Genomic DNA, 144,179 nt, shown 5'->3' with positions numbered 1-144,179 from the left:
AATTGTACTAACCTCATCAATAAGAAGTCTCCGTCGCCAGCATCATCCTTGGGGTCCGTTGCCAACATTAGAAATAGCCACAACATTTCAATATCATTAACATAACACTGAACCCCTTAATCACTTTATCGGGTACTAACCTGAAAGGTAATTAAGGGGTGAAGCCATCCTGCAATGCCTACAACAGTTATGCATAACATCCTCAGTGAAATAAAAACCAATTGCCTAACCAAATTCCATTTAATCATTCAATCTGTAGGCTCACATGCCTCATAAAACATTGCATTTACAGTGTATACATGTAGCATAACATGTAAACTGCATGTACACGCTGCAAATCAATGTTAACAATACAATAATGCCACTCAAATCGCCATACATCACAAGAAGTATATTATTTAATACAATAAACTCACCATCAATGAATTACCACACATCAATTACATCCCTAAACAATTAAAATACCATCCATACCAATTACACAATGAACTAAAGCTATCCTAACAGAGAACAACTTCAAAACATAGTCAAAAGTACACCAACAATTACAATATAATAAAGCAAGGCTTTCCATATCCTACTGTACGGCCTGGAAGCCCAAAACTTACATCTGTCTAAAAATAAAATACATTTAGCACACATCAATGCATAGCCACAATGATTAACAATACAGAATTAGAAGCTTTAACAACACTATCATTTCTTACCCTGTATATATATCTGTACACATACATACAGACATACATACAGTGGGAAGAAATGATATGCATTGTAAAAAATGAAAACATGAAAAAGCAACACAAAAAACAGTTACATTAAGTACATTTCTTTATTTAACTTACCATTACTTGCCCCCACCGACTCCCGTTGATCAGCTTACTCACGAACCAATCCACGACACCATCCACAACACCATCCAGGAACAAATCCACGAACCAAACCAGGAACCAATCCAAGAACAAGTGCAGGAACCAATCCAGGAAGCAAGCCACGAAGAAATCCAAGAAACAATCCACGACACGATCCAGGAACAGGAACCCATAAAAGAAAAAAACATAACAAATTAAACATTAAAATAATAAAACATGACAATCAAGGGTTGTACTAGTTTTATTCTTAGTGAATCTGTATTACAATACCTTGTTCCGGGGTCTTCTTGACGTCCGGTGCCACGCCCTGGTCTTCAATCTTCAGGAGGAGGTCCGTCCTCCTCGGCATCTGCCTTCAAAATGAGACGACATAGGCTTTTATAGGCCTATGACGTCACATTTGTCGTCATATGGTTCCCACGGCCCTGATTGGGCCGTGAAAACCATGTGTTTTGGCCGATGTAAAAAAATTGATGACGTCACTTAAAGGCAATGCCAGCACAGCCAATCAGAATGGCTTTGCTGCTATTGCCTTTAAGAAAACGTCATGAAATGACACATGGCCGGACTCACATGGTAAGCCAGCCAATCAGAGCGTGGGAACTCCATCCCTACTCTGATTGGTTCAAGTACCATGTGAGTCCGGCCATGTGTCATTTCATGACGTTTTCTTAAAGGCAATAGCAGCAAAGCCATTCTAATTGGCTGTGCTGGCATTGCCTTTAAGTGACGTCATCAATTTTTTTACATCGGCCAAAACACATGGTTTTCACGGCCCAATCAGGGCCGTGGGAACCATATGACGACAAATGTGACGTCATAGGCCTATAAAAGCCTATGTCGTCTCATTTTGAAGGCAGATGCCGAGGAGGACGGACCTCCTCCTGAAGATTGAAGACCAGGGCGTGGCACCGGACGTCAAGAAGACCCCAGAACAAGGTATTGTAATACAGATTCACTAAGAATAAAACTAGTACAACCCTTGATTGTCATGTTTTATTATTTTAATGTTTAATTTGTTATGTTTTTTTCTTTTATGGGTTCCTGTTCCTGGATCGTGTCGTGGATTGTTTCTTGGATTTCTTCGTGGCTTGCTTCCTGGATTGGTTCCTGCACTTGTTCTTGGATTGGTTCCTGGTTTGGTTCGTGGATTTGTTCCTGGATGGTGTTGTGGATGGTGTCGTGGATTGGTTCGTGAGTAAGCTGATCAACGGGAGTCGGTGGGGGCAAGTAATGGTAAGTTAAATAAAGAAATGTACTTAATGTAACTGTTTTTTGTGTTGCTTTTTCATGTTTTCATTTTTTACAATGCATATCATTTCTTCCCACTGTATGTATGTCTGTATGTATGTGTACAGATATATATACAGGGTAAGAAATGATAGTGTTGTTAAAGCTTCTAATTCTGTATTGTTAATCATTGTGGCTATGCATTGATGTGTGCTAAATGTATTTTATTTTTAGACAGATGTAAGTTTTGGGCTTCCAGGCCGTACAGTAGGATATGGAAAGCCTTGCTTTATTATATTGTAATTGTTGGTGTACTTTTGACTATGTTTTGAAGTTGTTCTCTGTTAGGATAGCTTTAGTTCATTGTGTAATTGGTATGGATGGTATTTTAATTGTTTAGGGATGTAATTGATGTGTGGTAATTCATTGATGGTGAGTTTATTGTATTAAATAATATACTTCTTGTGATGTATGGCGATTTGAGTGGCATTATTGTATTGTTAACATTGATTTGCAGCGTGTACATGCAGTTTACATGTTATGCTACATGTATACACTGTAAATGCAATGTTTTATGAGGCATGTGAGCCTACAGATTGAATGATTAAAGGGAATTTGGTTAGGCAATTGGTTTTTATTTCACTGAGGATGTTATGCATAACTGTTGTAGGCATTGCAGGATGGCTTCACCCCTTAATTACCTTTCAGGTTAGTACCCGATAAGGTGATTAAGGGGTTCAGTGTTATGTTAATGATATTGAAATGTTGTGGCTATTTCTAATGTTGGCAACGGACCCCAAGGATGATGCTGGCGACGGAGACTTCTTATTGATGAGGTTAGTACAAGTTTCTTTACATTTTAACGTTATTGAATGTGTTTAATAATGGCCAAATAATGTATTATCCCTATGTGGATAATAGTTATTTGGCACATTATTGTACTGTATGTGCTGGGGGAGGGGGTATTAGGCCCAAGGGTATTTGGTAGGACTCCCCTGTGGGTATTGGGTGAGGGTGGTTGGGGGGCTTTGTGGGGGAGGGTATGTGGGTGATGGTGGCTTAACCCCTTAATAACTGTAGCGGTTAATAACCGCTATGGTGATTAAGGGGTTAGGGGACATTAATTTGGATGTTGTAATTCTTGTGTTTGTTTTGCAGAAGCGGATGGGGCATGGGCAGGATGAAGATGAGGATGGCCTTCATCGTGGCAGTGGGACATGGGTGAGTGCTATATGTATTTAAAGTCTTTATTGTTGTGTATGTATTGTAAATGGACAACTGCACTATTATCCATTTGTGGATAATAGTCATTCTGCCCATTACTATACTGTATGTTAGGGGGGTATAGGTGTTGTTGGGTATATATATATATATATATATATATATATATATATATATATATAATTATTTAATTATTTATTTAATTCGTTATTGTGGGGCTGGGGTGTTTTTTTTTTATTATTGTGGGTAGTGGGGGTGTGTGAAGGGGGCATTAGCCCCAACGGTGGTTGTTTAGGGCTTGCGGGTGGGTAGCGGGAGGCCTTAACCCCTTCAGGACCGTAGCGGTATTAACCGCTACGGTCGTGAAGGGGTTAAGTGCCCCCGCATCCCCCCCGCAAGTCCTAAACTCACACCCAGGGCCAAATACCCCCCTCACCCATCCCCGCTACCCACAATAACGCTGGCACGGTGGGTTAACCCCTTCATTGCCTTAGCGGTTAGCCGCTAAGGTAATGAAGTGGCTTTTAAATGCCTTTTTCCTGCCTCGGATGCATGCCGGGGGGCTCCGGTGCGGGTATCAGCTCCGGAGACCCCCGGCATCAATCACAGGCAGGAAAAAGGGCTGATTTTTCCTAAGTGTCGCCCTTGCCGATGCTTCTCCTTCAGCAAGTTGCCAACTTTAGTTGGCGGGCTGGATTGGCCATAAAATCTCCAATCTGGCCTGCCGATCAGCACCAAAAAGCTGATCGGGGCTTACTGAATTCAGGCGGGAAAAAAAAGTCCCGATAAGTGGCTTATCGGCAGCCGGGTGGCGAAAAAATTTTTTTCGGAAGAAAAGTTGCCGATAATTCCCACTTATCGGGGCTTACTGAATCAGGAGGGCAAAAAACGGCTATAAAATGCCGAAAAAGCCTTATCGGGGCTTACTGCATGAGGCCCTAAGCTGTATTAGTCAGAACTCTGAAAAGGAGTTAGGTTTTTGTTTCTAATTTGTGTTATAAGTAACCCTGTTCCTGCTTTGTACCTGGCAAATAAACCCTCCTGTGCATCAGTACTACGTTTCCCTGCCTTTGATCTGGATTAAAGAGACTGCAACGTGGTGTGGACATCACAATTGGTGGAGTTTAATGCGGGCAGTCCACAAGGCAGTGAAAGTGGAAAATGGAGGCATTTCTAACCTCGCTACAGTACAAGCAAACAGAAAATGCTGCTATCCTATTGCGGGGTTTACAGGAGATGTCAAAAGCCAATAATGAGAGCTTACAACAGATGACAAAGTCACAAACTGAAAGTACTGTGGCGTTAGTACAACAGATGGCGCTGTCCCTGCATCAGACGCTAAAAGAAGAGCAACACGAGGCGTACCTGTCAATTTTCGAGCGCACCGCAGTACGCGAAGGGTGGCCAGTTGAGCAGTGGGCTGGAATAATTGCTCCTTTCCTGGTGGGGGACTCGCAGAAGGCCTATTATGACTTGGAGCCAGAGCAAGCGGAAAACTATGAAACCCTGAAGGCTGAGATTACGGCACGGCTAGGTGTCACTGTCGCAGTTCGGGCCCAGCGGTTCCACTCCTGGCGTTACGATGCAGAAAAGGCTCCACGCTCCCAACTCTACGACCTCATCCACGCTGCACGGAAATGGCTCCAGCCTGACGAATGTACAGCCGCCGCCGTAGTCGAAAGAGTCGTCATAGACCGGTTCCTGCGGGGTCTTCCTCGCACCGTCCAGAAGTGGGTCAGCCAGAATGACCCCCAAAGCACAGAGCAGTTGGTCGCTTTAGTGGAACGCCACTTTGCTGCTGAGGAGATGGCCCGGAATACAAGTCCTGACGAGTTTCCCTGTCGCAGGTCCCCGCACATCAGGAGGTTCGGTAAGACTGTTCCTCGGCCTAATGGGCCACAGGGACTCATAGACTCCCATAAAGGAGGTGGAAATCCCACGGCCCAAAGAAGGGACTCTAGCCCCACTCCTTCCAATAGACTGGAGAAAAACCCCCGATCTGTAAGTGCAATGCTTGATACTGGTAGTACAGTTACATTGGTCGCTGCACATCTTGTCCAGTCTGGGTTTCTACCAGGGGTCTCCTTACAGGTAACCTGTATCCATGGGGATGATCGCAGTTACCCGGCTGCACGAGTGTACATAGAAAACCCCATCGGCCCAGTACATCATCAGGTCGGGGTAGTGCCGAATCTGATGTATGAGGTACTAGTGGGTCAGGATTTCCCGTGGTTTTGGGAACTGTGGGAAAGGAAGTCTGATTGTGTTCAGGATGTTCCCTTGAGGTCTGAGGTTCCTGATCCAGTAGACCCATATTCTCTGTTAGAGGTTATGGCAGGGGAAGGACCTGAGGTTGAGGACCCCCCAGAACTAGATTTTCAGGATTTACAGGTTGCTCCCGTAAAGTTTGCCTCTGCCCAACTAGACGATTTGACGCTAGTAAACGCCAAAGCCACAGTAGTGAGCATAAATGGGGTACCAGTTAACCCTGAGGTTACGCCATCGCCACCCTACTTTGTCTACAACAATGACTTAGTGTATAGGGCAGAAAGAGAAGACCCTGATAGGTTAGAGCAGCTACTGGTGCCAAAGCCCTTTAGAAGTCAGGTAATGGACCTGGCCCATAGCCATATCCTGGGAGGACACCTAGGGGCAAAGAAAACCACTGATAGAATAAAAGCGTGATTTTACTGGCCGGGTCTACACAAAGACATACAAATTTATTGTGAGACATGTCCAGAGTGTCAAATGACCTCACCAGTAAAATCGTTCCGTAGTCCGTTAATACCCTTGCCCATTATTGAAGTTCCTTTTGAACGTATCGGAATGGATCTGGTAGGCCCATTACCAAAGTCAGCACGGGGCCATCAACACATTCTAGTCATTGTAGACTAAGCCACAAAATATCCGGAAGCGGTTCCCCACCGGAATACATGCGCTAAAGGCATAGCCAAAGAACTAATGTTGTTGTTTACTCGGGTCGGGATCCCCAAGGAAATATTAACAGACCAAGAAACCCCTTTTATGGTTACGAAATAGCTATGCAGGTTGTTGAATATCAAACATTTACACACCTCAGTCTATCACCCGCAAACCGACGGCCTAGTGGAGCAGTTTAACACTCTTCGACAAAGTCACACACGTGACGAAACGCGTCAGAGTTCTTCTCTGCGGCTGTTTTTTGTTATATTTGCACAAATAAACCTATAATTTATTTTGAAGCGTGAGCAACATCATTTTCCCTGGCGGCAGCAGTGACCGCCTCCTTACAACCTTCTGAGCAGTTTAACAAGACTCTTAAACATATGTTACGGAAGGCCGTAGACCGAGATGGTAAAAACTGGGATTTTCTCTTACCGTATTTATTGTTTGTCGTAAGAGAAGTTCCTCAGGCATCTACAGGTTACTCCCCTTTTGAGTTGTTGTATGGGAGACACCCACGAGGTATACTTGATATGCTCAAAGAGACCTGGGAAACAGAGTCAACACCCCACCGTAGCATAATCGAGCATATTTCCCAGATGCAGGATCGCATTGCAGCAGTGTTGCCGATTGTGTGACAACACATGCAGCAAGCCCAGAGTTCACAACAGAACTCTTATAACCGGAATGCCAGACTTAGGGTATTTAGACCGGGAGATAAGGTGTTAGTGCTGGTACCTACAGTAGAATGTAAATTTTTGGCCACCTGGCGAGGACCCTACGAAGTCCTAGAAAGAGTAGGAGAGGTCAACTATAGAGTTAGACAGCCCGAGAGGAGGAAGCCAGAACAGTTGTATCATGTGAATCTCTTAAAGCCCTGGAAAGAGAGGGAAGCGTTGGTTACTATAGTTCGGACTGTACCATCTAGGGAACCTTCTGTTCTTGAAGTGAAAATTGCTGACACCTTGTCTGGCCCTCAGAAACAGGAGGTAAAGGAGTTTCTTGTGCGCAATGCCCGAGTTTTCTCCCCTGTACCCGGGAGAACCTCGGTTATTGAGCATAACATCCATACAGAACCTGGGAAGGTCATACATCTTAAGCCCTATAGATTACCTGAGGCTAGGCGACAGGCCGTTAAAGAGGAGGCACAGAAAATGTTGGACCTCGACGTAATTGAGGAATCATTCAGTAACTGGTCGAGCCCTATCGTGCTGGTTCCGAAACCGGGTGGCTCGATCAGGTTCTGTAATGATTTTAGGAAACTAAATGCAGTCTCCAAATTTGATACATACCCTATGCCACGGGTGGACGAACTGATAGACCGGGTAGGTGATGCCCGATACTTAACTACCCTTGATCTGACTAAGGGGTATTGGCAGGTACCTCTAACACAGGCTGCTAAAGAAAAAACGGCATTTTCCACACCAGGCGGGCTAGACCAATATAAGGTCCTACCCTTTCGGTCAACATGGGGCTCCAGCAACCTTTCAGAGATTGATGGACCGGGTGTTGAAGTCCCATACAGACTATGCCGCGAGCTACCTGGATGATGTGATCATTCACAGTAATGACTGGGACTCTCACCTGGAAAAGGTACAGGCAGTTCTAGACTCCCTGGAGGAAGCGGGTCTGACGGCAAACCCTGCTAAATGTGCTATCGGTTTAGAAGAGACCAAGTACTTGGGGTATACGGTTGGTAGAGGGCTTGTGAAACCGCAGGTGGCAAAGCTGAAGACAATTAGTGAGTGGCCAAGACCAGTAACTAAGAAACAGGTTAAAGCCTTCCTCGGCCTGGCCGGTTACTACCGTCGCTTTATACCAGACTTTGCCACCCTCTCAACCCCTCTGTCCGACCTAAAGAAAGGGAAGAGTTCAGTCATGGTGAAGTAGTCTGACCAGATGGAGAAAGCTTTCCAAAGCTTAAAAGACGCCTTATGTGCTCATCCCGTCCTGATCACCCCGGACTTCACCAGGGACTTTCATGTTCAGTATGACGCTTCCGATGTAGGGATAGGAGCTGTCACAAAGAGTCGGAGCAGAGGAACACCCCATCATATATATCAGCCGAAAGCTAACTGTCCATGAGAAGAGATATGCCGTAGTTGAGAAAGTGGGCTTGGCCATCAAATGGGCATTAGAGACTTTAAAATATTATTTGTTAGGGAGAAAATTTACCCTAATAACGGACCATGCACCTTTAAAGTACATGCAACAAAATAAGGAAAAGAATGCTCGTGTAACTCGCTGGTTTTTGAGTCTCCAGGGGTTCCAGTTCACAGTTGAACACAGGCCAGGCTCCAAACATGGAAATGCTGATGCATTGTCCGAGTATACACCTCCCTATTTTCAAGTGCTCACCCGATAACGATTGAGCAAAGGGGGGGATATGTGATATATTGAAGCAAAAGGTGTTTGAGGGGAGGTACATAGGACCCAGCACCTTCCAGTGTGTGTTCTCTTCACTCTCACCTGAGCCCTAATTAATGAGCTTCAAGGTTAAAAAGGCAGCACAGACAGCTTCCCGTGCTGCTGCTATGCTGATCTGAAGGCACACATACAGACAGCCCTGTGAGATACTGCAAAGGGAAGCTGCAGGTACAGTAGTCAAAAGTGTGGAAAGACCTTAGGTTTCCCCACTGTTAGTTAGGGACTAAGCTGTATTAGTCAGAACTCTGAAAAGGAGTTAGGTTTTTGTTTCTATTTTGTGTTATAAGTAACCCTGTTCCTGCTTTGTACCTGGCAAATAAATCCTCCTGTGCATCAGCACTACGTTTCCCTGCTTTTGATCTGGATAAAAGAGACTGCAACGTGGTGTGGACATCACAATATATATATATATATATATATATATATATATATAATAGTATATATATATATATATATATATATATACATATATATACATATATATATATATATATACATATATATATATACATGTAGAGGTTATCAGTACCGTGTTAGCCGAGCTTCAATAATCAAAAATAAATAGATGATACCGTTCTGTGGCTAACGAAATGCTTTTATTTGTGCGAGCTTTCGAGATACACTGATCTCTTCTTCCGGCGATGTTACTTGCTTCATTCATTGTAACATCGCCGGAAGAAGAGATCAGTGTATCTCGAAGCTCGCACAATAAAAGCATTTCGTTAGCCACAGAACGGTATCATCTATTTATTTTTGATTATATATATATATATATATATATAATATATATATATATATATATAATATATATATATATATATTCCCCATTGATTGGTATACTAAGGGGAGAAGCGCAGGGATTCTCTTTCTGTTTTGTCCTTATTTGAGACTGTATGCCATTCTGTTTATGTAATATACATAACTCTTTACTCTATTGTACTGCGCTGCAGCAGAATATGTTAAAATAAATGATACAATAATGGGGATAGAGAAATGCGGGGGAGAATGGGTGGAGAAAGAATGGGGGAGGGAGTGAGAATTGAGGAGGGAGGGGAGAAGATAAAAGGGGGAGAGAGAGAATGGGGCAGGGAGGGAAGAGAGAGAATGGTTAGAGGCAGGTGGGAAAGCGATAGTGGAAGAAAGAGAGAAAAAGGGGAGAGGGACTTGTGTATGTGTGTGTGTGTGTGAGAGAGAGAGGGTGGGAGAGAAAGAGAGGGTGAGGGGCGGGAGAGAGAGAGGGCAGGAGAGAGAGAGGGGGCAGGAGAGAGAGGGGGTGGACGATGAGAGGGCAGAAGAGAGAGGGTGGGGGGCGGAAAGAGAGAGAGAGGGCGGGGGCGGGAGATGAGGGCGGGGCTGGAAAAGAGGGGGCAGAAAGAGAGAGGGGGGGGAGGAGAAGGGGTCGGAGAGAGAAAGAAAGGAGGCGGAAGAGAGAGAGAGAAAGAGGGTGGGAGAGAGAGAGGGCGGGGTGGGAGAGAGAGAGAGGGCAGGTGGGAGAGAGAGAGTGGCAGGAGAGAGACTGGGGCAGGAGAGAGGGCAGGGGTGGGAACGAGAGAGAGAGACGACGGGGTGGAAAAGAGAGAGAGATGGCGGGCAGGAAAGAGAAAGAGGAAGGCGAAAAGTGAGAGAGAGGGTGGGGCAGGAAAGAGAGAGAGGGGGCGGGAGAGTGAGAGAGGTAACGGGGCAGGAAAGAGAGAGAAAGGGTGGGAGAGAGAGAGGGCGGGGGTGGAGAGAGAGAGAGATTAGAGCGGGAAAGAGAGAGAGAGGGGGGCCAGGAAAGAGTAAGAGGGCGAGAGAGAGAGAGAGGGGGAGAGAGAATGAGAGAGGGGGCGGGAAAGAGAGAGAGGGCAGAGAAAGAAGAGAGAGAGGCAGGAGAAAGAGAGGGCGGGGTGGGAAAGAGAGAGAGGGTGGGGGCAGGAAAGAGAGGGTGGGGGCGGGAAAGAGAGAGAGGGTGGGGCAGGAACGTGAGAAGAGGGCGGGAGAGAGAGAGGGCGGGGAGAGAGAGAGGGGAGAGAGAGAGATGGAGGGAGAGAGAGAGAGAGGGGGGAAGGCGGAAAGAGAGAGCGAGGACGGGAAAAATAGAGAGAGAGGGGGCAGGAAAGAGAAAGAGGGCAAGAGAGAGGGGACGGGAAAGAGAGAGAGAGGGGTGGGAAAGAGAGAGAGAGTACAGGAAAGAGAGAGGGGGTGCGAAAGAGAGAGAGGGCGGGAAGAGAAAGGGGAAGAGAAAGAGGGCGGGAAAGAGAAAGGGGAAGAAGAGAGGGCGGGAAAGAGAAAGGGGGAAGAGAGGGGCGTGTGAGAGAGAGAGAAAGGGGGGGAGAGAGAGGAAGGAGAGAAGAGATAAAGGGGTAGAGGGGGAGAGAGCAGAGGGGAAAGAGCAGGGACTTTGTTTGTGAGAGAAAGTGAGAGAAAGGGAAAATAGAGAAAAAGAGGAGAGGGGGGAGTGTGGGGGTGTGAGAAGGAAAGGGGAGGAGAGAGAGAGAGAGAGAAAGGGGTGGAGAGAAGGGGGAAGTATATATCATAATATGTGGTGCAGACTATTTCATTTGATCTAAATTAATTTTATATATATATATATATATATATATATATATATAGTGACAATGGGGAAAGACAGGGTTGCAGACCTGTCTAAGACATGCAAATGAACATACAGTAATATTTACAGTTGCTTTATGCTTTACTGTGGAGGGTTTTTGTCACTTTTTTTACCCACCATAACCTTAATGACAGTGGTGATTACCTAGTCTAGTCTCAAACCTGCTTTGCCATTAAGACCAGCCTCACACTGATGATACCCATCAAGGTTGAAACATGTATGTGAGTAGGTCTATTGGCTTTGCATCTCATCCCAGCCTCTGTTTAAAAGCTGTGTTTAAAACAGCATGCATTGGCTTGAGGATTGGCTTGTGTAATACGAGCTTGAGACAAAAGGTGGCACTGAGTGCTCATTTGCATGTCATTTCCCAGAATCCCTTGCTGCAGTGGAAGCGCTGTATGCTGGGTGACAATGGGGAAAGACAGGGTTGCAGACCTGTCTAAGACATGCAAATGAACATACAGTAATATTTACAGTTGCTATATATATATATATATATATATATATATATATATATATATATATATATATATGTAGCGGGTGTACCCCTGGGGTATGGCACTACTGGTACTGCATTCACCTGTGAGGCTAACCTGAGCCCTGAGCCTCCGCCACTGGGAGCCTGAGGTGTACTTACACTTGGTGCAGCGCCTCCACTGATGAGGGATCCCAACGTGGTGGGAGTGCTCCCTTATCAGAACCCACATATACAATACCACACTGGATTGGATAAACAGCATTTACTGATCAGCATAATAAATATTCTCAACACATAACCAACATAGCATTTCTCTGCAAACACAGCATTTATATCATATCACATATAGAACTGAATGTGTGCTTAGAATCAGTCCTGTAACACTTAAGTCTCTGATGTACCCCGGTGCCAGGGCACTTAACCTCTTAGTGTCCACCAGCTATAGATTAGAGTGTGTGTGAGGGACAGCGCTTCCCTGTGTTGGGGCCCGTTGGTGCACTTTAATATAATACCTTCCTGGTTAGGGTCCTAACCAGGAGAATCCTTGATGAGTCTGCAATACCACAACGTGATCCCACGCAGCACTGCACTGCTCTCTGCAGAAATGAATGCACACGCTGACTCCACAGGGGAGGGATTCCGAGCCGGATTATCCCTTTGCAAACAGTCTCTGTTATGATGTCAGAGCTACACGCTGTACTGACAGTCACGCACTGTCATGCAACATCTTTCTCACTAGGAGTACAGTGAAGGAGTCCCTGTCTTAAGGCAGTTCCCTACACAATACAGTTACTTCTCTACAGTGACTCAGGGAACTAACTGGGCCCTGGGGATTTACTTCTGGCCTAATCCCTGGAGCACTGCTCCTTGGATCTAACCTGCAGCTTCAGGCTCCTGGTCTTTACTGACTGCTTCCTGTTCCAGCATGCAGTAGTCTTTCCTGCTATTCCAGCAGAATCATGCAGCCCTACTGGCTCCCTGGTGTCAGGTGGTGTCACTGCCCCTGAGCATCATGGGGCTTGTAGTTCTGTCTGCAGCCTTTAACATAGGGAGCCTCATGCTCTCCCTGTAATGGCTGCCACTCGCACCTTGCACTTGTACGCACCCTGAAATGGCTGCTGCGGAGTTGCCCTGCTCATGCACAGCCTCCCAGGCACTCGGGCAGCTCCACGCCACTTCCGCGCATGCGCAACTCTCGCGTGTGCGCACGCATACACCAACATGGCAGCGCCCTCATCTGCATGTCTTAGGCAGGTCTGCAACCCCGCCTTTCCCCATCATCACCCAGCATACAGCACTTCCACTGCAGCAAGGGATTCTGGGAAATGACATGCAAATGAGCACACAGTGTCACTTTTTGCCTCAAAAACCATTTTTAACATGGTTCCCTATAGGCTTAAGCTTGCTGCATGGTCACAGCTTTGAGCACAGCCAGGGTTAAGGTGCATACCCAGAAAACCACCCACAGACAGCTGTTTCGACTTTTTTTTTTTTTTTTTTTAAATGTTTTATTCACATCACATATATTTACAAACAGAAAATGAGAACTTTTCCAAAAGATAATAAATCACATAATTACATTTCTTCAAAAACACATACTGTAAATACATTACTTTCTTTACAAAAAAGGTCAGAATTTATCTTGTCATTCCACAGCTTTTCCTTCTAAACACACAACAACAAAACCACTTTTCCACACCTTCAACTAACACCACCTAGATTCTCATATTCTCCCTATATATACTATTCTCATTACATTTTCTTTCTCTTTTTCCTCTTCATTTCTTTACATAATGTTATACCTCTATTCCTTTTCTAAACCTCCTTTCTTTATTTTTTTTCTGCTTTTCCTGCTTTTTAACATACACCCATTCCATTATTTCCTCCCCATTTACAATCCCCACAAACTCCAAAACTTTTTCCACCTCTTCCCCTGAACAAAACTCTTCTCTCCTCATCTCCTCTTCTTTTGATTTACAGGATGCTGCTTCTACCTCTGCTGCATGTCTAATTATCCAATCGTCCTCACAGTCTTCCTCCACTAACTTTTCCCTTTCCACAGAAAGACCCTTCTTACTTCCCCTCTCAACCTCTACCTCCTCCTCTACTCTAGGCTGACATTCTTCATTCTCTTTATAATCACACAGAAAGTCACAAAATAACCTCTCCTCTGTTGTAAGCTGATATACTTCCTTCTCTTCAGACTCACACAATATTTCACTCACAAACTCCAAAACTTTTCCCGTCTCTCCTTCTTTTCCCTTTCCATCCTCACTGACATAACCTCTGAGCTGACCTTTCTCACTATTCTGCACCTGTACATTAGTCTTTTCCGGACTCTGTCTCGTCATTTGTCTAGCACGATTACCCACAATTGATGACATCGTACTTGTCCTTTTTGTGCACCAAATCTCACTCTTCTTTAAACACTTTCTCGCCAAATGTCCAGACTCATAGCAAAAGTCACATTTCTTTTGTACTCTGCATTTTGCAGCCACGTGACCCTCTTTACCACAGTTGTGACACACCATTCCCACCTCCCCACATCTCTCTTCCAAATGTCCATATTGTTGACAGTTCTTACATCTCTTGGGTTGGCCCCAATATTCCAAAAAGCCTTTTTTCCCACCCACCTTGAAAACAGCAGGGGGGTGCATCACTCCCCCCTGCACATGCTGGGTCCGGTCTTAGACGTACGTGAAATTCCCGCTTGCCATTAAATATCCCATAGCAATTCAAAAGTTCTTCACCATCTCTTACAGTTGCACAATAATGTCTCAAAAACAAGGCTATCTCCTCCTTCTTCACAAAAGGATCATACATGTGCACAATTATGCTTCTTTCCTCCAACAAAAAACTTGGGATAACACTGATCCCCTTCATCCTCTGGTCACTCGCGTTTTTCTTGCATCTCTCATATGCACTCAAGCAGTCCTCCTCCTTGCGGAAGGTCACATCAAAGATTCCCTCTTCCTAGAAATCCTGCAGACAGTAGACTTGTGCAATCTTCATCTCCACCAGGTCAATCAAGATCTCCTCCACGATATACTGGAGTCTCACCCGGGCTCTCTCTGCCTCAACCACCAGGAATCTGATGGTCTGCTTTCGGTTCTCCATCGCTGCTGTCTTTGTCCTCGTCATCCTGAGCTTCGGTGTGATGCCCTAATAGCAGCAGGGGGGTTAAGCCTATTATGGCGATCCCCCCAAGCAAAGGCGTCGGCCCGTCACTCTCTCTCTCTCCTGCTCACGTGCTTGTCCGCTCCTGACCGCCCCCTGCGCTCAAGCTGTCATGCTCCGTCTGTCCGACCGTCAAGGATCTGGTGCGGCACCCCAAAAGCAGCGAGGGGGTTTAGTCCATCAGGACGATCCCCCAAGGCCAAGGCGCCGGCCCTTCACCATCTCTCTCTCTCTCTCTCTCTCCTTGTCCGCTCTTGATCACCTCCCGCTGCCTAAGATGGCGTACCCCCCTAATAGCTGCATGAGTCTTAAGTCCCTTCCGGAACGATGACTCAAGGCCAAGGGGGCACAGTCTCAGCTACACAGCTGTTTCAACCTTGATGGGTCTCATCAGTGTGGGGTTGATTTTAACTGGGTATGCATGAGAGGCTATGGGATAGGCTATACCATAATACTGAGTTAAGTTATGGTGAGTAAAAAAAGTGACAAAAACCCTCCACAGAATCCCTTGCTGCAGTGGAAGTGCTGTATGCTGGGTGATGATGGGGAAAGGCGGGGTTGCAGACCTGCCTAAGACATGCAGATGAGCATACAGTTGTATTTGCATATTTGCTTTCCTGTGGAGGGTTTTTGTCACTTTTTTTACTCACCATAACTTAACTCAGTATTATGGTATAGCCCAGGGGTGAGCAAACTTTTTATGCCAAGCCCCCCTTTTCATCTATGAAATTTCTCAGGCCCCCCTGCCTAATGTAATCAAAATCACATGACGTCAGTGCACGTGAGCTGGTTCAGCCAATGAGGGTGCACCAGCTTTGTGACGCGTCCGCCACGCGTCTACAATCTCCTGCAGCCAAGTTCACAAATCGCTTGGGCTGCAGGCGTGCGCGCAGGCAGTATACTGGTATTGGATCACTGTTTATTTTATTGTTTGCTGGCATCTGGTAATATGTTTTTTTTCTGGTGCACAAAGGCAATACATTTGAGGGGGCATTCATCCACCTCTTTGCTACATCCCTTCCCTCTCCCGCACCCCTTTTTTTCCTTCTCCCATTTGCTTTCCCCAGTGTCATCCACTCCTACCTACCAGTTTTATTTATTATTTATTTATTCCCGTTTTAAATGTTGCCCAGGGATCAGGGACCCCCATAACCAAACTCAAGGGGGGTACTGATGAATCTCGCCTGCTGATCAATACTCCGAAGTGACCCCCCTGACCCAAAGAAGAACCCTCAGCCCCCCAAAACTCATCCTCCCAAGACCCTTAATTCTGCCATCTCTGCTTGACCTTCATCCCTCTGTTTAGCCATTGTGTCTCTCCCTCCCCCCGTGTCTCTCTCTCTCTCACCTTCCCCCCAGTCTCTCTCTCACCTTCCCCCCAGTGTCTCTCCCCCTCCCCCAATATGTCTCCCACCTATGTCTCTCCCTCCCCTCAATATGTCTCCCACCTCTCCATGTCTCTCTCCCCCTCCCCCCAATATGTCTCCCACCTCTCCATGTCTCCCTCCCCCTCCCCCCAATGTCTTCCACCTCTCCATGTCTTTCTCCCCTCCCCCCAATGTTTCCCACCTCTCCATGTCTCTCTCCCCTCCCCCCAATATGTCTCCCATCTCTCCATGACTCTCTCTCCCCCTCCCCCCAATATGTCTCCCACCTCTCCATGTCTCTCTCTCCCCCTCCCCCCAATGTTTCCCACCTCTCCATGTCTCTCTCCCCTCCCCCCAATATGTCTCCCATCTCTCCATGACTCTCTCTCCCCCTCCCCCCAATATGTCTCCAATCCTCTCCATGTCTTTCTCCCCTCCCCCCAATGTTTCCCACCTCTCCATGTCTCTCTCCCCTCCCCCCAATATGTCTCCCATCTCTCCATGACTCTCTCTCCCCCTCCCCCCAATATGTCTCCCACCTCTCCATGTCTCTCTCTCCCCCTCCCCCCAATATGTCTCCCACCTCTCCATGGCTCTCTCTCCCCCTCCCCCCAATATGTCTCCCACCTCTCTATGGCTTTCTTTATCTCCCCCCAATATGTCTCCCACCTCTCCATTGCTCTTTCTGTCTCCCACCTCTCCATGGCTCTTTATCTCCCCCCAATATGTCTCCCACCTCTCCATGGCTCTTTCTGTCTCCCACCTCTCCATGGCTCTTTATCTCCCCCCAATATGTCTCCCACCTCTCCATGGCTCTCTTTCTCTCCCACCAATATGTCTCCCACCTCTCCATGGCTCTATTTCTCTCCCCCCCCCCCCATATGTCTCCCACCTCTGCATGGCTCTCTTTCTCTCTCCCTCCCCCCAATATGTCTCCCACCTCTCCATGGCTCTCTTTCTCTCCCACCAATATGTCTCCCACCTCTCCATGGCTCACTTTCTCTCCCACCAATATTTATCCCACCTCTACATGGCTCTCTTTCTCTCCCACCAATATGTCTCCCACCTCTCCATGGCTCTCTTTCTCTCCCCCCCCCCCATATGTCTCCCACCTCTCCATGGCTCTCTTTCTCTCTCCCTCCCCCCAATATGTCTCCCACCTCTACAAACACAACACACAAATACTTACTTTCACTTTTAAGCCTGCTTCAGTCCCCCATGTATGCTGAAAACTGGGACAGGAGGAGGAGGGGCTGTCTGTGTGCAGAGAGAAGCCCCTCCCCCACAGCAAGGCAGACATCACACAGAAGCAGCCTCTGCACGGAGCTTCTGGCCGCCCGTGCACAGCTCTGCCCGCCCCCAGGTTTCCCCGCAAGCAGCCTGCGCCCCCCTACATAATCTTGCGCCCCCCCAAGGGGGCGCGCCCCCCAGTTTGCGCACCGCTGGTATAGCCTATCCCATAGCCTCTCATGCATACCCAGTTAAAATCAACCCCACACTGATGAGACCCATCAAGGTCGAAACAGCTATCTGTGGGTGTTTTTCTGGGTATGCACCTTAACCCTGGCTGTGCTCAAAGCTGTGACCATGCAGCAAGCTTAAGCCTATAGGGAACCATGTTAAAAATGTTTTTTGAGGCAAAAAGTGACACTGTGTGCTCATTTGCATGTCATTTCCCAGAATCCCTTGCTGCAGTGGAAGTGCTGTATGCTGGGTGATGATGGGGAAAGGCGGGGTTGCAGACCTGCCTAAGACATGCAGATGAGCATACAGTTGTATTTGCATATATATATGTAACGGGTATTCCACCCCACCCAATCTCATATATAGTGTGGGTGAGTAGAACATGTGGTGTTACCGGTGTGGTGCATATACCTGTAGGCTCACAGGAGGTCTGAGCCTCCGCTAATGAGAGCCTGGGGTGAATCCTCTGGAACGTTTCTTGGTTCAGCGCCTCCACCTATGTAGGATTCTAGGGAAGTGTAGAATGACCCTACATAGGAATTCAATCAGAAACCACACACACAGTGATTTATATTATAACTAATGACTTTACTTATGAACATATAATAATACCTTGTGCCCCTCTCACGAGGAGACACTAACAGTGACGTCTCGCAGGACGATTCCCCGACACCCGGTGATCCCACCCAGTGTCCCAAGAACCCCACCCAATGTCCCGTACTCCTACAGAGATAGTCACTGGGTGACTGCGCAGTCACTATATGAATAGGCCTGTTGGTGCACTTATACGTTAGAGATACCTTCCGAGCACTCCGATGCTCGGGTCTGCAACTCTCTTCTAAAAGGGTCAGACGTCCGTCTGATCCTATCCAGGTACTTCTGCCGTGGACCCCAACGAGGGTCCCACCGCTTCACGGGAACACAACAGTCTCTTGGTACAGCAACCGAACCACAGGAACAGCCACGCCGCTATCCCTGTCTATCCTTAACTAATCCTAGCGTGACAGGAACCCTAACCTAGGGCCTGTCCCTGATGAACCGCAACCTGGGTGGCTTAGGGGAAATCTCCTAGGGCCTGCGGAGTAATACCCTACCCCACTCTCCGAGCTACCCAGTCCCTAATCCTCCCTAACAATAGCTACTCCTAACACCTAGCTACTAACTCCCAGATACTACCAGCCTGCAGCGTACACACAGCTAACACCGTCAGCCTGCAGACATTCACACCCGCTGCACTCACTGCGCCCAACACATGCAGCGACAACACACAGCAGCCAATCCTTCCTACACCATACACTGGAGAGGGAGAGACATCTGGGACCTAAGGGGCTAATAGTCTTCCTACTCCCCTAACGAGGCCCAGTCCTGACTCCCACTAACAACCGATTAACCTGAGTGACAGGGTCCCTTACTCTAGGGCATTCCCTGGCAACACTCACTATGTGTGATACCTAGAGCTATCTTGGGCCAAGGGGGTGCTGGCTAGTACAGGGGATCCCTCTCTCCCGTACCCTACCTCCTTCCCTTGTCTGCCTCCTTGCTCTGCTTCTTCCTGACTGACACGCAGCTCCAGCCCGCCAAATGTATCAATCTCCCTCCAGGGCAGTCCTACAGCCCTATTGGCTCCTATCAGGCACCTGGTGCCTGTCTCGCTATGCCCCATGGGAGTTGTAGTCCCATGGAGCCTAAAAGCACATAGGGACCGCGTGCACGCCTTTCCTGCGCATGCGCGAACAGCTAATGGCCACCTCACTGTCTCCCTACCTCTCGCGCGATTCTTCCTTGCCCCTGAAGTTCCCTCCGCGCATGCGCGAGCTGCTCGGGGGCCTCTGGCTCTTAATGTCCCCTGCGCATGCGCAACGCGTAGAGCAATGGCGCCGCCAGGATTACCGAGCCGCCGGGACCTTAGCGACGCGACCGCGGCCATAGCAACGGCCCGATCGCGTCCCCGGCAACCGGCAACCTGCAGGGGAAGACGCGCTGCTCCCTCCTCGGCCCCCACCCTCCGGAATAGCCGTCGGGTCTGCCGCTTGCCTCCGGCAGCACCCGACATCGCTCTGGGCCACGGAGGTTCCCTGGGGGGTCGCAGGGGGAAAAAGGTGACCTGGCTACACTCTCCCCCTGGTGAAACACCCAACGCCCTCGCTTGGGGAATGACATCACATGGCACAATTTTACACAGTGAAAAATGGCCTGGCATAACCCGTACACTTAACAGATCGGCTACAAAATCCATGAAGCCTGACACATCACACCCATTATTACCCGAGGCCAGCTGAGTATCAGCTGCTTGCTGAGACCATTTGTGGGGTGCCCTTAACTGATCAGATGGGGGTACCTCACTTTTGCGTCCGTGAGCCTCCCCCAGAAAAATTTCTTGGAGAGCACACTCTAAAGCGACAGTAACTGGCTCTTCGCTACTTCCTCCCCCTGGTGGAAGGAGTAGCACAATGTCTCTGAAACAGACCTTTACCCGGTCATCCGCGGCAGGGATGCGGTAGACCAGGAGGCCAGGACCTTTCCCGCGGTCCACCACCTGGCGAATGGCACGCTCCTTTCTGGGCTTAAAGGAGGCCAGTCTCCCTGGATCTTCCTTTACACAGTCCTTGTCCACATAAGTTTGCGAGGCTTCCACTGAGAAGTGAGCACTGAACAATGTCTCGGTTTCACCTGGCAGGGGGGAAAAAGTAGACACCTTACCCCTGCGGTGATTCACGGTGGCCAACAGGTCCTCGGGGACGCTGTCAGTTCCCACCTTGGTGGTATCGGGACCTGCCCCCGGCCCTTCTGGGGCAGTCCACTTACGCGCTGAAAACTCGGTAGCGTTGGATCCCAGTCCTGGGACCACTTGCGTCGGAGCACACGGGCCCACACTCCGCTCAGGAACCGTAGCTTGGGCCTTCTCCACGGCCACCTCCATCGGAGTCGGTGGGGAACAAGAGGGTTCCTTACCATTCTGCTGGCTGACGATGGGCTTCCCTTCTTCCGGAAGGATCGACGGTAGATACTGGTCCACTCTCATCTCTGGACAGCTACCTTCTAATGAGGACACCTCCACCAGGACGCGATGCAGAGGGGAGCCCTTCGCCCGGGCGACCAGACTTAAGGAGCCATCGTGCTCCGCGGTCACCTGGAGGCTCACCCCCGACACCCCTGGGGCAGTCGACTCACCCTGGTCATCTGCAGGTACTGGTCCCATGCCTAGGACCGATGGTACCTCTGTAGTAGGTCGGACTGACCATTGTAGGGCACACGGGCCCACAGCAGGGTCCGTATCCTCTGCATCATCGTTGGGGTGGTTCGCCGGTAGGCGCATCGCCACCGATGGGACTTCAACCTCTTCACTGGAAACTTCTGCATGCTGGGGCACAATAGACTTCAGTAACCGCACACCGCAACATTCACAGTAGGACCACCATGTCAATGTCTCTCTAGAACAGTCACAAGTGGGGCTAAAACACTGTATGCCCATTTCTCCTTCCACCTCGACGGTCCTGAAGTCGAGGGGTCCCTGAGCCACATTGGCTCCCTGAGCGTGGGCTTCTTGCAGGCAGGAGCATATGAAGAGAAGAGACTCTACTCCTGGCGCACGCCAGGCCACATACACACTAGGGTGTATCCCTTGACAGTCTATCTCGGTTTCCTGCTCAGAAAGAAAATATTCTATGTCTACGACAATGCCCTCCTCCTGGTGAACAGAAGGGTCTAATGGCTGTTCACTGTGCTCACTCCCCCTGGTGGAATTTAAAGGAGGGGTATGCTCTATCACTGAGTGACTCTGGCTCTGCACTGAGTCACTCACATTACGGGGGCAGGGCTCTGGTTTTCCCGCCAGTCCCGGATGGTTTTCTGTAACCTTTTTCTGATCATCCTGGCAGTCAGAAGCACGTGTGTCATCTTGAGTTGGCGGGAGCCGCCATTTTAGGTGGGACTCACTGTTAGCCTCCCCTGCTGCAGGAGCCTCCATTTTAACTACAGTCCTGTCAACTACACTGCAGCTTTTTGCATAGATCATGAGACAGTCCCCTGCGGAAGACTCGGGGAGTGTTAATACATGGGGAACAGTCTCTAGGCATATGTCATGCGTGGTGAACAGGAGATAGGTAATCCCCCGGCCGTCAGTATCCAGCCTTAAGTCTGTCACCCGGGCAGTGGCCAATTCCGGACAAGTTCTTACTTGGGCGCGCATAGTGGACAATTCCGTATCATGGGATACTCCGGCCACTACAAACACGCGCCTTGGGGATAATTGCCGCGCTAAGGCCCAGTCATCGACGTCTTGCGGTGACGGCACCGCCATGATGAAAAATATGAATGGGACAATTTGAAAAAATGAAAACAGGGCACCCCAGGTCTGATCTCAGCAGCGCCTCCAAATGTAACGGGTATTCCACCCCACCCAATCTCATATATAGTGTGGGTGAGTAGAACATGTGGTGTTACCGGTGTGGTGCATATACCTGTAGGCTCACAGGAGGTCTGAGCCTCCGCTAATGAGAGCCTGGGGTGAATCCTCTGGAACGTTTCTTGGTTCAGCGCCTCCACCTATGTAGGATTCTAGGGAAGTGTAGAATGACCCTACATAGGAATTCAATCAGAAACCACACACACAGTGATTTATATTATAACTAATGACTTTACTTATGAACATATAATAATACCTTGTGCCCCTCTCACGAGGAGACACTAACAGTGACGTCTCGCAGGACGATTCCCCGACACCCGGTGATCCCACCCAGTGTCCCAAGAACCCCACCCAATGTCCCGTACTCCTACAGAGATAGTCACTGGGTGACTGCGCAGTCACTATATGAATAGGCCTGTTGGTGCACTTATACGTTAGAGATACCTTCCGAGCACTCCGATGCTCGGGTCTGCAACTCTCTTCTAAAAGGGTCAGACGTCCGTCTGATCCTATCCAGGTACTTCTGCCGTGGACCCCAACGAGGGTCCCACCGCTTCACGGGAACACAACAGTCTCTTGGTACAGCAACCGAACCACAGGAACAGCCACGCCGCTATCCCTGTCTATCCTTAACTAATCCTAGCGTGACAGGAACCCTAACCTAGGGCCTGTCCCTGATGAACCGCAACCTGGGTGGCTTAGGGGAAATCTCCTAGGGCCTGCGGAGTAATACCCTACCCCACTCTCCGAGCTACCCAGTCCCTAATCCTCCCTAACAATAGCTACTCCTAACACCTAGCTACTAACTCCCAGATACTACCAGCCTGCAGCGTACACACAGCTAACACCGTCAGCCTGCAGACATTCACACCCGCTGCACTCACTGCGCCCAACACATGCAGCGACAACACACAGCAGCCAATCCTTCCTACACCATACACTGGAGAGGGAGAGACATCTGGGACCTAAGGGGCTAATAGTCTTCCTACTCCCCTAACGAGGCCCAGTCCTGACTCCCACTAACAACCGATTAACCTGAGTGACAGGGTCCCTTACTCTAGGGCATTCCCTGGCAACACTCACTATGTGTGATACCTAGAGCTATCTTGGGCCAAGGGGGTGCTGGCTAGTACAGGGGATCCCTCTCTCCCGTACCCTACCTCCTTCCCTTGTCTGCCTCCTTGCTCTGCTTCTTCCTGACTGACACGCAGCTCCAGCCCGCCAAATGTATCAATCTCCCTCCAGGGCAGTCCTACAGCCCTATTGGCTCCTATCAGGCACCTGGTGCCTGTCTCGCTATGCCCCATGGGAGTTGTAGTCCCATGGAGCCTAAAAGCACATAGGGACCGCGTGCACGCCTTTCCTGCGCATGCGCGAACAGCTAATGGCCACCTCACTGTCTCCCTACCTCTCGCGCGATTCTTCCTTGCCCCTGAAGTTCCCTCCGCGCATGCGCGAGCTGCTCGGGGGCCTCTGGCTCTTAATGTCCCCTGCGCATGCGCAACGCGTAGAGCAATGGCGCCGCCAGGATTACCGAGCCGCCGGGACCTTAGCGACGCGACCGCGGCCATAGCAACGGCCCGATCGCGTCCCCGGCAACCGGCAACCTGCAGGGGAAGACGCGCTGCTCCCTCCTCGGCCCCCACCCTCCGGAATAGCCGTCGGGTCTGCCGCTTGCCTCTGGCAGCACCCGACATCGCTCTGGGCCACGGAGGTTCCCTGGGGGGTCGCAGGGGGAAAAAGGTGACCTGGCTACATATATATATATATATATATATATATATATATATACATACACACACACACACACACACACACACACACACACACACACACACACATTTGTATCTATATACAGTATATAATTATTAACTACATTTCTATCTAATCAGAGTGTCACCCGACCTCTGGCGTTTGCAGTTATGTGATCGCTCCATGGGCAGTCACAAGACTACCCCCGCACTCCTGCTGATTTGAACGGTAGTGGAACGGGGACCATTTCTGTTTCAATCAAGCTGCACAATTATCCCAGGGCCAGCGCCTGAGCCAGACACAGCATAAGGGCGCTTTAAAGGTTAAGGCATTAAATCCAAAGATGAATTAAAACCAAGAGGACCTTTAGTTCCTAGAATCCAAATCCAAAATATTTCTTGTTGCATAAGGAATTAATCTTTATTACCCGATTGTTCAATATTCTTAATATTTTCTATACCAATTTGTTTTTAAACTATCTGGAAATATAGCTTTTCATTTTACCATTTCATGTTTTTCTCCCGTTTTCGTTGATTAATATTAAAATCTTCACCACAAGTGTGAAGTGGTCAAAGCAGATGCCTTTGGTTTCCATGTTATCAGTAGTTACATAATTTCTTGGATATTCTGTTGCTATGGAAATCCAGCTAAATGTCAATGGAGTATAGCAATCAAGTCATTCCTTAGACAGCTAATTTATAAACATGTATTTCACAACTGATTAATTGCTAATGCCAGACCCCTGGATGATTTTTTTCTTTACTTTGTATTCCATGGGGTTCCCAGCTAAAAAATATGTAAGTGATGTATACAATTTGTAACTAAAACATAAATTACTAATTAGAGAAAAACATGTAGAATATTGCTATATTAAATTAAAGCTGCATATCCAAGCATTTTTTTTAATAACACCTAAAGAAATAGCTACACTAAAACCATGACAAGCACAACACAATTGTAATTCTTAACACTGTACACTGTAGTCTAATATTTTCTTTTTCGAAGGTTTATGCAACAAGAACTGAAGTTGAGAAGTTATTTTTTTTAAAGAATCCCCTGTTCTCTAAAACAGAAATGCTGGTGTAATTAAAAAAAATAATACTTAGTTCAGCCTGTGACCATCACACTAATTTCAAATGTTTTCTTTAATCAATTTCTTTAAATCTGCAGTTCAAGCTACCGTTTAAAAAAAAATATATATATATATATAGATGTAGCCCTTGTTCCACCCCTCCTCCCCCCCCCCCGCCAAGTGAGATAGGGGTGGGTATGCCATTATCTGCTACTTCTAGGTGCTGGTGCAAACCTGTAGGTAACAGGAGGGCTGAGCGCTCCGCGGTGGTGTGGGGAGAAACAGACAGGAAGGACAGTTTACCTGGGTCTCAGTTGGTGCAGCGCCTCCAGCTACCAGGGATCCTCTAGGGATGTTCAGGGGATGGGCCCCTACTGACGTTCCTCCATACACAGAGACAGTAACACACAGTCTGGTCTTTTCTGTGTGGTTTTATTTCAGCAACATCTTAACAGCTACACAGGATATAGAACATGCTTTCTTCATAGCTGTACTTCACCTCTCCTGCTATTTGTTATCCTCCTGGTCAGAGCCCTGACTCAGACCTAATTCTCTCCCGTCCCATCCCCTCATGGGTGGGAGGGAGAGGCTCCCTTTTCTTCCTCCTCTTACTCCATTCCTGGGAGTCACTGAACAGATCAGAACTGAACTAAATTTGGGAGGATGTCAGAATTTATCATCTTTGGGGAGTGTCTCTAACTCTGACTCATAGTAAGCCAGAGCCGGACACTGATAGGCCTACACACAGACAGGGTGTGTTCCAACCAGTATTATCCCCTCAGATTGACATCCTCAGAAGTTGCTAGGCCCACCCTTGAATACTGATACATAATTCAAGGCTGTAATACACACACAGGCCTAAGGAAGGAATTAACCTTTCCACTGCCTGCACTAACAGGACTGACCGAGGAAAGGCCCAGGGAAAGAAGTAGCTGCCGGAAGGCTAGGCTATATATATTTTTTCCCATTCAATATATGCATTGATAAAATCTACACACTGACAAGTGATTAGCTAAGCTGCGAATCGATCCGTTCTCCTGTAATCGATAGGGAACTCCTCCAGCAGCAGGAAGCAGAGCGGAGCATAACCGTGAAGTAAACAAGGGTGAACAAGGATGGTGACTAAAAAAGTTTATTGAACAGACATGTGCAGCTGATGGATCCTCTGGCGCGTTTCAGCCCGCAGTCCTTTGTCAAACTCTTTGACAAAGGCCTGCGGGCTGAAACGCGTCAGAGGATCCAGCAGCTGCACATGTCTGTTCAATAAACTTTTTTAGTCACCATCCTTGTTCACCCTTGTTTACTTCACGGCTGTGCTCCGCTCTGCTTCCTGCTGCTGGAGGAGTTCCCTGCATTTCCCCGCTGGACTGCACGCCGGGTAGTTGCTGCTTCTGGATGAGATCACCGCCGGTCACGTGACCGCCCTACGCGATGCTGCAGTCGCGGGAGGGTTGGCGGTGCAACATTGAAGTTCTGGAGGATCGAGTCACGGTGTTTTTACCTTCTGAATCGTGAGTGCTTGCAACAATTTGGTGCCCAGAGCTGGGCCAGTTGCTGAATGACCTTATACATGCACATACTGTATGAAATGTCAAACCGTCACATACCCTGACAAATTGAGTTTATACACGCAGCAGCTACTGTGCTATTTCTGATGCACCTGATGGGATAACTTGTTTACCCGTATTTATTCCTGTAATCGATAGCTTGCTCCGGGTTATTTAATTCAGTTCTTGCACAGCATTGTGGGAAATGTAGTCCTAAAATATGATTGACTGGGCAGTTACTAGATACAATTGGTGCACTGCTAGAGAGAGGGTGGGTCTCAAGAGCCAGAGCTATCAGAAGGGGAAGGGGGCTGTCACTTTGGAAATGTTTCCTACATTAGAAACATTTAAAATGTCTTTAAAACATTTTTTTTTTAATTCTACAAGTATTTTCTCATAGTACAGAAGTGATTTATTAAAAAAAAAATACACATGTAGGATATTGCTTGAGCTGCTGCTTTAATATATATACGGTATATATGGTATCTAAAATGAAATTGCAACAAAAATTCTCCACATGGTGTAGCATATTTAATAAAGTAATAGCAGAAAAAAGAAGAATAAAAACACTCAAAATATGTAAAAAAAGTTAAAACAGTGTATTTGAGAATAGAGCTACATTCAGCACAATGGCTCCTGTAGAGGGTTCCTCTGATGCCTTCCTTACATCTACAGGCGTGCAGGGTTGACAACGATGCTGATAAAAGCTCATGCAGAGTCATCCTTGTGATGCAGAGTTGCATTATATTCTGTCCATCAGTCACTCGTGTTGAATATAGTCTGCAGGCAAGCAGTTAATATCTGTGCCAAGGGAGTCTCACGGAGAAGCGCCCGAGCAGTGCAAATAAGCAAGGCAGTCAGGCAACCAACCCGTTGCTAGAGCAAGCACTACAGATCCTTACAGGAGAACGCAAAACGTCCGTCCTACGCGTTTCGTGACAGAATATTCACTCCATCACGGGAGGATGTGTGAGAGCTCCTAGTTGATGATATTTTATTTAAAAAAATGTATAGTATATAGTGAGCAATTATTGAAACATATAAACATACTGAAGTGTAGAAGAGTAACTAGGTGTTTTTGCATCCGGAGAAAGTTCTGCCAACTGCGCCTCCTCCTCCCCAGGCTCCCCCCAACATACACTAAAGCACACACAACAGACTGAAAGAATGAGACACAAACAGCAACTGACACACAAACACACAGCAAACTGACACACAAACACACACAGTAAACTTACACAATCACACTGCATACACAAGCACCTTCACACAGTAGCACACATTAACTCCTCCCCCTGATGTGATGGAGAGCAGGGGCGGGCAGAGCCTGCAGCTTTCTGCCTTAATCCCAACCACAGCCGCTGCTCCCCGATCTCTCTGCTCCCGCCTCCCTCCTCACTGCCCTGCTCGGCAGCAGCTCACAGCACTCTCTTCTGCAGAACCCTCCATGTTCCACCTCTGCTGAAGTACATACTCAATTGAAGAATGTGAATAAGTGAATAAAAGCCAACATAATACAAATATGGATGAGGGAAAGGAGAAAGGGGGAATAAACATATACCTAATGAGTGTGAATAAAATATTGATGTATTTAGGGGAGAGGCCACCACAATATAAAGGGTCCTATTCTAGTAGCTTCGATATAATTGCTGCCAAATCTAACGGTTTGGCATGTTCCTACCCTACGGTCTGACATTTGTGTTATCACGGTATTCAGAAAGAATCAGAAAGAATTACCGCAAGTCACAAACAGTGAGGTAGGAAAATGCCAAAACCGCTATGGCGTAGCAGTGACCTTATCTCAGCTTTTCTAAGTCCTACTGCTGCGATCTTTCCGCAGTCTGTAAGAGCTGTACAGAGAGAGCTGCACAGAGACAGCTGCCCCTCCCAGCACAACCCTTAGGCTGCGTCTATACTATAGCAGACAGAGCGGAACGGAGCGGAGCTGCGCGTTCACATCTATGGTCCTCTTTGAGGACGCAGCGCGCACGTCAGACGGAGCTGGCAAAGGCGCAAAATTGAAGGAGACAGAGCCAAGTGAGTTTTTGCGCGATGGCATGATCACGTGAACTGTCTCCTCCAATCAAAGTGAAATTACATTTTCAAAGTGACGCCATTTTTTTTTGTATGCCGGTGGTAAACACACACAACATAAACAACATACACAACACAAACAAAATTAAAGTTAATTTCCATACCGGGGGAAGTGAACTTGTCTGCCCAGTGCTTCAGATGCTGAATCTGAAAAAATGCCCGTGGATCGGGATGTGACGTCCGCACCGGAACGTCATTGCCACGCCTCCAAATTTTTATTGCCACGCCCCCAAATGGCGCCCGCTGCATACTCTGCAAAGCCATGAAAAGCTCAGGCTTTAGCAAGAGTATTGCAGCGTGGGTGCGCCTCCCCTCCGTTCCGCTCCGTCTGTGTGAGTATAGACGCAGCCTTACAGGTGATCGCAGTGTTTTTATTTAAATTTTAATAACTCAGTATTGTAGCAGGGGGTCTCCAAGCTGAACCGCAATGTCCAGGTCACATGACGCGGGAGATTTAAACAAAGCAGGGGGATACCGGCACCCCATACCGGGTCCTGTAATTCGGGACGCAGTGGGTCCACGGACCTGAAATCAATGTGGTTTTGCTCCGGAGATCCGCTGCTACAATACTGTGTGATTAAAATACAGTAACATGAAAGCAGCTTCATAATCTTAGCGACTAGCCTGGTTTCTTGCGGCACAAGGGTGGGTGAAGGGGGTAGTTGCCCCAGGGCGGGTGGTTAGGCCTGCTTGGAAGGTTGCAGGAGGAGTTAACCCATTCACTACCATAGCAGTGGTAATGAAGGGTTAACCACTCCTGCTACCAGCCTGAGAGACCCTACCACCCACCCTACAACGCAATGCCAATCCGAATGGTTGGTATACCATGTGACAGGTTCCCTTTTTTTCCCTTCAGAATGTGACATCATCAAAAAGGAAGGGAAGCCAGCCAATCAGGAAGGATATGCTTCCCTCCCTTTAAAATTACGTCACTTCAGCCCAAAAAAAACAAAATGGCCACCATCACATGGTCACAACCATCAGCTGAGTGTATATACCATGTGATGCCTTTCATTTTTTGGAGTGCTGTGACGTCATCAAAAAGGGAGGCATGCTATCTGATTGGTTATCTTACCTTCTTTTTTATTGACATAACAAGGAAAGGCATCACATGGCATGTACACCAATCTGATTGGTTGGTCACCATGTGGCCATTTTGGGGTGAGTTTTTTTTTTATATATATATTTGCGGGGTGGGGGTGTTTGTATGTATTTGGGGTGGTTTTCATGTATTTGGGTGGGTGGTTTTTCTGTATGTATTTGGGGGGTGGGGGTTTTGTTTGAATGTATTTGAGGGGTGGTTTTTTTTATGCATTGGGGGTGTTTTTTTTTATGTATTTGGGGGGACTTTGTATGTATTTGGGCGGATTTTGTATGTATGTGGTGGGGTTGTATGTATTTGGGGGTGTTTTTTTATGTATGTATTTGGGGGGGGGGGTGTATGTATTTAGAAAGTATGGTTTATTTTGTATGTATTTGCGTTGGGTTGTATTTATTGGGGGGTGTGGGGGGTTTGTATGTATTTGGGGGTGGGAGTTTTTTGTATGTATTTGAGAGGGTTGTATGTATATGGGCGGTGGTTTTTTGTATGTATTTGGAGTGTGGGTTTTTTCTATGTATTTGGGGGTTGGGGTTTGTATGTATTTGGGGGCTGTTTTTTTAAATATATTTGGGGGTGTTTTTTTGTATTTTGGGGTTTGGGGGGTTGAATGTATTTGGGGGGTGGCGGTTTTTGTATGTATTTGGGTTGTGGTTTTTTTTTTGTATATATTGAGGGAGTTTTTTTTGTATGTATGTATTTGGGGGTTGTGGGGGTTGTGGGTGTTTTTTTGTATGTATTTGGGGTGTGGGCTTTTTTTATATATGTATTTGGGGGGTTGTATGTATTTGGGGAGTGGGGTTATTATATGTATTTGGGGGTGTTTTGTATGTATTTGGGGAGTGAGGGGTTTGTATGTATTTGGGGGTGGGGGGGCTAATATGTATTTGGGGGTGGGAGGGTTGTATGTATTTGGGAGTGAGGGGTTGGATGTATTTGGGGGATTGGATAGGGTTTTTGTGTATTTTGTTGGGGGAGGGAGATTGTGTGTGTGTGTGTTTGTGTGTTTGGGGTTGGGGGTAATGAGTGTGAGGGAGAATTGTGTGAGAATGGGTAATTGATGGAGAAGGGGTGTAAGAGAGGGAGTAAGATTGAGATGGGTGATATAGAGGGGGCTGGCGAGGTGTGAAATGGGGGGGCTCACAAGACCACCAACACGGTGGGGCCCGGTCGTACAGTAACTCTAGTCCTGGGGCCCCGGGAAATCTGTCTACGGTCCTGGTTGGTTTTGATACCTTTTGTCGATTCTGTGTTTGATGACAGTAAAATATTTCTGTCGAGGTTGGTAGCTTTTTCTAGTGCCTGCTCAACAGCATTATCATTTCTATCTAAGAACCTGTTTTTGAGTTCCAATGATTTGGTTTTGGATATCGGTAAGCTTAGAGCAATTCCTTTGGAATCACTGAAATTGGGCGAAAGGAACATTCTTGGCACCATTATAGTCACAGAGCAGCTCAGAACTCTTGAGGTAAGCATCAGTCTCTGTGCAAGGGATAAGGATATTTACAACTGTCCAACCCCCTTGATGACATAGATAACCGAATATAGGTATCTACATTATGAGGGGGGAATATTACTTTACAAGGCACAAAGCATAAAAATGCACTTACACACATCCGTGCATCAAAGTAAAACTGGTATTTAGGCCGCCTGCTGCCGTGAGGCAGACTGAAAGCCTGGAGTGGAATTACCACTCCCCCACGTGACAATTGCAGGCATTCACCTTGCCAAATGTTGTGTGTACATAGGTAATGATTGATAACTGTAGGAAATTTGGCTTTGATGACCGAACTGCTGCTTTAAATGTCGAAAAAAATCATGATACATTTTTGCTACACTTTGGCCACAGTTTTCCAGCCAAGAGATTAAATCTATAAACCCCAATATATTAAAAGTATGATGTGGGGAGGGTTAAAGGGTGGATTTAGGAAGGGGTTACATGGCGCATATATCAGAATGTGATGTATCAAATTGGGCACCTGTGTATACAACTTTTTGTTGTGCTTCAGGAAAATCCACAAGGTCTGAGGTGACATAAACCTCTTTGATTAACATGTGCCAGAAACGTAACAATTTAGCATGAGAAACTTCCATAACAAGCTTGTTGCATTTGTCTAAATGAATAAAGTGTTGTTGAATTGTCCCCTTCTCCATTTGCACTGCAAGGTACAATTCAGATAGTATTTGCCCATATGGGAGAATTACATTTCTATTTCAATACATAATGGTTACTGTCGTCTGACCTTGCTTTTCACGCACCCAAGTTTAAGTAATAAGTGGCCTCCAGTCTTCTTTTTAACTCAACTATGGTAGTGGCTGCAAAACATTGCGTTGTACTGTAAGCACCTAAAAAGCCATTAAGCCCTATCTATAGGAGCCACTAAAAAATCAACACAATTTGGTGCTGAAAATGGTGCAGTGCATCAAAACAAACTTTAATGCGTTTTTTCCCCTCAGTCTTATGTATGCAAAAGTGGCTCTAAAAACTGCACACATTTTTCTCAAGTGAAAATACCATATTACTTTCAACAGGATTAATTTTCTTTGATAAATCTAGTGCTTTTTTGGTACTAGTTTTCCAACCAGGAGACTTCAAACACATATACAGTACTTCACATATCTTTAGTGAATGTGACCTAATGCAAGCAAGACCCACTCATTGTTAGTACTGTATCACAATTGCCTCTCAGGCTTCCGTGTTATTACGTTTCCAATAATTTGTCACTTTGTATCCTGCACTCCCAAATACAGTATCACCTATTTAAGTCCTTGTATGTTAATCTCTTCGCTACTGGGGAATACAATACTAAAAAGCCTGAAACTCCTCTGACCTAAAACACCAATGCTAATGACTGAAATCTTTTAATCAGTGTACATATTGCAGAAGTGCAGGTCTTCTTAAACTGTATGCATCTGACTTGGGAAATGCCTCACTACAGAAAGTCCCACAAACTACCAGTTCTTCCACATTGCTCTGTTTTCTATGTGACGTTGAGTACAGATGTAGCTCGGTGATTAGTGTGCACAGGACCACCCCTTGGGTGGAACAGAAGGCAGTTCTAGGGAGCAGTCTCAGTGTGGTGTTAGTTTCTGCACATTCGGATTTTCCCAACCAGGTGGGGCAGGTGACCATGAACGGAAGAGGAGCAGGGGCTGCGAGAGGAGTGGCTGGGCGCCGGATGCAGGGTGGTTATTTGACTGGACCTCAAAGTTACCATCCGGATGAAGAGGAGTGGGGTACTGGAAGGATGGACCAGCAGCAGAACCCCGACCTGAGCACAGTGGGTGGTAGCCCCCAGCAGCAAACAGCACAGGCACCCCAGGAGACCCAGCAGTAAGTACAGTGTGTACAGTAAGTACAGACTGATGGAGACTTCAGTTTGTTTACTGCCCTACCTACTTTGTTCTGCAATTTCTTGAAAACGTTGCACTATCCTACAGACCTACACAGGGGTGGTTTATTTATTTTTTTAATTAGGGGTTAAACCATGTTGTAGTTGGAAGATGTGTGTTGTTGTGGGTGTTTCTAACAATGGGTTAAAAAAAAACCTAATAAATATGTAATTTTAGTTGCAATAAAGAGCTACATGGCAGAGTAAGTATGCATATATTTGTACACTGGTATCCAAAATGTACAGAAGTTGGCAGACGATGAGATATATACTTCACCATCCTTTTAAGTAATGGTTGATGGTAGTGTGTGACTTACCTAGGTGGGTAAGTTTTCACTCACAACACAAGTTTAATTTTAGCTTGGCCAGTCTGCTGTCCCTATGCATAATGGCCCCCAGTGCATACATACATAATTCTGTGGAACTCCTATGTTTGTCAGCGGTAGAAATAGTTATTATTGGTTTCATTTCTCCCTTTCTGGCGTCTTAGTTTTTCTACTTTCATTTCCTCCTCACACTGTTAACTAAAGAGGCGTAGTAATAGCTGGAGGGAGGTGACACTGTGTGACACTGTGTGTGTAACTTTCCATGTTTCCACCTCATCACTTGGATACAATCTAACTAACCACAGTAATTATTGTAGAGCAGATATTTTAGGAACTTTGTCTAAAGTGATAAAGTGTTGTTAAATTGCCTCCCTTCTCCATTTGCACTGCATGGTACAATTCATATACTATTTGCCCATATGGGAGAATGAAGTTTGTAGTTCAATGCATAATGGTTACTGTCCTCTAATCTTACCTTGCACACCTCTACATTTAGGTAATTAGTAGGAGCCGCCAGGCATCTTTTTAACTCAATTAGAGGTCTATTTGCGTCATAAATTAAAGTACTAAAAGATGCACTTACCATACAAATGTAGCGTCTTATTTATCATACCTTCAGAAACTGATGTTACATGAACATACAATAGCATTTTTTTTAAAGGTTATTGCTCCTGCTAGCATGTTATGGTGGGATATTCTGAAACTCTGCGTTATCAATGCCATTGAATCCTACAGTATGTGTGTGATATGTTGTGTTATGAGCAAAAGCAATGAAGACTGATACATCTGTACAATGTTACATTTGACAAATGTCACATACAGCATATAAGTATACAACATTACTTCAGAACTGTATGGAAACAGATGTTTCGGTCATACACCTACTGGTACTGAATGTTGGGAGACTTACAGACACAGCAGGTAAGGGAATAAGTGCAGTAGATGGCAGTGCTTGGCAACAGTGGTTGGTTGGAGTGACTGTTGGACAGTAGCCATTAGTATGGGCTATTGAAATGCTTCATTTAGGAGGTGAGTTTTAAGGTTTGACTTAAAGGTGGGGAGAGAAGGAGCTTGGCATACTGTGAGTGTGAGGGATTTACACAAGTAAGGGACAGGGAGGGAAAAGGTTTAATGCTAAGAACAGGGCCATCTTAACAACATTAGGGGACCTGGGCAAAGCAGTGCACTGGGCCCTGCCTACACAATCACTCACATGAATAAAAATGTAAATTAGCGATAACATAAACTTAGATTTTTTGGTACTTAGATATTCAGGGGATATATTAACTAAACAGTGACACTGTTTAGTTAATATCCCCTGAATATCTAGTTTACAATTTATTCTGACATCTTACTGTTACAGTGTTATTCATAAAACAATATTTTATATAACTTTTACAATACCTCACAAGAGAAACATCACTTTGCAAGCTATAACTGCAGTACGGTGAAAAAACTCAACCTGTACCCCCTTTTTTATCTGAATAAATATCACAATAAAGACAGTCACTGGAATATACTTCTAACCTATGCAGACTGTCGCTCCCAGCCTCCCACGTGCTCACTAGCAGCAGCAGTCACCGGAAGTGCTGCACTGCTAGGCTGCGAGCAGTTGTGACGTGACCCGGGGTGGCGGGCGGAGAGCGAGCGGAGCCGGGGTTCCACTTCCGGGCGGGGGAGAGCGATCGGGGCTAGGGTGCCTGGCGGGGGGAGAGCCAGCCGGGGTGCCGGGCGCCGCGGCGGGGGGAAAGCGAGCACTCCTAGCTAGACTTAGAATGGAGATTTACATTTTTTAGCATTGGTGAGCACGCATGTGCCAGGCGCGTGGGGCCCCCTTATGCTGTGGGGCCACCGGGCAACTGGCCAGTGTGCCCATACGTTAAGACGGCCCTGGCTAAGAGAGAGCAGTAGAGGTGAAAGGGGTGGAGCTGAGACAATTATGGGAAAAGCGCAAGAGGTGAGCAGGGGCATAGCGAGAGATCAAAGCTGATATGTACTGTAGGAAGGAGCAGATACGTGGAGAGCCTTAAGTCCTCGACCAGGGTGGCGCTGAGCGGGTGGGCGGGCGCGCTCACGCTGGCCGCGGTGAAACACATTGCGGCAATGTGTGTGGCCAGCGTGAGCAAGCGCCTGAACATGCGCGGCGCTTACCTGCTTGCCAAGCAAGCACATTTGAATTTGCCGCTCGCGCGTCACGTGCGCGGTTCGCCCAACGAACCAGCACATAAGTTCTGCCCTACTGTAAATATGTAAAAGAGAAAACTCCCATTGCATTCAATAGGATTTTTTTAAATACTGTACATCTCGAAGAAGGAGTGGCTCAGTGAGTAAAGACACTGACTGTCACCGAGTTTGGAGCAGGTTCAAATCCCGGTGTCGGTTCCCTGTGACTTTGGGCAAGTCACTTTATCTACCTGTGCCTCGGGCACCAAAAACATAGATTGTAAGCTCCACGAGGCAGGGACCTGTGCCTGCAAAATGTCTCTGTAAAGCGCTACGTAAAACTAGCAGCGCTATACAAGAACACATTATTATTATCTTATGCAATTTGTTTTGTCCCAGCATTACACCACATTTTCCTTGACACATAGCCCCCTAGGGCAAAATACGGTTAGATTTTACATAAAAAGCAATACAAACCTTCATGAAATGTGCATCGTATGTATGAAGAATTCAGCCATATGAAGTTTAATTTGTTGTTTGAAATTATTTTTTGAAGCGTGTCATGTTGAATACCTGATTGATACAATTCAAATTAAACACAATTATGTTTGTATTGTATTTCTAACTTGTCTTAGTAAGTATAACATATTTGTGTAATGTTATTTATAATATCCATGCTGTAAAATGAATACATTTTGGTAACCTATAAAATAAAATATCTCGGCTGCGTCAAATACATTTTTAGGGTTGATACATAGTCATTTATATTTAAATCAGTTTTTAGGACTTACGCCAAGTGGAATTTAGAGGACGATTTTGACTTTTGTACTGTATGTATTTGGGAGGGGTGTTTTGTATGTATTTTGGGGGGTACTTTGTATGTATGGGTAGATAAATACATGTGGAGAGGGGGGTAATAGAGGAGGGGGCTTGCGAGGAGGTGTGAAATGGGGGCTCACAAAACCACTCACATGGGATGGGGGGTGCGGTCAGAACTCTAGCCCTGGGCCCGGGAATCTGTTGGCGGCCCTGTTGGCGGTCCTGTTGGTGGCCCTGTTTACACTCATCGAGTGTAGAACTATTTAGAATAGTGTAAAACTATTTCAGGGTCTGGATGTGAGTTATGCCATGTTTAGCTATAACCTAACTCAGGGATGCACAAACTTTTCCCCTTTCACTCCCCTGCCTGCTCTCCTCACCTGCTCCGTCCCCCTCCTTCCTTGCCATGGCAATGTGACGTCACGGCGTCATTTGACGAAGACATGGTAAGGGATGTTGCAGAGGCCTCACGCTATCCCCCGGTATTTCATTTAAATGCCTTGGGGAAGAGCGCAGGGCCTCTGCAACCGCCGCACTCCCCCCCCCCCCCCCCCACCCCTGGAACATTTTGCCCCGTACGGAGGTAAGTATCTCTGGAAGCAGGGGTTCTCAATAGCTGAAATGAATGGGGTTCAGCTTCAGACACCCCCTGTTTCAATCCTATGTAATAAAAACTAAAAAGGTTTAAAAAAAACCCCTCAGATTGCTCCTTTAACGCAGCGTTTTTCAGCTTTGAAGATCCCCGTTAGCACTTAACGAGATGGTAACATCTTGTTAAGTCATTAATGGAGCTCTGTGGATCTACCCCCATAGGTGTTTATCAAACTTTAAAAAAAAAAAAACAGGGTATTCAATTACATATTTTTTAATACATCTTTTGCTATGAAATGCCGGAACAAAACCTGTGAACTAAATGTTGACAAATGCACCCATTACTAGATTCGAGACAGCATTGAATGATGTGTCACTGGGTTTTTTTGTTTGCCTTCCTCTGGATCAAAATACTGTAAAAATACTGTCAATACAAATATAGGATAAGTAAAACCCAAAAAGAAAGTAAATCTTGAAAGACAAGATTTACAGAAACTGTGATTTCTGTGAATCTTGTCTTTCAAGATTTACTTTCTTTTTGAGTTTTATATATTACTGCACTCTAGGGAGCACCACCTGTATTTCATAGGTCTGGGTGTGGTTTTGTTATCAATTTGGTAGTAGTGCTGCCTTCAGTCCCCTGTTCTCAAATATAGGATAAGTATCTGTCATCCAAATTTAACGTACAGTAGTTTGAACTTGATGGGCATGTCTTATTTCAACCTCGTCTACTGTGTAACTGTGTAACTATTTTTATTTGAGAATTGGGTGCTCTTTCGGTTTTAGTTAAAAAGGATTTAAGGTATATGAGATGTATGTGGACCAGATCAAAATAGTCTTTCTATCTTCTACGCCCTATTCCCATTGAGCACAAATACATAATAACGGTGACATTAAAAATAATTGAAATAAAATAAGAACTATAATAACTGCACATAATACAGAGACACAAACAGTTGGTATTAATGTTAACCAAATCCATTCTTGTTTCAGCATGGGCGGATACGTGCTCATACCGCCAAATGAATCCCGGAGAAGCGAAATTCAGAGAAGTAAGAAAATATTTATGCAATGTTAATGAAAACATTTTATAATTCCGTGAAGTAAGATAGTTATGCCGACTTGTTCAAATGTCTGCAATTCATTTTAAGTTTTGTGAAAATGTAATTATTGTTTATTACAATTTAAGTCTGGGTTGCATCTATATCAAATTATGCATATATGTATATGTGTATATATAAATCTTTTTGGGCGAACATTTGGAAACAAATATTTATTCACAGTTATTACACAAAGGGAGGGGGTAGGGTAATTCTATATGTGCTGAAGTGGACGTTCGGCCCAAACGGCAGCTTTGGTATAAATAGAATAAGGCCTATCGTTTTCTATTATTTGAAGCGCAACAATTTGTGATGTGATTTATGACTTAATAAAGCAGACACGTGGAGCTTATGTGCGGGAGAGCTATAATTCTGCATTTCCTTGCGTTTGGGTTCTTTGAGGTCCATGCACAGCACTCTCACAGGTAGTGTGTTTATATTGAAGGTTATGTATTTCTTCAATTGTTATTGCTTAGAATGTTATGTAATAACCGCTGATATGGTAACATAATAATGTCATAAAACATGTGATTTCACTATAGCATTTAAAGCAGGCCTGCACAACCTGTAAAGTGAGAACGGTCGAAATGCTCCAAGGAAAACAGATTCGGGCTGGTAAAACAGAAATTATTATTCAAAATTATACATTTATTTACCATGTTTACTTGAAACAAAATTACATTTAAAATACTTTAATTCAAATTAACTAATTTCCTAATCATCTCACAAACTTAATAAGTATTTCAGCAACAAGCTTCAATCAATCCACTAGGCAGGACAACATTGTTAAATAAAATGGGGTTTATTTGGTGATGCCGCAGACATACAAAAAATGCACAAAACAACATATCTCCCCCAGCACCATTCATCATCATATCTCCCCCTGCACCCCTGATCATCATCTCCCCAGCACCCTAAATCATAATCTCCCCCAGCACCCCATATCATATCTCCCCCTGCACCTCTCATCATCATCTCCCCCTGCACCTCTCATCATCATCTCCCCCAGAACCCTTCATCATCATCTCCCCAAGCACCCTTCATCATCATCTCCCCAAGCACCCTTCATCATCTCCCCCAGCACCCTTCATCATCATCTCCCCCAGCACCCTTCATCATCATCATCTCCCCCAGCACCCCTCATCATCATCTCCCCCAGCACCCCTCATCATCTCCCCAGCAACCTTCATCATCTCCCCCAGCACCCTTCATCATCTCCCCCAGCATGAACCACCCCATCATCATATCTCCCTCAGTCCCTTTCACCAGTCCCCCTCATCATCATCAACCACCCCCATCATCATATCGCCCTCAGCCATTTTCAGCAGACCCCATCATCATCATTAACCACCCCCCCATCATCATATAACCCTCAGTCCTTTTCAGCAGTCCCCCTCATCATAATCAACCCCCCCACCCCCCCATGACGAGGAAAGAAGCACACTCGAGCAACAGACCCTGGATGTTCCGGGTCACACTTCTAGAGCGCGTCACACTGTTGGAGTGCGCTCCTACTGCTAGAGCGTGCTCCTTCCCTACCATCCTCCACTGACGGGAGAGCGGGCTCAGGGATAGAGGGGGGACCGTGTCCCACTGCTGGAGGGCCGTCGCGGGCCGCACAGGGAGTCCAGGCGGAACGTATGTTGTGCAGGCCTGATGTAAAGCATTTAATATGTCTAAAGAATGTTGCATATGTCTATGTGGTCTATGTATAGAGGCAAAGGTGGTGCAATTATGGAGCAAACCCCCACATTAAAATCAATTGATATTTTCTTTGATGCACCTGGTGCATTTTGTTTTGCCCCCGAAGTGCACCACTTTGGACTATATTTATAATAATTTAATCACCTGAAGCAAATAATTCTACTTGAAAGCTCAGTGAGGAACGTTGCTGTGCATGTGTGACTCAAAAATTCTCACACACAATACAAGTTCCCAGTTCCAAAACATTTTTCTCTCTGATTTCCATCATATTTGACACAAAACCTCAGACCCCACCTCTCGTCACCACAGTGATGTTCGTGCATGTTTATGTCTGTGCAAAACAGTACTCTAAAAGAGCGCCCCAGTATGTTCCGTAGGTAGCACCACGCAAATTAATAGCTTGTTCAAACCGCCCACATTATCAGGTTCACAGTACTGAGAAAAGGCATGACAATACAAATACAAAGTCCAGCTTCAGGTTGGGCTCGAAGCCATGCAGCGTGTAGACATTATATTGCTGTCATTTCCAGTAACTGAATCCTTTTACAAATAACCTGGAGGGTTTCTGTACCCTGGTTTCTTTCCTGTTGGGAGTAAATCAGAGGAGAACATTTAACTGATAGGTCTCAGTGATGGAATAACAAGAAATATATGCACTTTTAAAGTATCAAAATGCGACAAATAAATAGTGCGAGGTAAAAGTAGGAGTACACGGAGCACTAAACTAACCTAGAAAATGAATCTCTTTGAACACTTTTGAGCGCAGCAAGAAACACTTGTGCAAAAAGAGTCACTGCTTCTGAAGCAGGGGAATCCCAGTGTGAGCTCTTACTAGTGACCTTGGGCAAGTAATTTTTTCCCTGTACAGCAGCCACCACAATGTGATTGTAAGCGCTACAGGCCACTCACTGTACCTGCAACATTCTGTGTACAGCATTGTGTACACTATCAGCGCTATATACAAGAGAAAAAAAAGATTATTATTATATAATGAAGGTCCATTAAGATTAATACATAGGGAATGGAATAGATACAGATAAGAGGATATACACTCAGGCCTGCACAACATACGGCCCGCGGGCTGCACGCGGCCCGCCTGGCCTCTCTGTGCGGCCCGCGATGACTCCGGCCGGGCGCCAGTTAATTAAATAAATAAAATAAAAAATAAAAAGTTTAAAAAAATGGCGGCGATTCCCGGCGCGCATGCGCATGGCCTGCCCCTCCCCCCCCCCGCTCCCAACGTGGGACGGAGGGGGAAGTAACAAGCAAGCTCCTCTGCGGCCTGCTTCCCACCGCTTCCCCCCGCGGCCAGCTTCCCGCGTCCCCCCGAGCTCACCTCCTGTGGCCCCCCCCCACGAGCTCACCTCCCGTGCCCCCCCCAAACCCACCCAGTCACTGTCACCCTGTCACCCAGTCACTGTCACCCAGTCACTGTCACCCTGTCACTGTCACCCAGTCACTGTCATCCTGTCACCCAGTCACTGTCACCCAGTCACTGTCACCCAGTCAGTCACTGTCTCCCACCCACCCACCGCCATTCACCCAACTGTCATTCACCCACCCAGTCACTGTCATTTACCCACCCACCCACTCACTCACCCACCCAGGCAGGCAGTCACATGTCTTTTGTTGAAAATATAAAAAATAAACAGGTTGCATTGTAATATTTTTTTCTGTATCACAATAAGAAAACAGTTAAGTAAAAGTTGCGCGCTAAAATATATTTTTTCGTGGTAGGTGCGCTATGGGTTTGGGGTGGGGGCTGCTCCTTTCATTTGTCCCGGACCCCATGATTTCTGTTGGCGGCCCTGTGGGTGATGTGAGGTGCAGGGGGGGGAGGATAATGGGTGATGTGAGGTGCAGGGGGGGAGGGTGATGGGAGGTGCAGGGGGGAGAGGGTGATAGGTGATGTGAGGTGCAGGGGGGGAGGGTGATGGGTGATGGGAGGTGCAGGGGGGTCATTTGAGGTGCAGGGGGGGTCATTTGAGGTGCAGGGGGGGTCATTTGAGGTGCAGGGGGGTCATTGGAGGTGCATGGGTGGTGATTTGAGGTGCATGGGGGGTGATTTGAGACAAGCGGGGTGATTTGAGGTGCAAGGGGGGTGATTTGAGGTGCAGGGGGGTGATTTGAGGTGCATGGGGGTGATTTGAGACAAGGGGGGTGATTTGAGGTGCAAGGGGGTGATTTGAGGTGCAGGGGGGGTGATTTGACGTGTATGGGGAGTAATTTGAGGTGCATGGGGGGGGTGATTTGAGGTGCAAGGAGGGTGATTTGAGATGCAAGGGGGTGATTTGAGGTGCAAGGGGGGTGATTTGAGGTGCAAAGGGGGGTGTGATGTGTGTGCTGCGCAGGGGGGGTATTGTGTGTTTGATGTGGAGGGGGAGTATTATGTGTGTGGGTGAGGGGGAGAGATGGGGGTATGAGAGATAGATGGGGAGTATCGCAAAGGTTGATAGTGATCGGTTCTGGGGGAGATATGAGGATGATGATGAAGGGTGCTGGGGGAGATATGAGGATGATGATGAGGGGTGCTGGGGGAGATATGAGGTTGATGATGATGATGATGATGGTGATGATGATGATTTTACCCGTGCGGCCCAATTTTTTTTTTCCTTGGAGCAGTTCGGCCCTTCTCACTTTACGAGTTGTGCAGGCCTGATATACAGTATGTAGATAGAAATTTAAGACAGTGAACAGGGAGGGGGACAAGGGGGTGTGTGAGGGAAACTATTTTAGTAGATTTATATACCTTGTTAAACACTCCCTTATACAATGCGTAGAGAGATACTGTACCTGTGAAGAACCCGGAGATACCTTGTAGGCAGCCTAATTTGAATATGTAAATTACATTTCAATTAGCATATTTCCCAGGTGTGTTCACAGGTGTCTCTCCACATGGTGTATAAGGCTAAGGCTCGGTGTAGCCGCTGCACGTGCGCCTGACAGGATGAGCGATAACGGGCACTGCAGTAGGCAGCGGGGACCTACCCTTAAAGAATGTTTAAGAAGGTAAATAAGTCAATGAGGTTGGAAATGAACCATGTGCCAGATTTATCCTAAACGAAGTACACTTGTATTTCTAAACAGCTTATACAACCCAGCATTAACCCACCTTAGGGGGAGGATTTTTAATAAAACTCTTTCAGCCGTTACATTCACAAAATGTTGGACAATACCCTAGTTAAGGTAAAAAAAAAATGGTGTTTGAAACAATATGCGACTTTACATTTTGCTCTAAATCAGCTATAGAATAGTCAACCAGCACAGTAGGTGTGCTCTGTGCTTTAGTAATGTTTTCTGCTTTTGTGTATGTAACCCTTTTATCCTACCGCCCCCCCCCCCCTAGATGAGATGGGGGGTAGGTTCCTTGCTGGTTACCTCAAGCTGTCTGGGTGCTGCAACCTGCTGGCAACAGGAGGGCTGAGGGCTCCGTGGTGGTGCAGGGAGTGCCAGGACAGGGAACAGGGGGAACAGATTACCTTGATCTTGGTATCTCCAGATGGTGCATTGCCTCCAGCCAGTGAGGATCTCCTGTTGATCTTCAGGGGATGGACCCCCACTGACTCCTTCATACCCAGAGACATGAATCCACACAACAATGTATTTTCTCTCTCTTTATTCAGAAGACTCAATTCCTCAGAGCAACACTTCTCTCATGCAGTAATCACCATCATTCCTGCTTCTCATTCTTTGGGCCTAAGCTGCTTGATATTCCCACCCTTCCCCTGGTATCATGGGGGAAGGGAGAGACAGTCTCTTCATAAGACCTCTTCTCTTTCTCTCTAATTCTCAACTGACTAACTGAATTTAGGAGGCATGTCCCAATTTGAACATCCTTGGGGAGTGTCTCTAACTCTGACTCATTACAAGCCAGAGACGGATACAGATTGGCCCACACACATCAGGGGGCATTCCAACCATTATCCACCCCTTAGATTGACAGCCTCAGAGTTGCAAGGCCCGCCCTTGAATACCGATACAATATTCAAGGCTGGAATACACACACAGGCCTAATAATGGATTCAACCTTTCCACTGGCTGCACTAACAGGACTGACAGAGGAAAGGTCCAGAAACAGAAGAAACTGCCGGGAGGCCATTTTACATGTATAAAGTTATACCCTGATAGTACTTGTGTAGAACGTTTGAAGTTTCAAATTATTTTGCATATTTAGTGAGCTTAACATATTATCGATTCCGGATTTATGTTTTTGGAGGTTGTAACCTGTCATGTTGCTTATCACTGATTTTGAATGACTCTTACCTGATTTTAGCATCAGCAGCCTCAATAACTGCAGAGGGGTTTCACTGATAAAAATAGTGCAGTGTGAGTACTTCAGTAATCCAAATAAAATCGTTATCACCTATTGTATTACTGAAGTACTCACTTACTACTTAATTCACTGATAAAAATAAATACTTTTTCATTTTAATACCATTTTTTTGTCTGGAACCCCTAGCTCACTGATGTCTCTTCTGGTGCTTCAAAGCATAAAAAATGCTTTTCAAATGTGAAAGTATTTCATGCAATGATGAAAGAGAGAATGCATGGTAGCCTCAGCTCAGGGTTGTGTGTATCTTGGTTTGTTGAGCAGGCTTTCCATTCTTGTGGCATGATATATGTAACAAAAGAGCCACTGTTTTTAATTTAAAAATTGTGAAATAGTGAATGGTGTTAATGAATTGCAGGCTTTATGCAGAATGTTCATTAATGTAGACTTAAGGAATAGTTAATGGTAAAGGATTGCAGGCATGCATGCATGCAGTATTAGATGAAAAATACAGAATTTTTAAGGAAATAGAGTCAGACACGAAGACGTTTCTCAAAGTATATTTCATTTTATTTAAGCACAGCATGCAATTAGGATAAATAGTACAGTGTTGCCTCAGTGTTATGAGGAGAAGCACCATGCTCTCTAGAAAAACAATCTCGCCCAGAGCACTAGAATATATATATATATATATTGTGACAAACGCCCCTCTTTTGTAGTGCTGACGTCTGTCTGGGTTCTTCCCGACACAGTCTTCTAGGGTTAATTATACAACAAACAGGATCATGCAAAGTATTATGCTGCTTAACTCAGGCTTCTGCCTGCTTTATTTTCATCCAAGTAAGGTACTGCAGCTTTAACATGTGTAGGTTAGAGGTACTCAGATACTTTCATTCAGCAGTTCACACATTTCAGTGTTACAATATTTCCCACACTGTTATTTCAAGAAATAAAACCAAAATCATATAAGCAAATCCTATCCCTTTCAGGGATCTAACTACACATCAGAATCAGTCTCTCTAACAGCTGCTGGCCAACTAAACTGGTTCCCCAGCTTAAAACAATGCTCTCTCATTTAGGGACACAAGATACAGCACAGTCTTTTAGCAACAGCAGTAACCATTTGTTTGTCTTATCTGTTTGGGGTGTCCAGGCAAATCCTCTGGTACTGTGATACGTGGAGAGGCCGTCAACCTCGATACTGGATGCAGGAGAGTAGCGACACCCCCAGCCCCCAGGCTCCAAGGAGAGAGAGTCAAATGCAAAACCTCTCTGCTCTAAATACCTGTGCATGTGATTAGAAGAGCAGGTGAGGGAGAACTAGAGCCATTGTAATCTGTGGTCTGGATTTTCCATCCAGCTGCCTGAGTTAATGGGAAGCTGTGGAACGGATCATTTTTAGCTATTCCTGCACTTTCTGCTCTAAAATGGGGCAGAAAGCTGCCTAACATCTTTGGACTATGTCACATATCCCCCTCCCCAGCTCACACCTACTGGGGTGAGCGGCCATGGACCTCACTGGGGTGAGCGTCCTACCTGAAATGCTTGAGCTAACTGCTCAGTACAACATTAAGTATTTACATGACACGAATATGAACTTCATTATAAATTTACCAACCGAAAAGGGCATTTTTTTTTCTTTCCCATATTTTAAGCTACCAATATTTTTTCTCTTATACTACAGCCTTGTAATCTTAAGGGCCATCAACCCTGTATATTAATTTGTAGTTTAGCTACATTTTCAACACAGAGAACCAATATAACATTGTAATATTGACAAAATGCTTATTTGCATAGTTAAGTCCGTGACATAGTCCACACGTGTAATAAAAAAAATAAAAAAAATAAATCGGTCAGTTCCCCCAAACATTTTTTTTTTTTTTTTTTTTTTTTTGACTTCCAGTCTATTGCATCCTTTGACTTTATTTCATAGCCCGCTGCAACCTGCAAATGACTGGACTGTTTCTTTAGCTTCTGATGAGACCCTTGGACCAGATTCTCCTTGGCTCCACAGTGTGGTCCAGATTGGTGAGATATGGAACTATTCAGGCGCCGTGTTAACCTTCGTTGTTTTTTCTTTTCAATCTTTGATTTCCCTTTTGTGGCCATTACCAGGCCTTTGGGTTTTGGAGACCTAGTTGCCTCTGTACAAACGTAGTCCATATTAACCATGTCATCAGGATCTGTCAACAAGTTTGTTTTTTCAGGAACTGCCACCCACTTGGCTAAAACATCTTCTGTGTTGTCCTGGGTGTGTCCACTAGTTTGATAATCTTCTGGACAACGTAAATGAAATTGAGGATCTGGATTTTTGAATCCCAGATCAGGGAGTATATTCTCAGGAGGGTGCCTATCTGTTTCTGGAATAACAGCAGCACAATCAAAGTCAATTCTTTCTCCTTCCTCTTTGTCATCAGTGAGGGCATTGAGTTTACTTTCCCTGGTCTCCTTTTGTGACCGTGTCTCTTTTAGCCTTGGAATCTCTTTCTCCAACTTCATCTTTATAGCAAATCGTAATATTGCAACAGCATTGAAGATACACGTATAGGAACGTACAGCTTGCTTGGTTAGGAGGTAGGATTGATAGCCCGACTGAACCACTTTAGCCGCTTCTCCCATGTCCGTCATCTGTTTCAGAGCGAGGTTTAACTCTGTTTCATTTTCTCTATTCTTGACCTGCAGCTGCAGGTGCTCCTTCCGGGTCTTGTCCAGCTCCAGCTGCAGCCGGGCCCCCTCATTTGCCGTGTGGTCCAGCTGCTTGTAGATATCGGCCATCTCGCTTTTATAGCGCAGTGTCAGGCAAACCACCTGACGGACGGACACCTCCTCTCTCTTGGCGCACTGTATCTCGCGCTCAGCCATCTGCTTCTGCAGCTCTTCAACCTGATCGTGCCAGACCTCCCTCAGGGTCTTCACCTCTTTCTGGTGCTTGCTCTGGGTTTGCATCAGCGCCTCCATTTTTTTGGAGCTCTGCAGTTTGTGTCGCCTGGATCGCCGCTGATTCTGTATTCTGCAGTGCTTCCTGCATTTCTAACTTTTCCTGGATCAATTGCTTCTCCACTTTTTCTGCTTGGTGAAGCTTCTCATCACCTTCACTGATCTGGTCAGTCAAGTCTGAATTTTTCTGTGTCAGACTTACATTCTCTCTTTTTACAGTCTCTAAATTACTCAGGGTATTCTCATAGGTTTTCTTCAATGTACACAGCTCTGTGCTGCGAGCGTAGACCTCATGGCGTGAGAGTTCCAGCTCTGCTTTAAGCGCGCTAGCCTCTTGCCGAGAAACCCCCAACTCTGTGATGAAGTTTTGCACATCTTTCTGGGACATCTCATAGCATAGTTTCCAGTCAGTTCTTGTTTTCTTTGATTCGCTTGGCTCTCTGCCTATGATGGTAGCAGTAGCCTTTGTCATCTCTAGGCGTGTCGTCATTCCTGGGACGATTGCGCCAGGCCCTATGGGCTGTTGCTCATCTCGGCGCCTTTCTGACGCATGTCCTGACAGTGCAGGTTCAAGTGGCTCGGTCACTTCCCCTGTGACTTGAGGAACAGTTTTCTTTCTTTTTGCTTTATTAGCTCCAGAGATATCAGTGGTACTGGGCACACACTCACTGTTATCAGCTTCCACATCTTGCTTGCACTCACAGGGCGTTGCTTGCTTTTGCAGCTGTTTGTCTTTGAAAATTTTGGGGCACACATCTTCCATGTGACCTACTTCACGACAGGCCCAGCATACTAAATTCATCTGTGGGTACGGCTCTCCTCCAGGGTCGTGATCATAGTATGGCCTGAAGGGACACTGTTTTGTATGGTTACGTACATTACACAACAAACATTTCACATCGGCCATTTTAGAAACCCGGCAGGGACAATTTGCTAGCTGCAATTTCACTTACTTCAGCAGCTTACATACAGCACTTGCTAGCTGCAAATTCACTCACTTCAGCAAAAGGCATAAGCTTTACAAACAGCACTTGCTAGATGCAAAAAAATTTTTTCTCTTCAGCAAAACATTTTGGTTTTCTGTTTGGGTTCAGGGTGCTATTGCATCCACACTTCGCACATTCTCTGTGTATGCTAGAAGCACAACTGATATACACAGCGGGACAGACTTCACTCATAGCATCTGTACTTTAGTTCAGCTGGGCGGCCATTTTAAACCCCCGCATTTATTTGCAAACCCACAGACTTTTTAGTGTTTGCCCGCATTCTCCACCATATGTGACAAACGCCCCTCTTTTGTAGTGCTGACGTCTGTCTGGGTTCTTCCCGACACAGTCTTCTAGGGTTAATTATACAACAAACAGGATCATGCAAAGTATTATGCTGCTTAACTCAGGCTTCTGCCTGCTTTATTTTCATCCAAGTAAGGTACTGCAGCTTTAACATGTGTAGGTTAGAGGTACTCAGATACTTTCATTCAGCAGTTCACACATTTCAGTGTTACAATATTTCCCACACTGTTATTTCAAGAAATAAAACCAAAATCATATAAGCAAATCCTATCCCTTTCAGGGATCTAACTACACATCAGAATCAGTCTCTCTAACAGCTGCTGGCCAACTAAACTGGTTCCCCAGCTTAAAACAATGCTCTCTCATTTAGGGACACAAGATACAGCACAGTCTTTTAGCAACAGCAGTAACCATTTGTTTGTCTTATCTGTTTGGGGTGTCCAGGCAAATCCTCTGGTACTGTGATACGTGGAGAGGCCGTCAACCTCGATACTGGATGCAGGAGAGTAGCGACACCCCCAGCCCCCAGGCTCCAAGGAGAGAGAGTCAAATGCAAAACCTCTCTGCTCTAAATACCTGTGCATGTGATTAGAAGAGCAGGTGAGGGAGAACTAGAGCCATTGTAATCTGTGGTCTGGATTTTCCATCCAGCTGCCTGAGTTAATGGGAAGCTGTGGAACGGATCATTTTTAGCTATTCCTGCACTTTCTGCTCTAAAATGGGGCAGAAAGCTGCCTAACATCTTTGGACTATGTCACAATATATATATATATATATATATATATTTGAAATAGCATTATCCCTACTTCATTCTCATGTCATTCTTGCACACACTATCCAAACTCTGGCTTTATCTACTGTGATTAATTTCCTCCACATTCTTTATCTTCGGCATCCCTTTGTGATAACGTGTATAAGGGGTATTTCTTCTTTCCTTTGTATCCAGTGTCTACAGCTACTACCTATATAATGTATTTAGCGGGAGGACGGACAGTTGATCTTACTGCCTTGATCTCTGTGGTCCCATATGGTCTAGCCTCATACATTAACCCCTTTTGTGCAGGAATGCAACACACCAGTAACATACCAGGTCATACTCACTCTTTGTTGTTGAGTTTCTATAGTCTAAATGTATTTTGCTTGTACATACAAGGTCACAACCAAATAGCATTGTACTAGAAAGTATACTGTATAATGGTTGATCTTACCAAACGGTGGACTTTCACTCAGAAAGCAAGTTTGTTAGTTGCAATGTTTTAGCCTACTGTATATTTTTATTAATTACAAGGCAGGGCAGATAAAAAAAGTGTGTGTGCTCTTCAGTGTGAAATAATTTGAGAGCAACGTGATTAATGTATCTGATAAGTATTAAAATGAACTACATATTGTGCACACCGTAAATGTACAGTAACAATGGTAAAGTAGTAAGTGCCGCATGTGATAGAAATAATTTCTTAGATTACACTTCCATTAAGCCCTGACATTTACAAGGCCAGCGCCCTGCCCTTTTCCATTGTGATGTCATCAGGATCCAAAATAAAGGTGAAAATGGCTTTCGAACAAAGTGTATAAAATTGGGACCAATCTAAAAAAAAAAAAAGGACATTTGGGATAGGTACATTTTCCTTCTTTTTTCTTCAATAAAAAATAGCGCTTTTCATCCTCATACTGACTGACATGATGAGAAAAATAATACTTTCATTGGGAAATATAAATCCTGTTCACAAAGGTATTTCATTAATTGTCAAAATAAATTGTGGTAGCAACTGCATAGCCCAGTCACAATTGTGAGAGACAAGTGATGACCTTTAATTTATTTACAGTATCTCTGACTGCCTATTGATTTGCATGTACAAAATCCATTCTGAACCTTTTACTTGTGTTTCAGTTGCTAATCAAGAGTTAGAAGGCTGGGAACGCTGGAAGGAAGCTCACAGACCTGGCCCAATAAATCTCACGCCAACCAAGCTGGGTGAGTGACGTCATGAAGCATAAAAGATGAAAATATTGCTTTTCCCCCCCATCTTTTTGTTGTAGTTTTTCTGCAACAAATCTAGTAAAGGAAAAATCTGAACTTGGTCTTTGTTGCATACCTTTTAAGCCCCCCCTATTTATTATGCTGTGAAGCCATCTTTCCCACGAGGGACAATAATGAATATCCATTCAGATTAATCTTCTGCACCACAATGGAAAAGGCCTTCCAAGCATATTATAAAAGGGCCCAAAAGTCCCACATTTCTTTCAATCGGAAGTCATATATTTCACTTGGAAAATGGTACATTGAAACCCTAAGACCCAGATGTACAGAGGCACTAAGCCAAATGAGCGTCTCATTACGTCATCACATATATCTTCAAGGCTCACTCACGTCATGTTAAATCACCTTTTTGGCTGGAAACACAGGGACGTTAAGATAAGTCATACCTACATGTGCTGTTACCATCCAGACCATAAAATATGAGAGGGAAAGAGAGAGCTGTTAATGATTTTGAAACCGGCCCGTTATTAGCACTGAGATCATGGACGTCTGTGGATCTGGGCCTAAGAGGCAATACTAGTTAGAAACAAAATCCTTTGCTGCTTCACAATCTTATTTTTTTTCTCTATACTGTACACCTGCAACAGTTATTGGAAGTATTGAAGTGTTAATGAGCCTAAATGAAGGAGATCCAAAAATGGAGTAGAAAGTGGAGCACAGCTCAGTAATGAGCCTAACATTACCTACATGTGTAGTGTTCTAACTATTAAAAACCAGATTGTACTGTTGAATACTCTGTTGCCACCGGTCACATACAGTATGTTGTAAACATCATCTTGAGCCAGAGATCGCTGCGAATGAGTGAGGAAGGGAAAAGAAAGCATAAAGAAGTGCAAAGAAAAACTAATACTGTATTTTTTTTCCTGCAAGATATTATCAAAAGAGATGTGAGATATAAGTTTGTCAGACCTCATATTAAAATGTTGTACTGTATGTCTGTGAGTTTCATTATGATACAATTAGGTGGCCATTGATACAGCAAAATATCCTTTAATTATCTGAAACAACAGTTGCTGTATGTGTGAGGGCCTTACAGAGGCGCACTTCCACTTAGAGCCAATGTGAATTTATGCAATGATATGTCTAATGAGTTGAAAGACAAGCTTCAAGTCTTTTTAATCGTGTGGTTGTCCCATTGGCAGCAGAAGGATTAATTGCACTTCCATATTGTAGGGATAGCTCCACCTAATTTGTATTATTGCTTTATTTAGGGGGACGTACAACAGAAGCAGCAGCAAGGCAAAAACAGCAACTGACGCAACATCAGTCCAAGCACCAAAAAATGGTTCGCACCAATTTGTTAAGTTTGGTTTCCCTCCAATTTAGTTATGTCCAATTCTTCTTCACAAAGAAAATGAACCTGGGGAGGAGTTAGAGGCAGAGATTGGATGTTGTCTGTGGCGCATATATGTAAAAGATGTATTAAGCTATAAGTATGCGCCACTCTTGTGCTCCATAAATGTATCAGAATTAAAACAAAAGACAAATGTAAGCCGACGCAAACAATTTTTAGTGGATTCCTATTTTATGCCATAAGACACTTTGACACCACCACCACATAGTAAATATGGCCCCACATATTACTGAAAGTAATGTTACTTAATCCTGAACAGGGTTAAAAAAAACATAGCACAAACTCATTACTTTTACTTAACCTTGTATAAGGTGGCTTCGCCAAAAATACTGGACACAATGGTGAAAAGTGTGACACGCGCGAGACACACACACTCTGCTCCATGCTGTTTCCTCCTCTCCTTGGCCCCACCCCAAGGCTCCTGACACCTCCTCCTGATTCGCTGCATTACCCAGCAGCAGCCAATCAGGATGGAGGACGCTGCCCAGCCATTTGGACTCCATTACCCTAGCAACAGCCCTGCTCTCTCCTGGCAAGGTTAAATCCTGCAGCCAACCCAAGCCAGTCAGGTCATTATGTCCAGAGATGTAATACTGGTATACACATGCCCAGTATTACCTCTAATTTTTGACTAGACAGTGTCCAAATACAGGACAGTCCGGTTCAATACTGGACACCTGGTAACCCTACAGCGCCAGAAAGGTCTGTTTTTGTAACCCTACAGTTATATTGCAAAATAGAAATAGACAGTTTAACTATCACTTTCTCTTTACCTGTTTAAATTATAACATGATTACTCTCTCTGATGACTGTGTATATATACCGTATTTTCTACAATTCACAGTAACATTAACATATACAAGTGGCGGAGTAACTCAGTAGTAATATCACTGCCTTTGAAGCAGGTGAACCCAGTTTAAATCTCAGTGCCCTCTCTTATTCTGACCTTGAGAAATTCTCCCAGACACCAGCATTAGATTGTAAGCTCATCAGACCAGAGGCTCGTGCCTGCAAAATGATGTGTAGAGGACAGTGTATATTGTCAGTGCTATATAAGAAAAATATTATTTTTCCCATTTTGCCTCGAGAGTCGAGACTACATGCTGCAGTTGTACTAAATGCTACCCCCTACTATCCTCAACCCTTTCGAAATAACTTGACAATCCAAGTTTTGTAATGTCATTGGTTAGGTTCCACAACAGTACAGTACTTTGTAGTGGACAATGAAGCCCAGAGTTCTAAACAGGGCGTGATCTTATATTCACATTCAGTCTACACAAACTAGCACAGAAGAATATAATATCTGGTAAATACCAAGAAGCGCCGAAAAAAACCAACATATCTATTGAGATGTTCTTCATGAAGGAAAAAAAAAGGGAGAGCGCTCTGATTAATGTAGTTGTTAAAAATAGAAATAAAGAACAATGTGCATGTTAGGATTGCTTCTTTGTCTGCAGCCAGTAAATCAATTGGTATAGATCAATATATATATAGATATTAATTAATTTAATTAGAAATATGAAATGTTCTATTTATTTATGAAACAAGCACGTTGCAGCCTCTGTGACACATTAAGATTCTAAACACAGACCTGGGGGACAAGTATATGCAGACATCATTTTTTTCTCTTTAATCTTCCTAATGAAGTCGTTTATTAACTCGTTCTGTGTATTACAGTGATATATTATATAATCACCACACAATAGCATAAATATAATGCAAGAAAATACAAAACATAATATTTCAACCGTTCTCACGCTGCCTCTGTCTGTATTTAATACTTTCAATGCCCCAGAGCCTTGAGAAACATTACTGTACACTGTACCGTATTATTGCACTTGAAAAGGGATAATTGTCATTTTTCCACCAACCAAAATATTTTGATGATATTTATTTTGCAAGACAAAGCACCAACTTACACATCAAAAGTTAATTGTTTGAGCTATAAAACATAAATATGTAATGCGTACTTTTGCTGGTTCCACATTAAGGGGCACTTAAATGATAAAACCTGTATCTAAAGACACGCTCACCAATGAATAGTCATGGGCATTTATTTTGCAAGTAAATACAGGCCTTCACTTAAGGGGGCATCGCAATACTTTACAGTCAGTTTGAGAACAACAACCATTAACTTGTTTATTAATGACTTTGAGGTTGGCATAAATAACAAAGTCTCAATTTTTGCTGATGACACTAAATTGTGTAAAGCAGGGGTGCGCAAACCTCCTGCATTGCGTCCCCCCCTGCTGCTCTCCCCCTGCATCGTGGTCCCCTCCTTACCTCAAATGTAGCATCAAATGACGCCGCGGGGTCATGTGACGTGACGTCACGTGACCCATGGCATAATTTGATGACGCGTCTCCATGACAACAGGTATCAAGCCATGGAGACACGTGGACTGAAGCCGGGCAAGTGAACCACGCCCCCCCCCCAAAAGCTCCCCAGTTTGCGCACCCCTGCTGTAAGGTAGTAGTATCAGAGCAGGATGCAATTTCTCTCCAGAAGGACTTAGACAATACAAGGAGCTTTCCAAATAACTATTCATCCCATGGGCAGACAAAGGACACAGGGTTATCCCTTAAGGAAATTTCACCAGCAACAAAGGAAAGGGTGCTTTGCAGTAAAGGCAGTTAAAAGGTGGAATTCATTACCCATGGAGACTGTGATGGCAAATACAAGAGATAGCTTAAAAAAAGTTTGGACGTCTTTTTAGAAAAGAAAGGTACATGGGGATGTATCAAATAAGTAAACATGGGAAGGATGTTCATCCAGGGAGTAATATGATTGCCAATATTGCCAATATTTGGAGTCAGGAAGGAATTTATTTCCCCTCTTTTGAGATATCAATAGATGATATTTCACTGGTGTTTTTTGTTTGTCTTCCTTAGCATAGGTTGAACTTGATGGACGTATGTCTTTTTTCAACCACATCTACTATGTAACTATATGTAACTATGTAACTATTTAATTAAATACAATTATTTTGTTTCACTTGAGAGACAGGCAAAGCTGGAATTATTATTATTATAACGCGCTAACATATTCCGTTGCGCTGTAAAATAGCGTTGGAGGATGAAAACAATAAAACAACAAATCTAAACGTACATTGTTACAGTAGGTAAGGATAACCTTGCCCCAAGTAGCTTACAATGTACACTGGCGACACACTTTATTGAAGTGTGGCCAGTTCCGCAAGCCGGGAGATTTCCCGGCTTGCAAGTGGCAGCCCCTCGGCGTGCCGCGCGTCTCCGATGCGCGGTCACGCGTCATCGGGTGCCTGCGCCCCCTGCACGCGCGTCCAGGGCTCCCCGAGGGAGCCCTGGTGTCCCGCGATGTGGGGGACGGCGGCAGGGGGTTCCGGGGGACCCGGCGGACCCGGAGAGGAGAGGGGGAAGCCGCGATCGGCGGGCCTCTCCTCCGCTGCTTCGGCGCGCGCCCGGCACCCTCCGGCGCGCCAGGTAACTGCTGCGGCCGAGAACGGGCAAATGCTCGAATAAACTCGGCCGCAGCAGTATAAGGAAGGGCGAGTGGAAACATAACATACAGGGGGAACATTAAATTAACAGAGGTTATACATTCAGTTTACAGACATTTCATGGACAGTTAGAGATAATAAAGGATTATGGGAATTATAACAGAGAATCTCTAACATCAGCGAACAGCAGCAACCGGCAGACACTTTTTGGCTGCCACCTTTGCAGAGACTTGTGTGGTCTCATATCAAAGAAGTCCTGAGGTGAAGTGATTTTAGCTGGAAGCAAACAGACCCTCCCAGCAAAAATGCAGGAGGGGAGGGGGTAGGGTGTGCCGGGTTGTGTGATGATCTCCAGGTTGTTCAAGCTGTTTCTGTACTTTCTTGATGAAATTAACGCCGTCCACCCTGACCTAGTGGACAGGAGCAGTGAAGGGGAAGCACGGTGGGGAGACCGTCTGTAGGGAGCTGCCTTACACCTGTACTTCAATTTTTAACAGTCAGAATTGTAATAGCATAATATTCCCCCTATTCGGGGTATTTTTTTAAACATATTTTATTTTGCTCACGCTAGGAGAAATGCACAACCTTTTTTCGGTGCCAAGGGAAATCAAAATTGTCGCTTGCCATGCCAATGAAGGTTTAATCAAGGGAACATTGCTGCAGATTGATGCACAGTTTCCCCTCACTGATTGGCTGCTGGAGCTGGATGACATCTCCTTTTAGCACCTTCATGCTTATCTGTCAAACCAGGGATTCCTTGTGATGAGACAGCAATGGTTTTGCCCTGTTGGATCCATTGGTTCAGGCAATATATATAAAGATATCTCTTTAATTAGAATTACTGGCAATAAAGTATGTGCTGTTTTAAAATAAAATATCTCTAAAACATTACAAGCATAGCATCCTAATAATTTATAAATGTATAAAAATTATAATCTACATTTTACTTAGGATAATAGGGCCATGTCTGTCTCTCAACACAGATATCCAATTATCACCTCAAGTTGGTACTTCTTCACTCTTTGCCATGTGCACCGCACTCTAAGGCCGAGCTTATAGTGCCGGCAACGGTGACGCGATTGGTGACGTCACCCGTCGCCGCTTTCGGCAAAGTCGCGGGCGACCAGGTCTTTGATTGGTTCAGAGGTGTCACATGTGGCGACAGCCTTTGAAAAATCAAATTTGACCGGCTTCAAAAATTTGCGCTGCCAGCGTCACTCCCATCACGTTGTGCTTACTACAAGCGCACGCAACACATTTGTTTTTCCGCGACGTCGCGTCACCGGCACTATAAGCGCAGCCTTAGTCAGCGATATTTGTTTGTAGCCCTGCTTAAAATACACAGAGGGAGTCCAACTATCAGTCTGAGAGATACAGAGGGAGTCCAACTATCAGTCTGAGAGATACAGAGGGAGTCCAACTATCAGTCTGAGAGATACAGAGGGAGTCCAACTATCAGTCTGAGAGACACAGAGGGAGTCCAACTGTCAGTCTGAGAGACATAGAGGGAGTCCAACTGTCAGTCTGAGAGACATAGAGGGAGTCCAACTGTCAGTCTGAGAGACATAGAGGGAGTCCAACTGTCAGTCTGAGAGACACAGAGGGAGTCCAACTGTCAGTCTGAGAGACATAGAGGGAGTCCAACTGTCATTCTGAGAGACACAGAGGGAGACCAACTGTCAGTCTGAGAGACACAGAGGGAGACCAACTGTCAGTCTGAGAGACATAGAGGGAGTCCAACTGTCAGTCTGAGAGACATAGAGGGAGTCCAACTGTCATTCTGAGAGACACAGAGGGAGACCAACTGTCAGTCTGAGAGACACAGAGGGAGACCAACTGTCAGTCTGAGAGACACAGAGGGAGTCCAACTATCAGTCTGAGAGATACAGAGGGAGTCCAACTGTCATTCTGAGAGACATAGAGGGAGTCCAACTGTCAGTCTGAGAGACATAGAGGGAGTCCAACTGTCAGTCTGAGAGACACAGAGGGAGTCCAACTGTCAGTCTGAGAGACATAGAGGGAGTCCAACTGTCATTCTGAGAGACACAGAGGGAGACCAACTGTCAGTCTGAGAGACACAGAGGGAGACCAACTGTCAGTCTGAGAGACACAGAGGGAGTCCAACTGTCAGTCTGAGAGACACAGAGGGAGACCAACTGTCAGTCTGAGAGACACAGAGGGAGTCCAACTGTCAGTCTGAGAGACATAGAGGGAGTCCAACTGTCAGTCTGAGAGACACAGAGGGAGTCCAACTGTCAGTCTGAGAGACACAGAGGGAGACCAACTATCAGTCTGAGAGACACAGGAAGTCCAACTATCAGTCTGAGAGACACAGGAAGTCCAACTATCAGTCTGAGAGATACAGAGGGAGTCCAACTGTCATTCTGAGAGACATAGAGGGAGTCCAACTGTCAGTCTGAGAGACATAGAGGGAGTCCAACTGTCATTCTGAGAGACATAGAGGGAGTCCAACTGTCAGTCTGAGAGACACAGAGGGAGTCCAACTGTCATTCTGAGAGACACAGAGGGAGACCAACTGTCAGTCTGAGAGACAAAGAGGGAGTCCAACTGTCAGTCTGAGAGACACAGAGGGAGTCCAACTGTCAGTCTGAGAGACACAGAGGGAGTCCAACTGTCAGTCTGAGAGACACAGAGGGAGACCAACTGTCAGTCTGAGAGACAAAGAGGGAGTCCAACTGTCAGTCTGAGAGACACAGAGGGAGACCAACTGTCAGTCTGAGACAGAGACAGATATAGGTAGTGACAATCTGAGAGGCACACAGAGACATAGCCCAGGTGACAGTGAAAGGGGCCTAAGAGAGACACTGGTCTAGGCCATGTGGCCATGGCCAAATCGCTGCCGGTGCTCTGCCACAATGCAAGACGTCACATTCCGGCCTGACACTCCGAGAGGTGAATGAGGAGGCTGGAGGAGACTGCTAGCCAAGGAGAGAGAAAGTGAGAGACAGCAGCAGAAGCACATTCACTACACATAGAGAAAGAGAGGTGAATAACTTTCAATTTGTGACCCCATGGTCACTTTTTCAAAGAAACGAAAAATAAATGAAAAAGCCTAATTTACCGGCAACTGCGGGTCCCTAGGGGTCAGGGGAGTATGGATCAGCTTTAGGGGGACCCCCTGGTTAAAGTAAGGTTTTTTTTGTGGTGGGGAGTGTTACAGATCTAAATAGTGGTATAGACATGCTATTGACAAGCCATATTTATTAAGCGATGCTGTTCCATAAAACACCTCACAGTCTGTTTCCAGTCAATGTCTCATGAGATGTCTTCCGATGCTGGAAAGTATCTTATAACGTAGCATCGCTTAGTAAAGATGGGCTTATATGAGACTACCAACTCAATACAGAACAGCTTCTTTCTTTTTTTACAGCTCCAGATTGAAGAATACAAAAAGAAAATAAAAGAAGAAGAGGAAGCTAAACTACAAAAAATGAAAGACCTTCAAAGGCAAAAGGTATGCATTTTAATGGCTAAAGTAAACAAAAACTCTTTAAAATCATAAAACTCTACAGCTGCAGAGGCTGTTATTCAAACAAATCACGGTACCGATTGCGTGTGCGCTGCTGTATTCCACGCGGCAGGCACTACACACAACACAGCAGGTCTACGCAAAACAAATTGCTGCTACACACACATACAACACAACAGCACACCACACACACACACACACAACCGCTGCTGCTGCTACTGACACACTGACACAAACACACACAAACTGCTGCTGCTGCTGCTGCTGCTGCTGCTGCTGCTACACTGACACAAACACTGCTGCTGCTGACACACTGACACACACACACACTTCTGCTGACACACTGACACATACAAACACCGCTGCTGCTGCTGACACAATCTGCTGCTGCTGACACACTGACACAAACACTGTTGCTGCTACTGACACATTGCAACATACAAACACACAAACACTGCTGCTGCTGCTGCTGACACACTTACACTGACACATACAAACACACAAACGCTGCTGCTACTGACACACACACACGCTGCTGCTGCTGCTGCTGCTGACACACTGACACACACACACACTGCTGCTGCTGACACGGACACAAACACACAGACAAACACTGCTACTGACACACACACACAAACACTGCTACTGACACACTGACACACTCACAGAAACACTGCTACTGACACACTGACACACTCACACTGCTACTGACACACTCACACACAAACACTGCTGCTGCTGACACACACACTGCTAAAGACACATTGACTGACAAACACACACACACAAACTGTAGCCACAAACAAACTGCAGAGAGCCACTCACTTGCTTTGCAGCTACAGTACACACTCTCTATCTCCCTCCTCACTGAATCTGTCAGCTCTGTTCGGGAGGGGGGAGGAGTCACTGCCTGCTGCTTCCTACGGACCAATCCCCTGCCCTTTCTCAGAGCTGTTCCTACCTATGGACCAATCCCCTGCCCTGTCTCTGACAAAAAAAGAAAAGCCGATTTGGCTGGAAATAAACTCATTGACATAAACACCTTTCAAGCTGCAAAAATTCCGGGCATTACTGAATGAATAATGGCCGGAATTTTAACCAATCAGAGAGCAGGGATTTTAGTAATGCCCTGAATTTTGCAGCTTTAGCCTATAATGGCAGGCAACGGCCGCGTCAGTGAGCGACTCAGCCACTGAGGGCGAACTGCTCATGGCCACGCCTCCGCTACGCATCCTTGTTGCCTATCCTGTCTCCACACCTTTCTCCTTTGCCTGTTCAGATGCCGCTCGGCGGCAGCGTGAGGATGACGTCACCGGATTGCGCTGCCACCCAGCAGCATCTGGTATAATCACAGCCTTATTCAGACACAATGGTGTCTGCTCCGGCTGGTGGGTTTTGTGTGTCCTGCTACAACACTGCAGCAGGAGCAACAGGGTCTGCTACATCTGTATGTGTATTTTGTTTTATTTCTAACTACTTAATACATGTACTAGTAAATATCAATTATTAGCGTAATATTATTTAGAATAGCCATCCTGTGCAAATAATACATTTTTCTAACCTATAAAACGACACATCTGTGCTGCGTCAAATACATTTTTGGTTGATACACAGCAACTTCATTCTGCAGTAACATAATTAACAAACTTTTTAGGGTTTACGCCAAGCTGAACTTGGTGGACCATTTTGAAACACTTTCGACTTTTTTTGGCAAACAGAAACATTGTTTTTTTTAGTACATACCATTAACAACGGTACACCTAGTGCTGTCGTTTTCAGTGTGGCAGATCTTTTTCAAAGAAAAACTTTTTTTGATGCTGCAAGAGCAGATTGAGAAATGTCAGGTTTGTACACTGGTGATCAAAAGGGCTATTTAAAATGAGATTTGCACGTGGAAAATTTGTGCCCAACCCCTTACCCCCCCCCCACCCCCCCGCCACTTTGTGATGCTTGGTACATAAGCCCCATAGACTGATTAGTTTCAGTACTGGTCATTAGTTGTAAAAGTGTGACCCTTATCCACCCAAAAATAACTCTGCATTTGCTGTTTGATGGTTGCAGGCTGATCAACTGGAAGAAAAAAGAAGACAGCAAAACTTGCAGAGAGAATTACTGTGGCAAGAAGACATGTTGTTGTAAGATAAACCGTACTTTATTACAATTATAGTAAATCAAATATTTGTAACATTTCGGGAGAAACATTAGCCTCAAATTTATCAAGTTTAACCCTTTGGGGGCCTCGACCCTCCAGCAAAGCACGGTCTGCAAACCAGGGCAAACTTCTCCAGTTGCTTCATTCAGGATGGTAAATCCAGTCTTCCTAAAATGCTAAGATGAGGGCCAGTTTGCAAAACGATTAGCAAGAAACGAGTAAATCGGTGGACTCGTTTAAGTATAATGTTTGTAGATGACCCTCATATCCTTCATAAAGTATTTAGCAAGGAATTTATCAAAGGCTCCCACCTGCAAAACTAGCAAACAAATAGTACGCCATAACTAAAAAAAAAAAAAAAAAAAAAAAAAAGGTTTTCGGAACTGATCTGCTGATGGTGATTGAATAGCCATCGATTAGCAAAGAGAGCAATCTAAAGTGACCTTGAACTTTGAAGGTTCCGGGGGACAACCAAATAAAGTCTGACATGTTCCAGAGACCCTCGTTTCAAGAACCACAGATTAAATTTTGAACAGTACACAAGTTTTTCATTTCAATAGGGATTCCTGCTGTCACCTTTCTAGGCCTTGCTTGCTATAACTTATATTGTTTGGACATACCATTCTGCCATCGGTGCTGCGGAACTTTATTTGTTTGTTTATACTGTACTCGTGTGTCATAAACGTTTGGAGAAGAGAGAGCAGACACAAAAATCCATCTTGCTGTAGAATAGCACAATACAACATTTGACATTTCTTATTATTCAATAAAGTTAGAAAGCAAAACGTATAGTGCAACTATTGCTGCCAGCAGGAAGGTCACAGAGAGCCAGTCACATAGGGAAAACTAATACGGTTGCCCTAACTGATTGGTTTACATTCAGGTAGCAGCCATCATTAAAGACAATAAGGGGCATATTTATTAGCGGTGCTTCTCCATAAGACACATTTCGGAGCCAGAAAACACCTTACACTTGAATAGTCCGTAAGGTGAGTTCCGGGTTGGCCAGTAGGTGTCTTGTAGAATAGTAATGCTTTGTTCTTAAAAATATATATTTATTTCAAACCAGGGATGATGGCCGTCCTACTTTTGAAGACTGCTTAGTGCATGTAATAAAGCATAAAGTAAAAAACAGGGTATTGCTGCTTTGAAGGATGCAGTAGTAAACTGTGTTTGTACCATTTAAAAAAAAGTCATTTGCAAATGGATCGGTTTGAGGGTGGAAATGAATAAAACCATGTTTCTATTTGGGTTAGTCAAAAAACTATATGAGACCACAGGAAAGAGAACAGAAAGCAGATTGAAGACTGATTTATACGTGTGTGTGTGTGTGTGTGTGTGTGTGTGTGTGTGTGTGTGTGTGTGTGTGTGTGTGTGTGTGTGTGTGTGTGTGTGTGTGTGTGTGTGTGTGTGTGTGTGTCCTATAACGTTTTTGTATGTCTTGCAAAGTTTCTAATTAAAAACCTGCAGCAGGAAAAATGATGAGTTTTGGCAACCAAGATTTCTTATTTATTAACATGTCCCTCCAAAACATCCCTTTAACTGATTATATTCTTGAATAACTGTTAACCAGCTTGATAATATAATAGAGTTGACATTGCAAAATACTGTAGGTATAAAATGGTTTCAGCCAAAAAAATAAAAATGATTTACGACATAAGAAGATTAAAACATTTTTATCGGTCTTACTATTTCTGTGTTTTTAGGAAAATCATTCCCTTTTGATTATTTGAAGGCAGGTCAATTATTTGTCTAACAGGCAGAAAACTAGTTTTTTTTATAGACATTTGAAGAGGCTCTCATGAGTGTAATAATGAAAGCAATTTATTGAATGCTTATGAGGCTGCTTCGAAGATGTGCACATTAATCTAGAGGTGCTTTCTGGTTTAAAGTGCACAAGCAGGTTGTACATCCTAATAGAGATCAAAGGTTGACATTTGAGTAAAAAGTACAATTTGCATAATTAAACATGTACAGACACTGAGAAGTGAATAAGTATAATCGGAATCATTTAAAACCATGAATACAAGGAGAACAAGCAGACACGTGGATAAAATAGTCAAAGCCACCTTCTGGTACCAGGTATATACCATACACCTCTTTAAAATGAAGAGGGCTTAAGGTGTCTTTCAGTGCTGGATGGGGTCTTATGGGTAAACATGATTGCTCATAAAGTGGTGGAAGAGGTTTGACAGCAGAACCATCTTGGGCAAATCAGTGTAATACTGTATGTCTGTAATGAACACGCTTAAGATAATTTTGTTCATGAAACTATTCAATCTGAAACCTAATTTTCATACATACTGTATATAACCTAAAGTAAATACTTGGATACAATATTTTCCTCCCAAAGATTTTATAGTCTTTAAAATCTTACATTGTAAAACTTGTAACCCGTTTTGCCACAAATAAGAACTGTTTCGCATAAAATAATGTAACAATATGAAAATAAATGTATTAAAATTAGATTTTTAAAAAATAAATAAATAGGATACACCATAAATTTGCTCCAAAAATTAAGCATTTTGCTGTAACAGTGAAGAGGGACTAAAATCTATGCATTCACATGGAAATAAATAAATATTCTATACCACAAATACAATATAGATTAGTCTTGACTTTGGTAAAGTTTTATGAGCCAGGTGTAATTTTTAGTCATGCTGAGACTAGGGGCCAGGTTAAATATGTGCCCTGACAGCTGATGATACCACTACTGACAAAGATCTGCTCTTCAAGTTAATGGCAGTTTTTGAGCCAAACGCAACGTGATCAGCAACTTTGAAACATATTGAATCAAACCTCCTGCTCAGGTTTAAAGAACGCGGTTACATGGGCCAATAAAAAGCCACCAATGACGTCAAGGGTTCCTATTGGCCCATGTGATGGGACAGCTACATCTGGACCGGAGATTTGAACACCCCTTAAGGAGGTAACTATCTCAGGATGCAGGGGGTCCCCAGAGCCTAAATTAATGTTTCGTAGGCCCCCTGTTTCCTACCTAGAGGGAGCAAATATTTTTTTGGGAAACAAATTAACATTTTTTTGGGGGATGGGGACTCCTTATTAGTGCTTACCTAAGGGCGGCACATAACCCAGGGATGGGCCAGAGGATGAGAAAGTTGGTAGTCGAAAATGAGAGTAAGTGGAGATTCGGCAGGGGCAAGGGTTTGGAGAATTGTCTCCAGCACCCAAGAAAGAGGAATGGTGACTTGAGTTGCGAGGAAGGCCCCAAAGGCAGGCAGCCTAATGGGGATCCCCAAGAGCTGTTCCCCTCTGCACAGGACCAGCGTGCTAAAGGTTAACATTTGCTTGTACTTTGTGGAACGTCAACCACACCCTCTGGAAATAGCCAAGAGGACACAAAGAACTTCGTGTTCACAGCTGCATTGAATATCAACCACCCCAGTGTACATCTGCGTTGCCCCAAAGGCGGACAGCCTTTGGTGCAGCCGAAGGGCAGCCAAAGGATGTGAACCATTTGCTGCCGTTCACTGATGTTTGGTGATGTTAAAGTGATGTTAAAGCTGCTCTATTTCAATCTGAAACTCACAAGCACTTTATCCCCTGTTCCCAATTTTCCAACTCTATCTGTCCATGAAATGTATGTGAATTGACTGTATAACCCTGTTCTTTTAATGTAACCATGTATTTTTTATAACTCTGTGCCCAGGACATACTTGAAAACAAGAGGTAACTCTCAATGTATTACTTCCTGGTAAAACATTTTTTATAAATAAATGGAGGCGTGCTGGTAGACAGCAGGCTTAGCAATAGTGCCCAAAGTCATGCAGTAGCTGCAAAGGCAAACGATCTTGTCTTGCATTAAATGGGCAATGGATGGAAGGGAAGTAAACATAATTATGCCCCTTTATAAAGCATAGTAAGACCACACCTTGATTATGGAGTACAATTTTGGGCACCACTCCTTAGAAAAGACATTATGGAACTAGAGTACAGAGAAGAGCCACCAAATTAATAAAGGGGTTGGGCAATCTAACTTATGTGGAGAGGCTAGCTAAATTATATTTATTTACATTAGAAAAGAGGCATCTAAGAGGGAATATTATAACTATAGACAAATATATTTGGGGACATTACAAGGAACTTTCAAAAGAACTATTCATCCCAAGTGCAGAACAAAGGACTCGGGTCGTCCCTTTAGGTTGGAAGAAAGGAGATTTCACCAGCAACAAAGGAAAGGGTTTTTTACAGTAAGGGCAGTTAAAATGTGGAATTAATTACCCATGGAAACTGTGATAGCAGATAGATTTGTTCAAAAAAAGGTTGGACGTGTTTTTAGAAAGGAAAGGTATACAGGGATATACCAAATAAGTATGAGAAGGATGTTGATCCAGGGAGTAATCTGATTGCCAATTCTTGGAGTCGGGAAGGAATTTATTTTTCCCCTTATGAGATATCATTGGATAATATTTCACTGGGTTTTTTTGTTTGCCTTCCTCTGGATCAATATACAGTATGTATAGATATAAGACAAAGTATATGTTGTCTAAATCTAGCATACTGTAGGTTGAACTTGATGGAGGCATGTCTTTTTTCAACCTCATTTACCTTTACTGTGTTTTTATGTTACATACTGCAGTATTCTGTGGCAATATTACCACTGAATACCATGAAATGTGATCTTTACAGGTTGCTGCAATAGCAACATAGGAAGGAGCTTAGGCCCCCACAGCTCAAGGGATACTGCACAGCTTTGCAAGCTTCTGGCTAAATCTGTCGGTTGCCAGGTCTCATGGGCCACCTGGCAAACCTCCAGGGTACAGCACAGACTCACCTCCATGCACCCCTCTACATTTTTATAGTTTTGTGTCTGATTTCCACTACAGCTAAGGAGGGAACGTGGTGTGTAGTGTGACACAGGAGACGCTTCTCTCTTGGCAGCTCTGTATTTATTTCCCCCTTCTAAGCATAGAAAAATATTATTAAAAAATTGCAAAACACTGTGGATAGGGCCCCTGTCAAACTATTGGGGCCCTCCGAAGCCTGCAGCCGCTAGATATGCCTGGTGATATTCTGAGGCCTGTCTTGGTATGTTGAAGGATCCTGCGAAACACCGAGGTCTTTTACAATCGTACAAGCTTTCAAGCTTCACATGGTTCTTTCTAGTTGTTCTATATTTGTCTTTTATTTCCTTTTTGCTTTTTTCACACAGTTGCAGGATGTAAAATGTGTATTATGTGGTTGATTTTTAATAAGCCCCCGGATAGATTGTTTGTTGTTTTTTTTTATATATACTGTAGAAGAAATAACAGATTTCTGGACCAGATGTCACTGACTGCAGCCAACAATCAAACTACCGATTACCATGGGCGTACTCTCACAGCATGGGTAAGATTTAAGAGAACAAGATTGTCAGAGTATTTATAAAATAAATGTAAGTCAATAACAAAATGTAACAAAAAATTGAATCGCTGTACTAGCAAAAAAAATCAACTCATCCCCATGGAACTGTATATATTTTGCATTTCATTTGCAAGTGAATCTGAATCAAGTGTATTTTTGTTCTTTTGTTAATCATTGCCTACGTTAATTCAAATTCAGCTGTGCGTTTTCACATAGTGAAGACTCTGTACCTCTCCAATATAGGAGATATATCTCAGAGGGAGCATGACCCAGTGCCTGCATTTTTATGTTGCATTATTGGGTTCATTCTATCCAACACATTACCTCACCATTAGCCCTTATATATACACCAGGGGTCTGATCCTATGATATATACTGGAGCTGCACGACTTAATATACTTACCTCCATTACCGAGATCACCTCATGATATCCTGATTATTTCTCAGCAGATACCAGAGTGTTACATATTGGTAATCTAGAGGTTCTCATATAGTACCCAGTGGGAATTCTTAACCACCAGCTGTTGTTAACATGCGCTATCTTTTAGGTTTTAATTAGCATGTATGTTTTCTGTTTTCTGACTATTTATTAAAACTTTATTATTTTTGAGCTCTAATTACTGCTGCGGCACAGTTTATTCGAGCATTTGCCCGTTCTGTGCCGCAGCAGTAGCCTGGCGCGCGCCCGAGAGTGACGGGCGCGCGCCGAAGCAGCGGAAGAGCGCCCTCCGATCGGGGCGCTCTCCCTACCGCTGCCGGGTCCGCCGGGTCCCCCGGAACCCCCTGCCGCTGTCCCGCGATCGCGGGACACCAGGGCTCCCTCGGGGAGCCCCTGGACGCGCGTGCAGGGGGCGCACGCTCCCGAAGACGCGTGACCGCGCGTCTATGACGCGCGGCACGCCGAGGGGCGGCCACTAGCAAGCCGGGAAATCTCCCGGCTTGCGGATCTGGCCGCAGTGTGATAAACTGTGTCGCCAGTGTACTGCACCGACACACTTTATTCGAGCAAATACCCGGTATGTACCTGGCAGATACCTGGAATGCGCCGCTCCTCACCTCTGACAAGCCCCGTTGCGTTTGCCTTCCCAGCCTGGGTTCATGCCTGGCTGACGGGCGGCTGATCTGTTAAATGATAATGATTAGGATTTAATAGGCTGCAATGCTTCGTGTGTCTACCAGATGGCATAAATTCATGAATTGTAATGCAGTATATATGAATATACTGTGCAGTATTGCAGCCAGCGGGAAAAAAATGCTTCAATCCCTGCCTGGAAAATAACCCAATGCACTCGGGCAGAAAACAGTCACAAACCTCAATACACCCGGGTATGCCCGAATTCGTGGGACTAGCCGAGCTCGAATAAAGTGTGTCGCCAGTGTATAGTGAGTGCATCAAAAGGCATTTCTGCTTCTCTGTTTTTGTATACACACACACACACACTCTGATATCACTTACATTCAGGGACCATTTAACACCTCAAGTCATAAAACGCATACTGCACAGGGGGGAGGGATAGGCTCCAATCACAGATCACATTCCAGGATGCACTGTTTTAATGTAAAAACCCTTTTTTGGCTTTATTCATTGTAACACCGCCGGAAGAAGAGATCAGTGTATCTCGAGAGCTCGAGACAGGTTAATAAAAGCTTCAATCAGACTTAGAACTTTTGCAACTCATATTGACAGATTTATTATAAATCATTCTTCCTGGCAATGCACAGGTTATTAAGAATTTATATTAGTGTAGGGACCCTTGAACGTTGTCTGCCGTGAAGTTTGGCTCAAGGGCTTACAACAATTTGGCCAAAATGTTAAACTAAAAGACCATTTTATTTATTAGTTATTTATACATGTATATTTAGGCACTGTACCGTATATAAGTTTTTCTGGATGTGCACTGAGCTTTGTCTGTGTTTTATGTTATGTCTCTGGTTTTAAATATCTCGAGAGCTCGCATAAATAAAAGAATTTAGTTAGCCACAAGAACGGTATCGTCTATTCGTTTTTGATTTTTACAGGAATCTCCGGGCTCTGCTCTTTCCAGGACTTGAAAATCTCGGCCTCCACTGTGCTCAGAGTGCGATGCGGCCTAGTCGCGCTCACTGAGTGATGACGTTGTATCGTCCGTATGCAAATTCCCGACACGTTTCGTCACTCAAGGCGACTTTTTCAAAGGAGTATGGAAAAGCTCTCAAAGTGGTGGAATATATACCAAACGGGTTGTCTAGAAACCCGTGTAAGGGCGGATTGTAATCAAAATGATTGGTAAAGTCCCAGTTAAAATAGAAAAGCATTTACTTTCTTTTCTATTTTAACTGGGACTTTACCAATCATTTTGCCGCGTCGCGCTCTGAGCACAATGGAGGCGGAGATTTTCAAGTCCTGGAATTCGCAGAGCCCGGTGCTTCCTGTGAGCCTGCCTGAGGCACTATCATGTCCCAGCTGATGCTGTTCTTATCGGGGAGGATTCCCATTGCGGGATCGCATGTTTGGCGGTGATACTATTATTCACAATTGCCTATATTTTATCTACCCTTGTGAGTGATCCTTTCCCCTCCCTTCCCTTTTCCTACTATTAAATGTCATTTTTTATAGTATGGGGCATGCGCTTTCTTTCTTTTCTCATATATATATATATATATATATATATATATATATATATATATATATATACAGTGTTCGACAAACCTATACATTTGCTCGCCCCGGGCGAGTGGATTTAACCCCCGGGCGAGTAAATATTGGCCCAAGCAGCACACGTTTGGTACTAGGTGGCGAGTAGATTTTTTTGTGTGGCGAGTAGATTTTTTGGTGATTTGTCGACCACTGTATATATATATATATATATATATATTTATATATATATATATATATATATATAAAACTATATATATCCAAACTATGTACTGTACTATAATCCAGTTCAATATTAGTCTAACGTGTTTACATCCAAGGCTTGCACAAGTGCATACAGGCAAAATATATCTCGTTTTTCCCCAGACCTACTGTATATCCTGTTCTAAGCAGAAATCCCCCTTTCTCTAATTATTATCTAGTTGTAAGTCCAGGGACCCCCGATTGCGGAGATATTTATTTTATTATATACTGGTGCTTCTGTTCCTTTTTGGGAAATCAATATGGCTGCTATCCAAGCCTTGCTTTCACGGACCAATAGGAAGCTGCAATGAATTCAGATAATGACATTCCAGCTTCCTATTGGATGACCATGGCAGCCATCTTTGGATCTTGAAGCTAAGAATAGTGCGGTTCAACCTCTAGGGGACCCCCCTGATTTCCGATTCTGTAAAAAAAAAAATAATATTTAAGAAACAGGGCGATTCCTGCTTTCAAATGGGTAAGTTATTGTTTCTTATTGTAACTTTTAAAGATTTACAGTAAGAATCACATGGGGCTTATAAATGTACACGTATTGTACATGCATATACCCATCTACAGTATGTTTATAAGGTTAAAGAGGAGAGTCTACTATCTTAACATCTTCCTTATATTGATACAATTACACAATTCATTTTACTAATGCCAATCACTCCGCTGCTCCTATAACTAAAAATGTATGTGCATAATCCAGTCATACTGTACCTCATTTTTTAAATTGATTGTAGTATAACAGGTTAGCACAAAGCAACAACAAAAACATACGACATTTATCAGCTCAATGATTGGCACATTTTACCAGTGTTAACACTAATAGTTTCAGTACAGCTGATGCATTCGCCAGCAATAAGATACAAGCTCTTTTGGCCCGCGAAGATGTCACGAAAACCCATCAAAGCCCTCTGTCACCAAATAATTGCCAATTATTTCAGAGCTTTCCAGTGCATGTTCTAACTTATGGCTACTGTCACTTACAGGGAAAGAGCCACTCCTACAAAGATGAGCAAAAGGAGGAAGAGAAAAAGAAACTACAGCAAATGAAGGAGGAGCAGCACATGATAGTATGGCCAAATATTCATTAAACTATTTGTTTAAAGGACATGAGGGGTTAATGGTGTGGTGTGGAAATAGGATGAAGGTCAATGGTGGAGGTAAAAAGGAAGAGTGGAGAAGGAAATGGATGGGGGGGAAGTAAAAGGTGTATTGATGAGATAGAGAGAACATGGAGAAATAAAGGTTGAGAGGGAGAAGGGGGAGAGGTATCGGGAGTGAGGTGCGAAAAAAGGGAGATTAGAAAAAAATGCTAAAGGGAAAAAGATGATGTGTAGCTGAGATGTGGGGTATATTTGGGCCACTGAAAGGAGAACCCTAAGATCAGGCTGAATATAGCAAGTGTTTAGATGAGGGGATACAGTAGGGTTAAGCTGCAGAGGACTCTTTAATAGGACTTGTTGGGGTCAAGCCTGGAAGTGATGGAAGTTCCTCCTCCCTGCCTTCCAGCTCTGTGTAGGAAGGGCAGAGAGGAAGAAATGGTCGACTTCTGCTTACTCAGTCTGGGCTTTCTTTACTCCGCAGCCCAGGAGAGCAGACCTTGTTGTGTTAAGATAAAGTTAGCTGATCTTTTCCCCTATCATTTCTCATTCAAGTTTGCCAAAGTGAATACGCATTTGAGGAGGTATTAAGGATCCACACTTTTCTAAGTGGTGCTGTTACATAAGACACCTTCTAGCGCCAGAAGATACCTTATGACATTCACTTCTATTGATTGTAAGGTGTCTTTTGGCACTGGAAGATGGCTGATGGAATAACATTCCTTAGTAAATATGGGCCTTAACCTATAGAGTGCTTCAGCACTTTCAGGTCATGTGATCACTCCAGGAGCGATCATATGACTAAACTGGTCCCCGTATGCCAGAATTTGGGTTGGAGGGGGCTCTATTTCAGTTTAGAAAAAAACGGTCAGCTGGATCACCCCCTAGAAAACGAGCACGTGCCAATGACATACCACGTATGTCATAAGGGCGCTGCAAAGGTTAATGTCACGATGTTTTGAGATTTGTGCTGCAACGTATTTTTTTTTGTATTTCAGTTGCACATTTGTTAACCTCTTCAGTTCACTTCAGTTGCACAACAGACACAAGTTGGTGGTGTTCACCACAGTTGTGAATAGACTTTGGGGCGTTTGAGACTTTTGTGAAATATATATTGAAATGTCAAGTGTAAATCCCTCAGTGCTTGACAAATGAAATGGATTAGTTTTGTTAGCTAACCTTTCTTTTTCTTAGCATTTATAAATCTATCACAGAGGTGTCATTGCAGTCATTTCTGCCAGCCTTTAACATTTACCATCACTATTCCACAAAAACACGATGAATATTTTTTCCCTACTAAATATTGCATAAAACTTCTTCTCATTCTATTCTTTTTTTCTGTTGCATCAATCATGCTCCTCTCCTGTGATGTATCTTTTATGTTGCCTTCAAACCATTTCTCTTTTATGCATTACCCTAATCATCTCGCTGACTTGCTTCCACATTTGTTAAATCACCTTTTATTCTTTCTGGTGTTTCATCAACTTCAGAAAATCCTCTGGCTATTTCTAGAATGGCATTAGGTTTTCAGCTTCTGTTTTGAAACAGTAATTATATATATTTTTTCATCTTTCAATATCATATCCTGAGATTTTAAAGCCTGTTACAGACACATCAGTATTTATGAGCTGCACAGATATAATTGGCATTATTTTAATCTAGCTGAATAGGAATAACGATTCAGTAGCCTTTTCTAAAATACCACAAAGTCCCATGTAGTAAAAGAGAAATGCAGCTTTAAAGGAATGTTATAACAGTTTATTTTATTTTTTTAAACAAATTGAGAGAGTAAAAAATATTTTTCACCTAAAATCATTAAGCAGCGGCATGTTGGTACAGGATATATATATATATTCTTACATTTGGCGCACATTTTCTTATTTTGTATTCAGTGCATCATGCTCATACAGTACATACAAATGCATTAAGAAGTGCTTGCGTCTACTTGCATTTGGCTTTTACACCAAGAAAAATTTGATTTGTGCTCCAAAAAAAACATCAAAGTTCCAAAAAAGTGTTGTATTCTTGCAGTTTTTTTGATTACATACTGTATAATTTTATATGGGCACTCCCAACAACATCCAAACTCCGCCTCTAAATCCACCCGCAAGCGTCATTTGTTTTTTAGTGAAAAAGTCGATGCTCATTAAATTAGTTTTTAAACATTAACACACCAAGACACATGAGTTTGTTACACACCAAGACACATATGTCACTTGTAACGGTGTTTGCCCGGGCCAATCTCATATTGCCCCCCATATGTGGACACTGACCCCTGTTACATGAAGTGTAGTGTGGTGCACCTGCTGGCTTACAGAATCCCTGAATCTCCCGCGGTGGTATGCGGGGTGGCATCAGGACTGGCTAATGAGGTAATGCTGAGTTATACACACTCATGTACAGCGCCTCCATCTCTTCCAGACCCCCAGTGTAGTAGGGAGGAGTCTCTGAAAGAGAACCTCTATGTGCACCTTCTTCCCAAGTGACTCCACAATCAGGACAGAAGCGATCTCTTTCTTTGGCATACTTTATTGTCGCCATACATGGACAGCCGCCCATCATAGCGGCCGGTGTTCTAGCCGCTCATCTCTGGTTGCCAATCCAAAGGAAGTCCCTGACCGTACACTCCCAGGCAAGGGCACTGAAAGCAGGTCTAGCTCTTCCCTTACTCCCTGTTGGAGTAAGAGGAATAGTCTTCCACACCACTCCCTTGAGGGAGGGCCACAAACACTGCCAGAGCCCTGACAGGTTGCTGGACAGACTCACCTCACTCAGGTGGTGAGGCACACAGACTAAATTGAGGAAGTTCTGCATATTATATAGATTCAGTAGGCACCAACCCTTGTGTCACTGTAAGTGGACATGGAGCCTGATGTCACTTCCTTCACTGAATAATACACAGCACAGGAGGTGAGGGCAAACCCCATGATTATGCCTGGCAAACCTGCCCTTAACAGTGATTATTGCACAGGAGGAGAAAGACATGTAACACCAAAACTACACAGGGCTACACACTTTTACGGCAAAATACTTTTGGCAACGCTTTATACATAAGGCCCTAATTTCCCCAGCTTTCCCGTGGAACTGTATGCTGATCCATGCATGGAAATTAAAGCGCTCTGTTATTATATATTGAAATATGTAGCTACAGAAGAATGAATTATGTATGTATTCTGACACCAGTGTAGGATGTTGAAGTGACTAGAAAGCAAATACTTTTCAGAGAAGAGATGTTTGAATTATTCTCTGGCAAGTGCCAATCCGCCAAACTTTGAAGAAGAAAAAACCACATACAGAATGCATTGCAGAGCTGTAAGGTCATTTAGTGGGTTGTGTTTGAATATATCATTGTGTACCACGCTATAGTGGATCTGAGAGAACAAAAAAAATTCTGGTTACTGTATTAGTAAGTTTAAGAGAGAGGAAGTTTTTTTGTTCTCCAAGTTTGGCTGATTGGCACTTGCCAAGAATAATTCAAACATTTCTTCTCTTAGAAGTATTTACTTTCTAGTCACTTCAACATGCTAGTCTGGTGTCAGAATAAATACATCAATCCTTCTTCTGTAGCTGTGTAATTATTGTATTTATTAATAAAATGTTTAATACTTTGGGAGTTACCTCTTGCTTTCAAGTACGGTATGTCCTGGGCACAGAGTTAAGATGAGAAATACAAGGTTACAAATACAAGGTTACAAATACATGTTTACATTAAATGAACAGGGATATGGTAATGATCATTAGACAAAAGTCTCACCACTATGACAATCATATTTTTTGTTGACATTTTCCTTGAGAGTTGTGTGACCGAAACTTACATTTAATCAGTGATGAGTAGAAATGTCAAGAAATGCTAGTGTGAACTCACTAACATCATTATGAGTTGAGCCCAGTAGTTGAAGTGTGATGAAACTACGGTATGCTGTACGGAGTGTTGCAGATGAACACTTGCCTATTAGCAATACTCAACCAATTGCTAATCTGGATGCATGTACCATGTCTACATATCTCTCAGATGTAACCAAAATATAATACTCATGCTGACCTTGAGTCCCCAGCCTCCCATCTCTATACCATCCTTATCGCTTTTGTTTTTACATTCCAGAGTGTCAGCTCTTTTGCAACTAGAAATAACTAATAATGAGCTATTAGCCATCACTACAAAATAAAGACAAATATAGAGATATGGTGTGTGTGTGTGTGTGTGTGTGCGCTTATTTACCTCTCCTATCCACACAGAGTGCCACTACTTTTCTTTATCAACAAAGGTAAAGTTCCCCTTTTCTATTTAAAGAAAAATTATGTTATTTTATTCATTCCCTCTGCCTTCCTGTTTTCCAGGTAGAAATCTCTCTAAAATAGGCTCCAAATACTTTTACCTAATGACTTATAAATTGATGACCTTGAAAGCCAGACTGTATCACTACTTCTTTTAAGTCACTTGGGCCTCTGGTTGAGCTCTGCCTGTTTTTGTGCTTGTAAGAGGACATGTGCAGAGGTATGCAATGGAGACTGTTTTAAGGTGAAATTAAATAAGGCTTTTATTGCGCCTGTTTGTTTAACACAAGAAAATCATCCAAACGTATGCAAATAAGGGGTCAAACTAAGCTTCTGTTCCACTTGGGAGTATTTCTAGTTAAACCTATGCAGTCAACAACTCTCTTTAGATTAGCATGTCTTCCAGCCCCAAACATATATCTTGATATGTGCAGATATACCAAAAGTCTTAGGCCGAGTCCATAGACGACAGGCTGTGCTGAGGCGTGCGGACGCTCCGCGCTGAGCCCCTGCATCCTCAATGAGGATGCCTTGAGAGGGGGCTCACGCGAGCGTCCGCAGGCGTGCTGACGAGTTGGAGGTTTCAGCCGAGCGCCAAGCTGTTTTTCAGCGCGCTGTCGGCTGAAAACCTCCAATCACAGCACAGCAGCGTCAACGTCACGGCGCCGTTGATATGTGCAGATATACCAAAAGTCTTAGAAAGTAAAGTCTTATCTGTTTCTTGTAGGGGAAGGCTTCTTTGTTCTCCAGGTTTTAGAAGTCCTTTCCCCTGTGTCTTGCTGGCAGCATGCAGTCTCTGGCAGGCTCAAGACGTCTGTTCCTATGGTCAGTCCCACAATTTGTGAGACTCAGGAAAAATCTCACTTCCTGTCTCAAAGGCAGGCTTTTCTAACAAACCTAATAAGCCAGGTGGTGTTGGTTAATTGACTACCAGCAGTTAACCACCACACTGCTGGATTAGAGGCACATTTCCTGAACAGGGATACCTCCCCTGTTTGTGGGAAGCTCGGGCTTGCCACGGCCAAAGCCCATCCTTCCACTCTCATTCGAGATATCTCTGTGACTTGAATGAGAGTGGATGGAGGAAGAGAACCCTCAGTCCCGCTGGGATTGGAGCCCTTTCTCCAGTTTATTCGTGTCTCCTCCCGAAGGTGCTTGAGATCAGCACTGCTCAGTCACTCGAGGAAGACTTTTTCCAAGTATAGTCTTTTTACTGCGTGCGCGGTCATGAGATTTCCCTTGCATCGGGTGCTCCTCTTATTGTAGGCAGACTGTATGGCAACAGTTGCAGAGCGTTTAAAAACAGCCCTTTGAGTTTTCCGCTCTTGAAGCTGTCTCTCTGCACTTTTTCCACTCAATGGAGTTGCTAGTTCAGCTTCTTTGGGATTGAGTTGCAATTCCACGTCCACTTCCAGAGAATGTCCCCTCTTTTCAGCTTCATCAGCTAAGGATTCTTCAAATTTTGCAACCTTGTTTTTCAGACGAGCGGTATTCCCAGCTCTCACTGTACGCTTGTCTTCATGGGTTTTTGTGGCTGTGGGATACTGACGCTTGGTCAGGGTCAATACTTGTCCTTGTAGAACTGTAATCTCATCCGCGAGAGATCCCTGTTTTTTTTTTTTAGTGCGTCTTGCAAGTCTCTTCTCAGGGAATTTATCTGCACACTTTGCTTTCTCTGAGCTTGCTTCCACATTTTCATTGTATTGTGAAGCACTGTGAATTTCTTTGCTCGGGCCACAGTTAATTGTCTCAGTTTCTGGACCTTCTTGTTCTCCCTCTTGTGCCGAGTCACCTGGGCTCTAAGCTTGGCCTCTAGCGATGCTTTGGTGATGCTCAGGGTAGCCTTCAGTTTCTCATGCTGCTTTGCGGGGACATACTGGGTAATCAGACGTTCCTGCAGCACTTGTACTTCTTTAGCAGCCTGCAGATTGTCTTCCTGCAGAGTTTGCTGCTTCTCCTTGGCCTTCTGGAGGTGAGTACGCAGACCTTGCAGTTGGTTCTGCAGTCGGTGCTCTGCTTCAAACTTCTCCTCTTCCAAAAGTTTATTTATTTCTTTAAGCTCGTGCAGCTTTTCATTCTTTTCCTTGACGTAGTCTGTCAAATGAGAATTTTCTTCTTTCAGTTTTAAGTTTTCTCTTTTTGCAGTCTCTGTAATTTTCAGGGCCTCCATGTATCCCTCCTTCCATTTACACACATCTGCTTTGAGAATGACAGTCTCCTGGCGGGAGACTTCGATATCTAGGTTGAGGGTCTGAAGCTCCTTCAGAGAGACTTTGAGATTCATATTAAGACTGAGGTTAGTTTTTTGAGAGATGTCTAGCTCCTCAGTGAGACTGTGAAGTTCCTTTTTAGAGACTTCCAGTTTTGTGCGGCAGGTGCCGATCTCGTGGTGTGAGGCTTCCAGTGCTGTGCGGAGTGTATGAACCTCCTTCTGGGATACGTCCACCTCTGTCTGGACACTGTTGACCTCTTGTTGTGAGGCATTCAGTTCTAGGCGAAGACCGTGAACCTCTTGCTGAAAGACTGTAATCTCCTTCAGTGTCTCCTCATACTTCCGCTTCAGCTTAGCCATCATTTTATCGGATTGGCTTTGCTTTTCCACCATGGTGGCTTTTGTAGTGTTTGCAGCATCTAGCTCAGTCTTGAGATCGTCCAATTCTGTCCTGGCCAAAGAGTAAATTGTGAGCACATCTTTCTGTAGCTTTACGTTATTTTTCTGTAGCTCTGTGTAATCATCTTTCTTTAGTTTCAATTGTTCACGGAGCATATCATAGCCATGCTTGGCATTTTTCAGAGCATCTTCAGGGCTGGTCAAGGGATCGACACTCACTGGTTCCGGCTCCGCTTCCCTGGGGTGGTTGGTTGAGGGTTCCTCACTGTTGGCACCGGACAGAAACTTCTTTGGGGTACACGACTTCTGCCTTGGGCCCTCTGGATATTCGGTTATCCGCGGGACGAATTCTCTATTTTCTCTAGGCTGCAGGGCATGTCGGTCCCCCTTTTTCTCCACAGGATCTACGGACGTGTCTGTTCCTTCCACGGTAAGTGAAGAACCGCTTTTATTTTTCTGCCTCTTTGTTTTGGATGACACCGTCCCATCAGGAATACTGGGGTCTCCTTCTTTATTTGATACTTCAGCAGCTTCATTGTATACGCCAGGCTTTTCTTGCGGTTGCGTTAGCTGACAGAAATATTGGGTGATCTGCTGCTTCCGCTCTTTCTCCTGCCGATCATATTCGTCATCATAGAGAGCGGCCTTTTTGGTTCGTGCCGAGTTCAGGCACCCCCACCATTCTTGGGGTGTTTTGTGGGTGTGACTCGGTTCGGGTTCCCCATAAGAGATGTCTTCCTCTTTATTGGACTGGAAGGGCCACTCTTCAGTGGGGTAGGGTTCATTACAGAAACACTGCATCTTGTCCTCCATTTTGGGGCTATCAGGTGTAATTTTCTTCCTGACCTCAAGAGGCGCTATAGCAGCTGTTGCCACTGTATTTGCTAGAACCCCCAATTGTGGTAGTCCTACAGGTGGGCATATTTTGCTTGTAGATGTCGTAGCTCTCACAGGCATCTCTGTAGACTTTTTCTTTTTTTTTTTTAAGGCGAGTTTTACAATATCAGCAGTACTGTGCACACATTCTCTCCCATTAGGTATACTGGATGTGCAGTTGCTAAGTAAAAACTTCTATTTGCTTTACACCATTTACTTGCTAGGTGTAATCCCTCCGCTTCAGCAAAATAATGTGGTTTTCTGCTTGAGTTCAGTAATTTTCAGTCTCAACTTTGGGTATTATGGCATTAACTCTTCACATTTTGGGTGCCTGTTTTACTCCCAAGATACATAGACAGACTTTACTTGCAGAAAAAAAAAATATATTCTTTGCAGTGGAATATTTCTTTCACTCCTGGCAGGGCGACTCAACACTCAGCAATTGGCTTTGGGATACCTTTTACACAACTCAGCAATTCCTTTTTCCCCGGTAGGGCAATTCTACCCTCAGCACTTGTTTACTGAAAATTCCCCTGCTTCAGCACAGTCTTTCATCAATTTTCACACTTTTCTGCATATACTCCATTCACAGCTGGTAGTCCTATGTGGTGTGGCAGCCTTTACTTGCAGAATCAGTACCGCTCGTGGGTCACCATCTGTATTCACTGCTTCAGCAAAACATTTGAAAACAACAAACGCCTATCCCTTTTAAGGGCTAACTTACTTCTTGAACCCTGACTACAGCTGGAAGGCAAAACCCCTACAGTATTTCAATGACCATATTACACTTTATTGTGATAGGCAAGTAAGGTTTACCTGCTTCAGCAGTCTCTCTCTCTCCTCTTGGGATTGGGGAAAAGAGTCCATCTGTGGTTTTGTGGCTTTCTTCAGTGCAGTGTAGGTTTCCTGTCTGGATGTGTATCCCTTTAATTCTGGTCTCTGCTGCAGGTGAATCTTTGTTTATGTTCTCAGGCTGTTTGTAGGCAAAAGGCACAAAAAATTTCACAGGCAATCTCCGGGGCCCCTTTTAACTTCAAGGGCCACCTCTCATCCCACTTCAGATGACCATATATGTAAGAGGACATGTGCAGAGGTATGCAATGGAGACTGTTTTAAGGTGAAATGAAATAAGGCTTTTATTGCGCCTGTTTCTTTAACACAAGAAAATCATCCAAACTTATGCAAATAAGGGTCAAACAAAGCTTCTGTTCCACTTGGGAGTATTTCTAGTTAAACCTATGCAGTCAACAACTCCCTTTAGATTAGCATGTCTTCCAGCCCCAAACATATATCTTGATATGTGCAGATATACCAAAAGTCTTAGGCCGAGTCCATAGACGACAGGCTGTGCTGAGGCATGCGGACGCTCCGCGCTGAGCCCCTGCATCCTCAATGAGGATGCCTTGAGAGGGGGCTCACGCGAGCGTCCGCAGGCGTGCTGACGAGTTGGAGGTTTCAGCCGAGCGCCAAGCTGTTTTTCAGCGCGCTGTCGGCTGAAAACCTCCAATCACAGCACAGCAGCGTCAACGTCACGGCGCCGTGACGTCGGTGCCGTGACATTGACGTCAGTGCGTCGCGGGCGATTGGCCCAGTGACGTCACTGCCCCGCCTCCAACCACCTTCCTCCAGCTCCCTTCGCGCACGCTGGCTCGCCTGCAAGTCGTGCAATCGCGCTGACTGAAGCAGGCGAGCCTCAGCATTAGCGCACCTCAGCTATCCCCACCCCTCTATGGCCCGGGCCTTAGAAAGTAAAGTCTAATCTGTTTCTTGTAGGAGAAGGCTTCTTTGTTCTCCAGGTTTTAGAAGTCCTTTCCCCTGTGTCTTGCTGGCAGCATGCAGTCTCTGGCAGGCTCAAGACGTCTGTTCCTATGGTCAGTCCCACAATTTGTGAGACTCAGGAAAAATCTCACTTCTTGTCTCAAAGGCAGGCTTTTCTAACAAACCTGATCAGCCAGGTGGTGTTGGTTAATTGACTACCAGCAGTTAACCACCACACTGCTGGATTAGAGGCATATTTGCTGAACAGGGATAACTCCCCTGTTACAGTGCTCTTATAAGTTTTGATCTGCAAATTAAATCAAATCTAGAAATATCAAAGGTGCACATTTTAAATGACAAAAAATTGCATGTGACCACACTCCTATATCTTTTTTGTTGTTCACTTCCAGACAAATCTTTCTGAGAATTCACAGCATTGGAGATTTCTGCATTTCAATGTTTCCATTTTACATGGAAGGTTCTCTCTCAATAAGAAATACACGATGTAAATACAGGAAACTGTTTTATCATATACAAGGAAGCGTGTGACAGTAATTCTATGACCCCAAATATGTTTAGCAAATGTCGAGTCCCTTTTGAGAATTGTTTGATAATACAGTATTTCCATTCATGTTTTTTCAAGGCCGAAGCACTGAAATTTACAAGAAAACAGGAGGAAGAGAAAAGGAGAGTATCTCATCATGAAGATCAGAAGAGGTACGCCATTTTTTACAATTACACTACATATGGTCCTCCCAAGGCAATCTAATATGCAGACTACTCACTGAAATACCATATTTATGTGGTCCCGGTGGTGATCTTAGCTGGCCATTTAATGGTAACTGAACCAGTATTGCACTGAAGAAATCTTTAGAATTTGATATAGCTGCTTAAAAAATGTGCTTATGTATCCAGCTTGGAGGCAACTCTAGTGCACCAAATGTTTTGTTGCAAATGGTTTTTTTTGTTTTCAAGTATGTCCTGGGCATAGAGTTAAAATGACAAATAATACATGGTTACAAGTACAGTTACATAAATGAACAGGGTATACATTATATACAATACATTGCATTGTAAAATGTGTTTTACAAATTAGTTTTTACAGTTCTCCTAGCCACCATCCTTTATTAGGAAACATTTTATGTACGCGTTTTGAACCATATTTATTGTTCTGTCTCAAGCACTTTATAACATGCTTATCTTTTTTGCTAAACAACATGTTGTAACTATGCACTTGATGAAGTCATCAAGCGGTCACCAATTCCAAAGAATATTTAATAGATTAACAGATAATTCTTAATTGTAATAATCTACTGTGAAAGACCTATAATTGCTAAAATTTTCATGAAAATTTTGTGATTTTTCAGCAAGATATGACGAAAAATAAAAAGGTCCTTTTTTTCATAACAATAGACATAGCACTAAAAAGCTTTACAATATGCCTCTGTTGCTGATGTGACATTTTTTTTTTAAATATTGTGCTAATACAAACACACCATGCTGTAATGGCACAGGATACATACTGTACTGTATAAGGTGGACACTTTCACTGTAGTTTTGGTTTTAAAATAAATGTCGTTTTGATTTTAGTTTTGCCAAAACTCTATTTGTTTTGTCTTTATTTATTTTTTTAAATTTAAGAAAACAAGCTTAAAATAAGCAGGAATAAAAAAAGCTTGAATAATGTCATAAAATATGATGAAATGCTTAAAATAAATGTACAATCATAATAACAATTATGAGACTAAAAGAATATAACTGAAAAACTTCAAATAATGAAAAACGATATGCTCTACTGGTGCTCATCACCAATGAGGAGATCCTACTCCTATTAGCTATCATCTTGGTCATCTTACTGATCGTCATGTCACACTCATCATCAATCATCATCATAACTTAAAATGATAAGCTTACACTTGTTGACATTGAAATCCTCTTTAAATTGTTGTTATCATGCTCCATAGTCAACAAAAAGGCTATTGTTCATCCTAACGAATGCCATGTTATGAAAATTGTGTCAGTGTCCAATTATTTCCAGACCTAACTGTATATAGTTAGGTCTAGAAATAATTGGACACTGACCATTTTCATAATTTTGGCTCTGTATGCCACCACAATGGATTTGAAATGAAACAAACGAGATTCAATAGAAGTGCAGACTTTCAGCTTTAATTCAAGGGGTTGAACAAAAATATAGTATGAAACGTTTAGGAATTGCAACCATTTTCATACACAGTCCCCTTATTTCAGGGGCTCAAATGTAATTGGACAAATTAACACAATCATAAATAAAATGTTCATTTTTAATACTTTGTCGAGAATTCCTTGCAGGCAATGACTGCTTGAAGTCTGGAACACATGAACATCACCAAACACTGGGTTTCCTCCTTTGTGATGCTTTGCCAGGCCTTTACTGCAGCTGTCTTCAGTTGTTGTTTGTTCGTGGGTCTTTCTGCCTTAAGTTTTGTCTTCAGCAAGTGAAATGCATGCTCGATCGGGTTGAGATCAGGTGATTGACTCGGACATTGCAGAATATTCCACTTCTTTGCCTTAAAAAACTCCTGGGTTGCTTTCACAGTATGTTTTGGGTCATTGTCCATCTGTAAAGTGAAGCACCGTCCAATCAACTTAGCTGAATTTGACTGAGTCTGAGCAGACAATATATCCCTATACACTTCAGAATTCATCCGGCTGCTTCAGTCTTCTGTCACATCATCAATAAACACTAGTAACCAAGTGCCATTGTAAGCCATACATGCCCATGCCATCACACTGCCTCCACCGTGTTTTACAGATGATGTAGTATGCTTCGGATCATGAGCCGTTCCAAGCCTTCTCCATACTTTTTTCTTCCCATCATTCTGGTACAGGTTGATCTTAGTTTCATCTGTCCAAAGAATGCTGTTCCAGAACTGGGCTGGCTTTTTTAGATATTGTTTGGCAAAGTCTAATCTTGCCTTTCTATTCTTGAGGCTTATGAATGGTTTGCACCTTGTGGTGAACCCCCTGTATTTGCTCTTATGAAGTCTTCTCTTTGTGGTAGACTTGATTAATGATATGCCTACCTCCTGGAGAGTGTTCTTCACTTGGCTGGATGTTGTGAAGGGGGTTTACTTTACCATGGAAAGGATCCTACGATCATCCACCACTGTTGTCTTCCATGGACTTCAAGGCCTTTTTGTGTTGCAGAGCTCACAAGTGCGTTCTTTTTCTCTCAGAATGTACCAAACTGTTGATTTGGTCTCTCCTAATGTTCCTGCTATCTCTCTGATGGGGGTTTTTTTTGTTGCAGCCTAAGGATGCCCTGTTTCACTTGCATTGAGAGCTCCTTTGACCACATGTTGTGGGTTCACAGCAACAGCTTCCAAATGCGAATGCCACACCTGGAATCAACTCCAGACCCTTTACCTGCTTAATTGATGATGAAATAACGAAGGAATAGCCCCACACCTGTCCATTAAACAGCTTTTGAGTCAATTGTCCAATTACTTTTGGTCCCTTGAAAAAGAGGGGGCTACATATTAAAGAGATGTAATTCCTAAACCCTTCCTCCAATTTGGATGTAAATACCCTCAAATTAAAGCTGATAGACTGCAATTTAAGCCCATATTCATTATTTAACTGTAACTTGAATTTATTTTGGTACACAGCCAAAATAACAAAACTTGTATCAGTGTCCATTTATTTCCGGACCTAACTGTGTATAGAAGAAGAAGAAAAAAAAAAATATATATATATATATATATATATATATATATACAGTGTTCAACAAATCACCCAAAAATCTACTCGCCCAACCAAAAAAATCTACTCGCCACCTAGTCCTCGCCCCCAACCCCGCCCCTAGTCCCACCCCCAACCACGCCCCTAGTCCCAACCACGCCCCTAGTGCCACCCCCAACCCCGCCCCTAGTCCCGCGCCCCAGTCCCGCCCCCAACCCCACCCCTAGTCCCGCCTTAAAATAAAATATATAAATAAAATACATTTAATAAATTCCGAGTCAGAACAACATTCGTTTTTGACATAAATGTATTTATTGTATTACATTATACTACAATTAGTCCTTGTTACGTGTGTGTGTGTAAATGTCATATCTAGAAATAAAAGCCAGGGTGTGAATGAGTAGTTTCCTGAACCCCTTAACCAGTGTCAGGACGCCCCCGCGTCACAATATCTAAAGCAGCAATCCCGTCTGGGATCTTACCTGATCCGCAGTCCCTCAATGTCCAGGTACCCTCATTCCCGCAATGTTATACATTGAAGGGGATGTGTTCCCTACCTGTCTTCTGGGTTGGGGGGGGGGTTCCGATGTCTTCCGTGTGAAGCTTGAGTCAAATCTGGAAGAAAGCAGTATAGGTTATTTCGGTGTAGTTAAGATATATAGGGTAAATAAGAGATCCAGAGTGTGAGAGAGTGTGTGGGAGAGAGAGTGTGTGGGAGAGAGCGTGTGTGGGAGAGAGAGTGTGTGGGAGAGAGAGTGTGTGGGAGAGAGAGTGTGTGGGAGAGAGAGTGTGTGAGAGAGAGAGTGTGTGGGAGAGAGAGTGTGTGGGAGAGAGAGTGTGTGGGAGAGAGAGGTGTGTGGGAGAGAGAGTGTGTGGGAGAGAGAGTGTGTGGGAGAAAGAGTGTGTGGGAGAGAGAGTGTGGGAGAGAGAGAGTGGGGGTGAGAGAGAGAGTGGGGGTGAGAGAGAGAGTGGGGGTGAGAGAGAGAGAGTGGGGGAGAGAGAGAGAGAGAGAGAGAGTGGGGGAGAGAGAGAGGGAGAGTGTGGGGGAGAGAGAGAGGGGAGAGTGGGGGAGAGAGAGAGAGGGAGAGTGTGGGGGAGAGAGAGTGTGAGGGAGAGAGAGTGGGGGAGAGAGAGAGAGTGGGAGAGAGAGAGAGAGAGAGAGAGAGAGTGGGGGAGAGAAAGAGAAAGTGTGGGAGAGAGAGAGTGGGGGTGAGAGAGAGTGGGGGAGAGAGAGAGGGAGAGTGTGGGGGAGAGAGAGAGGGAGAGTGTGGGGGAGAGAGAGAGGGAGAGTGGGGGAGAGAGAGAGGGAGAGTGGGGGAGAGAGAGAGTGGGGGAGAGAGAGAGGGAGAATGGGGGAGAGAGAGAGGGAGTGTGGGGAGAGAGAGTGTGGGGGAGAGAGAGTGTGGGGGAGAGAGAGAGTGTGGGGGAGAGAGAGAGTGTGGGATGAGAGAGAGAGTATGGGGGAGAGAGAGAGTGTGGGGGGAGAGAGAGAGAGAGAGAGAGAGGGGGGAGAGAGAGAGTGTGGGGGAGAGAAAGAGAGAGTGTGGGGGAGAGAGAGAGTGTGGGGAGAGAGAGAGAATGGGGGAGAGAGAGAGAAAAGAGAGTGTGGGGGAGAGAGAGGGGGAGAGAGAGAGAGAGAGAGAGAGTGGGGGAGAGAGAGAGTGTGGGAGGAGAGAGAGCGAGTGTGGGGGGGAGAGAAAGTGTGGAGGGGAGAGAGAGAGGGGGAGAGAGAGAGTGTGGGGGGAGAGAGAGGAGAGAGAGTGTGGGGGAGAGAGGAGTGTGGGGGGAGAGAGAGAGTGTGGGGGAGAGAGTGTGGGGGAGAGAGAGTGTGGGGGAGAGAGAGTGTGGGGGGGAGAGAGAGAGAGAGAGAGTATGGGGGAGAGAGAGTGTGGGGGAGAGAGAGAGAGAGAGAGGGGGGAGAGAGAGAGTGTGGGGGAGAGAGAGAGAGTGTGGGGGAGATAGAGTGTGGGAGAGAGAGAGAGTGTGTGGGAGAGAGAGAGTGTGGGGGGAGAGAGAGAGTGTGGGGGAGAGAGAGAGAGTGGGGGAGAGAGAGAGAGAAAAGAGTGTGGGGGAGAGAGAGGGGGAGAGAGAGAGAGTGTGGGGGAGAGAGAGAGTGTGGGGGAGAGAGAGAGAGTGTGGGGGAGAGAGAGAGTGTGGAGGGGAGAGAGAGAGTGTGGAGGGGAGAGAGAGTGTGGAGGGGAGAGAGAGTGGGGGGGAGAGAGAGTGTGGGGGGAGAGAGAGGTGTAAGGGGGAGAGAGAGAGTGTGGGGGGGAGAGAGACTGTGGGGGGGGTGAGGAGTGGTGGGGGAAGAGAAGTGGTGGGGGGGGAGAGAGTGTGTGGGGGGAGAGAGAGTGGTGGGGGAGAGAGTGTGGGGGGGAGAGAGTGGGGGGTAGAGAGAGAGAGTGTGGGGGAGAGAGAGAGAGAGAGTGTGGGGGAGATAGAGTGTGGGGAGAGAGAGAGTGAGAGGGGTGGAGGAGAGAGAGTGTGGGGGAGAGAGAGAGTGGGGGGAGAGAGAGAGAGAAAAGAGATGTGTGGGGGAGAGAGTGGGGGGAGAAGAGAGAGAGAGGTGAGAGAGAGAGTGAGGGGGAGAGAGAGAGTGTGTGGGGGGAGAGTGAGGAGAGTGTGTTGGGGGGAGAGAGGAGTGTGGGAGGGGAGAGAGAGAGAGTGTGGGGAGTTGAGAGAGTGTGGGGAGAGAGAGGAGAGAGAGAGAGTGTGGGGGAGATAGCGTGTGGGGGAGATTGAGTGTGGGGGAGAGAGAGTGTGTGGGGGAGAGAGAGAGTGTGGGGGAGAGAGAGAGAGTGGGGGAGAGAGAGAGAGTGGGGGTGAGAGTGAGAGGTGTGGGGTGAGAGAGTGTGTGGGGGAGAGGAGTGTGTGGGAGAGAGTGTTGTGGGGGAGAGAGTGTGTGGAGAGAGAGAGAGAGTGTATGGGGGTGAGTGTGAGTGTGGGGGTTGTGTGAGTGTGAGAGTGGGGGGGGGTGTGTGATTGTGGGGGGGTGTGAGTGTGGAGAGTGTGTGGGGGTGAGAGAGGTTGTGGGGGGGGAGAGTGAGAGTGTGTGTGGGGGGGAGAGAGTGTGGGGGGGAGTGAGAGAGTGGTGGGGGGGAGTGAGAGTGGGGAGAGTGTGTGGGGGGAGTGGGGGAGAGAGAGAGAGAGAGGGTGGGGGAGAGAGAGTGTGTGGGGAGGAGAGAGAGAGTGGTGGAGGGGAGAGAAGTGTGGGGGAGAGAGAGAGTGTGGGGGAGTAGAGAGAGAGAGAGAGTGGGGGGAGAGAGAGAGACTAGAGAGGTGGGTGATACTACAGAAGTGGGGGAGAGAAAGTGGTGGGGGGGGAGAGAGTGTGTGAGGGGGAGAGAGAGTGGTGGGGGGGAGAGAGTGTGGGGGGGAGAGAGTGTGGGGTAGATAGAGAGTGTGGGGGGGAGACACACACAGAGGGTGGGTGATACACAGAGAGAGAGAGGGTGGGTGACTGACTGAATGACTGGCTGGGTGGGTGACTGGCTGGGTGGGTGACTGGCTGGGTTGGTGGCTGGGTGGGGGACTGACTGGGTGGGTGACTGACTGACTGGCTGGGTGACTGACTGACTGGCTGGCTGGGTGACTGGCTGACTGACTGGTTGGCTGGGTGACTGACTGGCTGGCTGGGTGACTGACTGACTGGCTGGCTGGCTGGGTGACTGACTGACTGGCTGGGTGACTGACTGGCTGGCTGGGTGACTGGCTGGCTGGCTGGCTGGGTGACTGACTGGCTGGCTGGGTGACTGACTGACTGACTGGCTGGGTGACTGACTGGCTGGGTGACTGACTGACTGAGTGGCTGGGTGACTGACTGGCTGGGTGACTGACTGACTGAGTGGCTGGGTGACTGACTGACTGGCTGGGTGACTGACTGACTGACTGGCTGGGTGACTGACTGGCTGGGTGACTGACTGACTGGCTGGGTGACTGACTGACTGACTGGGTGACTGACTGACTGGCTGGGTGACTGGGGCAGGGTAACTAACTCACTGGGGGGGTGACTGACTGGGGGGGTGGTGACTGACTGGGGGGATGACTGAGGGGGGGGTGACTGATTGGGGGGTGACTGACTGGGGAGGGGGTGACTGATTGGGGGGGTACCTCTGGTTTCACACACATACTCCCATACACACATACACATTCTCCCCCACACACACCCATTCTCCCATACACACACACACACACTCTCTACACACACAGGGGGGGGGGAGGAAAGGCCGCGACCAACACCACCACCACACTCCTCCCCCACCCACCCGCGCCCATCTCCCGCTCGTGGGGGGGGGGGGGCAGGCCGACACCCCCCCACTTATACATCCCGCGGGCATAGTGGAAGCTTTGGGGAGTTGGCAGGGTGGGGGGAGTCACGTAACGAGGTGTCCCCCAGCGGGCGCCCCAGGGGACAGTCTGGCCTGCCGTGGCCGCCACAGCCCTGCTCCCCTCGCCGGCATGTCCCGCAGATTTGCTGCGCAGTTTTGCCAGCATCCCCCCCACCCCACAGCGGCATGAAGCTAGTTGTCAGGCAGGCAGACCGGCATCCCCCCCCCCATACCTCACCTCATGCAGACCGGCATCCCCTACCACACACACACACCTCACCTCATGCGGCGGCTGCGCCGTCATGAAGATAGCTGGGCTTAGTGTAATCTTTGGGGAGGTGGCAGGGTGGGAGGCACGTGGTGAGGCCACCCCCCCCCCCTATGCCAACCGGGCTGCAGCAGTGGGGACCTCTCACCCCGGACAGCGAGGGGAGGGGAAGGGGACAGGAGGAGGGGAGGGGGAGGGGACAGGAGGAGGGGAAGCAGACCGGAGGAGGAAGAGCTAATGCAAAGGCGCAGCAGAGGACAGGAGCAGAGGGCCGCGGTGGTGAGTGGGGACCGCACGGGTTGTCTTGCAGGAGGCAGGGAAGGAGCAGAAGGGCCGCAGCATGGAGAGGACTTACCCTCCAACAGATCTCCTGGCAGAGAAAGAATGGCCCCTCGTTGGGGGCGGGCTCATATAGAGCCTGGCCGCGCGCCCAGAAAGCCTGGGAGCGCACGCCAATCAGCTGTCAGGTAGGGGGAGTTTTTTTTTTTTTTCAGCGCGAGCAGGGAAATTAAAAAAAACAAACACGTGTGCTGCTTGGGCCAATATTTACTCGCCCGGAGGTTAAATCCACACGACGCCCCGGACGTGTAAATGTATATGATTGTCGAACACTGTATATATATATATATATATATATATAAGTATATATATATATATATATATATATATATATGTATATCATCTTCAGCCCTTGTTGATCCACTGCTGGATGAAGGCTTCCCCAATGATCTTCCATGTACTGCGGTTACAAGCCTCTCTTCAAAATTGCTCCAACAAATTTTCTGATTCCGTCCTCCTGTCTCACTTTTGGTCGTCTTGGTCTTTTAATTTCCCTTGGAATCCAGTCGAATACCATCTTTGTCCAGCGATGGTAATTTATAAATGTGATACAGTATGTCTGACCAACTGTAATTTCAATCTCTGCAATATACAGTATTATATATATATATATATATATATATATATATATATATATATATATATATATATATATATATATATATATATATATATATATATATATATAAGTTTCAAGGGCAGTTGGCACACTGTAAACTGTTGATCCTCTGATGCTTATCCCATATGCACACATAAACAGTAGTATTTACCAGATGTAAGTCCAGAAATCAGAGACAGCACACAGCAAGGGAAGTCCAAAAAACACTGTATTCAAGAGAAATACATGGCACTGCATCCAACGTTTCGGTCATCCAAATGTGACCTTGGATGACCGAAACGTTGGATGCAGTGCCATGTATTTCTCTTGAATACAGTGTTTTTTGGACTTCCCTTGCTGTGTGCTGTCTCTGATTTCCGGACTTACATCTGGTAAATACTACTGTATATATATATATATATATATATATATATATATATATATATATATATATATATATATATATATATATTTATATATATATATATTTATATATATATATATATATATATATTTATATATATATATATATATATATATTTATAGCAAATGGAAATATTACTGTAAGCTCATTTGCATGTCTTAGACAGGTCTGCAACCCCACCTTTCACCATTATCACCCAGCACACAGCACATCCACTGCAGCAAGGGATTCTGGGAAATGACATGCAAATGAGCACACAGTGCCACCTTTTGCTTCAAAACCATATAACATGGTCCCCTATAAGCTTATGCTTGCTGCATTTCACAGCTTTGAGCACAGCCTGGGTTAAGATGCGTAGCCAGTAAACCCGCCCACAGACAGCCGTTTCGACCTTAATGGGTCTCATCAGTGTGGGTTTGGTTATACTGGCTATGCAAAATGAAACATGGGATTGGTTTCACCACACTTAGTTAAGTTATGGTGGGTAACTAAGTAACTAAGTGTGGTGTGTGTGTGTATATATATATATATATATATATATATATATATATATATATATATATATATATATATATATAAATAAAAGGTAATGGCAGCTGTAAAAAAAATGTGCTCATATTTTCAGTATCAAAAGCAAGGGATTTCTCTTTCTGTGTGCATGTTTTATCTGCTTCCTAGTAATTAGAATTCACAGAGCATCCAATTGTGTATATAAAATATACTGTATTAGTATTCTAATTACATACATTTTTATAGTACATTTACTGTAAGCAAGATAAATTCACACAATTGTACTGCAAGATGTTTAACTATATATTCTCATATTTTAAAGGGTAAACAATGCTTTTCTAGATAGACTTCAAGGACAAAATACCATGCATCAATCTGAACATTTCAGAAATCCAAATAGATGGGTAAGTTTTTAAATCACACTATTTTAAATTGTCCTACAGAGGCCCAAATTATTATTTCATTGTATCAATGTAATGGAAGAAAAATACACTCACTGAAAGATTAGAAAATAAAAACTCCCTGTAATTTTAATTAGTTTGGGTGGGCTAATATTGTTATTTGGTTACAATCTTCTATGTCCACTAAATTATATATGCTTATGTTATATATATATATGAGAAAAAGAGAGAGAGCGCACGCCTCATAGCGTAAAATTGTACATTTAATAATAAAAAGGAAGGGGAGGGAGAGGGGGGGGGAGGAAATGCACTCACAAGAGTAAAAAATAGTTAAAGCAAATTGTGAATAAATCACCACCATCCGGTTTCTCTGTAGCAGAAATCAGCAGATAAATGCTCCCTTAGGGCTGCATGGAAGATGTAACTGCTCACAAGAGGCCAGAGGTGTTTTTCACCGTGTACTATGGCCGTTTCATAGACGATATTATTTTGATTTGGGATGGAGAGGAGACTAATTTATTCAATATTTTGAGTTCTTTTGATAATAATCCTTTAGGATTGAAATTTACATTTAAAATAGATGTAGTCTCAATAGTTTTCTTGGAGTTAGTGCTCACTTCGGATGTAGACTCCAATATTGTCACGTCCACCCATTTTAAAGAAGTTTCTGTCAACAATTATGTACATGCGTCCAGCAACCACCATCAACAGTGGTTACACAATATCCCTCTGGGGCAGTTTCACCGCATCAGGAGAAACTGCACCAGAGACAGTGACTTTGCTCAGCAGTCGGAACAGCTTAGACGGAAGTTTCATATTAAGGGTTATAATGACCAATTGGTCTCAGAGTCTTTTAGGAAAGTCAACTCTTTGGATAGGTCCATCATGTTTCACAAGTCTAAAGCCAAAAAGGAGGGGTCGTGTCTGAGTTATGGTTCCCCATTGGTCACTGGGAATACTGTTTTTTCTACAGTGAGATTCATAACTACCTTTAACCAGTCTTTTAGAGCTATTCAAAGGATTGTCAGTGACCATTGGGGAATCCTTAGGTGCGATCCCCATCTGAAAAGCATTCTTCCGGACCGGGCTTCAATTGTTTACAGAAAGGCAAGAAGTATGAAGAGTATTATAGCTCCAACTAGACTCAGGTCAGGGGGTGCATCCATCACGTCCGCTACCAGGGGTCCAGTTGGTAACCACAGGTGTGGACGAGGTCGGTGCATCACCTGTAGGCATTTGGAGACTAGATCCGAGTTTAGTTCTCCTAAAAGAGATATCATTTATCAAGTTAGAAATTATATTAATTGTCAAAGTTCCTTTATTATATATGGCATCCAGTGTGGTTGTGGCCAACGCTATGTTGGCCGCACCACACGTCCTCTCAGTTCTCGCTTCCTGGAGCACAGGAGAAGTGTTATAAAGGATATTAATTCTAACAGCATTTCCCACCACTTTAAATTGGCACACAATCAGGACCCAAAATCTATGACAGTGATGGGCCTTGAACACATTTCTCCCTGTGCTCTAGGGGGTGACCGATTTAAGATCTTATGTCGACAGGATACATTCTGGATCCCCCAGTTTGGGACTCTCACCCCTGGTGGACTGAATGAGTGTTTGGATGCTAGCACATTGGTCTAACCTCTTCCTTTCTTGGACTCTCCTCGCTCCATTGTAGTTAGGTCTTTTCCCTCCTCCATTTCCTCCTTTTCATTTCTAGTTCCCATTCCTCCCAACCCCTCTTTTCCTCCCCCTCCCAAAGCTACCCTTCCCTTTTCCATCTTCTCTCCCCCCCCTCCTTTGCATTCCTCCCCTTTTCCTCCCAGTTTCAATATCTATTCTGGTCCTTGTGTCTGACACGTCCTATTTTTGGACATACACCTGTGTGTGTATATATATATATTGGTGTAGTAATTCTTACACATATATGTATGTAAAATATATAAATTATACAATAATAAGTTCTTTAATACACATATTATTATTATTATTATTATTATTATTATTTTCATTGGTATAATGGATTTATTATCCCCATGCTTCTACTTATGGTCAATGGTTTTCTTCTCTTTCTCTCCACCTTAGGCCTCTCTAATATTGTTCAATATTACACAAAATTTTATATTTAATAATCTATCTGAGGCCTTTCTATTATCACTATGTCTCTCTCTCGGCAAACTGTTTATTAATTTGATGCTTTCCATATTTTGGGTTTGTATTATCAATTTATGATTATTCATTACTTAATATATATAGCTCTTTGGGATCTAGTATCCTGTAGGTGGTTATTAAAATTAAGTTATTTATTATTTGAAATATATTGTTCATTGCCATCGATCTTCAGTTGTACTTGCAGTATTCAATATATTTATATATATATATTGTTATTTACATTTGTTTTTAATGATTTTGTTTTTATATTATTACTTATATATGTATACTGCAATCCAATTGAAGTTTTTTTAATGTATATGTATATCCTTTTCTTTATTACTATGGTTGACCCAGGTGTCATTTGTATGTTTATTGGTTGATTTAATTATTTATATAATCTTTATTGGTAATTTTTATGTTTTGTAAATGTATGGTTTTATTTAGTTATCATTATGGTTCTATTGCAGCAGCTTGATCAATCCTACTATGTGTCCTATGTTGTGTTATATTTATCTATATATTTGTGCCAGTAATTATTTTATTAATATAGTATGGGATTCTGATTACTTCGGTTGGAGAAATATATAATAGGTTAAGCATATCCCTCGTTAATTACGGGTTGCTAGTAGGGAAACTACTTGAAGGTTTAATACGGGATAATATTCAGGAATACCTAATGGAAAACAAAATTATCAGTATTAGTCAGCATGGATTTATGAAGGAGAGATCTTGCCAAACTAACCTTATTTGTTTCTTTGAGGAGGTAAGTTAGACCAGGGTAATGCAGTTGATGTGGTCTACTTAGATTTTGCAAAGGCTTTTGATATGTTTTCACACAAGAGGTTGGTGTACAAAATAAAGAAAGTTGGACTCAGTAATAATATATGCACCTGGATTGAAAACTGGTTGAAGGACAGACAACAGAGGGTTGTCATAAATGGAACTTTTTTAGGTTGGGCTAAAGTCGTGAGTGGAGTACCTCAGGGATCGGTACTGGGACCCCTGCTTTTTAAATTGTTTATTAATGACCTTGAGGTTGGGATCGAGAGCAAAGTCTCCATCTTTGCTGATGATGCTAAATTGTGTAAGGTAATAGAATCAGAGCAGGATGTAATTTCTCTTCAGAAGGACTTGGAGAGACTGAAAACGTGGGCAGTTAAATGGCAGATGAGGTTTAATACAGATAAATGTAAGGTTATGCATTTGGGATACAAGAATAAAAAGGCGACTTACAAATTAAATGGAGATATATTGGGGGAATCCTTGATGGAGAAGGATTTAGGAGTGCTTGTAGACAGCAGGCTTAGCAATAGTGCCCAATGTCATGCAGTAGCTGCAAAGGCAAACAAGATCTTATCTTGCATCAAACGGGCAATGGATGGAAGGGCAGTAAATATAATTATGCCCCTTTAAAAGCATTAGTAAGACCACACCTTGAATATGAAGTACAATTTTGGGCACCAATCCTAAGAAAAGACATTATGGATCTAGAGAGAGTGCAGAGAAGAGCCACAAAATTAATAAAGGGGATGGACATTCTAACTTATAAGGAGAGGCTAGTTAAATTAGATTTATTTACATTAGAAAAGAGGCGTCTAAGAGGGGATATGATAACTATATACAAATATATTCAGGGACAATACAAGGAGCTTTCAAAAGAACTGTTCATCCCACGGGTAGTACAAAGGACTCGGGCCATCCCTTAAGGTTGGAGGAAAGGAGATTTCACCAGCAACAAAGGAAAGGTTTCTTTACCGTAAGGGCAGTTAAAATGTGGAATTCATTACCCATGGAGACTGTGATGGCAGATACAATAGATTTGTTCAAAAAAGGTTGGACATCTTTTTAGATGGGAAAGGTATTCAGGGATATACCAAATAAGTATACATGGGAAGGATGTTGATCCAGGAATTAATCCGATTGCCAATTCTTGGAGTCAGGAAGGAATTAATTTTTCCCCTTAATGGGGTTTTTTGTTTGCCTTCCTCTGGATCAATAAGTAAGTATAGATATAGGATAAAGTATCTGTTGTCTAAATTTAGCATAGGTTGAACTTGATAGACGTATGTCTTTTTTCAACCTCATCTACTATGTAACTATGTAACTTTGTAACCTACTGGCTATAAATATACAGATTTCCTTCCATTCACCATCAGCCCTTTGAGAAAGTCGCCCTCTGTTGCCGAAATGCGTCAGGGAACGATATTGCGCTATTACGTCACTACGACGTTGCGCATGCGCACGAGGAGGCCGCATAGAGCACGAGAATATATTGCGGCCATTCAAGTGTTGGAGGCGATCTCTGGGACTCCAACAGACGTATTTTACTGGCGAAAAACACCACTGGCCTCTTGTGAGCAGTTACATCTTCCATGCAGCCCTGAGGGAGCTTCTATCTGCTGATTTCTGCTACAGAGAAACCGGATGGTGGTGATTTATTCACAATTTGCTTGAACTATTTTTACTCTTGTGAGTGCATTTCCTCCCCCCCCCCTCTCCCTCCCCTTCCTTTTTATTATTAAATGTACAATTTTATGCTATGGGGCGTGCGCTCTCTCTTCTTTTTCTCCTCTAGGTACCCCTTGGATGTGGTTTATCCATTTTGAGAGCAGCCGGAGACCCCCATACCAGCACTAATTATCTTGCAAATTCATGGACTGATTTAAAAGGACTAGTTGGACTTTTTACTTCTCTTTTCACATTTTGCACACATACACATTATATATATATATTTCTATTTTGTGATATTTATTGTGTTGTATGTTTTTATGTTATTATTGATTGTGCATTTATTATATATATATATATATATTTTCACTTAGATTCATATGAAACATAGTATAGTTCACTATTAGACTTTAGTCACGATTAGGGTTTATATTAACCAATACCTTGGCGCTACTACATTTGTTCTTCATATATGTGTGTGTGTGTGTGTGTGTGTGTGTGTGTGTGTGTGTGTGTGTGTGTGTGTGTGTGTGTGTGTGTGTGTGTATATGTAGCGGTCATGTAAAATGCCTACAGTCATCTCTCCTGCTGGCAGTAAGGCCTGGTAAGTATGGGCATGCCAGTATTAATCATGGAGGTTTTCCCTCACACCCTGGTGGGGTGCCCTGTGTATGGCTGGGACTGGTCACATGCTCTGACTCCATGGTTAGTGATGTCAGAGGGGTGTCAGCCTCAGAAGCTTACATAAGGCACAGCACTGTGTTCTAATGTTAGTGGAGGAAGGAGTTCAAGTCTGGGAGGAGTTAGGGTTCAAGTTCTACTAGCATGCAAGTTATGTTATAGTAACTCCATGGGAGGCTGTGTCCAGGGACCTGGCACAGGACAGTGATTCCTGCGGGAATAGTGAATCCCTGATCTAGGTGACCTACCTAACTAAAGGGAGCACTGGCGAGATGAGCGGCTGAATATACCCCATTGTGGAGGGCAGCTGGCCCACCGAGTCAATAAAGATGTGTTCAGTCAGAAACCCTCTCGTGTACCTGTGTGGAATGAGTGTACAGAGAGGAGCACCACGGAGGAGTTCCTCGTCAGGATCATCCCTTTGCGGACGCAGGGACCCTGGTGAGGTGGAGGCGCTGCACTGGAACTAGGTGAGACTCAGCACACTACCTCAGCTGCCTGTCTGGACGGGTCCTCCCCACACACCATCATGCGGGAGACTCAGGAGTCCTGTAGCCAACAGGTGCACCACCAGACATACCTGCACTGTAATGGGGGCTGGTTAGACCACAGGGGCCAATGTGAGATTGGGTGGGTCAGACCAGAGTACAAATACCGTTACATTTGGAGGCGAGCTGCTGAGATCAGATCTGTCATCAGGACAGGCTCTAGCTAGGCACACTGGGAAACAGGGAGAGCGTCTGCTGCCACTCTGTGCTGCGTAGGGAAGGACCTAGGGGTAGTCAGGGGACTGACGGGATATTGTCAGTTCGCAGGGACAACCTAGGGGCCTGAAGGGAGTGAGGGGTCTGGAGCCGGGCTATAGCTGACCGAGTCACCTTGAGGCAGCGCTAGTTGGTAGGATGCCTAAAGGGATAGCCTGTAACATGGTCAGGAGTCCTGGAGAGGGTCTGCGCTAGGCTGACCAAGACAGGTAGACGCCCCAAGTACTGCATGGCAGAGCCAGCCAGAGTACCTAGCCCATTCCAGACACTCACCGTAGGGAGCACAGACTGGGAGGAAGGAGTCACAGCAGACACTGAGAGAGTGAGCCTAGCCTGAGGTAGTGCAACACTGGGTCACACCTAGATAAGGTACACATGTGGTGGTGCATCTGACGCTAATCTTTATTGTACCGGTGTGGTGGCTGCCCCGCAGAGTGGAGCCCCATGTACGACAACTGCTACGAGAGAGTGGAGGATCCGCGCGGTGCGGAGAACATAAAATGGCGGACAGAGGCTGATGGGGAGGGCACCCGTGGCGTGCAACCCACTGAAGAGCAGACTGTCGCTGAATTGTCCTTAACGAATCTGCTCTGGAGCGGAGCAAAGGCCGTGGCTGCCCCGTTTTTATCCTGCCTGGGACAGCGAGGGGCCACCTTTGAAGAGTGTGAGGACATTGCAATAATTGGGGGAGAACCCCGTGAGGAGAGCGAACAAATGGACTTTTTGGGCGCAAAAACCAACCAAAATGGCGGTTCCCGCTTGCTAGGGAAACCGCATGGGCCAGGCGCAGAAAAAATGGCTGCTGCAGGACTTGCACAGAGCTGGCCGGGAATGGCGCGAACAGCAGAGCCCCGCCCTGATGGGGGGTATGGCGCGAAAGCTATGGCTGCGCCGGAATGGACAGTGACTACTTCAGCCCCTGTGCTGAGTCAACCGTTGAGTCTATGGGACCCTCCCCTGATTTCTACCAGGGGGAGTGACTTTCAATTATGGCCTGTGGGAATGCACCCACTGGGCCCAGGGACTGATATCCAGACGGCGCCACTACAAAAAGTAGTTCCGGCCGCGGAGGTGATTTACAAAAAAGAAGGGTACCTTGCACAAAAAGCTGCTGCAAGGAGAAGGCGGGAACTAGCCGCGGGAAAAGACTCCAGCTCTGAGGAGGAAACTGGCGCGAAAACGCAGACCGCGCCCACCAGGACTGAGAGAGGTGCGGCCTTAATTAAGGGGCATGATATTCCCCTGTGGGACCCGCCCATTATTGCAACCCCTGGGGGCGGGTTCCAACTCTGTCAGAGGAGGGAGGAGCCGAAGCAGGGAGTGGCGGATCCAGCAACTTCCACCAGCCAGTTGCGAGGAACCACTGAGAAGGAAAGACCTGTACAGGAAGTGACTCCTGTACACAGAATGGCCTGCTCCTCCACTGTGGGCACCATGGTTTCTACGCAGCCCTACTCGGTGCCCGGCGGGGTACTAGTAGTAAGGGTGGCCAATACAGAGACGGTGGTCGGGCTCTGCCTACAATGCGGGCTGCCCGGAGGCACTGTCAATACGGCGGCACGTTGTCCTCATTGCGGGACATTGTATCTGTGGCCTATGCCCACATTCATCCCCATACAGCCTGCTGACCCCCCGGTGGACGTGACAAGGTGCTCCGCCGAGTCCCCGGGCGCGCTATGGAGCAACCGCGCGAGTCCCGGAAACAAGGGACTGGAGCCGGTCAAGTCGGCTGGGTCACTGGCGATTGAGGCGGCTGAACCAACCCCCGCGTTCGGGGAAAAGAGACTGTCACCCCGCCCGGGGACCCCTAAGTCCGGGCGAGGGGATTACTCAGACGAGGACCTCCGTGAGCTGGCGGTAGTAAAAGCGGAGCTGAAAAGGCAGACCGAGAGAACGACACCCCGTGGGGTGAGTGGCAGGACGTCCCCCGCAGGTCGGCGATCCGACCGACGGAGTCCCGCCATCCCAGGACCTGGTGGAGACGGGAGAGAGACGCCTACACCCCTGCGGACGGGTAAGCCAAGCAGCCCTATTACTTACTTGGTTGCAGCAGACGGCGAAGAGCTGGAGGGGCCGCGCCAGGCCCAAAGCGCACGTGGAGGGACGGCATCACTTCCGGTGGCGACGGCGGAGCACCCGGATGTCGTCATTGAGGAAGAGATCCCGCATGGGGGTCCAACGCGAGATGGCGACGCTTCCGGTTCCGGGGAGGACATCACTTCCGGTGGCGGTGGCGGAACCCAGGAAGGGGAAGCAGCGACGCTTCGGCGATTGGGGGAAGGTCCCCGATCACTTGTAAGGCCCAGAAAATGGAGAGACGGTTTCAGGACTGATGAGGGCGAGGAGACATCATCCTTGGACCGGTCCACGGACAGTCAAGAGCGGGTAATGACCCCAATGGGTCCTGTCCCATGCCCCTATGCCCAACCCCATGCCTTAGGTAATGCCCCTACCCCTATCACACGGTCACCGGGTTCACCGCCCAGCTTGGAACTTGTGGACATACCTTTGGGGGGGGAGGAAAGACGGACTGGGGAGAGGCAGCTCAGTGGAGCTACGGAAGGCGATTCACGGGGAGGGGGAGAATTGAGGGTGGCGGATACAGCACCCCAACCAGTGGTAAAGGCCCCGGGCTCTTCAAGGTGGTTCACATCGCGATCCACAAGGTCTTCAGGGGTATTTTCATTTGACGACGACAGGGAACCAGGGCCGAACCCATTTAAGGAGAACCGGTGGTGGGCCCCGTTATTTGAAGGGTACTCCGCGTGGATGGACCGTACTCGGTTCCTCATCCGGCGGGAGGACGTGGTAGACTTCTGGTGGAGAGAGGGAGAGTTCACACCCGAGCAGAGGGACAGGGAATTACAGGAGAGGTGGTTCCAGCTGGAGCGTAGAGACATAGCGCCCATGGGTCCCGACACACTGTCAGATCCAGTCGATCCTGATGAGCCCCTATCATGGGTGTTACCTGGAAGGGCAGGTAGTGCTGATCTGACCAGGGTCAGTAGGGCGGAGAGGGCTATAATAGTCAAGTATAAAAAATCCCATGGGTTGGAGTATCCCTATGTTCCGGAGCCCCTGATGGATGAAATTGAGGACAATAGGGAAAAGTGGCTCCAAGAGACTATAGAGCTGTATTTAGTCAATAGGGGGAGCGCCATTGTAGGTAAGAAGGCGGAAGAAAGGATAGACACCCTGATGCGAGTGTGGAGCATAGGGAGGAATATCCACAAACATAGGGTGACCTATAGGCCAGAGAGAGGATCGCCTAGGCACTACTATGTCACGGTCCTGGATATGGGTAACCGGGAGGTGAGGAAACCTGACCCAGATCACTATTTTTAGGGGGGTACTAACACATTACGCGGGTTCGTGGCTGCTGGTCGGGGCGGGCTTGGCGGAATGTACTGTAGTCATTGTTATGGTATTCTGAAAATTTGCATATGAATGTTAACATAATTATGTTTCTGTTGCAGTGCTTCCTGGAAAGAGGTATCTAAATTTAGGTCCCAGCGAGGACGATGGGATTCACCAGGGGGAGAACGTAGCGGTCATGTAAAATGCCTACAGTCATCTCTCCTGCTGGCAGTAAGGCCTGGTAAGTATGGGCATGCCAGTATTAATCATGGAGGTTTTCCCTCACACCCTGGTGGGGTGCCCTGTGTATGGCTGGGACTGGTCACATGCTCTGACTCCATGGTTAGTGATGTCAGAGGGGTGTCAGCCTCAGAAGCTTACATAAGGCACAGCACTGTGTTCTAAAGTTAGTGGAGGAAGGAGTTCAAGTCTGGGAGGAGTTAGGGTTCAAGTTCTACTAGCATGCAAGTTATGTTATAGTAACTCCATGGGAGGCTGTGTCCAGGGACCTGGCACAGGACAGTGATTCCTGCGGGAATAGTGAATCCCTGATCTAGGTGACCTACCTAACTAAAGGGAGCACTGGCGAGATGAGCGGCTGAATATACCCCATTGTGGAGGGCAGCTGGCCCACCGAGTCAATAAAGATGTGTTCAGTCAGAAACCCTCTCGTGTACCTGTGTGGAATGAGTGTACAGAGAGGAGCACCACGGAGGAGTTCCTCGTCAGGATCATCCCTTTGCGGACGCAGGGACCCTGGTGAGGTGGAGGCGCTGCACTGGAACTAGGTGAGACTCAGCACACTACCTCAGCTGCCTGTCTGGACGGGTCCTCCCCACACACCATCATGCGGGAGACTCAGGAGTCCTGTAGCCAACAGGTGCACCACCAGACATACCTGCACTGTAATGGGGGCTGGTTAGACCACAGGGGCCAATGTGAGATTGGGTGGGTCAGACCAGAGTACAAATACCGTTACATATATATATATATATATATATATATATATATATATATATATATATATATATATATATATATATACAGTGGTTGACAAATCACCAAAAAATCTACTCGCCACACAAAAAAATCTACTCGCCACCTAGTACCAAACGTGTGCTGCTTGGGCCAATATTTACTCGCCCGGGGGTTAAATCCACTCGCCCGGGGCGAGCAAATGTATAGGTTTGTCGAACACTGTATATATATATATATATATATATATTTATATATATATATATATATATATATATATGAGAAGCAGTTGACACAAAAAAAAACCTCAAACAAAGCACAGATGCTTATCCCATAGAAATAGTGTAGAGATAATAATTACCAGAGGGGTGTCCGATAATAAGAGACAGAACACTGTAGGTTAAAGACAAAACGAAGTCTATATTGTAGTATTGTAGACAAGAGAGGCACTGCAACCAACGTTTCGGTCACAGTGTGCTGTCTCTTATTATCGGACTCTCTCTCTCTCTCTATCTCTCTCTCTCTATATATATATATATATATATATATATATATATATATATATATATATATTGGTAAGGAAAACAGCAAGCACTCCAACGTTGTAATCCAAATAAGCCTGGTGCTAGTCCCATAAATAATGTAAAGAGTACGTTACCATCCAGCAGCGCAGCGGAACAGCAAAGAGAGGCAGCACTCAGAGGTAAGTGTACAAAGAATTGTATTGTAACAGACACAAAAATCCAACGTTTCGATCCTACAGAGGGATCTTCTTCCTGGGGTGTGCAAAGAAGATCCCTCTGTGGGATCAAAACGTTGGATTTTTGTGTCTGTTACAATACAATTCTTTGTACACTTACCTCTGAGTGCTGCCTCCCTTTGCTGATCCGCTGCCCTGCTGGATAGTAACGTAATATATATATATAATATATAATATATATATAATGATTAAAACCGATATACAGGTGCCTTACCTGTATATCGGTTTGGTTTGACAATTTGTCAGGTAGTATCCTAACTGAGTTAGGACCTAGTGAGTCCTAAAATGGTTAGTAGTCAACAAAGAATTGTGGTAAATGGAGTTCACGGATACAAGCAATGGAAATTATTTACTGAACTGTACTAAGTTCTTTTTGAATAAAAACAGCTCTTTGAATTTGAAAATTACTATTCAGCATTCAATAAATGCTTTTTGCAGGCAACGGTTAATCAATACTTGGGTTTTTATTGCTCGGTTATCCATTTGATAATTTTAGGACTTGTTAGCATGTGAATAAGTAATTATCACAAAACTAATATTCAGATGGTTTTTACTAAACCCCAGACTCGAGACATGACTGACGTGCCGATATGGAGCCAGAGTGACCATGGACAATCCATGCCTAACTTATCTTAGTGACATACAAAGGATTTAGTATATGGTTTACCCAAACACTACTTACACACTAAACTACCCCAGCACACAGAGACTGAACTAGGTTGGGCCTGGTACAGCTGCTTAGGGGGCACAAGTTGAGTCAGCAGTGACAAGTGGCAGGTAGATGACAGTGTAGGAGAGCGCAGGACAAGAGAAGAGAGTGCGGGGGTGGGGAGCCTGCCTTAGCAGTCTGACCAGGAAGTTAGTCGCAACCTCTGGTGTCTGCCAAGATGGGCTCTACTACAGTGGTTCCAAAACTTTTTCGGTTCAAGGCTCCCTAAGGCGATCAGGATTTTTTAAAGGCTCCCTAAGGAGCCCAAAGTGAAAACAAAGTTGTATATACATACCTATCAGTTGCAGTGCGCAGTTGGTGTCTCTCTCATGCACACACTCACTCTCCCTCTCCCACGCACACACTCACTCTCCCTCTCTCACGCACACACTCACTCTCCCTCTCTCACGCACACACTCTCTCCCTCTCTCATGCACACTCACTCTCCCTCTCTCACGCACACACTCTCCCTCTGTCACACACACACTCCCTCTCTCACACTCACACACACTCTCTCACGCACACACTCTCCCTCTCTCACACACACACTTTCCCTCTCTCACACACACACATTCTCCCTCTCTCACACACACACACTCTCCCTCTCTCTCACATACACACTCTCCCTCTCACACACACACACACACACACACACACACACACACACACACACACACACACACACACACACACACACACACACACACACACACACACACACACACACACACCCTCACACTCTCACACACACTCTCACACACACACTCTCACACACACTCTCCCTCTCTCACACTCTCCCTCTCACACACACTCTCACACTCTCCCTCTCTCCCTCTCTCACACTCTCCCTCTCTCACACTCTCCCTCTCTCACACTCTCCCTCTCTCACACTCTCTCTCACACACACTCTCTCTCTCTCTCTCACACTCTCTCTCACACACTCTCTCACACTCTCTCTCACACACTCTCTCTCACACACTCTCTCTCACACACTCTCTCTCACACACTCTCTCTCACACACTCTCTCTCACACACACACTCTCTCTCACACACTCTCTCTCACACACTCTCTTTCACACACTCTCTCTCTCACACACACAATCTCTCTCACACACACAATCTCTCTCACACTCTCTCTCTCACTCTCTCTCTCACACTCTCTCTCTCTCTCACACTCTCTCTCTCACACTCTCTCTCTCACACTCTCTCTCTCACACTCTCTCTCACACACACAGACACACACACTCAGACACACGGGGGAAATCAGAATGGGGGGGGGGTGAATCGGAGCAAGGGGGGGGGGGAATCGGAGCCGGGGGGGAAATCGGAGAAAGGGGTGGAAATCGTAACGAAGGGGAGGGGGAGAAATCGGAACGGGAATCAGAACAGGGGGGGGAATCGGAACAGGGGGAGGGGGAATCAGAGCAGGGGGCAAGGGGGAAGCAAGAAAGGCATGGAGCAGTACTCACCATGTGCTCCATGCAGGAAGAGGCACCACACCGTGGTGACCGGGCAACGGGATTTATCGACTCCTGACTCACAGTTGCCATAGCAACGTGACGGCCCACGACCTCGCGGCATCATTTTGACGCTGCGTTGCCGTGGCGACGTAGGAAGGGAGCCAAGGTAAGTAGGTTTACAGAGGCCCTGCAGCTCCCCCGGCACTTAATTTAAGTGCCTTCGGGAAGCGCGCGAGGCTGTAAACCCCGCCCACCCCCCCGGGCAGCAGTCTTGCGCCCCCCCTGGGGGTCACGCCCTCCAGTTTGCGCACCGCTGCTCTAGAAGAAAACTGTGATCTTTCAAAATGTGTGCCCACACAACTAAACCAATTTTGTGTTCCTTGAAGTCCTTAAACTTTTCTGTGCCACATAATCCCATTTGTCTGACTAATTCTTAAAGTGATTTAGTGGCCTAATCCAAATTGGGATTTTGTTTTCCTTAATCTAAATTGGTCAAGTACTGTAGAAAAAAAGGTGTACTTTTGTCTCATAACTGTACCATTAACTGAATTAGAATGATATAACCAGAGTTAAAAGTTCCACAATAAACATGTAGAGTTAAAACGCATTGTTTTTGACAGATTTAACTTTTGTGACTTTCTCTTTCTATTTCAGGATAATTAAAGTGCACATGTGAAGAGATCCAACAACAATCAAATGTGTTGCAAGTTGGTCCACTGTTTCAAAATATTCCTACCTGAGCAAAATTAGCAATGATTTACTACTACTAAGGCTCACCAACCAATGATGTTAGCAATACTTATATGGTACGTTTTAGGACACTTACGAATTTTTTGGGTACCACTGGAACCTTAATATTTACCTTACTAACACAGGTGTTTTCTGTCCGGTTATGAAAGCGATTAGGTAAATACATTCCAAAGTATTTGCTCACTATGCAGACATTAAAAGTTTAAACATGATTTGCAAATACTTACAGTATACTTGATTTTTTAAGCGTTATAGTTGTGAGTCATCTACGTGTAACTTACTAAACATACTCTTAGTTTACTTCTGTTTATTCAAATGTGTAAAAAAAACAATCTTCTCTTCGGTGTTCTTCGCATCGGCACTTGTGAAGAAAAGAGGAGTGGCTATATTGGTCAAGATGTCGGTACCATGTGCCCTTGAGGAAAGTGACTTAGACAAAGAAGGTCGGATTTTATTCCTTAAGAGCAACAACGATCACTTTAGTTAACATTTATGCTCCAAACGAGAAACAGGCAAATTTCTGAGTCTTCCCTAAATTATGAAATTTTGCTGAAGGAAAAATAATAATGGCAGGAGATTTCAATGCAGTATACGAAATAAAATTAGATAAATCAAATCCCCCCAAAAAAGACTCTGCACTCTCAAGACCCAAAAGATACAGATTTAGCAAGATGTATACAAGATATAGCACTATGGGATATTTGGAGGTTACAGCACCCTAAAGAGAGACAGTACACATTTCATTCACTGCCACATCTAGTATTCTCAAGAATAGATAATTTTTTTTAATCGAACCTTCACTAATCCCAGCCGTAACAGACACAAAGATCAACGCAATCACCTGGTCTGACCACGCACTGGTAACGTGCACATTTAAAGATATTAACCCTACTAGGGTGAGACATATGTGGAAGTTAAATGACTCACTTCTGAGAGACCTCACGGTTGTTGACGAGATAAATACACACCTAGCATAATTTTTTTCTATTAATGATGTACCTGGAATGGCTCTCTCAACAATCTGGGAAACACAAAAAGCATGTACTGTACGAGGGGAAGGTTTATTGCTATCCCCTCGTTGAAGAAAAACTGAAGGGAATATAAATTGAGAAAATGTTCAATAGAATTAGCAGAAGTTGATGCCACATAAAAAAAAACACAGATTCAGACTTTATCAAATATTGCTTAAAATCAGGGGAGATTTAACAATGCTGCAAATTAACAAAGCAGAAAAATCCCTAAAATGGACCAAACAACTGTTTTACCAAAAAGGTAATAAAGCAGGCAGACGGCTGGCACAGAAATTAAGAAAGTTTTACATTTCCTCCACTATTAAATCAGTCAAAATGAGTAATGGAGGAACCATATTTGCCCCAAAGATAGTGGAGGAGGAATTTATAGCATGCTACTCCTCTCTGTACAATTTACAAAATAAACAAAAACAAAACCCAGATATATTCAAACAACAATTAGAAACTTATTTGGATTCCTGCCAGTTACCATCTTTGAAAGATGAAGATAGAGTTCTACTAAATGCAGACATTTCACGAGATAAAATCCTGGCAGTGATTAAGGAACTTAAAAATACACAAACTCCTGGTCCGGGGGGGCTCGCAAATAGTTATTATAAAACATTTAAAACACGTTTAGTGCTTTTTCTAGAAAAACTTTTTAACTCTTTTATGCAAGGTAAGAAAATTCCCCCCTCAATGTTGAAAGCACAAATTTCTGTGATCCCAAAACCAGGCAGAGATCAGATTGTAGTAATTATATACACTGATCAATACAGATATTAACATTTCCAGTAAAAGTATTGTTATAAGATTAATTAAATTGCTTCCCAGAGTAATCAATCCAGACCATGTGGCATTTACTTTGGGGAGACAAGCAGCTGATATTAGATGAGTGATAAATCTTACCCATCTAGCAAACGCAACAAAAAGACCCACACTGCTAATTTCACTTGACGCTGAAAAAGTGTTCGACCGTGTAGACTGGTAATATATGTTCATTACCTTAGAGATATTTTGGATCAGGGGAATATACTAAATAGAATTAAGGCTCTATAATCCACCAGAAGCCACGCTAAAGTTGGCTAGGATCAGCTCTGGAGTGATCAATATAAACAATGGGCCCAGACAAGGTTGTCCACTGTCACCTTTATTATTTGCATTGAGTCTAGAACCTTTAGTAAACAAAATTCAGATCAATAAAAATATAAAAGGTTTGATAATACGGTCTAAAGAGTATAAAATAGCTCTCTATGCAGATGATATTTTACTAACACTCACCAAACCGCTGACACCTCTGCCTAATCTATTTGAGGAGATTTCAATATTCAATTTTTACTCAAAGTATAAAAAACACAAAATCACAGGCACTGGCTTTAGGAGTAGAGACAGGGATACTAAAACTATTGAAATTAAATTTTAATTTTAAATGGGAAAAAAGATAGTATCAAATATCTGGGGGTGTATTTGATAGCTAGATATTCAGAGCTTTATAAAGCTAACTACTCAGAACGGTTTCTGTCAATTAAGAGAGATATGAAAGAGTGGAATAAATATTGTATTTCATGGATTGGCCTTCCAATTAATATTCCAACCAAAATGTTAAATGATATACAAGGTAAAATGTATAAATTTATCTGGAGAAAGAAAAAAACGAGAATAAAAAGAAGTGTACTTAGTGCATTAAGGACAGGTGGCGGGTGAGCTTTGCCGTCACTAACCAACTGTTTTGCTGCAGCACAATTAAGTAATTTACCAACTTGGCATAGACCCACACAGGCAGTTAAATGGGTGGAAATTGAGGCGAATGAGATCCCGGTACAGAATATAGACACATTACTGTGGATCCCCAACAAGAATAGACCTCAAGAGGTGTATAACCTCACGATTATTAAATTCACACAAAATACTTGGGATAATTGGGAGGAAAAAAAGGGATTTAAAGGACAACACTCACTCATGACCCCCTTATGGAGGAATGAGGAATTTCGTCCAGGATGTATACCGGGAAGGAACAATACAGTATTTGGATTACAAGCGGTACAATTAGGATTAAAGATGCTATGTTTCTGGAGAAAATATATACATTTGAAGACATACAAAAGAAATACAATATTCCACCTTCAAAAAATTTCAGACATACACAAATCAGGCATTTTATTATTTCAAATCTTTTTCCGCAAGGGAATACACATCTGACCGAATTTGAAGAGATGCGCACAATACAAACACATCAGAAGGGCTTGATGTCAAATATATATTCTACTCTGAGTGCTCTAGACAGAAAAGAAAAACACATATATGACTCAATGGGTAAAAGATATTGGAACAGAGATTTCTAAAGATGATTGGGCAGAGATATGGAAGGCGGCGGCGAACTCATCTGTCTGCACCATAATTTAAAAAAATAAGTACAAGATTATGATGAGATGGCATTTAACACCAGATAGATTAGCACATATTTACAAAGAAGCAAGCGCTTTGTGCTGGAGGAATTGTGGTTATAGAGGTATATTATACCATATATTCTGGACTTGCCCAAGGGCTGTTCCCTTCTGGAGGAAAATTAAAATAGATCACCAGGTTGATTGGTGTGGCTATACCAATGGATCCTGTAATAATGATTTTGGGGAAACCTGCGCTTAATGATTCATATGCAACAAATAAATCTATTATCAGCAGCTAGATGCAGAATAGTTCTTCAATAGAAGCAAATAAATATACCATTCTATCAAGTCTTTCAAGAAAAAGAGCGACATGTTCTAGAAATGGAAAAACTTACGGCATTTCTGAACAACACCAAGTAGAGAGTCGAAAAATGCTAGAATCCATGGTTAAGTGCCTTTCCAGACGATATAGCAACATTACAAGATATACAAATGTAAACAAATCTGATGATATTAAAAATGTAAAAAAATATGTTTCTATAATGGAAAAAAGTGTTCAAAAGTGACAGGCCATACCATACCAAAGATTATGGAAAATGATTAAGGTTATTACCACTTGTGTCGCTTGCCTCCCCTTTATACTTTTTTTTTTTTTTTTGTATTGTTACAGTTATGATTATTACCTTTGAAGTGTATTGTTGATTTGATTTTGTTGGTTCTATTGATCCTCCCCCACCCTTCCCTTTTCCTTTTTTATTCTGTCTCCACCCCCACACCTGATTATATTTGAAAAACAAATTAAAAATGTTTGAAGCAAAAAAAAACAAACAAGATACTGTTTTGTAAAAGTGTTGTAGTCCTCGTTATCCAACGTTTCACTTCACAACAAATGGCATATCCAACGCTTTACAATGCAATCCTAAGGGCCGTTTTTCGATGCCGGAATGCGTTATCCGACGCCTGAATGCTTTATCCTACGCTCACTGCCACTGATTACATGGGACTCACTTTACAACGGTTTCACTATCCAATGCTACATCCAGAACGGATTCCGTTGGATAACCGAGGACTGCCTGTATATGTAAACCACATGCAATAACAATGCAAATAAAGTTAATTGTATCTTGATGTAGTTACTTTTATGTCTTAAGAATTTTTACTAATAAGTGTAACCCTGATGGAATGGATAAAATTGTTGCGCATATTGTGATTCTGATTAATTTTGGCCATCTGTGTTTTTTGGAAAAGTTGCCCAAAAATTTCACACACCACCAGAAAATGACAAACGTTAATACATTGCTAAGGTATAACGGTCCATATTTACTAAGCGTATAATGTCACAAGACACCTTACGCCTTCACGTGAATGGGCTGTTAGGTGTTGCCTGGCAACAGAGGGCATGTTTTTCCATAGTTTTGCAAATATTTTGGAGTATTTTGTAAAATGTAGCAATTTTCACAAAATGTTTGGCAATAATGCTGTGAATATTTGATGGTATTGATCATTTAAAAAAAAAACATGAGGTACAGTAAGTGTGCACCAAATGTTTGGCTTTTCTTGAATAATAATTAAAAAAATGTATATATTATATACAGTGTGTATGTGTGTGTATATGTATATATATATATATATATATATATATATATATATATATATATATATATATATATATATATATATATATATATATATATATATATATATATATATATATATATGTAAGCTAGCAGGGAAAGAAGCCCAAAAAGTAGCACTCGGGTATACCGTCTGCAATATCAAAAGTACATATTTATTTATTGAATGTCACAAAACACGATAAAAGATAGCACAGAATTTTAAAACATGGCATGGATCCCCTATGCGTAAACCAAAGCGATATGCTAACTAGCATGTAAATAATCTAGGACACTATAAACAACCGGGTAGATGGACAGGTAATATCCCAGGCTGAAAAAAATCCCAAGAGAAAATTGCACTATCTCTGGGAAAAACAGCAGACAGAGTAAGTCTCAAGCAGAAAGGAGATGGCTGAAAGTACAACACCAAAATGCAATAATAGAGAGTGAACTAGGACCAAAATCATAGTATAAGGTCAAGCCACTACATAGGATATCACAGGACTGATGTAGTGTGGAAAACAATCCCCAAACTTGCTACACATAGTTAAGAATGAAGTCAGTCCTGTAAGAGACACAATTGTAGATAATATCGTTCCAAATGTACAAAGAACACAGTCCTAAGGCTATTATGGTGTGGAGCACAGTCCTATCTGCATAAAAACGTGTCACAGAACATGCTAAGAGCAGCAGCTTGTAAAGTATAGTTACGTCTCTCAAGAGGGGGACAGACCAGGGGATCCTGCCTACAGCACCCACTCCTACGCGTTTCGGCGAGATGTGTGTATGTGTGTGTATATATATATATATATATATATATATATATATATCTATATATCTATATACTGTATATATATTTTAAAACGTTGTATATTTGCTGGTCCGTGGTCCGGCCCCGACCCCGCACGCCTCTCATTGGCCGGTGTGTCTCGCCCCCCCCCCCCCCGTGTCCCGTGCAGCCAGACCGTCCTGACCTGCCTCACCTCCACCCGCCACCCCCTCACTTTGGCCAAACTACTCAAACCCGCCGGCTACCGCCTTTCTCCCACCCGCCGCCCGACATCACTCAGCCCCCCCCTGCACAAACCCCACAGCCTCCTGTGTCTCTCCCACCCAACATAACTCAGCCCCCCCTCTGCACAAACTCCGCGCCTCCCGCCTCTCCCCCACCACTGCCCGACATCACTCAGCCCTCCCCACCCCTGCACAAACCCCGCAGCCTCCCGCTTCTCCCCCACCCGGCGTCCGACATCACTCAGCCTCCCCCATGCACAAACCCCGCAGCCTCCCGTGTCTCTCCCGCCCACCATCACTCAACCCCTCCCTGCACAAACCCCGCAGCCTCCCGTGTCTCTCCTGCCCGCCATCACTCAGCCCCCCCCCTGCACAAACCCAGCTTGGAGGGCCCAACACGTCACCTCCACTAGCGCTTCTCCCCTACTCACCACTCTCACGGACCACCTACTGTGCCAGCCCCCGCATCCTTCCCCTCCCTCCCCTGCAGCACTGCCACCCCCCTGCGCCCATCCCCACCGCTGTCCCACCACCCCCTGGGACCATAACGGTACCGTACCCACCCCAGTACCGCTGGCACCCCCCCAATCACCGCCGCACGTTCGGCAGCAACCACACCACGTCCGCACTTCCGCCGGCCCACCCGCGTCGCAACCAGTCTCGCCAGCTACCCACCCCCCACAGTACCGCCGGGTCCCCGCATTACCCATGGATGACCTGACAGCTACCGCCCCACGCATGGCACCACGCCTGGCACCACCACAGTCCCGCCAGGAACACTGCCATCACCCACACCCATGGGGTACCTCACCCTCTCCTCACTTGCCCCAGACTGAATCTTCTCAACAGGTAACTAAGCGCCGACACCCCCCCCCACCACCTGCCGAACACCCCACCACCTGCCGAACCCCCCACCACCTGCCAAACTGACCCCCCCACCACCTGCCAAACCCACCCCCCACCACCTGCCAAAATCCACCCCCCACCACCTGCCAAACCCACCCCCCCACCACCTGCCAAACCCACCACCACCTGCCAACCACCCCTTCCCCCTACAACCTGCCAACACCCCTCCCCCCACAAGCTGCTAACCCCCCACCACCAGCCAACCCCCCTCCCCCCACCACCTGCCAACCCCCCCCCCCCCCACCACCTGCCAAAACCCACCCCTCCATCACCTTCCAAACCCAACCCCACCACCTGCCAACACCCCCTCCCCCCCACCACCTGCCAACTCCCCCCCACCTGCTAACCCCCCCCCCCCCCCACCTGCTAAAACCCCCCCACCTTGATAAAGTGCCTCACGGCACGACACGCGTAGGAGAGCTGTACTCTGCCGTTTTTTAATGCAGCCTGAATAAATAGTTTTTATTGCCACTTGACCTGATTCTTGCCGCTGTGCACCTCACACAATACTTTTTGGATACTCTTGGATCACGGATGTGGTTGCACGCCTGGGGACCTGCAGGGGAATAATAGTGAGTACATTTTATTCTTGAAGTTCCCTAGGAAAGGAGAAATGAAGACGCCTTTACCAGATGAATCTTGGGATTGATGTGTCTATATATATGACATTGGAATTCGTTATTGCACTATAACTGTCACATTTCCCCTGTATGGTAACCTCTCTCTCTATATATATACAGAGTATAAGGTACCAAGCATTTTGAGCTCCCACAAAAACCTATATGCACGGCTCTGAGGAAGGTCTCCATGTGGGACCGAAACGTTTTGAATACAGTTTTTTTGGATTAACCCTGTGCAGTTTGCTGTCTCTTTACTGGTCCTTGGATTGGTTCGTATGCTGTATATATATATATATATATATATATATATATATATATATTAAACCAACAGAGAAAGCAACCTTATAAAAAGCACACGGACACACCTATAGAGTGTAAACAAAAGTTTTTTTTATTAAAGTGAGTTAAAACGGGATAAAGTTAAAAGGTGAGGGGGCTCAGCTCTACCAAACAGAGTAATCCTAGAGACAAGGGTCTAAATATAGAACCAAATGTAACATGCACAGGACACAGGGAGCTCTGTAGAAGCACACCTGTGAAGATGGAAACCCACACTGAAAGTAAGTGTATCCACATTAGAATGATCACCATACAGTCATAATAACAAGCTGCAGGGAGTGGAGACAAAGATATGCAGGTAGCAATGTGAAGTATACATCACCACTCAGTGTAGGGGTATCACGGGCAAATGAATAGCTCAGAGCCTCATATCTGGAGAAAGAAGGTAGGGGCCCCCCTCAGCAGACTCCCACTCCAGCTATTCATTTGCCCGTGATACCCCTACACTGAGTGGTGATGTATACTTCACATTGCTACCTGCATATCTTTGTCTCCACTCCCTGCAGCTTGTTATTATGACTGTATGGTGATCATTCTAATGTGGATACACTTACTTTCAGTGTGGGTTTCCATCTTCACAGGTGTGCTTCTACAGAGCTCCCTGTGTCCTGTGCATGTTACATTTGGTTCTATATTTAGACCCTTGTCTCTAGGATTACTCTGTTTGATAGAGCTGAGCCCCCTCACCTTTTAACTTTATCCCCTGTTTTAACTCACTTTAATAAAAAAAACTTTTGTTTACACTCTATAGGTATGTCCGTGTGCTTTTTATAAGGTTGCTTTCTCTGTTGGTTCAATATTATTTCAACCTTTAGCACCACTGTTGAGTATGATTTATGTTACTTATTGACAGTTGTTATGGACACCAGTGACCTTTAGTGTTGAGCGATATTTCTGTGTGTCTTATCATATATATATATATATATATATATATATATATATATATATATATATATATATATATATATATATATATATATATATATATATATATATATTTATATACACAATACAGTACTCAAATAATCGCAAACCAAACTGGAATAGATTTGCACATCCGTAACTATGCGAAGTGTGTTCGGAAAATTAAAACATTTCGCAAGATTACACATTTGTTCTCTTTCAAATTCAAATGTGAAGAGGACAAAAAAATGTGTGTAAGAAGGTTATTCACCAAGCTCTGTTATGGGTTAACACACCGGAGTGGTTCTTAGTTTCCATTCAAGTCAGTGGGAGTTAGCGCCTGTTTGGGTTGTTGAAACTTGGGGTCTGTAAGGGTTCCAGTCCAGGCTTTGGCTGGAACCTGCCTTACCTGGCTGCTGTGGACATTTTGATTACTGACAGCCTGCTATATGGGCTGCACCTGTTCAAGGGCTTAAATAGCAGCGAGTGACTTCCAGCCCCTGCCTGACAATTATGTACGTTCCCTGTGTTCCTGGCCACCTTGGGTTCCAATTACTGAGCCTTCCTTATTCGTGAGCCTTCCCTGTGTTCCTGGCCACCTTGGGTTCTAAGTAGCTGAGCCTTCCTTGTTTGTGAGCCTTCCCTGTTCGGGGGGCTAGCCTGTTGCTGTGCCTAGCATGTTGTTGAGCCATCCTTGTGACTTCCCTGTTCTGGAGGTTAGCCTGTTGCTGTGACTAGCCTGTTCATTTGGAATCCCTGTCGCTGACCCCGGACAGTGACCCCGACCTCGCTGCATGCCGCCTGCCCTGACCCTTTGCCTGTTGCCTTGACTTTGCATCAATGCCACCAGCCCTGACCTCCTGCCTGCTAATCGACTATGGATACTCTAACAGGACTCTGTTCCTGGGCTCTGGTCAGTTAATTTGCATCCCTACCTCAGCCCTGTAGGTCCGCTTACTGATCGGAGATGAGCACTGTCACATAATGCTCAGGCCACCTATGGACCCTGCTGAGGTAGGGAGGGTGCTGTCCCTCCAGGGTCAAATCCTGGATAGGCACTCTCCCCTCCTGACTACATGGGACACTGTAATCGCTTCCATCACCTCCAGCTTTCAAATCCATGCCAACCATCCTCTTCTTGCACCACCGGCTGATACTTCATCGGCACCTACCCCTCCGCTTTAGCAAGCTAACCTTGTATTCCAGGAGCCAAAAGATGAATTCTCCACCGCTCCTCATTCAAGGTCTAGTACACCTCTCACTGTTTCCTCAGCAGTAAGTACTGTAACCCTTGATGGTTCTAAGACTCCTGATTCAATGTCTGATGTCCCTTTTACTGAATCTTAGGACCATGACCTGACTTCGCTGCATGCTGCCTGCCCTAACCTTTTGCCTGGACTTTGCACCACTGCCGCCAGCCCTGACCTCCTGCCTGCTTACCGACTACGGATACTCTAACAGGACTCAGTCCCTGGGCTCTGGTCGGTTAATTTGCATCCCTACCTCAGCCCTGCGGCTCCGCTTCCTGATTGGAGATGAGCACCGTCACAGGGTCAGTCTTTGTTATCCTTAATGTCATTTTTTTTTTAAATGAGCACCCAAACGGGTGGTGACATTAACAAATAGGTCTAATTTACTTGTTTTCATTTGTACCAAAATATTTAACAGGGGAAATATGCGCACATTTCAGTAGTTTGTCCTCTGTACAGCCTCCAATCACACAGCTCAGTTCACACTCTTGAAAATAAGATATCTGAAATCCATGGCTAAAATTTAAGTCATGATAATGAAAGCCGTATAGTGAATGTAATCGAGTGAAAAATGTCATGGTCTCAGAGAAAACTGTGTTTGAGATGAAAGACATGGGTTACTGGACTTATGCTGATGCTGTGAGTCTTGTGTAACTATCCAATCCCTAATGTGATGTACCATATGCTGTGCGTGCATTTAGCTACCACCGATTAATCCACCTTTGCAGATAGCGATCAAACTCTTGGAGTGCATTGCTAATATAATCTTACCTAACCACATACTGGTACTTGTGAAAGCATAGATTTGTCATCAAAAAGGGAGAGAGACACACACAGGGGCCAATTCAGAAAGCAGTGATAAAATCAGTGCATTTGCATCCGACTATGGGGCCTATGCACTAAGCGGCGGGAAAAAAAATCTCTAGGCTATTTAAATCGCCCATTTTGACAGCGTTGCTATCACGGTATGCATAAAGCCCCGAATACCAGTGATAGCAACATTTGCAAAACTGGCGAGTAGCCGGCGACGTAATGATCGCCCCTCTGAAAAGGGCTCACCCAGAGATTTCTTTCTGCTGCAGAGAGAGAGAGAGCCGTCTCTCCCTGCGCAAATCTCGCCAGAGATCAAAAATGTTTAATATAAAATGTCATACTAGTGTAGTGTAGTGTAGCAGGGGGTGTCCGAAGCAGAACCTTGTTGATTTGAGGTCTGGAGACCCCCTGCTTCCCGAGATACAGTCCCTGTTATGGGGTGCCGGTATCTCCTATGCATTCTTATTCCCACGGTCACATGACGCAGGACATTTAAATGCATAGGAGATCTCTGGGAGCAGGGGGTCCTCGGACCTCAAATCAATGAGGTTCTGCTCCAGAAACGCCCTGCTACAATACACTAGTATTAAAACACAAATAATCATTTGTTACCGTAGCGGCTATCTGGTATGGTAATGAAGCTGCTTTAATGTCATTTGTATTAATAGTGTGCGGGAGCAGGGGGTCTCCTGAGATGAACTGCATTCATTTCAGCCTCGGGGACCCCCTGCTTCCCGAGTTACAGGCCCTGGTATGGGGTGCCGGTATCTCCTCCAGTATTTAAATCCAACAGTCACGTGATGCGGACGATTTAAAAATGGCGGTGATACGGCACCCAATGCCCCATACCGTGGCCTGTAACTCGGGAAGCAGGGGGTCCCTGAGGCAGAAATCAATGCGGTCCAGCTCAGGAGACCCCCTGCTCCCGCACACTATTAATAAAAATTACATTAAAGCAGTTTCATTACCCTAGCGGATATCCGCTAAGGCAATGAAGGGGTTAAAGCACAATAGCAGGTTTATTGAGGGTAGAGGGGGTGAGTGAAGCAGGTACTTGGCCCTTCACTCACCCCCTCTGCCCCCAATAAAAATTACAATATGTACTAACCACCAATAAACAACCCACCCGCTGTGCCCCCACATAAAAACATTTTAATATTTTCTGCACAGGATTGATGCCAGAGGCCATCTGGGGTCCCCAAGTGGTCCCCGTGAGTGTCTGTGGGCCTACAGGTGGTCCCTGCAGGTATCCGGGGGCCCCACATGGGTCCCCAGAAGGTTCCCGTGGGTGTCCCTTGGGTGTCCGGTGTCCTCGTGTGGTTCCCATGGGTATCTGGGGGTCTTCAGGTGGTTCTCGCAAGTGTCTGGGGGTCCCTGCTGGCCTGCGGTACCAATCCTGTGCCTGAAAAAAAATATGCATACATTCAAATTATTACATTCCTCCCCCCCACGCCCAATACATACAGTACAGTAATGGGCAAAATTACTATTATCCAGATATGGATAATAGCTAATTTGCCCATTACAAAATAAAACATTAGCCAGTCAGCATAAATAAAGTAAATAAACCTTTCTACTTACCCGTGCCATCAGGAAGGGTGTCCTCGTCAGCATACTCAGGTCCATGTCCTACAATGTCAGCAAGAATACATGAAAAAATACAATCTAATGGCCCTTAACCCCTTAATCACCTTAGCGATTAATAACCGCTATACTAATTAACGGGTTAACCCACCATCCCCCGCTACCCACCCGGGAGTCCTAACCACCCACCCCAGGACTACTATACCCACCCACTATACCCATTGATTGGCATTGGCATAGTGGTACATCATACACATATAATATGGGCATGATAAGCCACTATATCACTCAATGGTCACCCTAATAAAAAAGCATGAAGGCCAAAAATACACAATAATATATACACAAGCACCTAAACACCCCAATTCAACAAATAAAAGCACTGGCCAACCAATCAATTTAATAAATAAAATCAATAACCAACCAATTCATTTAATAAATAAAAGCACTAACCAACAAAACAATTATTTAATTTTAAACATTAGCCAACAAAACAATTAATTAATTTAAACCACTAGCCAACAAATCAATTAATTAATAAAACCACTAGCCAACACATCAATTAAAACTAGTAGCCAACTTCTCTGACTCTCCTGTAGTGTGTGATATACCCATCATTAATGCTAAAACTCCTACTTTAAAATCAAGTTTCTCTGATTCGCCTGCAATGTCTGAGGTTCTTTTGACAGTTTCTAAGGCTCTTGCCATATAGTTTCCCATAGTATCTTGTATACCCACTGCAGATTCTCAGACACGAACTTCAGAAACCAGCATATATTTCTCTTCTTCCTCAGCAGTAACTAGTATAACCACTGTGGATTTCCAGACAACCATTTCAGAGACCAGTGTATCTCTCTCTGATTCCTGTGCAACACCTAGGGTAATCAATGCTGAGTCTCAGACAGCCACTTCAGAGCCCAGCGTATCTTTCTTGGATTCCTGTGTAGCATCTGATGTACTTGTATCACTGTTTCCCCCACCCTCTGGGAGATACACAGCCTGTGCTACCTAGTGTGTGGTGCAAATACCTGTTAGGTTCAGGAGAGCTGGGTCTGATCTGCGATGGTGGAAGACCAGGACAGGCTTAGGTTATTCTCTGAGTTCTTCTCATGGTGCTTAGCGCCTCCAGCAGTAGTGGGCTCCATGATGTTCGGCAGTCAGCCCCCACTATTGCATTGTTTCTCCCTCTGCCCAAGGACTGAAACTCAGACAGAGGTATATTATGAACAAGGTCTTTATTGGGGACAACCACTGCAGATCTTCTTACAGCGATGCAAGGTCTCAGAGGCTCCATACCTCTGGATAGTGCTTTGTCCCTAGTAGTATAGAGCATCTGTGGCTGAATCAGATGTTCCCCCAACCCAAAGGCTGGGGGTGAGCACGCTCATCCCACCATGGAAGAGTCTGATAGCTCTACTGCTTCCTGTCTCCTTGAGCAGGAACAGGACTGACACTACATTTGACAATCCCCTAATTAGGAACAGAAGGGGCAGGTGTGATGTTGAAGGGGTTAACCAGGCTCATCAATAAAGGTTAAGCCCACTTGGTTAACCCTGACCCGTTTGTTAGGGACTTAGAGTGTCAGCTCTGGGACCCAGATGTCGAAAATATATTACTGGGACTGTATACTAATTTTGCGACGTTAAAGATTTATTTGTCTTTTGCCTTTACTGGGGTGCTGGGATCGGGAGATTTGTAGGTTGTAAGTTTCAGGGTGGATTTGTCAGAGAAATTCTTTACAGAATGTGTCTATGTATCGGGGTTCCAAAGTTATGGGATACCTTAAAAATTGTATCCAGGAATTCAGTGAGATTCTCGGATACAGCCAAGCACATTACTCTGCCAAACTCTGACTTTGAAAGCGTTATTACGGCTCACCGCCAGGATCCCTGCTGCAGCATCATCCAGACAAGGTAAATGGGTTTGAAGGGGTTAAACTATATCTGCAGCTATACACGGTGTCCCTAGTGTAGCAGGGGTTTCCCAATATAGCAGAGATACCCAGATACATACCCAGGTACACTGAACCCAGTGTAAGGGTTCAGGGGATGCTCCAGCTAAGTTATAAAGCTGAGCATGATCACAGTGTTTAAAAGTTTTAAAAGTTATTTTTCTAATGTGTGCCAAAATATATACACTCACTCCATCCCTGACACCAGAATAGGAACTCATACCTTTTAGCACACAGAAAACAGGACACAATATATTTTATTAAATGGTTATAGTTTAATGTGTACAGTATATACATTGGTAACCTGTATATGAAGAGGGATTTTCTAAGTCATGGATTCCAGCCAGCCCAGGTGGCTACCAAGCTTGGTGCCTCTGTGTCTGTCCGGAGTCCGTACTTGAAAGCCTCAGGGATGCCAAGGTGTTAGAACAGGAGGGGTATTGCAGTTCTGCGTGAGTACCCAAATCCTGGGCTAACACAAGTCTATCTGGCAACCATTTGACAGAACCCAGACTCTGTGGAGCCTGGGCAGCGGGTGGGCTTGGTATGCAAAGAGGCAGAGGTCCCAGGTTGGCGCATGCCCCTTTGCAACCTGAGAAAAGGTGCCCTCCCGGCTTTACAACCCGGCAAATCAGTGATTGTCTGGCAGGAGAATTCCCACGCTCAGGTTAGTGAAACCGCTGAATCGCCTTAAGAGAAGTGGGTTGGGGCCAATCTACAACTGCCTTAAGTTTATCAGGATCCATAGAGAAACCCTTATCAGAGATAATGTATCCCAAGAAAGAAGTGGATGTTTGGTGGAAAAGACATTTCTCCATCTTGGCATAGAGATGATTCTCACGTAGACGTGAGAGAACTAACTTAGTGCGTTGAATATGCTCGGATAAAGTTCTAGAAAAAATAAGAATATTGTCTAGGTAGATAATTACAAAAATGTTGAGGACATCTCGAAAAATATCATTCACGAATCATTGAAAGACAGCTGGGGTATTACAGAGCCCGAAAGGCATGACCAAATATTCGTAATGGCCGTCTCTCATATTGAAGGCCGTTTTCCATTCGTCCTCTTGTTGAATGCATATGAGATTGTAGGCCCCACGAAGATCGAGTTTAGAAAAAATGGAAGAACGTTGTAGACGATCAAACAATTACGAGATGAGTAGCAAAGGGTAATGATTCTTATTATGTAATTTTGTTATTTTGTTAAGACCCCTATAGTCTATGCAAGGACAGAGTGAACCATGTTTCTTAACAAAAAAGAACCCAGCCCTGGTTGGGGAGGAAGAAGCTCTAATGAACCCTCTCTTTAATTTCTCCTGAATATATTCAGACATAGCCTTAGTCTCAGGAAGGTACAAAGGATAGGATATGCCTTTAGGAAGGATGGCACCGGGCAGAAGCTCTATGGGGCAATCATAAGGGCGGTGCGGAGGTAGAGTCTCCGAGCGAACTATATCAAAAACATCCATGAATTCTGCATATACAGTACTTCAGGCAGCGTAGGTTTGGCAGGAGTACTGGTCTCTTACGCCAGCGATAAGTTGTACCGATGATACAGGAGCAATTTCAGAGGCAACACCCCATTGTATCTGTCCAGTCTGTAAGCGGATTGTGTTGTTGGAGCCAAGGAAGGCCTAGAATTACCTGTACAGAGGGTGAATGAATAACATCCAATTTGATTTTTTCCTTGTGATCGTCAGTAGTGGAAAGAGTAAGAGTAGGCGTCTCCAATGAAATGAAGACTGGCTGGAGGGTACGTCCGTCGATAGCCTCTGGAACCACTGGTATTGATTTTTTGATCAGAGGAATCTTATGTTTGGTAGCGAAATCTTGATCCACAAAATTTCCAACAGACCTGGGGTTGATGAAGGCAGAGACAGGGACTAGGAAGCCAGGACCCTCAAGGAAGATAGACAGCATGACCCTGGTAGGTAGACCTCTCTTACTTGGAGGGGAAGAAGAAATGGTACCCAATGAGACCCCCTTATACCTCATTGGGTGTTGGCATTTCCCGGCTTCGTGGGACAGTGAAGCACCAGGTGACCCGACAGTCCGCAGTAAAGACATAATCCTCCAGTTCTCCGGCGTTGTTTCTCTGAAGGGGAGAGCTGGTGACTTCCTAACTGCATTGGATCTGGAGCCTCAAGAGCTGGGAAAGTAGAAGGAGACAGACTGGGAACAAGAGCAGTTGGTGTGAGAGAACGTAGGTAATGGCGTTCCAGCCTCCTTTCTTGAAGGCGTTGATCCACCCTAAAACACATAGCAATAAGATCCTCGAGCATCGTAGGTCTTTCTTGAGCAGCTAATTCATTCTTTAAGATTTCGGAAAGGCCTTGCCAGAAAGCTGCAGATAATGCCTCATCGTTCCAGCCCGTCTCTGCCGCGATGGACTGAAATTCCAGAGCGTATCTTGAAACCGGTCTGTGCCCCTGAGAAATGTGAAATAAAGAAGAAACAGCAGTAATCTTACGGCCAGGGGCATCAAAGACTTGCTTACATTCCTTCTTGAAGAGTGGAAAGTCTTGAACAAGCTCTGGTCCCTGCTCCCAGATGGGGGATGCCAATGCCAATGCATCTCTGGTTAATAAAGCGATAATATATGCCACCTTAGATCTATCAGAAGAGAAGTGGGAAGGGGTTAACTCGAACTATATGTCACATTGGTTGAGAAAACCTCGGCATCCATGGGGATCTCCCGCATATCGATTGGGAGTGGGGAGACGTGGCTCGAGGGAGAGAGAGGCTTCAGGTGGGAAGAACCAGACAAGGTAGCAGGTCTAATAATTCTGGATTGTGATTGATTAAGGGAAACCGTGGCCAGATTTTGAGTAAGGCAAACAATCTGATTATCTAGGTATTGGAAATGCTCAGAAATCGAAGACAGGCTTGGCCCACCTCAGGGGGGTCCATGTTCATTGCTCTAAGCATACTGTAATGCTTGCGCTGCCCACGAGCAAGACAGGACCCCGGTACTGAGGTGGGGAAGTAGTAAACCACGCATCCACAGCAGCGGAAGCGTGCCTGGCAGGCGGATTGTCAAACGTAGCCAGGTCTGGGTTGGAGAGAGTGGGTTAGTGGATACTTGCCAAGGTCTTGGAATGGAGAGTTCAGAATAGTCAAATCAGTTAGCCGTGCTCTGGGGTGGAGAGGTCAGAATCGTGGAAGCCCATATAGCCGTGGTCTGGGTTGGAGATATCCGCAAGGTCGAGGGTAAGCCGGGGCCAGTATCCAGAGAGGTTCCAAGGTCAAGTCGGGTCAGTACACGAAGGGTTAAACTGCAAGATAAACACAGGACAAGGAGCAAGGCACAACAGACGTAGGAGCTCAAGGCTACAACAGGTTATGCTCAGCAAGGTATGAGAGGAACTGCAGGGTTTATGTAGCACACAGGAACCAGTAGCAAGGGAGGCGGAGCGGAGGTGCAGAGGCAAGGATTGGCTGCAGGAGACAAGTGGGCTAAATGAATACTTGCCATGCAGCTGGGGGGCGGAGCACATCGTAACGTGTGCACGCCATGCGAGGGAAGCACAGACAGTTCAAGGGGGAGGAGCAAAGCTCCGTGGCACACTAGAAGAGCTGCGCATGCGTGCGCGCTCTGTAAGCAGAGCAGGGGTGCGCGCACGCGCTGGTGCCAGAGCGGAGGTCAGAGATAAGACAGGTAAGGAGGGAACACGTCACAAAGGACGTGTTCCCCGATTCCTTACAGTTCGATTCTTTTCAATTCAATTAAGATTCGTTGCAATTCCTGCGTTAACGGAGTTCCATGGGTATAGTTAGTTGAAATAATGCCCTTTCTGTCCGACATCCGCACTTAACATGCATTATTAAGCTCTGAACAGTTCCGTTAGCACTAAATGAGGCGTCAACCTATGTTAATAACGGACCTGTGTGGATCTGGATCATCATGTCCTAAAATATAAAAGCACTTATTTAGAGCTTAAGCACATTATCTAAAGATTTGATATGATTGATGTCTGAGCGTCATTTCAGTCAATGTAACAACAAATCTGGATGGGAGTAAATACGGCTCATAAATATGGTGCTAGATTGGATTCTACATCCATTGTTTCTTGTCTGACCACCATTTTGTTTTGCCACACAGTAACTCGCTTTGTAATTTTAATGTTAACTTGTTGGAAGAGCACAATATTTCTCAAAGAAAAAATTCTATTAAAACCAATGACATTTCTTTTCTTTGATAAATCTAACGGGGGCGGGGGGACGGGGACGGGGGGGGGGGTGTTTCCTCTCAGCTTTGTGCACGTTTTTCCCAGATATAACTCATTGCTTTATGAAGACATGTAGGCAAGAGTTTTGTCAAGAATACAAAAGAAAAATAAGATAAACAGAACATGGAAAACGTTATTAAGAGAGATTGTATACAACGAAAGTGGAGTGTCCTATTTAGACCTGTGGCCAACGATGTTTTATTGCAGGAAATGAAAGGAAAACAAGGCACTCTTCAAAAGCTTAACGGAAGGGGAGCTCCAAGGGGCACTTGTGAGAAAAATGTTCACCAACATCAAAGAAATTGATGCTTTAACTCATTTTCCTTAGATCCTAAATATAGCATAAGAGAAACACCTAGTGGGAAGATGATAAAAGAAGAACAGTACATGAAGATTTACTAGCTTTAAATTAGAAGTTCCTACTGTTCTTTTTCTCACCCATACCCCTTCCCCCCTGCTCCTTTAAACCAAACCTATACTAGTTAGTTTCATAACTTACTCTTCCACCAAGTGGGGACTACAGAGACATGAAAAATTAGAGATAGGTATCCCTGCTATGGTTAGATGATAAAGTATGCTTGCGGGCTTTAGCAAAGTATTCAAAACATAACTTACATATATTAGTGTACATGGATCAAACTAAAGTGTACTAACATTTTCAGGGCCAGAGACAATTTGGTACCATGGTTTTGAGATCTCTGTTATAGTAGTAAAATTACCTTTAAGGTCACTCATCTCAGGCCTAAATTCACTTGGCATTTAACGTTCATTTTATTTTTAAACCTACAAGTATTTACAAAAGACACATAGCCAGTGGTGAAGCAGGTAAAGCAGGGTAAAGGCCATTTTTTACCATGTGGATATGACAGCAATATTTTGTATGTACTGTACAGTATGCAAATGAGCATGAAAACGAGAACTTAAAGGAGCTAACCGTAACTAACCTCCATTTTTTTTCTTCAAGGAATAGAACCAGTTCTCTACGTACCTACAGTGAAGTTACGGTGTTACTTCCTGGTTTTGAAAGGGGATTTAAATGACCACCCAATAGGAAGCCACAACCGATGATGTTGCAGCTTCCTATTGACCCGAGATCTGAGAGCAATTTTGCTTCTCTTGAGGGAGAATAAAACCCGATATCTGCACCACAAAGAATCTCGGGACAGTGGATTTCCCTGGAGCTAAAAATAGAAGCATGGCTTTGAGAGAATCCCGGTTCCCACCATGTAAAAAAAAAAAAACGAGGGGGCTTAAAAAAAAACAGTAAAGGAATGGTTCCTCTAATGCCAAATTATTTAATGACATGCTATCCATGAAATACTGATACTTGGAGATGTGAGGCTACCACCCAAAAAATGTTTCACCGACCCCAGGCTCTCTTGCCTATGTATATAATGGAAGCTATTATCCAGAGCGAGATAGGACTAGCCATCCTAGAGCAGATGATAAAATATATAATAATAAGGATTATAGAGCATAATATTATGTTAACCACTTACAAGTCGTGGTGGACAGCTTGTCACAGTCAACCGATGGTAGTGCCGAATGACGTTACTATATATCAGCCAAAAAGGTATTGGAAGCAGCCCAGATGTTTCATTATAGAGCTTACTATTTTATAAATAATATTGATATATACAGTACTAATTCTAGTTACTGTATAAATAAAAAAAATACACATAATTGTGTTTTCATTTAATTTACATCAATCAGCTATTCAACTTGATGGATGTGCCAAAATAATTTCAAACAACAAATTATGCATCATTTGTATGAATTCTTCATATATATACGATTGTTTGTATTAGCACTGACATTTTCCCGAGCAAAATGATGTTAAATGAAATCTTGGTACATAGGCCCCAACATTTTTGGAAAGTAAAAATAAGGAAAATTACACATTCATTTAGTTATACTTTTTTATGTAAAACTGAAACAGCGTGCAAGTTGCAGTTTATTTAGTGTGTATCCAGGCTAACAACAGTAGGTTTAATGTGTGACAGCTTACAGATGTTTACAAAAGTAGTAGATTCACAGCAAGAGTGTTCTAATACTGTGCTGTATCTCAAAACTCACTCAAGTGTGTTACAATAGTATTTAGTTCAAGAAAAACAATCTTGAAGGCTACACAAAAAATACAATTCTAAATCTATAACAATAGAAAATCAGAACATTACATTTGATATTGTAGTGAAACAAAGAAAAACAAATCTGTCAAGACATTAATTAGCAAAGCTCTTGCATGGGAAACCATATATAACCATATCATAAGAGGAATATGTATCATTAACAGTTAAAACATCAGCTACGGTAGCAGAGTCACAGTGTAAAAACATCAACTTGGTTTAGAATGCATGATGAATAGAAACAAAAGGAGCACTATCCACGAAGCGAAGAAGGATCCAGAGGGGGCTCACTCATAAAAATAAGTAGACTTTATAGGGCCATACAAAAGACCCCTAACGAGGCAGGAAAACCACCATGAGTGAGCCCCCTCTGGGTCCTTCTTCGCTTCGTAGCTAGTGCTCCATTTTTTTTCTACTCATCTTGCCGCTTAGTCTCACGGATGCACATCATTGGACCTCCCAGAAATACAGAGTCAGAGCTGTCACAGCCGTGCCGGGCTGATTCACCGAGTGTCCCGTATGTTGTTCACGACCGGCCGTAAAGTGAGGATGGCCGTAAAGTGAGGATGGCCGTAAAGTGGAATATCACGTCACTTAGATATTTCAAAGTTCCACCGAAAATGCTAAAAACTCTACATGAGTGTAGGCACGCAGATTGAGATAAAGATTATCATATGGGCTATTAAAATCTATCCAACGCGTTTCGTAGCGAAAGCTACTTCATCAGGGACACTCGGCGAATCAGCCCGGCACGGCTGTAACAGCTCTGACTCCTGAGAGCGTCCCCACTGGCGATCAGCTGGACGGAGAGGCAGTTTGGACGGCTTTAACCTGCGGGGGCTTCCTGCCTTGGTTTTGGAGAGGAGCAGATGTTATACCCCAAGTGTCGCGACGGTGTGTTCCCAGGCGGAGATTCCCTCCTCGGCAGCGGGGCAGATGTCCCTCGATCCAGTGGTGACTCTGTAACGTTGGGTAACTCATGTCATTGTACATGAAATGCTGATTAACAATTGATCTGATGTACGCAGATATTTTACCTTCACAATATATATATATATATCATTTTTACATATTCACTATGTGCGTTTGCGCTTTTGTTTTCTTTGTATTTCAGTTGCTTTAGGGGTGTTCTCATCCCTATCATTATAGCTGCAGACGCCTATCTCCAATACAAAGGTTGTTTATTTCAATATATCACATAGGTGATTAATGGGTTAACTTTACTACAATAGAGGTATTTAGTTGCGCACTTGTATTTGTTTATCCATTGGACCTCCCAGGACTGCTTCAGATCTCCATAATAGTGAGTTCTGATTATGTGGATACAATTGATGTTATTATAGTAGTGGGTGGGAGATTTTATTTTGTGTCAGGAATTGCTGTTTGTGTATACCGACAGGTTACACTAGACACTAGTCTCCCCAGACCTGCTTTTTGATAGGGTATACTGGAGTTATGGAGGTATGCCATTTTTTCATATATTAGATATTACATTGGATGTATGTATGTCTGGTAGCACCAGATTCCTTCTGCGTGGTTTAGAAAGCACTGTACAGTGTATTGGCAGACAAATCAGATATAGCAAGACGCTAAAGCTAAAATATGCTGGGAAATCTAGAGGGGAAGTTGTTTGCAAGTGGGGTGAGGAAACAGTTTTTTGTTTTTTTTTCTCATTTGGAATGAGTCTCATTCACTAAAAATCAGTTTCACATATTCTCCAGAGAATATATTGGCTATTACTTTAAAGGTAGACTAAATTATTGCAGTGCCATCTACTGCTTGTTAAGGGTAATACAAGAGTAATGTATAATTAATTCATGTGCTAAGGCAGGGGTGCGCAAAGTGGGGGGCACAAGATTCGGCGACGTGTCGCCATGGCAACATGTGACGTGACACATCACCATAGCAACGCGTGTCAAATGACGCTGCGGGTCACGTGAACCCGCGCGTCATTTGACGCCGGATTTTAGGTAAGGGGGGGGAGTACAGGGGCTGGAAGGCAGAGGGGGGCACAGCGCACAAACTTTGCGCACTCCTGTGCTAAGTGTTCACTCCGTGCTAGGGTGACAAGATTTGTAAATGTAAAATCCGGGACACATAAAATATTAATTTATGACGCAGATTATATCACTAAAAAATTAATATTATAATGGTATTTGTCTAATAGCTTCACCCTATTTATCCTATATATTCTCTCTCTCTTTCTCTCCCCATTCTATCTCTCCACATTTTCTCTCTATCCTGCACCCTACCAGCAGCAGCGGAGGGGGGGTGGGGGGTGTGTTCATCCTGTACCCTGACAGCACTCTGCCTGATTGAATTCCCTGGTTGGACCCCTGGGTTAGCCCCCCACCCCCCCTCCTCCTCTGATGCCACTGTCTTCACCCTCCTCCAACACCATCCCCACCCTCTACTGTCCTCCTCCTCTCCCTACATCGTCCTCTTTTGCAGCCCCTGCCCTTTTCCGCAGCTGCTGCCATCCCCCGCCAAAACTGGGACATTTTTAAGATGTTAAAATGATTGCCGGAACTTGCTGCAAATCCGGGACTGCCCCGGCACTTTTTTTTCTTTTATTAATAGGTTTGAAGCAGGGATTCCCGGAGCTTCCCACGATACTTACCTCCATAGGTGTTGCCAGTGGGAGCCCAGGCTGAGCAATCAATATGGAGGTTTAAGGAAGCCACAACATCATCCTTATGACTTCCTATTGACCCGCGTGACGCAGGAGCTTTAAAAACATTAAAATATTATTTATAAATCAAAGGATATCACTAAAAAATAAATATTATAATGGTATTTGTCTAATAGCGTCCCTATTTGTGTATTATTCATTCTCTCTCTTCCTCCTCTATCTCTCTCCCTGACCCATTTTCTTTCCCTTCTCCATTCTCTTTCTCCCTTCCTCCATTCTCTCTCCCCCTCCCCACCCTTTCTCCCTTCTCCATTCTCTCTTCCTCTTTCCACATTTTCTCTCTCTCCCACTCTACATTTTTTTTCTCTCTCCCCCCACATTTTCTCTCTTTCCCCACATGTTCTCTCTCCCCCACATTTTCTCTCTCTCCCCACATGTTCTCTCTCTCCCCACATGTTCTCTCTATCCCCACATGTTCTCTCTATCCTGGACCTTACCGGCAACGGAGGAGAGGGTGGGGGGGCAGCGGTTCGTCCTGTACCCTGGCAGCACTCACCTTCTGCTGATGCCAACTTCACCCTCCTCCACCACCATCCCCCTCTGCCCTTCTACACAGCTACCACCACCCCTCGCCAAACTGGGACATTTTTAAGATTTTAAAATGATTGTCGGGACACTGGGACGTTTGCTGCAAATCCGGGACTGTCTCGGGTAATACAGGACCACTCCAGGCGGCACTACTCCAGACAGGTCTCCCTACTCCAGTCGGCACTACTACAGACAGGTCACCCTACTCCAGGCAGCACTACTCCCGACAGGTCTCCCTACTCCAGTCGGCACTACTACAGACAGGTCACCCTACTCTAGGCGGCACTAATCTCGACAGGTCACCCTACTCCAGGCGGCACTACTCCCAACAGGTCACCCTACTCCAGGAGGCACTACTCCAGACAGGTCACCCTACTCGAGGAGGCACTACTCCCGACAGGTCACCCTACTCCAGGCGGCACTACTCCAGACAGGTCACCCTACTCCAGGCAGCACTACTCCCGACAGATCCACCTACTCCAGGCGGCACTTCTCCCAACAGGTCACCCTACTCCAGGTGGCACTACTCCCGACAGGTCACCCTACTCCAGGCGGCACTACTCTAGACAGGTCACCCTACTCCAGATGGCACTACTCCAGACAGGTCACCCTACTCCAGGCGGCACTACTCCTGACAGGTCACCCTACTCCAGGTGGCACTACTCCCGACAGGTCACCCTACTCCAGGTATCACTACTCCCGACAGGTCACCCTACTCTAGGTGGCACTACTCCAGACAGGTCACCCTACTCCAGACAGCTCTTCTTAAAAATATATTTTTTAAAAAGGTTTGAAGAAGGGGTTCCCCTGTACAGTATTTGTTGATGCAGTAGTACAGTAATTGTGGCAAAATAAGGGGGTTTGTAGCAGCATATCAACGGTGTCTGAGTAAATACAATATAGACATTAAAATGCACAAGAGAGTTCTCTTTTAAATTGTATCTTGTCTTCAAATCTTTAGTTAGTGAAACCTGTAATGTATTTTACACATTTCTAGAAAGACAGAGGGAAGGTTCTGTCTACAATTTGTATAGATATGATGTTGTTATGGGGACATGCTTAATATGAGAATATACAGTAGCTGCAAATTGTACAAATAATACAAATTTTTTAAGACTCTTTGAACTCCCAGTGTAACTACAGTTAGGAAAAATATTGTAGCTTATATCGAAAGCTTGTAGAATGTATTATAAATAATTTAATCCAATTTATATTTAAGAGAATAATGTATTGCCCAGAAAAATAATATTGTCCTTTTTACCTTTTAGTTAACAAACACACATATATATATGTAGCAGGGTACCCTCCCTTGCCTCCTCCCTGACAGTGGTCCTGTCGCGTGGGAGGGTTTGAGTGAGCTGCATTGGCATGTTGTGGTTGGTGCAACCACATACATATGGACTGTGTGTAAGGCAGCGGCCATCTTGGGGTTGGCGCCGCAGGAAGAGGAGGTCCTGTAGTTCAGGATTTCCTCTGCGGACTGGAGGCGGCGTGCTCAGTTCTGACGGAGCCGGCGAAGGAAGAGGTAGTGTCTGGGGAGCTAGTCAAGCCCCGTTGGACTAAGCCAGACTTGTTTCCCGTAAGCCCCAGCTAGTTTCCCCTACACCGTAGTTGAGTACTGTAGGGCTGGCCAATAGTAAGGGACTTGCCCCTTAATGATCGGAAGATCCAGCGGGGCAGACGGAACCACAGCGAAGATTCCCCAGGCCTGGTGGAACGGCCGCACGGTACTTCCGGACATAAGGCGAGAGGGGATTGTGTCGGAGGCCCTGCATCGTGGGATCATGGATGAGGCCTGTCTGAGCATACCCTGATGTACCCGAGTACTCAGGAAGGTACCCACGTGCACCACACGTGGAGGGTAGTGCTGCCCTCACATATATCTCTGGGAGTGATTGTTGTGCTGGACACCGGGTTCTAGGTGCCCAGGGCACCCTCAGTACTTTGGGGGGACAATTGCTAATGTAATTACCTGTGGTTACAGTTATTGTGTGTGTATTGTGTTACTGGGCATGCTATGGAACCATAGTAAAGTGTGTTGCATATATATTGTTTGGATTATGGTTATTTGAGGTGTACCATATAGGTACCTGTTCTCGTGAGGGGCTATCCCGCCAACGCTGTAATCCTCACGGGTGGAGGCGCTGCAACAGCCACCCCAGACTCCCCAAGCCCAGAGGCTCAGGCCTCTTGTAAGCCTGATTGTATTGTATGTCTTTATTTATATAGCGCCATTAATGCACATAGCGCTTCACAGTAGTAATACACGTGGTAATCAAATAAATAACAGATAATATAAATAACAGATCATGGGAATAAGTGCTTTAGACATAAAAGTAACATTAAGGAAGAGGAGTCCCTGCCCCGAGGAGCTTACAGTCTAATTGGTAGGTAGGGAGAACGTACAGAGACAGTAGGAGGGAGTTCTGGTAAGTGCGTTTGCAGGGGGCTAAGCTTTATATCATGTGTCCAGTATTATCCACAGTGCTATTCATATGCTTGTTTAAGCAAGTGTGTCTTAAGGTGGGTATTAAAGGTGAATAGAGTGGGTTCTAGTCAGGTATTGAGGGAAAGGGCATTCCAGAGGTGCAGAGCAGTCAGTGAAAAAGGTTTAAGGCGGGAGAGGGCTTTAGATACAAAGGGGGTAAAAAGAAGACATCCTTGAAAAGAACGCAAGAGTCTGGATGGTGTATAACGAGAAATTAGGGCTGAGATGTAAGGCGGGGCAGAAGAGTGTGAAGCTTTAAAAGTGAGGAGGAGAATCGAGTGTGAGATGCGGGATTTGATCGGAAGCCAGGAGGGGGATTTCAGGAGGTGAAACACAGAGACAGGTTTAGGAAAGAGCAGAGCGATTCTGGCAGCAGCGTTTAGGATAGATTGTAGGGGAGACAGGTGAGAGGCAGGAAGGCCGGACAGCAGGAGGTTACATTAATCAAGACGGGAGAGAATGAGGGCCTCAGTCAGAGTTTTAGCAGTCGAGCAACAGAGGAACGGGCGTATCTTAGTGATATTGCGGAGGAGAAGCGACAGGTTTTAGAAACGTTTTGAATGTGAGAGGAGAATGTGAGAGAGGAATCCAGGGTGACCCCTAAGCAGCGTGCTTGGGCTACTGGGTGAATGATCGTACTTCAGTAACAGTAACTTTTTAACTTGTTTATTAATGACCTTGAGGTTGGGATCGAGAGCAAAGTCTCCATCTTTGCCGATGATACTAAATTGTGTAAGGTAATAGAATCAGAGCAGGATGTAATTTTTCTTCAGAAGGACTTGGAGAGACTGGAAACGTGGGCAGGTAAATGGCAGATGAGGTTTAATACAGATAAATGTAAGGTTATGCATTTGGGATACAAGAATAAAAAGGCTTACAAATTAAATGGAGATATATTGGGGATGGAGAAGGATTTAGGAGTGCTTGTAGACAGAAGGCTTAGCAATAGTGCCCAATGTCATGCAGCAGCTGCAAAGGCAAACAAGATCTTATCTTGCATCAAACGGGCAATGGATGGAAGGGAAGTAAACATAATTATGCCCCTTTACAAAGCATTCGTAAGACCACACCTTGAATATGGAGTACAATTTTGGGCACCAATCCTAAGAAAAGACATTATGGAACTAGAGAGAGTGCAGAGAAGGTCCACCAAATTAATAAAAGGGATGGACATTCTAACTTATGAGGAGAGGCTAGCTAAATTAGATTTATTTACATTAGAAAAGAGGCGTCTAAGAGGGGATATGATAACTATATACAAATATATTCAGGGACAATACAAGGAGCTTTCAAAAGAACTATTCATCCCACGGGCAGTACAAAGGACTCGGGGCCATCCCTTAAGGTTGGAGGAAAGGAAATTTCACCAGCAACAATGGAAACGGTTCTTTACAGTAAGGGCAGTTAAAATGTGGAATTCATTACCCATGGAGACTGTGATGGCAGAAACAATAGATTTGTTCAAAAAAAGGTTGGACATCTTTTTAGATGGGAAAGGTATACAGGGATATACCAAATAAGTATACATGGGAAGGATGTTGATCCAGGGATTAATCCGATTGCCAATTCTTGGAGTCAGGAAGGAATTAATTTTTCCCCTTAATGGGGTTATTTGTTTGCCTTCCTCTGGATCAATAAGTATAGATATAGGATAAAGTATCTGTTGTCTAAATTTAGCATAGGTTGAACTTGATGGACGGAAGTCTTTTTTCAACCTCATCTACTATGTAACTATGTAACTATGTAACTATGTAATGTGGAAGGAGGTAGTAGGGCCAGATTTGGGAGGAAGTATGAGGAGTTCTGTTTTAGCCATGTTGAGTTTAAGGCGACGGAGGGCCATCCAGGATGATATAGCAGAGAGACATTCAGAAACTTTGGTTTGTACAGCAGGTGTAAGGTCGGGTGTTGAAAAGTAAATTTGTGTGTCGTCAGCTTAGAGGTGATATTTAAACCCAAAAAATGTTATTAGGTCACCTAGAGAGAGTGTGTACAGAGAAAAGAGAAGAGGTCCCAGGACAGAGCCCTGGGGTACCCCGACAGAGAGATAAATAGAGGAGGACGTGGTGTTAGCAGAAGAGGCACTGAAAGTACAATGGGAGAGGTAAGAGGAGATCCAGGATAGAGCTTTGTTCCGAATACCAAGAGTATGGAGAATGTGAAGGAGAAGAGGGTGGTCCACGGTGTCAAATGCTGCAGAGAGGTCGAGTAATATGAGCAGAGTGTAATGACCTCTGTCTTTGGCAGCATCAGTTATTTTAGTGAGGGCTGTTTCCGTGGAGTGAGCAGTGCGGAAGCCAGATTGTAGAGAGTCTAGGAGAGAATAGGTGTTGAGAAAATGAAGCAAGCGAGAGAATATAAGACGTTCAAGGAGTTTAGAGGTGAACGAGAGGAGGGAGACAGGTCGATAGTTAGACGGACAGGTAGGGTCAAGCTTGCTGTTTTTGAGTAATGGTATAACTGTTGCATGTTTGAAGGAGGAGGGAAAAGTACCAGAGTAGAGGGAGGAGTTAAAAATGTGTGTGAGCGTAGGGATTATAGTAGGACCAAGAGGTTTTAGGAGATGGGAGGGAATGGGGTCAAGAGGGCAAGGGGTAGAGGAAGAAGAGGAGATCAACAGTGATACATCCTCCTCTGAGACCATGGAAAAAGAGTCAAGGAAGGCAGGAGGAGAGTTAGGAAGAGGTGTAGGATGGGAGGAAGAAACAGACGGGATGTTCTGACGTATGGATTCCACCTTTTCCTTAAAATAGTTAGCAAAGTCCTGAGCGGAGATGGAGGAAGAAGAGGCAGCTGAGGGTGGTTTGAGTAGAGCGTCAAAGACAGAGAAGAGCCGGCGTGGGTTAGACTTGTGCGTGTTGATTAGTGAAGAAAAGTAAGCTTGTTTAGCTTGCGAGAGGGCAGAGTTGAGACAGGATAGCATAAATTTGTAGAGAAGGAAGTCTGCGAGAGTATGAGATTTCCTCCAGAGGCGTTCAGAGGAACGAGTGGAGGAACGTAACATGCGCGTGTGGGAATTTAGCCAAGGTCTGGGGTTAAAAGGGCGAGGACGGCAAAGCGAAAGCGGGGCATGTAGATCAAGAGAGGAGGATAAGGCAGAGTTGTAGTTCCTGACCAGGTTGTCAGGGTCTGTAGCAGAGCTGGGAGAAGAGAGGGGGTTAAAGTGGACTTAAAGTCCGGTAGGTGAATAGAGCGCAGGTTTCTGCAGAACCGGGGGGTAGATGGAGTTGGAGAAGGGGAGAAGCGAGATAGAGAGAATGAGATGAGGTGATGGTCAGAGAGAGGAAAGGGGGAAATGGAGAACTCAGAGAGAGAGAAGTTTTTGGTGAAAACCAGGTCGAGGTAGTGGCCGTCCTTGTGGGTGCTGGCTGCAGAAAGCGGGAAGCCCAAGGGAGAGAGGGGTCATCAATGTGGCAATTGAAGTGCCCTTGGAGAAGAACAGGGGAGTCTGAGGAGAGAAAGAAAGAGAGCCAGGATTCAAAGTGAGAGAGAAAGGCAGAAGGAGAATGAGTAGAGGAAAGTGGGCGATAGATGACTGCCACGGGGACAGGGAGAGGAGAGAAGATCTGGACAGTGTGAGCCTCAAAGGAGGCAAAAGCAAGAGAGGGAGGAATAGGAAGGGTTCGGTAACGGCAGAGAGAGGAGAGCAGGAGCCCCACACCTCCACCCCTGCCATCAGGGAGCGGAGTGTGGGAGAAAGAAAGGCCACCATAAGAGAGGGCAGCTTCCAGTGCAGAGACAGACTGAGTGAGCCAGGTCTCAGATATAGCAAATAGGAGCAGAGAGTGAGAGAGAAAGAAGTCATGCACAGAGAGGAACTTGTTAGAAAGGGAGCGAGCATTCCAAAGGGCACAGGAGAAAGGGAGAGAAGAGGGTGGGTGGCAGGGGATGGGTATGAGGTTGGAGGAGTTGACACAAGGAGTAGAGGTTGCATTTGGCAGGCGAGGATGAGAGCATGTAGGAATAAGGCAGGGACCAGGATTGGGAGAGATATCCCCAGAAGCAAGGAGGAGAAGCATGGATAGAAAGAGGATGTGTGAGGATGATTTGTAGGGGTGTGATTTAGTGCAGGCAATATAGCTATGCAGTGTCAGAGGGCGCAGGTAAGAAAGGAGTTCATGTGAACTCAGAAGTGGTGAAGAAAGGAGAGATGGAGATATATGAATAGAGTTATGAATGATTAGCAGGTTAGCACCGTAACACCCATATCAGCCAAATCTCCCGTAGGAGGAGGGGAGGGGCGTCACACACACACACACACACACACACACACACACACACACACACACACACACACACACACACACACACACACACACACACACACACACACACACACACACACACACACACACACACACACTCTGTATGTTATTTATTTACATAACACTTTTCATGCATACAATGCCTTATATTCAATGCACAGTACAGTATATTTGAACATCCTTTTGTCCATGTACTGTATGTAATAGTTTACTTGAGATAATCAATTGTCACAATAAATGTTTAGTATCATTATTATTATTACTACCAATAATAATAATTATAATAATAATACTATTTGCCTTTGAATAAATGAATGTGTTAGAAAAGGATTTATCCCCTCCCAGATAGTATTCCAGCCCGTTCCTTAAATGTCATATTCACTATAAAGACTTTCTTAATGATCCCGAAAAGGTGCCACAAGTAAGAACAAAAAGGTGCTGGGATGCGGCGCTCCTGTGTTCCCCCATGAGATTAGCGCAGAAAGTAGTAAACAGAATAAATAAATCAATAAATAAATAGAATAGCATTTGGCTAGGAATACAGTATTACTGATTACCCACACTGTTTGTAAATGGGCTTCAAAAGAACACAGACGCATGACATTACTGGGTGTTCCAGCCAAGAAACCAAATAACGCAAATGAGAAAGTTCTCTCCTGTTTGCAGCACCAACTACAGAATCTAACTAAGCACCTTACACAATACAAATCGGTGTGCTTTGTGCTATGTTCCCAATATCTGCTGGGTGGAATTTTACTATACCGGAGGGTATGACTACTTTTAATTTACAAACATCCAGTTCCAGTTTCTTTCTAAAGAGGATTTTATTTTTAGATGTTGACTCTACCCTGAGAATCTCTGCCTTGTCTGGCTTACTTGTTGTGGTAGTATGCAATGAGAAGCTATCTGTGTTAAATCTGAATGAACAACAGTGTTAATAATTGACTGCAAGTTCTTGCCAAATATATGAGTATTTGCCGCAGCACGTTTCTCAGCTGTCCTTTGATCCTGACCCACTGCACTGGTAATCATGTTATCAGTGTGACCATGCAGCCAGCTGGCAATTCTCCAGTTACTTTGAGGCCTTATGTACTAATGTGATCTTTGCAATTTTGTTTTGCTTCAAAATTGCAGTGATAAAAAAAAAATACAATCCTTAATTAAAATGTGCATAAATTACTTCTATAGCCATGGCTGGTCCAGACTATCTGTCTGCCTTCCTGTCACGTAAGTTCTGATAGCTACAGACAGTGACAGGCTATCCTGTGGGTATGCTGCCTCTCTGAGTGACTGGGGAGAAGTGAACAGGAGTCTCTGTACAGCCAATCATGGTGCAGACCCTGTGCCCTCTCCCTCTGAGCTTAGAGAGGAAGTGTTCAAATTATAGGAGTTGAGCTCAGGCCCTCTGGGCGAGAGAGTCAGTTCGAGTTCCTCCCGGCTGGGAGTGAGACGTGCCTTCAGCCCCTCCTGGGGCTGAGTGAGCTAAAGATCTGTGCAGAGCACAAGGCCTCAATATTACCTGCTGACCAGCACCATCCAGGTGTCTGGGACCCATTCTCCACTATGATGCAAACGCTGTGATACCACCTGCAGTGGCTGCACCAATAAAGACCCTTTTTATATACTTCTGCTTAAGTCGCAGTCTATTGGGCAGAGGTATAGGAGAAAAGACTGTTATGGTAGGGACTGCCTCCAGCTCTGCTGGATCCTATTGTGACTAGACGTACTGACACCGATGAAGAGAACCTGAGGATCACCAAAAGCCTATCCTGTTCCCCACAACATCGTGCAAGTTCATCTCTCCTGGAGCCAAACAAGTACAAAGGACCACACAGACCTGTAGCCTAGGCAAGATCTCCTAGAGGGGGGATGAGGGGGGAAGCAGTGCTACAATTGGAGGCGCTGCTGAGATGCAGCAACAGGGCAGGCTTTTAAGGACAGTGCATCTGGCAGTGAAAGAAGCCAGGGCCAGGCACCTGATGCTTCACCAGTGACCTGGGCACCCATCCGCGTTAAGGAAGGGGGTAACCTCTCTCTGAGGCAACACCAGGGAGGGGGTTACCCAGACCCTTACCAAAAGAAAAACTATGTTGGGGCATACCCTGAAGGCATGATATCAGGGAGCGTGGATAACCTTCATCAGAATTCAGAGACAGTTTGGGTGTACCCTGAGGGCATGGTATCAGGGCATGGATTGCCACCATGGCAATGAATGTTCAACCTAAAAAAAAAAACATAACAAAAAATACAATACATTACAATTAAGGAAAAACAAGCATTTGCAAAAAATGCTTGTCAGTGTGCGTATCTATACCCTGAAAGGGGCAAATATCAACATATTGGCAGACAATGGGCATCCTAAAAAAAAGAATACAATCAATGTGTTTCTTACCTTTGCCGGGATTCACACTCCTCATCCTACTGTGGCACCAACTCTTGACCCACAACTCAATGCTCTCAACAGCCTGATGCGCAGAAGTCCATGATCCTCTGTTGATTGCAGAGGAGGCTCGGCTGAGTAGTCTTCTTTCCTTTCTTTTCTTCTTTTCTTCCTTCTTTTCTGAATAATCAAAAGGGTCCCGGAGATATTGATGCATGGAGACTCCCGGATTCAATCCAATGCAGTAAAAATAAAAAATAAATTCAGTCACATCGCGGATCCCATCTCTCCACCCTTCAGGTGGCAAGATCAGAACCTGCGAGTTGCATCCGCAATGTGAATCTCGGAGCTACTAGAATAGCTCGATTTCACAAAAAAATTGAGTTTGTGCATTTTTTGACCTCTCGCACGGTTTATCTGTGCTGGACCGCGACTGATCAGGAAGAAGCACTTTTCGAGCAAGTATGGCAAGTTATCGGAGCTTTCTCAATAGATACACATGCAAACTCGCCGAGAAGTGCCCAAAATTCACGATAAGTCACTTATCGAAGCTACTAGAATAGGCCCCAATAGATTTAATGGCTTAGTATTTATTATATTATTATGTATTGTAATGTAGGTTTTGTTTTATGTTTATTTTTATACTTTTCAATTGGCAAAAGTCCTATTAGGTTAGGCACATTTGCCTAATATGAATGATGTCCATTACTTTGGGGGGTAGGCAGGTTGGGTGATGAGAGTACAGCATTTGGCCAGGGGTGGGTGGTTGGGCCTCCTGGGGGAGTGGGGGTGGCGAGAGGGGTTAACCCCTTTATTACTTTAGCGGTTATCCACTAAGGTAATAAAGGGGGGTTATTAACGTATATAGATAATGTATTTTTGCTTTATTACAGGTTACCATTTATTGTCAAAGTGGCTATCTAAGCTCCCCATTGAGAGGGCTTTGGTGTACCCAGTGACAATCAATAGTTTTATGTTTAAAATTTATTTTGAATGTTATTATTTTTTAAACGTGTACTATATATTTTGGGATTTAATGTACAAAACCACTATTTGCCACATTTGGCTAATAGGGATCTTGGGCATTAGTCTTGTGGGGTGTTGGTTTGTTGGGGGTTAGGGTTTAGTTGCCCCGCGGAGTGTGGTTTGGCCTCCCTAGGGGGTGGCGGGATGCGTTTACCCCTTGGTTACCATAGCGGTTAGTAAAGCATTGCATGGCACTACGATGGGAAACGGGGTACGGTAGAGTCGTTTTTTAAAATGTATTAACTCATTTATTGTCTGTGGTATACTTTGATAACCACAGGCATCAAACGGGTTAATGTTATGTAGCACCTGTTCCCCCTCCCCCCTCTGGGAGAACTTGGGTAGGCTACTGCTTATGTAATGCTGAATACCTGCGAGGGAACAGGTGAGATGAGTTGCCTGCGATAGTGTGGGGGCACAGAACATTCTTTTAGGGGATCCGCTGGTTCTTCTCCTCTTGGTGTCAGCGACTCCAGACATAGTGGGTTCAGCAGAGCTGAAGGCAGTCCCACCTATTGTAGCAACCACTGCCGGTGTTATTACAGTGTACACTTCGGTTGATAGGATAGATCCCTAGCTTCTGGGTGGTACTGGCCTGTCAGTAATATTGAGGCCTGGCTAAAGTAGCCTGTTGCCCTCTGCCAATGACGCTGAGCACATGTCTCCCTCCCAGACGGGAGGAGACGTCTCCACACTCTCCCACCCCATGCAGGGGCAGGCTGGAAACCAACTGAAGGTCTCACCCCTAAGGGGCTTAACTTCGATCTATGATTTAGGCACTTCTTTCCTGAAGCTCAAAGAGGACGGGCCCAGTATCTGTACCACCATTGGCTATCACAGATCCCTGTGTCATCTCCACTCCCATCACCCAGGAAGTCAGCATGAGGAGGGGGAACACCCCAGAGGATAGCCTGTCACTGTCTACATCTTATTAGAACTTACGTGACAGGGAAGGTAGTGAGATAGCTGGACCAGCCATTGCTATACTCTCCCCTAGGTGAAACATCCAATGTCCTCACTTGGATCCAATGTGGGTACCATCCATCTATCTGGTTTCTGCAAAGAAATACAGGTTACAGAAGATGTACAAATAACCTTATACCGTACACAGACTACCAATCCTTATCATCCACTGATGACAGCGATGATAATTAGATAACTTATTATTCCAACGGGAAGATACAAGAAAACCCTCACTTATAATGTTTTGGGTCCGGCTTCTTGACCACTCTCCCATCAAATAACTTGTTCCAGATATAATGAAAACACACGGAATGCTGTTCGCTCTCCAAAAATACCATAACTAGCATAAAATTCCATGGTGCATAGGGTAGGGGAAATGAGGACACAAAAATCTAGTCAGTATCATGTTCTAATAAAGCTTTTTTGTTTTGCGTCGCTTGGCACAGTAGGCTACAAGTTTGGGAATATATTTTGGTCCCACCTATGGTTGTCTTCATTGAGTGCAATTGCGGGTTTCTTGTCTAGCCAGGATCTTTACCCTGACTAGATTTTTGTGTCCAGATATAATATATCTTTGGAGGACCAGGCCACTGCCTAACCTCTGCTCTGTCTTTAAAAATACATGTGCTCACAAGCCATTCCTCCATTACAGAATGAGCCTTGTCATCCTTAATGAACCTGTCCTCACATGCTTTGGTCTTAAGATTCTCAATGGCTGCTAACATCAACCACTTGTGACGGTGTTGATCTATTTAGTCCATTATGGGTTCAGGCACATACGGGAAAGTATACCTGTGAGGTTGACGGTACCTATGAGAATAGCATGGTCAGCTCTACTTAACCTCTGATTCTTATGGCCATGTCCCTGACCAGATAATACCCAGAATGGAGGTTAACTTAACTCAGCCTCCTGGTAGAAGATGGAGGGACCCTTGGGGACTCTTACTCCCAAATTTATCTCACCCATCTGCTTGCGGAGGGCTTCTGCTATCTCATCCTGGGATAGTTGACCTTCCTCCCACCAGTGATCCACAATAGAATCATTTACAAGCAATAGTCTTGTTCTATTTAGACTAGGGGCATAACCCTCAAACATGGGGTCCCACCACTTAAGGGGTTCCCTGAGCTCATGTGAGCTACTGGACCTTGTGTCCATGCGGGAGGACACCAGAGATAGCAGATCTCTGGGATAGGGACAAGTCCCTAAAGGATTTAGACGACCAGGGAGACCTATTCATAGGAATGCAGCTTGCATAAGGTATTTCACCCTCAGAATCGGATGACCACCCATCCTTCCCAGCAAAGTTCCAGTCTCTCAAGTCCATGGAAATACCCGGAGATAATCTCTCACAAGGGAACTCAGTAAGTACAAAGGTGGCAGAGATACTGGGATTAGGAGACAAGGTATGGGCCCAGGAAGATCCTGTAGGTATCGATCAGGATTGGCCTTCCTTTTACTCTTAGAAGATGGTATGGGGCTAGGTACAGGGGCTGGTGACGGGGAGGGACAACTGGGAGAGGTGAACTTGGCCCAGTAGTGTCCATGACCAGTCCAGGGTTCGTACCGGTAGGTTGGCCATGACCTCTAGGTGACGGTACTGGGATCTTGTGGAACGATCCATGCCGGCTTCTTTCCCAGGTTTGGGGTCTGTAGTGGACCAGGTGTAGAAGACCACCGTCCGGTACTCTCTCCAGTGGGCAACAAGGAAGGTTCTGCATCTGACACGGCGGACATCTTAACAACATCATCGGTAAGAGTCAAGCTCGCGAGAGCCATATGCAGACCCATGCTCGGCGCCGGCAGTGACGTTGCTTTCGGTTGCACCGGACGTACCTCACCCCGCTGCATGGAAAAAAGGGCTCCGGGTAGAAAGGGATGTCGTCTCACCCAAGTGCAGGTTGGAAGTGTCATCAGGATTGGTCTTTTCCGCAGCGGTGGGGTTTTGGGCAGCGCCTACATCCTCCTCTGGCGCGGGGCTCCTCAGGACCTCCAGCAGCACCACGGCCTTCAAGACGGACTTCACAACCTCGTGACTCCGCTTCTTCTCTGGACCAGCTTCTCCATCGGATGAAGACGTTGGTAAGGACACATCCTCCAGGCCACGTTGTTGGGGCGTCCGGCTCCCTCTGGTAGCAATCGGCACGAAGCAGGCCTGCTCCGGCACCACCAGAGGAGATGCACCCAACACCCCTGGGGCAGTCGACTCACCCGCCAGACGAGCTAACTTGGGTTCCAGTCCTGTAACCACTGGCATCGGTACCGCTGGGGTCTTCTCAGCCACCGGAACGTTGGGATCTTGGTGTCCAAGTACTTGGGTACATGGACCCACAGGAGGCCCAGCAAGGTATACGTTGCTGTGGACCACTTCCCAGGATAGTAGGGCCTGATTGGAGGCCATCAGGAACAGAGGTTGTATCTGGAACACAGGGGCCGCACCAGGTGGCGTAGAGGCCCAATCGCTCGGTTGAGTTACCGCTACAGGTGGCACAAGGTTGGCAGGCCATATGTACTGGGTCCTACAGCTTTGGCATCGTGCCATCGTACTGACATCTCCCGCAGGCAGTCTACAGTGAGGGCACACACACCGTAAAAATTGCCGTCTATAAACGGTTGCTACCAGGAAGCCTCCTGGCAAGGAATAGTTTGTGAGGTCTAACTCTGACATGATATTGGTTCAAAGTAGATGAAGTAGACACGATAAAAAAAGCAGAGCATTTAGCAGCAGCTCCTCACTTGTCCATAGCTCAGCAGAACTGAAGCTCCACAGGGTGTGGCAAGCCCCTCCCAGGGCTGAAACAAAGTCCAGGATTGGATACCAGGCATTTGCTCCTCCCCTAGGTGGAACTCAAAGTAGGATGGACCAAGTAATGACCAGGATCCAGATGAGCCAGTCACAAGGAGAGGTGTGGCTACACTTTGCCGCCGAACAGGGTTGCAACTTGTTACAAAATTTTTGCAGAAAAGAGTTGCTCACTACTTTACAACCCATGCGGCCCCGCAGGTTTTGGTGGGAACGCCATCTTCACTTCACCCTGAGCTCTATTTTGAGAGCACAGCAACAGAGCAAAAATACAATTACGCGGGGTCCCCCGAGATTCATCATGTGCCAGTTCTTTACTCTCGACGACTTATACAAAGTCCAGAGTCTTGAAGGTGCACAAGGTCCCCCATGGTATGTTGTGAGAGGCCCGTCCCTTGTAGAACAAAGATGATGGGGTTCATGCTCCGGGGATAATTTTCCCAACGGGTACACCCACAGGAGCACAGTACATCGTGCATGATGCACGGGATCCCCAGAGCCTGAAAGGTCCCGTCCCAAAAACACATATAGTTGTCTGTTGGTACCCAAGGGTCCTCACGGTACGTTGTAATGGCCCTGGCCCATGCTCAGGAAAATGATGAAGGGTAACATGCTTCCTGGTATTGTACCCTCGGGGTGCACCCCAACTAGCACAGTTCATTGTGCACAGGGGTCCTCACGTTGCGTGGTAAGTTTTGTCCTGTCCCTGTCTTGGACTATGATGAAGGGTACCCACGCTCCCCGGTACCCTACCCTCGGGGTGCACCCCAACAAAGTCTCTCTAACAAGGGCTTAGGCAGCCCCCTCCCCGGTGACGCCTCGGGGAGAGACTTCCCCCTTCCTTGACTCGGATGGGTGCTCGGGGTTCCTTGGGTAGCATCAGGGACCCGACCCCTGCCTCGTTATATTACCGCCAGCTGCCAGTGTGAAGTCCAAAGCCTATCCAGCTTACACCCATCTCAGCAGTGCCTCCAATTGTAGCACCTGCCCACTCCCCCCCCCCCTCACTGGGAGAACTTGGGTAGGCTACTGCTTATGTAGTGAATACCTGAGAGGGAACAGGAGAGATGAGTTGCCTTCGATAGTGTGGGGGCACATGACAGTCTTTTAGGGGATCAGCTGGTTCTTCTCCTCTTGGTGTCAGCACCTCAAGACATAGTAGGTTCAGCAGAGCTGAAGGCAGTCGCCCCCTGACAACCTTTTACCCCCAATTCCTCTGTCCAGAGACTGCCACCGAGCCAGAAGTATAAATAAGGATGATCTTTATTGTAGCAGCCACTGCCTGTGTTATTACAGTGTATGCTTCGGTTGATAGGATAGATTCCTGGCTTCTGGATGGTACTGGCCTGTCGGTAATATGAGGCCTCTTGCCCTCAGCCCATGAGGCTGAGCCCATGTCTCCCTCCCAGACGGGAGGAGACGTCTCCACACTCTTCCACCCCATGCAGGGGCAAGCTGGAAACCAACTGAAGGTCTCACCCCTAAGGGGCTGAACTTCAATCTATGATTTAGGCACTTCCTTCCTGAAGTTCAAAGAGGGAGGGCCCAGTATCTGTACCACCATTGGCTATCACAGATCCCTGTGTCATCTCAACTCCCATCACTCAGGAAGTCAGCATGAGGAGGGGGAACACCCTATAGGATAACCTGTCACAGCCTACATCTTATTAGAACTTATGTAACAGCGAAGGTAGAGAGATAGCTGGACCAGCCATGGCTATAGTTATTTATATCAAAGGCTTCTGTAATAATAGATATTATGTATATTCTTGTATACAAAACACGACATCTTCTTCCATGTACAGAACTTTAACTTTAATTATGATTTTGTGTAAAAATATAAAAAATGTTTTGTTTACAGTATCTCCATTAAGTTCATATTAAAATATTATGTTTTATCCACCAGACAAATGCACATTTTAGAAGATTTACGGAGATATATAAT

The 144,179-nt window shown here is 45.0% G+C and overlaps 1 protein-coding gene across 3 annotated transcripts; it reads left to right on the top strand.

The window, feature by feature from the left end:
• Positions 1-32,732: 32,732 nt before the first annotated feature.
• On the top strand, positions 32,733-108,868 carry EPSTI1 (epithelial stromal interaction 1). 3 transcript variants are annotated; one of them, XM_075591086.1, is made up of 11 exons: positions 32,733-33,051; positions 38,002-38,060; positions 50,200-50,283; positions 51,561-51,634; positions 58,573-58,656; positions 60,733-60,806; positions 66,085-66,172; positions 70,061-70,144; positions 80,338-80,411; positions 90,207-90,288; positions 95,015-95,293. In XM_075591086.1, exons 1-11 carry the CDS (start codon positions 32,849-32,851, stop codon positions 95,276-95,278), a joined length of 1,170 nt encoding a protein of 389 aa, XP_075447201.1. In that variant the 5' UTR covers positions 32,733-32,848; the 3' UTR covers positions 95,279-95,293. The 3 variants fall into 3 exon arrangements, with proteins under 3 accessions (XP_075447201.1, XP_075447203.1, XP_075447202.1); XM_075591087.1 differs by lacking the exon at positions 95,015-95,293 and adding an exon at positions 104,248-108,868 and having other exon boundaries at positions 32,743-33,051; XM_075591088.1 differs by lacking the exons at positions 90,207-90,288; positions 95,015-95,293 and adding an exon at positions 104,248-108,868 and having other exon boundaries at positions 32,740-33,051.
• Positions 108,869-144,179: the final 35,311 nt, after the last annotated feature.

This window comes from Ascaphus truei, chromosome 3, assembly GCF_040206685.1.
Source record: "Ascaphus truei isolate aAscTru1 chromosome 3, aAscTru1.hap1, whole genome shotgun sequence".
NCBI lineage: Eukaryota > Metazoa > Chordata > Amphibia > Anura > Ascaphidae > Ascaphus > Ascaphus truei.
This window is presented reverse-complemented; position numbering and strand designations above follow the sequence as displayed.

What these genes read in the sequence shown, in the direction of transcription:
- EPSTI1 (XM_075591086.1), top strand. Translation starts at nt 32,849, where the DNA reads ATGAACGGAAGAGGAGCAGGGGCTGCGAGAGGAGTGGCTGGGCGCCGG. An exon ending in GCACCCCAGGAGACCCAGCA is followed by an intron (nt 33,052 to 38,001) that starts GTAAGTACAGTG and finishes TTCTTGTTTCAG; the next exon opens with CATGGGCGGATACGTGCTCA. An exon ending in AAGACCTTCAAAGGCAAAAG is followed by an intron (nt 58,657 to 60,732) that starts GTATGCATTTTA and finishes TGATGGTTGCAG; the next exon opens with GCTGATCAACTGGAAGAAAA.